At 47.7% G+C, this 117,767-nt stretch overlaps 2 protein-coding genes and 2 non-coding genes across 4 annotated transcripts; 2 read left to right on the top strand and 2 right to left on the bottom strand.

The window, feature by feature from the left end:
* Positions 1-10,538: 10,538 nt before the first annotated feature.
* On the bottom strand, positions 10,539-41,889 carry WHAMM (WASP homolog associated with actin, golgi membranes and microtubules). Its single transcript, XM_038767012.1, is given in 9 exon segments — positions 10,539-10,873; positions 17,485-17,647; positions 21,343-21,507; positions 22,707-22,772; positions 22,775-22,795; positions 28,871-29,058; positions 29,242-29,479; positions 38,148-38,327; positions 41,805-41,889. Coding segments are annotated over 9 exon segments (1,341 nt in total). The 5' UTR covers positions 41,826-41,889; the 3' UTR covers positions 10,539-10,574.
* TRNAF-GAA lies at positions 38,608-38,680 on the top strand. The gene has a single exon. It is a non-coding gene; the product is annotated as a tRNA-Phe (tRNA).
* A 20-nt stretch (positions 41,890-41,909) lies between the features above and the next one.
* Positions 41,910-85,028, top strand: FSD2 (fibronectin type III and SPRY domain containing 2). The gene is made up of 20 exons (XM_038767011.1): positions 41,910-42,049; positions 42,188-42,331; positions 42,479-42,622; positions 42,722-42,908; positions 42,973-43,031; positions 43,118-43,534; positions 45,434-45,449; positions 45,552-45,672; positions 57,559-58,268; positions 58,342-58,437; positions 59,767-59,997; positions 62,132-62,154; positions 63,470-63,591; positions 67,923-68,078; positions 70,398-70,532; positions 73,117-73,282; positions 73,607-73,740; positions 77,966-78,098; positions 80,352-80,528; positions 84,651-85,028. The coding sequence occupies exons 1-20, from the start codon at positions 41,910-41,912 to the stop codon at positions 84,901-84,903; spliced, it is 3,564 nt and encodes a 1,187-aa protein (XP_038622939.1). The 3' UTR covers positions 84,904-85,028.
* Positions 85,029-95,258: 10,230 nt separating this feature from the next.
* On the bottom strand, positions 95,259-95,389 carry LOC119946267. The gene has a single exon (XR_005456373.1).
* Positions 95,390-117,767: the final 22,378 nt, after the last annotated feature.

Here is a 117,767-nt window from a genome sequence, read left to right as displayed (position 1 = left end):
CAGCCCACCCCAGGTAAGCTTGTTGCGTCTGCTTATTGTTGTATCATCATCATCAATCGTATTTATTGAGCGCTTACTCTGTGCAGAGCACTGTACGAAGCGCTTGGGAAGTACAAATCGGCAACATATAGAGACAGTCCCTACCCAACAGTGGGCTCGCAGTCTAAAAGTAAATTTATCAGTAAATTCACTGATGAGTGACTATTAAATATACAACATCACATAATTTGGGGTCAGGCCTAGCATAGAGATTGAAATTTTTTAAATGTAATGGAATAATTGCCAGGAATTTGTTCTGAACCCTTCATAAATTTCCACTGACTACATCCACTCCATGCATAAGTTAAATAGGTTAATTTCCTCAATGGTGGCATCATTTTCGAGTATCTGTATATGTATCTGTACAAATGAGTTGCGTGCCTTGAGTCATTTTCAAGGGACTGTTCACAGAACATGGAATCCCTGTAGTTAAGCTTTCTGTGTAGGATAGGGTGCAGAAAAGAAAGTCAAAGAAGAAATGGCATTCATAAGGCATAAGATCATGAATAGCGAATTGCATTTATCATTTTCCCAAGGAAGATGGTTAACAAAAAAAGGGCCCAAAACATTTCCATGTATTTACAAACATTTAGGACATTCATCTGCTGATATAAGGGTCTCTTTGGTTTGGAGCACATTTTTCTCCAAATGAAGCTTCCTTTATTCAACTTATGACAATTCAGTGAGACTGGAAAAATATTTGAAAAGTATTTAGATGCACTTGATTCAGTCAGCTTACATTCCAAATGAACTGAGTGATATATTTCTATATATCACACTCCTCCAAGCGCTCAGTACAGTGCTCCGCACACTGAATTGAAGTTCGAGACTCGGGCAGGGGCCAGGGCTCATTCCCACCACTTCGGTGAATAGCAGCAGTGACCCAAGTGCACCCATTCATTCATTCATTCATTCATTCAATCGTATTTATTGAGCGCTTACTGTGTGCAGAGCACTGGACTAAGCGCTTGGGAAGTACAGTTCAGCAACAGAGACAATCCCTGCCTACAACGGGCTCACAGTCTAGAAGGGGGGAGACAGACATCAAAACAAGTAAACAGGCATCAGTAGCATAATTATCAATAAAAAGAATTATAGATATATACACATCATTAATAAAAGTGAATAGTCATTAATAAAAAAGTGAATAGTCATTAATAAAAGTGAATAGTCATTAATAAAAGTGCCCAACCACTCAATCATATCTATTGAGTGCTTACTGTGTGCAGAGCACTGTACTAAGCGCTTGGGAAGTACAGTTCAGCAACAGAGACAATCCCTGCCTACAACGGGCTCACAGTCTAGAAGGGGGGGAGACAGACATCAAAACAAGTAAACAGGCATCAGTGTGGCATAATTATAAATACAAAGAATTATAGATATATACACATCATTAATAAAAGTGAATAGTCATTAATAAAAAGTGAATAGTCATTAATAAAAGTGCCCAGCCACTCAATCATATCTATTGAGTGCTTACTGTGTGCAGAGCACTGTACTAAGCGCTTGGGAAGTACAGTTCAGCAACAGAGACAATCCCTGCCTACAACGGGCTCACAGTCTAGAAGGGGGGAGACAGACATCAAAACAAGTAAACAGGCATCAGTAGCATAATTATCAATAAAAAGAATTATAGCTATATACACATCATGAATAAAAGTGAATAGTCATTAATAAAAAAGTGAATAGTCATTAATAAAAGTGAATAGTCATTAATAAAAGTACCCAACCACTCAATCATATCTATTGAGTGCTTACTGTGTGCAGAGCACTGTACTAAGCGCTTGGGAAGTACAGTTCAGCAACAGAGACAATCCCTGCCTACAACGGGCTCACAGTCTAGAAGGGGGGAGGCAGACATCAAAACAAGTAAACAGGCATCAGTGTGGCATAATTATAAATACAAAGAATTATAGATATATACACATCATTAATAAAAGTGAATAGTCATTAATAAAAAGTGAATAGTCATTAATAAAAGTGCCCAACCACTCAATCATATCTATTGAGTGCTTACTGTGTGCAGAGCACTGTACTAAGCGCTTGGGAAGTACAGTTCAGCAACAGAGACAATCCCTGCCTACAACGGGCTCACAGTCTAGAAGGGGGGAGACAGACATCAAAACAAGTAAACAGGCATCAGTGTGGCATAATTATAAATACAAAGAATTATAGATATATACACATCATTAATAAAAGTGAATAGTCATTAATAAAAAGTGAATAGTCATTAATAAAAGTGCCCAGCCACTCAATCATATCTATTGAGTGCTTACTGTGTGCAGAGCACTGTACTAAGCGCTTGGGAAGTACAATTCAGCAACAGAGACAATCCCTGCCTACAACGGGCTCACAGTCTAGAAGGGGGGAGGCAGACATCAAAACAAGTAAACAGGCATCAGTAGCATAATTATCAATAAAAAGAATTATAGATATATACACATCATTAATAAAAGTGAATAGTTATTAATAAAAAAGTGAATAGTCATTAATAAAAGTGCCCAACCACTCAATCATATCTATTGAGCGCTTTCTATGTGCGCAGCACTGAACTAAGCGCTTGGGAGAGGACAGTGGAAGAATATGAGACCTATTCCCTGCCCAAGTCAGTCTTGGATCTGGGCCCGAGGAGTGGGAATCTGGCAGGTTTTCTCTTTGAAGTGCTCTTCCTTCCTTATTTGCTCTGAGAAGCTTTTTGGGGGGTGCAGAAGCCATCAATCAGCGGCATTTATTGAGCATTTACTGTGTGTAGACACTGTACAAAGTATTTGGGAGAGGACAATTGAACAATGATAATAGTAATAACAATAAAAAATTAATAATAAAAAATATATATTATCATATATAATACATATAATATAATATATAATATACATAATATAATATCTAATATACATAATATAATATATATAATATAATATATAATATAATATATAATATAATATATAGAATATAATAATATAATAATAATATTATAATAATACAATTAATAATAATAGTAGTAATAATAATAATGGCATTTATTAAGCACTTACTATGTGCAAAGCACGGTTCTAAGCGCTGGGGAGGTTACAAGGTGATCAAGTTGTCCCCCATGGGGCTCACAGTCTTAGTCCCCATTTTACAGATGAGGTCACTGAGGCCCAGAGAAGTGAAGTGACTTGCCCAAAGTCACCCAGCTGACAATTGGCGGAGCAGGGGTTTGAACCCATGACCTCGGACTCCAAAGCCCGGGCTCCAGAGCCACGCCGCTTCTCTAATATATCAGAGCCGGTAGACACATTCCCTCCTATTACTGTTTCTACTGTTACTATTTCATTTAGTCGTATTTATTGAGCGCTTACTGTGTGCAGAGCACACAGTATTTGTTTTTGGTATTTGTATTTGGTATTTGCTAAATGCTATGTGCCAAGCGCCGTTCTGAGCACTCTGGTAGATACAAGGTAATCAGGTCGGACAAAGTCCCCGTCCCACATGGGGCTCACAGCCTCAATCCCCTTTTTAATAATAATAATAATAATAATAATAATGGCATTTATTAAGCGCTTACTATGTGCAAAGCACTGTTCTAAGCGCTGGGGAGGTTACAAGGTGATCAGGGTGTCCCATGGGGGGCTCACAGTTTAATCCCCATTTGACATATGAGGTCACCGAGGCCCAGAGAAGTGAAGTGACTTGCCCAAAGTCACACAGCTGACAACTGGCGGAGCCGGGATTTGAACCCGTGACCTCTGACTCCAAAGCCCAGGCTCTTTCCACTGAGCCACGCTGCTTCTCCTGCTTGTTGTTGTATTGTTGTAAGCAGGATCCACTGGGGATCCTACCAATCAGTGGCATTTATTGGGCATTTCTGTGTGTAGACACTGTACAAAGTATTTGGGAGAGGACAATTGAACAATATATCAGAGCTGGTAGACCACAATCCCTCCTATTACTGTTGTCGTTGGTAACCGAAGAAGCAGCGTGGCTCAGTGGAAAGAGCCCGGGCTTTGGAGTCCGAGGTCATGGGTTCGAATCCCGGCTCCCCCACAAGTCTGCTGTGTGACCTTGGACAAGTCACTTAACTTCTCTGAGCCTCAGTTACCTCATCTGTTAAAACGGGGATTAAGATTGTGAGCCCCACATGGGACAACTTGATCACACTGTACCCCCCCAGCGCTTAGAACAGTGCTTTGCACGTAGTAAGCGCTTAACAAATGCCATCATTATTATTATTATTATTAACCGAGGCCCAGAGAAGTGAAGTGACTTGCCTAAAGTCACACAGCAGACAGGTGGCAGAGCCAGGTTTAGAACCCAGGTCATCTGATTCCCAGGCCTGGGCTCTTTCCACAAGGCCAAGCTGCCTCAGTTTCCCTTTCTTTCACTTTCCTTAGTTTTCCTCTCACGCAGTGCATCCTCTACAAAAGCCCCGCCGACTTGGGCTCGGGAGAAGGGACAGAGACTGAGTCATCATCATCATCATCATCGATCGTATTTATTGAGCGCTTACTATGTGCAGAGCACTGTACCAAGCGCTTGGCAAGTACAAATTGGCAACCCGAATCGTTATTAAAGCAGCTTAACTCCCTAAGAAGTAGCGTGGACTAGTGGCTAGAGTCCAGGCCTGGGCATCCGAAGGACCTGGTTTCTAATCCCGCCTCCTTGTCTGCTCCTTGGGCAAGTCGCTTCACTTCTCTGGGCCTCAGTGACCTCATTTGTGAAATGGGATTAATAATAATAATAATAATGATGGTATTTGTTAAGCGCTTACTATGTGCTGTTCTAAGCGCTGGGGAGGTTACAAGGTGATCAGGTTGTCCCGGGCGGGGGGAGCTTACAGTTTTAATCCCCATTTTACAGATGAGGCACAGAGAAGTTAAATGACTTGCCCAAAGTCACACAGCTGACAGTTGGAAGAGTCGGGATTTGAACCCACGACCTCTGACTCCAAAGCCCGGGCTCTTTCCACTGAGCCACCCCGCTTCTCTGCCGTGAGCCCCACGTGGGAGGGTGGCCTAGCGGCTGGAGCACAGGCCTGGGGGGCAGAAGGATCTGGTTTCCAATCCCGCCTCCGCCGCTTCTCTGCTGGGTGACTTGGGGTGAGTCACTTCCCTTCTCTGTGCCTCAGTTCCCTCATTTGTAAGACGAGGATTAAGACTGCGAGGCCCACGCGGGACAGGGATGGCGTTTTGTCCCCAGTGCTTAGACTGCGAGCCCCCCGAGGGACAACCTGATCACCTTGCAACTCCCCAGCGCTTAGAACAGTGCTTTGCACATAGAAAGCGCTTAATAAATGCCATCATTATTAGTAGTAGTAGTAGTACAGCTCCCGGCACATAGTCAGTGCTGAACAAATACTATAAAAAATAGGTTTCCACCCACTCCGTCCATCTTCCTATATAACCTCCCCGCCCTCCGATGCATCAGGCCTGTGGTTTCCGACCCCTGGGAGACGGCGGGTGCAGAAAAGAGCGAATGGAGCATCGCAGCCACATGCTCTTGCGGTATCTTTGTAACCTCCCCAGCGCTTAGAACAGTGCTTTGCACATAGTAAGCGCTTAAGAAATGCCATCATTATTAGTAGTAGTAGTACAGCGCCTGGCACGTAGTCAGCGCTGAACAAATACTATAAAAAATAGGTTTCCACCCACTCCGTCCATCTTCCTATATAACTTCCCCGCCCTCCGATGCATCAGGCCTGTGGTTTCCGACCCCTGGGAGACGGCGGGTGCAGAAAAGAGCAAATGGAGCATCGCAGCCACAAGCTCTTGCTGTATCTTTGTAACCTCCCCAGCGTTTAGAACAGTGCTTTGCACATAATAAGCGCTTAATAAATGCCATCATTATTAGTAGTAGTAGTACAGCGCCTGGCACGTAATCAGTGCTGAACAAATACTATAAAAAATAGGTTTCCACCCACTCCGTCCATCTTCCTATATAACTTCCCCGCCCTCCGATGCATCAGGCCTGTGGTTTCCGACCCCTGGGAGACGGCGGGTGCAGAAAAGAGCGAACGGAGCATCGCAGCCACGAGCTCTTGCGGTATCTTTGTAACCTCCCCAGCGCTGAGAACAGTGCTTTGCACATAGTAAGCGCTTAATAAATGCCATCATTATTAGTAGTAGTAGTACAGCGCCTGGCACGTCGTCAGCGCTGAACAAATACTATAAAAAATAGGTTTCCACCCACTCCGTCCATCTTCCTATATAACTTCCCCGCCCTCCGATGCATCAGGCCTGTGGTTTCCGACCCCTGGGAGACGGCGGGTGCAGAAAAGAGCGAATGGAGCATCGCAGCCACATGCTCTTGCGGTATCTTTGTAACCTCCCCAGCGCTGAGAACAGTGCTTTGCACATAGTAAGCGCTTAATAAATGCCATCATTATTATTAGTAGTAGTACAGCACCTGGCACGTAGTCAGTGCTGAACAAATACTATAAAAAATAGGTTTCCACCCACTCCGTCCATCTTCCTATATAACTGGGGGCTTTCTGGGCCCCCTTCCCCGCCCTCCGATGCATCAGGCCTGTGGTTTCCGACCCCTGGGAGACGGCGGGTGCAGAAAAGAGCAAATGGAGCATCGCAGCCACGAGCTCTTGTGGTATCTTTGTAACCTCCCCAGCGCCTAGAACAGTGCTTTGCACATAGCAAGCGCTTAATAAATGCCATCATTATTATTATTATTATCTTGCAGGCAAAGTCCATCAAGCCTAGGCCTCCCAAAGCTGCTTTTGTGCAGAGGCTCTGATTTTTTCTCTCTCTCCCCACTCCTCTTTCCCTCTCCCCCTTTCTCTCCCCCATCTCCATCTCCTCTCTCCCTGGGATCAGGGCGCTCTCTGTGTCAGCGGAACATCCACCTCCACGGATAAAAATAACCCTAACAGGTCCGGCCGGGGCGGGCCGCCACATCCTGACGCATCCCTGGGCCTCGGGAGAGGGGGAGTTGGCTAATTTTCGGCCCCCGATGTTGCTTCCTGAGGGGAAAATTCTTCCACCCACGGTAGCTCGACAGTTTCATCCGCACCGGGTTGTGTAAGCCGCAATCAGGACCCAGCCCCCACGGAAAACAATAATAATGGTGGCATTTGTTAAGCGCTTACTTTGTGCCAAGCACTGTTCTAAGCGCTGGGGGGATACAAGGTGATCAGGTGGTCCCCACGTGGGGCTCACGGTCTTAATCCCCATCTTTACAGATGAGGGAACTAAGGCCCAGAGAAGTGAAGTGACTTGCCCCAAGTCACACAGCTGACAACTGGAGGAGCCGGGATTTGAACCCATGACCTCTGACTCCAAAGCCACTGAGCCACGCTGCTTCTCATCCGCAAACTACTCCTACTTCGAGAAGTTCCTCCTGGCCGGGGAAGGTCTGGTAACCGAGAACGATAAAACCACCCTGGCCTGAGAAGCGGCGGGGCTCAGTGGAAAGAGCCCAGGCTTGGGAGTCAGAGGTCATGGGTTCGAATCCCGGCTCCGCCGCTTGTCAGCTGTGACTTCGGGCAAGTCGCTTAACTTCTGTGTGCCTCGGTTACCTCACCTGTAAAATGGGGATTAAGACTGTGAGCCCCGTGTGGGACAACCTGATCATCTTCTATCCTCCCCAGCGCCTTGAACAGTGCTTTGCACATAGTAAGCGCTTAACAAATGCCTTTTAAAAAGAACCAACCAAACCAAATGGGTTCTCATCCCAACTCCATTACGTGTCTGCTGAGTGACCTAGGGCAAGGCACTTCCTCAGTTCCCTCATCTGGAAAATGGGGATGAAGACAGTGAGCCCCATGGGGGACAGGTCAAGACTGTTCCCTTCTCGGGGCCTCCGTTCTCTCACCTGTAAAATGGGGATAAGACTTGCGATCCCCAGGTGGGACAGGGATTGTGACCAACCTGATCAGCTTGTATCTACCCCAGCGCTTAGAACAGTGCACCGCACACAGCGAGCACTTCAAATACCATTTTAAAAAAAGAGAGGCTCCCCCTTTCATCCAAACGATCGTAGCTTTGGCCCCAGGGTACATTGTGACCGACCGTTCAGCCTTGTCATTCTTCCGGGTGGCTTATTCCCCAATTTTAAACAGTCCCAGGTCCCCACCACAGACTCCGCAGGACATAAAAACCGTTCTCTGGCTGCGTCCACTGAAAAACGACCACCCTGTACCTGTCAGCCACGCATCCTGGTTGTTATAATTAGAAAAAATATTCTGTTTTACACCTTTACAAAATTAGTTATAATAATTTCAGGTTCCCCGTTTCTCGGCGGCAATAGGGAAGAACCGAGCTCCTGGGCGCGGATGTCGGCGGTTCGATTCCATCCAGTCCTGATCACGGCAGCCGGATGAGGCACCGAAGGAGGAGGGAGGGAGGCTTTCGCTGCTTGGGGTCACCCGTTCGAGGCGCGACCACCCTCCCAACCATCATCATCATCAATCGTATTTATTGAGCGCTTACTATGTGCAGAGCACTGGACTAAGCGCTTGGGAAGTACAAATTGGCAACATATAGAGACAGTCCCTACCCAACAGTGGGCTCACAGTCTAAAAGGGGGAGACAGAGAACAAAACCAAACATACTAACAAAATAAAATAGAATAGATATGTACAAATAAAATAGAGTAATAAATATGTACAAACATATATACATATATACAGGTGCTGTGGGGAAGGGAAGGAGGTAAGACGGGGGGGATGGAGAGGGGGACGAGGGGGAGAGGAAGGAAGGGGCTCAGTCTGGGAAGGCTTCCTGGAGGAGGTGAGCTCTCAGCAGGGCCTTGAAGGGAGGAAGAGAGCTAGCTTGGCGGATGGGCAGAGGGAGGGCATTCCAGGCCCGGGGGAGGACGGGGGCCGGGGGTCGATGGCGGGACGGGCGAGAGCGAGGTACGGTGAGGAGAAGACTAACCAGCAATCCAAGTCCTCCCGTCTTCCTCTAGACTGTGAGCTCGTTGTGGTCAGGGAATGTGTCTGCTTATTATTCTACCGTCCCCTCCCAAGCGCCTAGTACAGTGCTCTGCACCCAGGAAGTGCTCAATAAATACGACTGAATGCACCGACGTTCACCTCGTCCCACCTCCAAGCGTCGCAAGGACTTGAAGGCCGAGCGGAGGGCCACCCGGTTCACTTGGGAAGATAATCTGCCTTTCCCATTTCCGGATATACTGAGGAAAAATGACTCGGAAGCAAATCCAGCTCCGGCTCTTTCTTAGGGGGCTGTTCCTAAAAACAGCTTTTCTGGGACCAGATCTCTGGTTCATCTTTGAAAATAGAGAAGCTGCGCAGCCGAACGGATGGAGCAGAAGCCTGGGAGTTGGAAGGACCTGGGTTCTAATCCCAGCTCTGCTACTTGCTCAAGGTCCCACGTCAGACAAGTCACTTTCCTTCCCCGCGCCTCAGTTCCCTCATCTGTGAAATGGGAATTAAGACTGTGAGCCCTCTGTGGGAGAGAGCTTGGATCCAACCAGGCTAGCTTCTATCTATTCATTCATTCAATTGTATTTATTGAGCGCTTACTGTGTGCAGAGCACCATACTAAGCGCTTGGGAAGTACAAGTTGGCAACATATAGAGACGGTCCCTACTCAAAAACGGGCTCACAATCTATTCCAGTGCTTAGTACGGTGCCCGGCACATAGTAAGTGCTTAATAGTGCTTAGAACAGTGCTTCACACATAGTAAGCGCTTAACAAATGCCATCATTATTATCATTCATTCAATCGTTCATTCATTCAATCGTATTTATTGAGCGCTTACTGTGTGCAGAGCACTGTACTAAGTGCTTGGGAAGTACAAGTCGGCAACATATAGAGACGGTCCCCACCCAACAATGGGCTCACAGTCTATTATTAACAGATATCATTAAAAAAACCCCAAAACTGCCCTTCTGGAACCGGATCTTTGGTTTGCCTCTGATGAGAGAGTAAAACAGCGTGGCTCAGTGGAAAGAGCCCAGGCTTTGGAGTCCGAGGTCAAGGGTTCAAATCCCGGCTCCGCCAATTGTCAGCTGTGTGACTTTGGGCCAGTCGCTTCACTTCTCTGTGCCTCAGTTCCCTCGTCTGTAAAATGGGGATTAAGACTGTGAGCCCCCCGTGGGACAACCTCATCACCCTGTGACCTCCCCAGTGCACATAGTAAGCGCTTAATAAATGCCATCATTCATTCATTCAATCGTATTTATTGAGCGCTTACTGTGTGCAGAGCACTGTACTAAGCACTTGGGAGGTACAAGCTGGCAACATATACAGACGGTCCCTACCCAACAGCGGGCTCATCATCATGAATTAATTAAAACACACACACACACACACACACACATTTTGACCATGACCAAAGTGACTTCCACTCCACTCCCCCACCAGAGCCCCGCTCTCCTCTTTGAACAAGTACCCCGAAGTCCCTGGCAAAGTCAACCCTCTGACCCGACCCACAGTCTTTTACACCGTGAGCCCACTGTCGGGTAGGGACTGTCTCTATATGTTGCCAAATTGTGCTTCCCAAGCGCTTAGTCCAGTGCTCTGCACACAGTAAGCGCTCAATAAACACGATTGATGATGATGACCCGACCCCCGGGGCTAGCCATCCCACTCTCCACCGCTGTTCTGCTCGCCGCCATCGTCCTCCTCTTCAGAGTCTGCGGACACCTTCTTGATCCTCCTCATGGCCGCCTTGATGCTCCTCTCGAGCTCGCTGTTGGACGCCTTGATCTCCAGGGTGGGGCCTGGGGTGACTCTCCTCAATTTAACGCCTCTCCTGATGGCGGCAAGGTGGTCGTCCCGGGCCGAGATGCCCAGACCCGGAGGGTGGGGTTGCTCCACATGGCAGAGGCCAGAGTCACCCTGCTTCAAGGAGGCCAGAACCTCATCCATCAATCCTGAAACAGATGCGGGAGGGGGATTCCTGCCTATCAGTCAATCCATCCATCGTGCTCACTGAAGCAGCAGGGCCTAGTGAGAAGTGGCAGGGCCCAGGGAGAAGCGTGGGGACTAGGGAGAAGCGGCAGGGCCTAGAGAGAAGTGTCAGGGCCTAGGAAAAAGCATCGGGGCCTAGTGTGAAGCGTTGGGGCCTAGAGAGATGTGGCGGGGCCTAGTGAGAAGTGTCGGCCTAGTGAAAGGCAGTGGGGTCTAGTGAGAAGCGGCGGGGCCTAGGGAGAAGCAGCAGGAACTAGAAGCGGCAGGGCCTAATCATCATCATCATCAATCATATTTATTGAGCACTTACTATGTGCAGAGCACTGTACTAAGCGCTTGGGAAGTACAAATTGGCAACATATAGAGACAGTCCCTACCCAACAGTGGGCTCACAGTCTAAAAGGGGGAGACAGAGAACAAAACCAAAGTGGGGTCCAGTGAGAAGCGGCGGGACCTAGAGAGAAGTGGCAGGGCCTAGAGAGAAGCGGCAGGGCCTAGAGAGAAGTGTGAGGGCCTAGTGAGAAGGAGCTGGGCCTAGGAAAAAGCATCAGGGCCTAGTGTGAAGCATTGGGGCCCACAGAGAAGTGGCGGGGCCTAGTGAGAAGCGTCAGGGCCTAGGAAAAAGCTTCAGGGCCTAGTGTGAAGCGTTGGGGCCTAGAGAGAAGTGGCAGGGCCTAGTGAGAAGCGTCAGGGCCTAGTGTGAAGTGTTGGGGCCTAGAGAGAAGCGTTGGGGCCTAGTGAGAAGCGTCAGGGCCTAGAGAGAAGCAGCGGGGACTAGGGAGAAGCGTTGGGGCCTAGAGAGAAGTGGTGGGGCCTAGTGAGAAGGGTCAGGGCCTAGTGAGAAGCAGCGGGGACTAGGGAGAAGCGTCAGGACCTAGTGAGAAGCGGCGGGGCCCAGTGAGAAGCGACAGGGCCTAAAGAGAAGTGTCAGGGCCTAGTGAGAAGCAACAGGGCCTAGTGTGAAGCGTTGGGACCTAGAGAGATGGGGCAGGGCCTAGTGAGAAGCGGCGGGGCCTAGGGAGAAGCAGCGGGAACTAGAAGTGGCAGGGCCTAGTGAGATGCAGTGGGGTCCAGTGAGAAGTGGCGGGACGTAAAGAGAGGTGGCAGGGCCTAGTGAGAAGGAGCTGGGCCTAGGAAAAAGCATCAGGGCCTAGTGTGAAGCGTTGGGGCCTAGAGAGAAGTGGCGGGGCCTAGTGAGAAGCAGTGGGGCCTAGTGAGAAGCGGTGGGGCCTAGGAAGAAGCAGCGGGAACTAGAAGCGGCAGGGCCTAGTGAGAAGCAGTGGGGTCCAGTGAGAAGTAGCGGGACCTGAAGAGAGGCGGCAGGGCCTAGTGAGAAGGAGCTGGGCCCAGGAAAAAGCATCAGGGCCTAGTGTGAAGTGTTGGGGCCTAGTGAGAAGCATCAGGGCCTAGTGTGAAGCGTTGGTGCCTAGTGAGAAGGGTCAGGGCCTAGAGAGAAGCAGTGGGGACTAGGGAGAAGCGTCAGGGCCTAGTGAGAAGCTGCGGGGCCCAGTGAGAAGCGGCGGGACCTAGAGAGAAGTGACAGGGCCTAAAGAGAAGTGTCAGGGCCTAGTGAGAAGCAACTGGGCCTAGTGTGAAGCGTTGGGGCCTAGAGGGATGTGGCGGGGCCTAGTGAGAAGCAACTGGGCCTAGTGTGAAGCGTTGGGGCCTAGAGGGATGTGGCGGGGCCTAGTGAGAAGTGTCAGGGCCTAGTGAAAAGCAGTGGGGCCTAGTGAGAAGCGGCAGGGCCTAGCGAGAAGCAGTGGGGTCCAGTGAGAAGTGGCAGGGCCTAGTGAGAAGGGGCTGGGCCTAGGAAAAAGCATCAGGACCTAGTGTGAAGCGTTGGGGCCTAGAGGGAAGTGGCGGGGCCTAGTAAGAAGCGTCAGGGCCTAGGAAAAAGCATCAGGGCCTAGTGTGAAGCGTTGGGGCCTAGAGAGAAGTGGCGGGGCCTAGTGAGAAGCATCAGGGCCTAGTGTGAAGCGTTGGTGCCTAGTGAGAAGGGTCAGGGCCTAGAGAGAAGCAGCGGGGACTAGGGAGAAGCATCAGGACCTAGTGAGAAGTGGCGGGGCCCAGTGAGAAGCGGCGGGACCTACAGAGAAGCGACAGGGCCTAAAGAGAAGTGTCAGGGCCTAGTGAGAAGCAACAGGGCCTAGTGTGAAGCGTTGGGGCCTAGAGAGATGTGGCGGGGCCTAGAGAGATGTGGTAGAGCCTAGTGAAAAGCAGTGGGGCCTAGTGAGAAGCGGCAGGGCCTAGTGAGAAGCAGTGGGGTCCAGTGAGAAGTGGCAGGACCTAGAGAGAAGCAGCAGGGCCTAGTAAGAAGGGGCTGGGCCTAGGAAAAAGCATCAGGGCCTAGTGTGAAGCGTTGGGGCCTAGAGAGAAGTAGCGGGGCCAAGTGAGAAGCGTCAGGGCCTAGGAAAAAGCATCAGAGCCTAGTGTGAAGCATTGGGGCCTAGAGAGAAGTGGTGGGGCCTAGTGAGAAGGGTCAGGGCCTAGAGAGAATCAGTGGGGACTAGGGAGAAGCATCAGGACCTAGTGAGAAGCAGCGGGGCCCAGTGAAAAGCGGCGGGACCTAGAGAGATGCGACAGGGCCTAAAGAGAAGTGTCAGGGTCTAGCGAGAAGCAACAGGGCCTAGTGTGAAGCGTTGGGGCCTAGAGAGATGTGGTGGGGCCTAGTGAGAAGTGTCAGGGCCTAGTGAAAAGGAGTGTGGTCTAGTGAGAAGCGGCGGGGCCTAGGGAGAAGCAGTGGGGTCCAGAGAGAAGTGGCAGGACCTAGAGAGAAGCGGCAGGGCCTAGTGAGAAGGGGCTGGGCCTAGGAAAAAGCATCAGGACCTAGTGTGAAGCGTTGGGGCCTAGAGGGAAGTGGCGGGGCCTAGTGAGAAGCGTCAGGGCCTAGGAAAAAGCATCAGAGCCTAGTGTGAAGCGTTGGGGCCTAGAGAGAAGTGTTGGTGCCTAGTGAGAAGGGTCAGGGCCTAGAGAGAATCAGTGGGGACTAGGGAGAAGCGTCAGGACCTAGTGAGAAGCAGTGGGGCCCAGGGAGAAGCGACGGGACCTAGAGAGATGCGACAGGGCCTAAAGAGAAGTGTCAGGGTCTAGCGAGAAGCAACAGGGCCTAGTGTGAAGCGTTGGGGCCTAGAGAGATGTGGTGGGGCCTAGTGAGAAGTGTCAGGGACTAGTGAAAAGGAGTGTGGTCTAGTGAGAAGCGGCGGGGCCTAGGGAGAAGCAGTGGGGTCCAGAGAGAAGTGGCAGGACCTAGAGAGAAGCGGCAGGGCCTAGTGAGAAGGAGCTGGGCCTAGGAAAAAGCATCAGGGCCTAGTGTGAAGCGTTGGGGCCTAGAGAGAAGTGGTGGGGCCTAGTGAGAAGGGTCAGGGCCTAGAGAGAAGCAGCGGGGACTAGGGAGAAGCGTCAGGACCTAGTGAGAAGCGGCGGGGCCCATTGAGAAGTGGTGGGACCTAGAGAGAAGCCAGAGGGCCTAAAGAGAAGTGTCAGGGTCTAGTGAGAAGCAACAAGGCCTAGTCTGAAGCGTTGGGGCCTAGAGAGAGGTGGTGGGGCCTAGCGAGAAGGAGTGGGGCTTAGTGAGAAGTGGCAGGGCCCAGTGAGAAGTGGCGGGGCCTAGGGAGACGTTCAGGGCCTAGAGAGAAGGAGATGGGCCTAGAAAAAACCATCAAGGCCTAGTGTGGAGCAGCAGGGCCTAGGGAAAAACAGTAGGGACTAGTGAGAAGTAGCAGGGCCTAAGGAGAAGCAATGGGGCCTAGTGAGAAGCGGCAGGGTCTGGGAAGAGGCAACGGGGACTAGGAGAAGTGGAGAGGCCGAGAGAGAAGCGGCATGTGGGGGGATGGAGCCTAGAGAGAAGAGGCAGGGCCCAGTGAGAAGCAGCAGCTTCAATCAATCAATCAATCAATCGTATTTATTGAGCGCTTACTATGTGCAGAGTACTGTACTAAGCGCTTGGGAAGTACAAATTGGCAACATATAGAGACAGTCCCTACCCAACAGTGGGCTTCAAGATTGTAAGCTTAGGGGCGAGGATCGTGTCAATCAACCCTATTGTACTGTACCTTCTCAAGTGCTTACTAAAGTCCTCTGTTCCCAGTAAGTGCTCGATAAATACCACTGATTAATTCTTCCTGGGCAATCACCGGTGACGGAAATAGAAAGCCACTCCGGAGCCTCACACTTCCAAATGCTGGCAAGAGGAGGGGTGATTTCTAGCTTCAAAGTCCCCCTTACTAGAAGCGGAACAAACAGAATTAAAGCTAAATGTACATCATTAACAAAATAGAATAGTGAATACGTACAAGTAAAATAAATAGAGTAATAAATCCGTACAGATCATCATCAATCGTATTTATTGAGCGCTTACTGTGTGCAGAGCACTGTACTAAGCGCTTAAGTACAGATATATATACAAGTGCTGTACCCCAAACTTGTCTCCCTGGGCAGAACGTTTGTGACTTATTTTATTGTTAATGGAAAACTAATCGAAGCCAAGGGTTGGTTGTCAAGCTGGAATGCTCTTCATTTTTCTTAATCAAAGGGAAAATAATTTAAAGAGACAGCGTGGCTTAGTGGATAGGGCACAAGCCTGGGAGTCCGAAGGATCTGGGTTCTAATCCTGGCCCTGCCACTTGTCTGCTGTGTGACCTCGGGCCAATCACTTCACTTAATGGGCTTCAGTTCCCTCACCTGTAAAATGGGGGTGATGATTGTTAGCCCCACGTAGCACAGAGACTTCGTCCAACCCGATTATCTTGTATCTACCTCAGCAATTAGAACAGCACTTGGTACATAGTGTTTAACAACTACTATAACTATTAGTATTATTACTGTACCCCTAACTTTTCTCACTGAGGAGAACGTGTGGGACTTGTTTTATTATTAATGAAAAAGTTACCGAAGCCACCGGTTGTTTGCCAAACTGGAACGCTGTTTGTTTTTCTTAATAGAAGGGGAGAATAAAGTAAATTGAGGTATCTCACATTAAAACTAAAGTTCGGGTGACAGGTTCTCAGAAGAACATGAAGCTGTCCAGGCTTGGGGCCAGGGAACGGTGCATTGAGAAGCACCGTGGACTAGTGGATTCAGCATGGGCCTGGGAATCGGAAGGACCTGGGTTCTAATCCCGGCTCTCCCACCTGTCTGCTCTGTGACTTGGAGCAAGTCACTCCCAGACTGAGCCCCCTTTTTCCTCTCCTCCTCCCCACCCACCCTGCCCTACCTCCTTCCCCTCCCCACAGCACTTGTATATATATCTGTACTTAAGCGCTTAGTACAGTGCTCTGCACACAGTAAGCGCTCAATAAATACGATCGATGATGATCTGTACAGATTTATTACTCTATTTATTTTACTTGTACCTATTTACTATTCTATTTTGTTAATGATGTACATTTAGCTTTAATTCTGTTTGTTCCGACGACTTGACACCTGTCCACATGTTTTGTTTTGTTCTCTGTCTCCCCCTTCTACACTGTGAGCCCGTTGTTGGGTAGGGACTGTCTCTATATGTTGCCAACTTATACTTTCCCAGCGCTTAGTACAGTGCTCTGCACCCAGTAAGCGCTCAATAAATATGATTGAATGAATGAATGAATGAATGAATGAACTTCTCTGGGCCTCCACTCCCTTACCTGTAAAATAGATGACCGTAAGCCCCATATGGGACAGGGACTGTGTCCAACCTGATTACCTTGTACCTACCCTAGTACTTAGTAATAATAATAATAATAATAATAATAATAATAATAATAATAATGGCATTTGTTAAGCACTTACTATATGCTAAGCACTGTTCTAAGTGCTGGGGGGATATCAATCAATCGTATTTATTGAGCGCTTACTGGGTGCAGAGCACTGTACTAAGCGCTTGGAATCCGGTTGTCCCACGTGGGGCTCTCAGTCTTAATCCCCATTTTACAGATGAGGCAACTGAGGCATAGAGAAGTGAAGTGACTTGCCCTAAGTCACACAGCAATCACTCAATCATATTTATTGAGCGCTTACTGTGTGCAGAGCACTGTACTAAGCGCTTAGTGGCGGAGCTGGAATTTGAACCCACGACCTCTGACCCCCAAGCCCAGGCTCTTTCCACTGAGCCACGCTGCTTCTCTGCCCCACTTCCAGTTACTAGTACAGTGTCTGGCACAAAACAAGAGCTTAACAAATACCGTAAACCGCCCCCCACCCAAAATAAATCCCCCCCCGGTTACCTGAACAGCGGCTTCTGGAGGGATCCCCGCATTTGTCCGCGGAGAGGGGCTTCTCCCCGATTTGGGTTGGCTCCTGGCAGGGAGCGGGTGGATGAGCCCACTGTTGGGTAGGGACTGTCTCTATGTGTTACCAATTTGTACTTCCCAAGCGCTTAGTACAGTGCTCTGGGCATAGTAAGTGCTCAATAAATACGATTGATGATGATGATGATGATGAACTGGGAGAGGAGGAGGCGGTGGAGGTGGTGTGGAGGGAGATGGAGAAGCCGGCGGGGTGAAAAGCGGGGACGCCCGGGGGGTCTTCGCTTCTTCCCCGGGCTCCCCGCTTGGAACCACCGTCCGTTCAGGGAGCCCCAAGGAGCCTCGTTGACCTCTCCCGCTTTGGCCCTTGCTCTTCACTGGCGCAGGAGGCAGGTAGATTAGGGACAGAGGCTGAGCATCCGCTGACATGGTCGGTGGGGAGACGTCGAGGTGAGGAGCGGGCCCCCCTGGATCGGAACTGGAGGCCTTCTGCCCCGAGCGAGCCGAGCGTTTCTGAAAAAGGGGCAATCGTGGTCAACAGCTGGGTGTTCACACAGTTCCCCTTCCTAAGCTTCATTATTATTATTATCGTTATTACTAGTTATCATTATATTATTATATGTATTATTTAACAACATTAAATAATATACTATTTTAATATCTGAATAACATTAACTATCGCTGGTTAAATATTAAACATATAAAATCAATATTATAGCATCAATCAATCAATCAATCAATCGTATTTATTGAGTGCTTACTGAGTGCAGAGCACTGTACTCAGCGCTTGGGAAGTCCAAGTGGGCAACATATAGAGACAGTCATCATCATCATCAATCGTATTTATTGAGCGCTTACTGTGTGCCGAGCACTGTACTCAGCGCTTGGGACATCCAAGTTGGCAAAATATAGAGACAGTCATCATCATCATCAATCGTATTTATTGAGCGCTTACCGTGTGCTGAGCACTGTACTCAGCGCTTGGGAAGTCCAAGTTGGCAATGTATGGAGACGGTCCCTACCCAACAGTGGGCTCACAGTCTAGAAGGGGGAGACCGAGAACCAAACCAAACATACTAACAAAATAAAATAAGTAGAATAGATATGTACAAGTAAAATAAATAAATAAATGGAGTAATAAATATGTACAAACATATATACATATATACAGGTGCTGTGGGGAAGGGAAGGAGGTAAGATGGGGGGATGGAGAGGGGGACGAGGGGGAGTATGATACATGATGCTGTTACAATATACATGTTATATTATATTAACATTGTTTAATCATGTTTATTATGATTTATCTTATGATTTACTGTATTATTTATTATAGGTATTATCATTATCATTACTTATATAATGATAATATTCATGCATTCATTCAATCATATTTATTGAGCGCTTACTGTGTGCAGAGCACTGTACTAAGCACTTCATTCCTTCAATCATATTTATTGAGCGCTTACTGTGTGCAGAGTACTGTACTAAGCACTTTATTCATTCAATCATATTTATTGAACGCTTACTGTGTGCAGAGCACTGTACTAAGCACTTCATTCATTCAATTATATTTATTGAGCACTTACTGTGTGCAGAGCACTGTATTAAGTGCTTGGGAAATACAAGTTGGCAACATACAGACACAGTCCCTGTCCCACATGGGGCTTACGGTCATCTATTTTACAGGTGAGGGAGTGGAGGCCCAGAGAAGTTCATTCATTCATTCATTCATTCATTCATTCATTCAATCGTATTTATTGAGCACTTAAAGTGTGCAGAGCACTGTACTAAGCGCTTGGGGAATACAAGTTGGCAACATATTGAGATGTTCCCTACCCAACAATGGGCTCCCAGTCTAGAACGGGGAGACAGAGAACAAAACAAAACATGTGGACAGGTGTCAAGTCGTCAGAACAAATAGAATTAAAGCTAGATGCACATCATCATAATAATGATATTACCAATTATCGTTATCATTATTATTTATTATTATATAATGATAATAATAATGACTGTGGTATTTGTTAAGTGGTATGTGCTAGGCACTGTACTAAGCGCTGGGATAGACATAAGCTATTCGGGTTAGACACAGTTCCTGTCCCACATGTGGCTCACAATCTTAATCCCATTTTACAGATGAGGGAACAGAGGCCCAGAGAATAACAACAACAACAATAATAATAATAATAATAATAATATAATGGTATTTGATAAGCACTTACTAGATGCCAAGGTGCTGGGATAGATACAAGGTGATCAGGTTGTCGCTTACTATGTGCCAAGGTGCTGGGATAGATACAGGGTGATCAGGTTGTCCCACTTGGGGCTCACAGTCTTGATCCCCATTTTACAGACGAGGTAACTGAGGCACAGAGAAGTGAAGTGACTTGCCCAAAGTCACACAGCTGACAAGTGGCGGAGTCAGAATTAGAACCCGCGCCCTCTGACTCCCTAGCCCAGGCGCTTGCCACTCTGCGGTCCCACGGCAGACAAGAGGTGGAGATGGAGCTAGTGGAGTCCGAGCTAGTAATAATAATAATGGCATTTATTAAGCGCTTACTATGTGCCAAGCGCTGTTCTAAGCGCTGGGGAGGTTACAAGGTGATCAGGTTGTCCCACGGGGGGCTCACAGTCTTAATCCCCATTTGACAGATGAGGTAACTGAGGCCCAGAGAAGTGAAGTGACCTGCCCAAAGTCATACGGCTGACAATAGGCGGAGCCGGGATTTGAACCCATGACCTCTGACTCCAAAGCCCGGGCTCTTTCCACTGAGTCACGCTGCTTCTCCTTCCAATATTCCTGAAATGCCACCAATGAAACCACAACAGTCTCCTTCCACCCAGATAGACGTGCTTGTAGGATGATGATGATCAGAATCTAGACTGTAAGCTCGTTGTGGGCAGGGAATGTGTCTATTATTATATTGGCCTCTCCCAAGAACTTAGTACAGTGCTCTGCCCACATTAAGCATTCAATAAATACGACTGACTGATAATAATAATAATAATGGCATTTATTAAGCACTTACTATATGCAAAGCACAGTTCTAAGCGCTGGGGAATTTACAAGGTGATCAGGTTGTTCCACGTGGGGCTCACAGTCTTAATCTCCATTTTACAGGTGAGGGAACTGAGGCACAGAGAAGTGAAGTGACTTGCCCGAAGTCACACAGCTGATAACTGGCAGAGCCGGGATTTGAACCCATGACCTCTGACTCCAAAGCCCGGGCTCTTTCTACTAAGCCACGCTGCTTCTCTAATGATGATGCTGATGATGATGGTGACAATAAGAAGATAATTTATTAAGTGCTAACAAAGGGCTTCAGCAGATACTGGACACGCTCTTCCTGTTCCAGTCAGTTATATTTATTGAGCACTTACTGCACGCAGAGCACTGTACTAAGTGCTTTGGCGACACGAACAGACACATTCCCTGCCCACAATGGTTCCCTGCTGAGTCTGTACCCTGAGTGAGAGAGAGAGCAGGCATCTGCTCCTCATTTTACAAATGAAGAACCAGAAGCACAGAGAGGTTAGGTGACTTTCCGAAGGACACTCAGCAGGTCGGTGGCAGTCCCCCGGGCCATACTACCTCCTGATGGTCATTAGTACAGCGCTCTGCACATAGTAAGCGCTCAATAAATACGATTGATGATGATGATGATTTTGAAGAATTCGGTGGCCAGGGTTACTAAATCATCTAAAGTATTGATTAATGGGACGTGAACGTGACTCACAATGATGGTAGTTGTTAAGCGCTTATTATGTGTCTAAGCGCTGAGGTAGATACAAGCTAATCGGGATGGACACGGTCCATGCGCCCCATGGGGCTCACAGTCTTAATCCCCATTTTACAGATGAGGTCACTGAGGCCCAGAGAAGTACAGTGACTTGTCCAAGGTCAGAGAGCAGGCCCTTCCCAGGCCCAGGCTCTAGCCATTAGGCCAATATGCTTCCCTTTTGTAAAGATTTCTCAGCTATCAGGGGTCGACTTCCTCTTCCTTTTCATTCTCCTCCAACCACGAACCCAAACAAATCTTCACATTAGTTACGAGAAGATTAGAACCCAGGTCTCACTCAGGCCCGTGCTCTAACCGCTCGGCCACACTGCTTCTCCTCACTGGTCAAGGGTAGTTCTAAGCACAAATTAAGCACTCGGTGTTTACCACAATGCTGGCCCCAAGGAGAAGGACATCTTCTTGACCTCAGAACTTCTTCACTTTTGTAATTCCAAGCCACCTCCGACTGTTCTTTGGAAAGCATAAAATCGCTCCGACCTCTTTGAAGGTTTTCAACCGCTGCAGCGTCTTCTGGTGTTCCTGGTTAATCCACTTTCTTTTCTCTCTCTCCTCCTGTTTCTTCTTGTCACGCTTCTGGATTCGAACAAATGAAAACTGTCGCTCTTCCGAGTCATCATCATCATCATCAATCGTATTTCATCGTATTATCATCATAATTCCCTCACCTCATCCCTCCCTAGGCCCTTGAAGGAAGACCCAGTGGGTAGGAAGCAGGATTGCTACTGGAACTGGTCAGGAATTTTTTTAAATGGTATTTGTTAAGTGCTTAAGTGCATAAAAATAATGATTAACAAATAATGGTATTTGTTAAGCACTTACTGTTTGTCAGGAACTGTTCTAAGCGCTAGGGTAGAAGAAAGTTAATCAGGTTGGACACAGTCCCCGTCCCACATGGGGCTCCCGATCTTCATCCCCATTTTACAGTTGAGGTAACTGAAGACCAAAGAATAATGACAATAATAACAAATATGAGATGTGTTAAGTGCTTACTATGTGCCAGACATTGTTATTTTGGTATTTGTTAAGCGTTTACTGTGTGCTAGACACTGTATTAAGCACTTGGAAATTGGGTCGGACACAGTCATCATCATCATCATCAATCATATTTATTGAGCGCTTACTGTATGCAGAGCACTGGACTAAGCGCTTGGGAAGTACAAATTGGCAACATATAGAGACAGTCCCTGCCCAACAGTGGGCTCACAGTCTAAAAGGGGGAGACAGAGAACAAAACCAAACATACTAACAAAATAAAATAAATAGAAAAGATATGTACAAGTAAAATAAATAGAGTAATAAATATGTACAAACATATATACATATATACAGGTGCTGTGGGGAAGGGAAGGAGGTAAGATGGGGGAATGGAGGGGGGACGAGGGGGAGAGGAAGGAAGGGGCTCAGTCTGGGAAGGCCTCCTGGAGGAGGTGAGCTCTCAGTAGGGCCTTGAAGGGAGGCCCTACTTGTCCTGCTTGGGGCTCATAGTCTTAATAATAATAATAATGATGGCATTTATTAAGCGCTTACTTTGTGCAAAGCACTGTTCTAAGCGCTGGGGAGGTTACAAGGTGATCAGGTTGTCCCACGGGGGGCTCACAGTCTTAACTAATCCCCATTTTACAGATGAGATAGCTGAGGCACAGAGAAGTGAACTGATTTGCCCAAGGCCACACGGCAGACAAGTGGCAGATCCGGGATTAGAACCCAGGTCCTCCTGACTCCTAGACCACACGGCTTCTCCAGTTTTAGGGTTTTGGTGGCTGCTCATTTACCAGTTGAATGTTATGATGCTGAAGGCAGTGTCTGTGACTCCCTTGGGCCTGCCTCACTTTGAGCTGATCCTGTTTTCTTCACACTGATCCTGTGGAGGGGAAAAAAAATCAAATCACAGCAATCTTTATTTCCCCTTGAAACGACTCAGGGCCATGTAAAATAACTATTAATCAACAGTATTTTTTGAGCCCCCAATGTGGGCCAAACACTGTGCAAACCCTTGGGATGGTGGTGTAATAATAATAATAACGGCATTTATTAAGCGCGTACTATGTGCAAGGCACTGTTCTAAGGGCTAGGGAGGTTACAAGGTAATTAGGTTGTCCCACGTGGGGCTCACAGTCTTAATCCCCATTTTACAAGTGAGGCACAGAGAAGTGAAGTGCCTTGCCCAAAGTCACACAGCTGACAATTGGCAGAGCCGGGATTTGAACCCATGACCTCTGACTCCAAAGCCCGGGCTCTTTCCGCTGAGCCACGATAGAGCATGGGCCTGGGAGACAGAAGGTCATGAGTTCTGATCCCGGCTCCATCCACCACTTGTCTGCCGTGTGACCTAGGGCAAGTCACTTCACTCGTCTATACTTGAGTTACCTCACCTGCCAAAAAATGAGCAATAAGAGTGTAAGCCCAATGTGGGACAGTGACGAGTCCAGCCTGATTAACTTGTATCTACCTCAGCGCTTAGAACAGTGCTTGGCACATAGTAAGAGCTTAATGAGTACCATTATTATTATGGTATAACAGATTTAGAAGACCTGATCCTCCCCCTCAAGAAGGTAACACCCTAATGAGGGATATCAGCTACTAAAAACAACAACAACAAAAAAAACACCCAAAACTGCAGCTATGAGGAAACAGACCTTGTCGTCTAAAGGGGGAGGTTAATATAAATTAAAACAATAAATATAAAAAAATTACAGATATGGACATAATTAAAGAAGCAGCATATCAGAGTGGACAGAGCAAGAGCCTGTGAGTCAGAAGGTCGTGGGTTAATAATAATAATGGCATTTTATTAAGCGCTTACTATGTGCAAAGCACTGTTCTAAGCGCTGGGGAGGATACAAGGTAATCAGGTTGTCCCACTGGGGGTGCGCACAGTCTTCATCCCCATTTTACAGTTGAGGTAACTGAGGCCCAGAGGAGTGAAGTGACTTGCCCAAAGTCACACAGCTGACAATGGGCAGAGCGGGGATTTGAACCCATGACCTCTGACTCCAAAGCCCGGGCTCTTTCCACTGAGCCACGCTGCTTCCCCCAGCTCCACCCCTCGTCTGCTGTGTCACCTTGGGCAAGTCACTTCACTTCTCTGGGCTTCAGTTACCTCACCTGTAAAAATGGGTCTCAAGAGTGTGAGCCCAGTGTGGGACAGAGACTGTGTCCAACCTGATTAACTTGTTATCTACCCCAGTGCTGAGAACAATGCTTGGCACATAGTAAAAGCTTAACAAGTACCATAATTATCACAGTATCATTATTATTATTATTATGGTATAACAGGGTTGGTAGACCTGATCCTCCCCATCAAGGAGATTATCTAGTAAGGGAGACAGGTACTAAAAGAAGGAAAAAAATCCCCAACAACTGAGCTATTAGGAAACAGAGCTTAGAGTCTAGAGAGGGAGACAGGCATTAATAAAAATAGAGATGTGGACATAATATCATCATCAATCGTATTTATTGAGCGCTTACTGTGTGCAGAGCACCGTACTAAGCGCTTGGGAAGTACAAATTGGCAACATATAGAGACAGTCCCTACCCAACAGTGGGCTCACAGTCTAAAAGGGGGAGACAGAGAACAAAACCAAACATACTAACAAAATAAAATTATGTGGACATAATAATTACAGATATGGGTGGCTAGAACCTCCATGGAGTCTGGCAGAAACGGGAAGATGGAGAGAGAACTGGAGGGGGTAGCAGGGCCAAAGGGGATTTTTTTAGGACAGGAAAAAATCCGTGGGAGGGTTTGACAGCGGAGGGGAAGGAGCGATTACAGTGAGCAGCTGAAGACGGCAGTCAGGGTGGGAAGGGAAGTCGGGGCAAAAGTTTGTACGTGGCCAAAACGGGGGAGTTAGAGCAGGTGAGGATGAATTTGGGCTGGCCCCAACGTTTTGTCCACGTTTCTCCACTCCTCAAGAACCTCCAGTGTGTGTCCATTCACCTCCACAACATTGGTTTTAAAACCCTCAATCACCTTGCTCCTTCCTGCTTCACCTCGCTACTCTCCAAGAACAACTCAGGCCACACACTTCCCTCCTCTAACGGCAACCTTCTCCCTGTCCCTCCAACTCGCCTATCTCGCCCCGACCCCTCGTCCATGTCCCGCCTCTGGCCTGAAACGCCCTTCCTCCTCATATCTGACAGACAATGACTCTCCCCCCATTCAAAGCCTTAATGAAGGCCCATCTCCTCCAAAAGTCCTTCCCCACCTAAGTCCTCCTTTCCTCATCTCCCGCTCCCTTCTGCGTCCCCGATTTGCTCCCTTTATTCATCCCCCTTCCCAGCTTATCAGTGCTGATGTCCATATCTGTCATTTTTTAATTTCTTTTAATGTCTGTCTCCCCCACTAGACCGTAAGGTCATTGTGGGCGGGGAATGTGTCTATTTATTGCTCTATGGCCTTCTCCCAAGCACTTAGTACAGTGGTCTGCACACAGTAAATGCTCAAAAAATATGATTAAGTCAAGGGGATCACTCCTTCAGGGCTCAGGGCCCAGGTTTGGGGGTGCGAGATCGTCGGAGGGATGGGGGCGGTGGTCCTTGAGGCAGTTTTGGGTTTGGCAGATTTGGCTGGGGGGATTTAGGCCTCGAAATGGGCAGGTTGGGTAGGGTGTCTGAGTGGGTGCTGATGACTTGGGCTAAGTGGAGGCGGTCGGCCATCACAGACAGATGGATGGGAAAGGGCTGTTTCAGGGGGAGTGCAGAGAAAGGACTCTTTCGGGGGGTGGGGGGTGGGCTAGGAGGGTCAGAAAATAGGATTTCAGTGGTGTCCAACTCAAGGGCTGCAGGGACAGTGGATCGGAACGGCCCCTGTTCTGAAAAATGCGGAGAACCACCTCAGCCTTTCAGGGTTGGACTGAGGAAGAAGTGACGTACTAGTTGCCAGAAGTACTTGGGAAAATAAATCTGACGCTTTTTAAAAAACAACGAAAACGGTACTGTTCAGTGCTTACTATGTGCCAGGCACTGTACTCAGTGCTGGGGTGGATGCAAGCTGATCAGGTCGGACACAGTCCGTGTCCCACTTGGAGTTGACAGTCATTCATTCATTCAATCGTATTTATCGAGTGCTTACTGTGTGCAGAGCACTGTACTAAGCGCTTGGGAAGTACAAGTTGGCAACATATAGAGACAGTCCCTACCCAACAGCGGGCTCACAGTCTAGAAGGGGGAGACAGACAACAAAACTCAATATATTAACAAAATAAAATAAATCGAATAAATGTGTACAAATAAACTAAATAAATAGAGTAATAAATGCGTACAAACATATATACAGGTGCTGTGGGGAGCGGAAGGAGGAAAGCCGGGAGGGATGGAGTGGGGAGGAAGGGAAGAGGAAAGAGGGGGCTCAGTCTTGGAAGGCCTCCTGGAGGAGGTGAGCTCTCAGTAGGGCTTTGAAGGGAGGAAGAGAGCGAGCTTGGCGGATGTGTGGAGGAGGGCATTCCAGGCCGGGGGAGGACGTGGGCCGGTGGTAGACAGCAGGACAGGCGAGAACGATTATTAAAATTATTATTTTAATAATTATTTTAGTAGTAATTGATGGCGGCGGTTGTTCCGGATGGCCACCAAGTCGCCGGGCAACCAAAGAATTAGTCAGACAGCATGTGACTGCCGAAAGTTTTAATAAAGTTTTTATTGGTAAGGCCAAAGACCGAATAGGGGGTAACGCACCCGGCGGGCTCATTTCCTTAAGGGAAAAGGCCCCGAGTGCCTGATACAGCGGGCTTATATACCGCTGTTGCTGATCACAGTGATTGGTAGACAGTCTTGATCCCCATTTTACAGATAAGGAAGCTGAGGCCCAGAGAAGTGAAGTGACTCACCCAGTTCACTCTGCAGGCAAGTGGCGGAGCCAGGATTAGGACCCAGGTCCTTGAATAATAATAATACTTGTTAAGCGCTTACTATGTGCCAAGCACTGTTCTAAGCGCTGGGGTAGATACATGGTAATCAGGTTGGACACAGTCCCTGTCCCACTGAGGCTCACACTCTTAATTCCCATTTTTCAGATCAGGTAACTGAGATCCAGAGAAGTGAAGTCACTTGCCCAAGGTCACACAGCAGACATGTGGCAGAGCCGGGATTAGAACCCAGGACATTTTGGCTTCCAGGCCCGGGCTCTACCCACTAAAGCCATACTGCTTCTCCTGCCAGGCCCGTCCTCTATCCATTAGGCCAGGCGGCTTCTCCTAATGATGGACGATGGATTCAAACCTATCATACATAATTAGTGCCAGTGTTGTTAATAATGAAAATCAGAATAATCCTGTTTGCTCTGCTTTATTGCTGTTACACTTATGTACGTATTTGTGCCTATTCTCTGAACTTTTGTACCTATGGAGAAGCGGCGTGGCTCAGTGGAAAGAGCATGGGCTTTGGAGTCAGAGGTCCTGGGTTCAAATCCCGGCTCCGCCAATTGTCAGCTGTGTGACTCTGGGCAAGTCACGTCACTTCTCTGAGCCTCAGTTCCCTCATCTGTAAAATGGGGATTAAGACTGTGAGCACCACGTGGGGACAACCTGATCACCTTGTAACCTGGGGAGGTTAGAACAGCAGCTTAGAACAGTGCTTTGCACATAGTAGGCACTTAGTAAATGCCATCATTATTATTACTATTATTATAGTGGGCCAACTGAACATTCATTCACTCATTCAATCATATTTATTAAGAGCTTACTGTGTGCAGAGCTCTGTACTAAGTGCTTGGGAAAGTACAACAAAAAAATAAACAGTGATATTCCCTGCCCACAATGAGCTCATAGTCTAAAGAGGGGGAATTCCACTGATTGTAAATCTTTATGCCTGTCTTCTCCATTAGAGTAAAAGCTCCCTGAGGGGAGGGAATGGGTCTTGGGCATTTTTTTTAATGGCATTTAAGCACTTACTATGTTGCCAGGCACTGTACTAAGCGATGGGGTGGATACAAGCTAATAGAGCCATTTTCCAGATGAGGTCCCTGAGGCCCAGAGAAGTGACGCGACTTGCCCGAGGTCGCCCAGGAGACCAGTGATAGAGCCGGGATTAGAACCCAGGTCCTGCTGACTCCCAGGCTTTCCCAAGTGCTCAGTAGAGCGCCGTTTACTCAGCAGGTGCCCAATAAACATCATTACTATTACTGTTGTAATTACAGAAACACTAAAGGTAGACCATCAAATCCAACTGAAGAGCAAAGGGTTGTATTGCTAAACTGTATTCTCTCAAGTATTTAGTACAGTGCTTTGCACACACTTAAGTGCTCAAAAAATACAACTGAATGAATCAATGAATCATCATCATCATCAATCGCATTTATTGAGCGCTTACTATGTGCAGAGCACTGTACTAGGCGCTTGGGAAGTACAAATTGGCAACATATAGAGACAGTCCCTACCCAACAGTGGGCTCACAGTCTAAAAAATGAATGAATGTTCCCACCGTCCAGTGGGCCGGGGGAAGGGGAGATTCTGGTATATCCAGTGGTTTTGCACGCTTCCAGGACATTAATTTCTAAGATGTTGTGAAAACATGGGACATCAGAAAGAACTTCCCAGAAGTCCTAGACACTGGACTCAAGGACTACTTAAGAACGTCGGGGTTTTATTTTCCCATAGCTTTCTGTTCCTCGATCCTCTGAAATCACAAAAGAGAACTTTACATGGATCTTCAAAGGGAATAAGATGATAAAAATGTTTTTCACAGTTCCAACACAAAAGGCCAATTCTCAACTCTCATTCAGAACTGAGCTGGTAAGTAAACGATGAAGGAGTCTGAATACCTTATGCCCCCACACCCCTGGCCCCTGAGGAGGAAAGTCAAAATTCTATTTTAACCAAACTTCCAGTGTGCCATCCTGCCAAAAACACTCTTTTCACACCCATTTTCCCCGGGTTGAGGGGAGGAACACCCCAAAGGAGGAGGAGGAGGAGAGGATGACAGAGCTCAGAGTCACATTTACTTTTTTGTTCCTGAGATAGGCTCTTCTTGCACAGATAATTCCCCGTTGGGATTCCAGCTGCCGCAACTGCAGATGAAGTTTCTTCTGCTCCGGATTCTGGGAGTCCTGCTGGTCCACTGTCTGATCGAGCCCTTTAAGCTCCTCGGGGTTCTCACGTGTATCATAATATACAACTTCATCCTGTTTCTCTAGAAACGCAGTCGGGATTTTAGAAAACTAGGAAGTTTCCTAAAAGTAAAAAAGCTTAAAGACAGTAGAACTTATGCGGGGCAGGCGTTAGGAATGTGGCAGGTAACTTTAGGGCTTGCAAGGTTTTTTGGTTCTGTTGCCGGAGGCATTTTTTGAACGCCGAAAAAAATGCACTCTCTTACCCTTAAGTAGTCTTCTTACAGTCTCCAACTGCAGAATGAGCAACCGCTCTTCGTATTTCAGTATCTCAAACCGTACTTCGTATAACTCCCGCTGAGCTTCGTAATACTGGATTTCCAGGCCGTCTACCGCGTCTACGGCTCCCTCTTGCTTGGAGAAGTTTTTCATCTTATCGGTGGGGAAGAGGAACAATGGAATGCAAGTCACTAAAATAGAGAGCTGTTCAAGAAGGCAGACCTGCTATTTTGTCACACCCCTAGCCCCGGCGGAAGGGAAGGCAGAAGAAATCCACCGTTCTTGGCCTCGGGGAGGTTAAGGAAGAGGACGGGGGTCACATTTATCGAGATTTCCCTCGAGGCTCCTGGTCCAAATAGTTTGAGGAGAATGAAAACTAACGGGGAGTTGACGCATACTATCTTGGCAGTCTCCTTCCCTTCCCCACAGCATCTATATATATGTATATATAGTTGTACATATTTATTACTCTATTTATTTATTTATTTTACTTGTACATTTCTATCCTATTTATTTTATTTTGTTGGTATGTTTGGTTCTGTTCTCTGTCTCCCCCTTTTAGACTGTGAGCCCACTGTTGGGTAGGGACTGTCTCCATGTGTTGCCAATTTGTACTTCCCAAGCGCTTAGTACAGTGCTCTGCACATAGTATGCGCTCAATAAATACGATTGATTGATTGATTGATCTTTACAAAAAGAAAGCAGCGTGGCCCGCTGGATAGAGCCTGGGCGTCAGAAGGACCTGGGTTCTCGTCCCGGCTCTGCCGTTGGTCTGCTGTGTGACCTTGGGCAAGTTGCTTCACTTCTCCGTGCCTCAGTTCCCTCACCTGTAAAATGGGGATTAAAACTGCGAGCCCTATGGGGGACAGGGACTGCGTCCAACCCGATCCGCTTGTATCTAACCCGGCGCTTAATACGGTGCCTGGCACAGAGTAAGCATTTAACAAATACCACTAAAGAAAGAAAAAAAACATGGAAAAAGGAAGCTTGGCTGGATGAACTCAATGGGGCCGCTGGATACACACACACTTGGCAGTGATCCGTCAAATCCAACTGACGAGCAAAGGTTGGCAGAGATGAGGCAAGACTGTTCCCGGCCGTCCCGTGCTTTGGGGGAAGGGGACACTCTGAACTACCCGGGAGTTTCTCGTGCTTCCGGGGCATGTATTTCTAGGATGTTTTGAGGACACGGGACATCGGGAAGGCGCGTGCCGTTTTTCCCTAAGGTCTGAGACACGCGGGGAAACCCAGGCCCGGTCTGACAGACCCACAGCTGGGCTCACAAACCTAACCCCCGAGGTAACCGAGACACCGAGAATAATAATAATAATAATGTCAGCAATTGTTTAGCGCTCACTGTGTGCCAGACACCATACTAAATCCCTGGGGTAGATACAGGCTAATCAGGTAGAAAACAGTCCCTGTCCCACATGGGGCTCCCAGTCTTCATCCCCATTTTACAGATGAGGGAACTGAAGCCCAGAGAAGTGAAGTGACTTGGCCAAGGTCACCCAGCCAACAAGTGGTGGAGAGGGGATGAGAACTCCATTAGCCATTGGGCCATGCTGCTGCGTCTCTGTTTGCCTCTTTCGGAGTTCCTTGCGTTTTCTGTCTCTGTAGGAGTTTGTGAGTCTCCCCTTCCCTCTGTCTCCCTCTCCCCACCTCTGTCTCTCGTTGGATTCAGCTTCCCTGGCCTTTATTCTCTGCACTGTCCTAGGCAGTGGGGTAGATTCATTCATTCATTCGTATTTATTGAGCGCTTACTGTGTGCAGAGCACTGTACTAAGCGCTTGTGAAGTACAAGTCGGCAACACACAGAGACGGTCCCTACCCAACAACGGGCTCACAGTCTAGAAGGGGGAGAGAGACAACAAAACAAAACATGGAGGCAGGTGTCAGAGTCGTCAGAACAAATAGAATTATTTCTAATTATTTCTAAATCTCCCCCTCGTCCCCCTCTCCATCCCCCCCATCTTACCTCCTTCCCTTCCCCACAGCACCTGTATATATGTATATATGTTTGTACATATTTATTACTCCATTTATTTATTTATTTATTTTATTTGTACACATCTATTCTATTTATTTTATTTTGTTAGTATGTTTGGTTTTGTTCTCTGTCTCCCCCTTTTAGACTGTGAGCCCACTGTTGGGTAGGGACTGTCTCTATGTGTTGCCAATTTGTACTTCCCAAGCACTTAGTACAGTGCTCTGCACATAGTAAGCGCTCAATAAATACGATTGATGATGATGATGATGATGATGATGATGATGAATTATAGCTATATGCACATCATTAACAAAATAATAAATAAATAATACAAGCTAGTCAGGCTGGACACGGTCCCTGTCCCGCATGGGGCTCAAATCTTAATCCCCCGATGCCAAGGGCTTATGATGAGATGGAGGACACACAGAAAATGACTGTGATCAACGTGCTTCCCACCTCACGCAACGGACACCTTGGTGCAACTCTTTAGAAAATTCAAAAATGAGAAAAGAGCAGCAACTCTTCAACGCAATAAATCGTTGCCTGCAGAGGCTGGGAGTCGAGCCGGAGTCAGACGGCATCGCTGAAGGGGTGTTTTAAATGAAAACATCGTTCATTAAAAAGAAAAGGGCCAGGAACAAACTACGGTTGTTCTGGCAATCGTTACCACGAAACACCACGGGGCACAAATAGTGGCCAGATATTTCGAGAGGTCGCATGAATAGACTGCTCTAAATCTTCTCCACAGTTGAGACTACTCTATCTGGCATTGTTATTATTATTGTTGTTGTTGTTGTTAATTATTATTAGCAATAATAATAATATCTTGAAATATAACACATTACCATATATTACATAATAACCACTATTACATTATATTATGCCGTCATACAGTATAACATAATATACTATGACATATATTATACGTAATTATATCATTGTTATTACTGTTATGGTAGCTATTATATTATGCCATTGTATATTATATTATAAAATAATCCACAATATACTATATTGTATTATTATTATTTTGGGACTTATTAAACACTTAGTATATGCCAAGAACTGTTTTAAGCACTGGGGTAGGTAAATGCTAATCAGGTTGGACACAGTGCATGTCCCATATGGGGCTCAAAGTCTTAATCCCCATTTTACAGATGAGGGAACTGAGCCACAGAGAAATCACAATTGAGAAGCAGCGTGGCTTAGTGGAAACAGCCCGGGCTTCGGAGTCAGAGGTCATGGGTTCTAATTCCGCCTCGGCCACTTGTCAGTTGTGTGACTTTAGGCAAGTCACTTCACTTCTCTGTATATATGCTTGTACATATTTATTACTCTATTTATTTATTTTACTTATACCTATCTATTCTATTTATTTTATTTTGTTAGTATGTTTGGTTTTGTTCTCTGTCTCCCCCTTCTAGACTGTGAGCCCACTGTTGGGTAGGGACTGTCTCTATATGTTGCCAGCTTGTACTTCCCAAGCGCTTAGTACAGTGCTCTGCACACAGTAAGCGCTCAATAAATACGATTGATTGATTGATTGATTCTCTGTGCCCAGGTACTTCATCTGTAAAATGGGGATGAAGCCTGTGAGCCCCACGTGGGACATCCCGATTACCTTGTACCTACCCAGGTGCTTAGAACGGTGCTTGGCACATAGTAAGTGCTTAACAAATGCCGTCATTATTATTATTATAGTTGTGGTATTTGTTAAGCGCTTACTATGTGCCAGACACTGTACTAAGCGCTGGGGTGGATACAAGCAAATCGGGGTGGGCACAGTCCCTGTTCCCATGGGGCTCACAGTCTTGATCCCCATTTTACAGAGGAAGTAACTGAGGCCCCTCCTTCCTCTCCCCCTCCCCATCCCCCCCGCCCTACCTCCTTCCCCTCCCCACAGCACCTGTATATATGTCTGTACAGATTTATTACTCTATTAATTTTACTTGTACATATTTACTATTCTGTTTATCTTATTTTGTTAATATGTTTTGTTTTGTTGTCTGTCTCCCCCTTCTAGAGCCCGTTGTTGGGTAGGGACTGTCTGTATATGTTGCCAACTTGAACCGCCCAAGCACTTAGTACAGTGCTCTGCACACAGTTAAGCGCTCAATAAATATGATTGAATGAATGAGGACCAGAGAAGTGAGGTGATTTGCCCAAGACCACGAAACAAACACGTCAGGGGGCCGTATTAGAACCCAGGTCCTTTTGACACCCAGGCTCTTGCTCTATCTACTGAGTGCACTGCTTCGAACGTATGTCTCGTTTCTGAGCTTCTCTCTCAATCAATCTCCCCAACAGCGTCCAGCCCAACGCAAAAGCCCCCTCCATCCAGTACCTCATTAAAAACTACAAAGGGCGTCAGCTCTGAAGATGCCAAAGGTCAAAGAATCGTGCAAAACCCAGTCCTTTCTAATAAAGCAAGAGAAGCAGTGTGGCCCAGTGGTTGTAATTTGGCTCCGCCCCGAGTCTGCCGGATGACCTGGCTCAAGTGACTTTGCTTCTCTGGGCCTCATCTGTAAAATGGGGCTGAAGGCTGTGAGCCCTAAGTGGGATAGGGACTGTGTCATTCATTCAATCAATCAATCGTATTTATTAAGCGCTTACTGTGTGCAGAGCACTGTACTAGGCACTTGCGAAGTCCAAGTCGGCCACATATAGAGACAGCAACGGGCTCACGGTCTAGAAGGGGGAGGCCGACGACAAAACAAAACACGTAGACGGGTGTCAAAATTGTCAGAACGAACAGAATTATAGCTATATTCATTCAATCTTATTTATTGAGCGCTTACTGTGCGCAGGGCACTGTACTAAGCGCTTGGGAAGTACAAGTCGGCAACCTATAGAAACGGTCCCTAACCAGCAACAGGCTCACGGTCTAGAAGGGGGAGACAGACGACAAAACATGTAGACAGGTGTCCAAATCGTCAAATAGAATTATAGCTACGTGCACATCATTAACAAAATAAATAGGTGTCCAACCTGGTTAGCTTGCATTAAGTGCCTGGCACATAGTAAGCACTTAACTAATGTGATAAAAAAAAATTAAAGGTTCAACAAGCCAACAGTGAGGTTCATTCTTTTTTCTGCCCTTAAAGGTGTAAAGATGCTTCACTTCCATGGGCCTAGGTTACCTCCTGTGTAAAATGGGGATGAAAACTGTGAGCCCGATATGGGACAGGGACTGCGTCCAGACAGATTACCTTGTATCCACTCCAGCGTTTAGTACAGCGCCTGGGGCAAAGTAAGTGCTTAACATATACCACAATTATTATTAGGTAAAAACTCAAAACGGGCTTAGCTCTGAAGATGCCCAAGGCCAAGGGATGATGCAAAACCCGATCCTTTTCAATAAAACAAGAGAAGCAGCATGGCCCAGTGGATAGAGCACAGGGCTGGAAGTCAAAAGGACCTGAGTTCTAATCCTGACTCCGCCACGTGTCTGCCGGGTAACTTAGGGCAAGTTACTTCACTTCTCCGGGCCTCAGTTACCTCAGGGGTAAAATGATGATTAAAACTGTAAGCCCCATGTTGGGCAGGAACTGTACCCAACATGATTAGTTCGTATCTACCCCAGTCCTTAGTACAGTGCCCGTCCTCTCCCGGACTTTCCCATCACTGTGGACGGCACTACCACCCTTCCCGTCTCACAGGCCCGCAACCTTGGTGTCCTCCTCGACTCCGCTCTCTCATTCACCCCACACATCCGATCCGTCACCAAAACCTGCCGGCCTCAGCTCCGCAACATCGCCAAGATCCGCCCTTTCCTCTCCATCCAAACCGCTCCCTTGCTGGTTCAATCTCTCATCCTATCCCGGCTGGATGACTGCATCAGCGTCCTTTCTGATCTCCCATCCTCCTGTTTCTCCCCGCTTCAGTCTATACTTCACTCTGCTGCCCGGATTATCTATGTACAGAAACGCTCTGGGCACGTCAGTCCCCTCCTCAAAAATCTCCAGTGGTTGCCTGACAACCTACTAATCAAGCAAAACCTCCTCATTCTCGGCTTCAAGGTTGTCCATCCCCTCGCCCCCTCCTACCTCACCTCCCTTCTCTCCTTCTCCAGCCCAGCCCGCACCCTCCACTCCTCTGCCGCTACCCTCCTCACTGGGCCTCGTTCTCGCCTGTCCCGCCGTCGACCCCCGGCCCACATCCTACCACTGGCCTGGAATCCCCTCCCTCCTCACATCTGCCAAATTAGCACACTCCCCCCCTTCAAAGCCCTACTGAAAGCTCACCTCCTCCAGGAAGCCTTTCCAGACTGAGCCCCCCTTTTCCTCTGCTCCTCCTCCCCTCCCCATCGCCCCGACTCCCTCCCTCTGCTCTACCACCCTCCCTGCCCCACTGCACTTGGGTACACATATGCACGCATTTTTCTATTTATTCTATTAATGATATGAATATATAATTCTACTTATTTATAGTGATGCTATTGATGCCTGTCTATTTGTTTTGCTTTGTTTTGTTGCATGTCTCCCCACTTCTAGACTGTGAGCCCATTGGGTAAGGATCATCTCTGTTGCCAGATTGTACTTTCCCAGGGTGGGGGGGAAGGGGAGGAGGAGAGGGAAAAGGGGGCTCAGTCTGGGAAGGCCTCTTGGAGGAGGTGAGCTCTCAGTAGGGCTTTGAAGGGAGGAAGAGAGCTAGCTTGGCGGATGTGGGGAGGGAGGGCATTCCGGGCCAGGGGGAGGACGTGGGCCGGGGGTCGACAGCAGGACAGGCAAGAACGAGGCCCGGTGAGGAGGTTAGCGGTGGGAGAGGAGCGGAGGGTGTATCTCTTTTTTGTTGTATTGTCCTCTCCCAAGCGCGTAGTACAGTGCTCTGCACACAGTAAGCGCTCGAAAAATACGACTGACTGCTTCACAGCAACCCCCCGGAAAGAGTGGCTGCGTGGCCTAGTGGAAAGAGCCCGAGCCCTGGGAGTTGGAAGGACCTGGTTTCTAATCCCTGCTCTGCTGTGTGACCTTGGGAAAGTCACTTCACTTCTCTGGGCCTCGTTTCCCTCCTCTGGAAAATGGGGGTGAAGATTGTGAGCCCTATGTGGAATATACAGTGTTCTGCATGCAGTAATCAATCAATCAATCGTATTTATTGAGCGCTTACTGTGTGCAGAGCACTGTACTAAGCGCTTGGGATGTACAAGTTGGCAACATATAATAATAATAATGGCATTTATTAAGCGCTTACTATGTGCAGAGCACTGTTCTAAGCGCTGGGCACTATTCTAACATATAGAGACAGTCCCTACCCAACAGTGGGCTCAATAAATAATAATAATAATAATAATAATAATGGCATTTGTTAAGCGCTTACTAAGTGCAAAGCACCGTTCAAAGCGCTGGGGAGGATACAAAGTGATCAGCTTGTTCCACGTGGGGCTCACAGTCTTAATCCCCATTTTACAGATGAGGGAACTGAGGCCCAGAGAAGTGAAGTGACTTGCCCAAAGTCACACAGCTGACAAGTGGCGGAGCCGGGATTTGAACCCATGACCCCTGACTCCCAAGCCCGGGCTCTTTCCACTGAGCCACGCTGCTTCTCAATAAATACGGCTGATTGAATGAATGAATGCGTCCAACGTGACTATCCTGTCTCTACCCCCGTGCTTGGCACATTGTAAGCACGTAACACATTCCACAGGTATTATGATTATTATCGTAATACTGATTTTGAACGATTTGATTTGAACGATTTTGTAGAAAAATGTTCCGGGCAACAAAAGTATCACCTGAAGAGAGGAGAGACAGGAGGCCAGGAGGCCAGCAGAGAGGCTGATAAAGTTATCAGGATCATTATTACTCTATTTATTCATTTATTTTACTTGTACCTATCTATTCTATTTATTTTATTTTGTTAGTATGTTTGGTTTTGTTCTCTGTCTCCCCCTTCTAGACTGTGAGCCCACTATTGGGAAGGGACTGTCTCTATATGTTGCCAACTTGTATTTCCCAAGCGCTTAGTAATAATAATAATAATAATGGCATTTATTAAGCGCTTACAATGTGCAAAGCACTGTTCTAAGAGCTGGAGGGTTTACAAGGTGATCAGGTTGTCCCACGGGAGGCTAACAGTCTTAATCCCCATTTTACAAGATGAGGTAACTGAGGCACAGAGAAGTTAAATGACTTGCCCAAAGTCACACAGCTAACAATTGGTGGAGTGGGGACTTGAACCCATGACCTCTGACTCCAAAGTACAGTGCTCTGCACACAGTAAGCGCTCAATAAATACAATTGATTGATTGATTATTCACAGTACAGAGAAGCAGCGTGGCTCAGCGGAAAGAGCCCGGGCTTTGGAGTCAGAGGTCGTGGGTTCAAATCCCGGCTCCGCCAACTGTCAGCCGTGTGACCTTGGGCAAGTCACCTAACTTCTCTGGGCCTCAGTTCACTCAGCTGTAAAATGGGGATGAAGACTGTGAGCCCCACGTGGGACAACCTGATCACCTTATATCCTCCCACGCTTAGTACGGTGCTTTGCACATAGTAAGCGCTTAACAAACGCCATCATTATTACCTCAGTACGAAATGGGGATTAAGACGGAAGGTGCCCCACCTGATTTGCTCAAATCCACCCCAGCGCTTAGTACAGTGCCCGGCATTCAACAAGCGCTTAACATACGCCGCAATTATTATCGCAGAAGCATCAACAAGCGCTTAACATACGCCGCAATTATTAATTATCGCAGAAGCAAAGGACCCAAGAGGCGACGGGTACCCAAATCTCCAGCCTGTTGAACGTCGCGTGCTCCCTCGTATCATCGTCATCATCATCAATCGTATTTATTGAGCGCTTACTATGTGCAGAGCACTGTACTAAGCGCTTGGGAAGTACAAGTTGGCAACATATAGAGACAGTCCCTACCCACCAGTGGGCTCACAGTCTAAAAGGGGGAGACAGAGAACAAAACCAAACACACTCACAAAATAAAATAAATAAATAGGATAGATATGTATCCCTGAAGGGCCGCAGTAAATAGCGGTAGAAGTCCGCTGCCTCGAAGACGAGTTCCTGATAAACTCCATCTTCTTCTTCGTAGACCACCAACATTTCCGCAGCAGTGTGGGCCTGGAGGACCTAAGAGACGGGAGGTCACGGGACACCCCAAAATAAGCACTTCACCGATAACAATTATCATTAAGGCGCTGATCAAAGAGCGGTCATTCATCCCATCCTATTTATTGAGCGCTTACTATGTGCAGAGCACTGTACTAAGCGTTTGGGAAGTACAGATTGGCAACATATAGAGACAGTCCCTACCCACCAGTGGGCTCACAGTCTAAAAGGGGGAGACAGAGAACAAAACCAAACATACTCACAAAATAAAATAAATAAATAGGAGAGATATGTATTTGGCGCCGAAATAGCTCAGTTGGGAGAGCGTTAGACTGAAGATCTAAAGGTCCCTGGTTCGATCCCGGGTTTCGGCACGTGCTGTATCATACTTCTCAGCATATCCTTATGGAACTTCGTCTGCGCACTCACAGTTGTTTCACTCTTTAAAACCCAAAACACTATTTATGTAAGGAATAAAGAAGGGCAGAAGGTGGGCTGCCCGGTATCTCTCTCCAATCTTTCCCTCCCTCTGCCCACCCGCCAAGCTAGCTCTCTTCCTCCCTTCAAGGCCCTGCTGAGAGCTCACCTCCTCCAGGAGGCCTTCCCAGACTGAGCCCCTTCCTTCCTCTCCCCCTCGTCCCCCTCTCCATGCCCCCCATCTTACCTCCTTCCCTTCCCCACAGCACCTGTATATATGTATATATGTTTGTACATATTTATTGCTCTATTTATTTTACTTGTACAGATCTATTCTATTTATTTTATTTTGTTAGTATGTTTGGTTTTGTTCTCTGTCTCCCCCTTTTAGACTGTGAGCCCACTGCTGGGTAGGGACTGTCTCTATATGTTGCCAATTTGTACTTCCCAAGCGCTTAGTACAGTGCTCTGCACATAGTAAGCGCTCAATAAATATGATTGATGATGATGATGATGATGATGGTTCTCTGTCTCCCCCTTTTAGACTGTAAGCCCACTGTTGGGTCGGGACCGTCTCTATATGTTGCCAACTTGGACTTCCCAAGCGCTTAGTCCAGTGCTCTGCACATAGTAAGCGCTCAATAAATACGATTGATGATGATGATGATGAGGGTGGAAGTGGAAAGGAAACGGGATCACGGGGAGAGGGATCAGTGTTCAAGGTAAAATTCCTATCGGCTTGCCTCGACAGACAAAAAATTCCCCGGTGAAATGGGCCCACATATTGGAATTATTTAAAACAGTTCAAGAGATGAAGGGGAAACTCTCGCCTCTTCGATTCCATTTCCAGTGGTCAGCGAAGCAGCATGGCTCAGTGGAAAGAGCCCGGGCTTGGGAATCAGAGGTCGTGGGTTCAAATCCCGGCTCCGCCGCTTGTCAGCTGTGTGACTTTGGGCAAGACGCTTGACTCCTCTGGGCCTCAGTCACCTCATCTGTCAAATGGGGATGAAGACTGCGAGCCCCACGTGGGACAACCTGATGACCCTGTGTCTACCCCAGCGCTTAGAGCAGTGCTTGGCACACAGTAAGCGCTTAACAAATACAACCATTATTATTACTAACAAATGTCATCATCATTATTATCACTGTTATTAGCGAAGCAGCGTGGCTCAGTGGAAGGAGCCTCGGCTTTGGAGTCGGAGGTCATGGGTTCAAATTCCGGCTCCGCCAACTGTCAGCTGGGTGACTTTGGGCAAGTCACTTCACTTCCCTATGACTCAGTTCCCTCATCTGTCAAATTGGGATGAAGACTGTGAGCCCCCGCCGTGGGACAACCTGATCACCTTGTAACCTCTCCAGCGCTTAGAACAGTGCTTTGCACATAGTAAGCGCTTTACAAATGCCATTATTATTACTCCAGCGCTTAGAACAGTGCTTTGCACATAGTAAGTGCTTTACAAATGCCATTATTATTATTATTATTATTACCCCAGTGCTTAGAGCAGTGCTTGGCACATAGTAAGCGCTTCACAAATGCCATTGTTATTACCCCAGCGCTTAGAGCAGTGCTTGGCACATAGTAAGCGCTTTACAAATGCCATTATTATTACCCCAGCGCTTGGAGCAGTGATTAGCACATAGTAAGCGCTTTACAAATGCCATTATTATTACCCCAGCGCTTGGAGCAGTGATTAGCACATAGTAAGCGCTTTACAAATGCCATTATTATTACCCCAGCGCTTGGAGCAGTGATTAGCACATAGTAAGCGCTTTACAAATGCCATTATTATTACCCCAGCGCTTGGAGCAGTGATTGGCACATAGTAAGCGCTTTACAAATGCCATTATTATTACCCCAGCGCTTAGAGCAGTGCTTGGCACATAGTGAGTGCTTTACAAATGCCATTATTATTACCCCAGCCTTTAGGGCAGTGCTTGGCACATAGTAAGTGCTTTACAAATGCCATTATTATTACCCCAGCGCTTAGAGCAGTGCTTGACACATAGTAAGCGCTTCACAAATGCCATTATTATTAACCCAGCGCATACAGCAGTGCTTGGCACATAGTAAGCGCTTTACAAATGCCATTATTATTACCCCAGAGCTTAGGGCAGTGCTTGGCACATAGTAAGCGCTTTACAAATGCCATTATTATTACCCCAGAGCTTAGGGCAGTGCTTGGCACATAGTAAGCGCTGTACAAATGCCATTATTATTACCCCAGCGCTTAGGGCAGTGCTTGGCACATAGTAAGCGCTGTACAAATGCCATTATTATTACCCCAGCGCTTAGGGCAGTGCTTGGCACATAGTAAGCGCTTTACAAATGCCATTATTATTACCCCAGAGCTTAGGGCAGTGCTTGGCACATAGTAAGCGCTGTACAAATGCCATTATTATTACCCCAGCGCTTAGGGCAGTGCTTGGCACATAGTAAGCGCTGTACAAATGCCATTATTATTACCCCAGCGCTTAGGGCAGTGCTTGGCACATAGTAAGCGCTTTACAAATGCCATTATTATTACCCCAGAGCTTAGGGCAGTGCTTGGCACATAGTAAGCGCTTTACAAATGCCATTATTATTACCCCAGAGCTTAGGGCAGTGCTTGGCACATAGTAAGCGCTGTACAAATGCCATTATTATTACCCCAGCGCTTAGGGCAGTGCTTGGCACATAGTAAGCGCTGTACAAATGCCATTATTATTACCCCAGCGCTTAGGGCAGTGCTTGGCACATAGTAAGCGCTTTACAAATGCCATTATTATTACCCCAGAGCTTAGGGCAGTGCTTGGCACATAGTAAGCGCTGTACAAATGCCATTATTATTACCCCAGCGCTTAGGGCAGTGCTTGGCACATAGTAAGCGCTGTACAAATGCCATTATTATTACCCCAGCGCTTAGGGCAGTGCTTGGCACATAGTGAGCGCTTACCAAATACAACCATCATGATTATTACAGTAAGCGCTTAACAGTGCCCTAATGATGGTGATGCTGATGAAGTGGCCTGAGCTTTGGGCTGTGCTGGGCGGCCCCCCGGCCCCCTTAGGGGGGTGTGGGTGGGTCTGGGGGGGGTCGCTACCTGTCGGAGCCGCCCCTGCATGGTCCCCCTCCGGCCCTCTCCAAGTAGGCGGGCTCCTTGGGGAGTCCTCGGCCAACAGCAGGTCCAGCAGCACCATTGGGCTTTATGTGTTCCTGCAACACACAAAGCTCCTGCACCTCCTGCAGCTCGTGCAACCCTTGCCCCTCCTGCTGCTCCTGGATCCCCTATAGTTCCTTCAACCCCCCGCAGCTCCTGCACCCCCTGCAGCTGCTGGATCCCCTATAGTTTCTTCAACCCCCGCAGCTCCTGCATCTCGTGCAACCCTTGCCCCTCCTGGATCCCCTATAGTTCCTCCAACCCCCCGCAGCTCCTGGATCCCCTATAGTTCCTTCAACCCCAGGCAGCTCCTGCACCCCCTGCAGCTGCTGGATCCCCTATAATTCCTGCACCCCCCGCAGCTCCTGCATCTCGTGCAACCCTTGCCCCTCCTGCTACTCCTGGATCCCCTATAGTTCCTTCAACCCCAGGCAGCTCCTGCACCCCCTGCAGCTGCTGGATCCCCTATAGTTTCTTCAACCCCCGCAGCTCCTGCATCTCGTGCAACCCTTGCCCCTCCTGCTGCTCCTGGAGCCCCTATAGTTCCTTCAACCCCCCGCAGCTCCTGGATCCCCTATAGTTCCTTCAACCCCAGGCAGCTCCTGCACCCCCTGCAGCTGCTGGATCCCCTATAATTCCTGCACCCCCCGCAGCTCCTGCATCTCGTGCAACCCTTGCCCCTCCTGCTGCTCCTGGATCCCCTATAGTTCCTTCAACCCCCCGCAGCTCCTGCACCCCCTGCAGCTGCTGGATCCCCTATAGTTCCTTCAACCCCCGCAGCTCCTGCATCTCGTGCACCCCTTGCACCTCCTGCAACCCCAAAGCTCCTGGAGCCCCTAAAGTTCCTTCAACCCCCGCAGCTCCTGCACCTCCTGCACCCCCCGCAGCTCCTGCACCCCCTGGATCCCCTATAGTTCCTTCAACCCCCGCAGCTCCTGCACCCCCTGGATCCCCTATGGTTCCTTCAACCTCCGCAGCTCCTGCACCCCCAGGATCCCCAATAGTTCCTTCAACCCCCGCAACTCCTGCACCCCTGGATCCCCTATAGTTCCTTCAACCCCCGCACCTCCTGCACCCCCTGGATCCCCTATAGCCCCTTCAACCCCCGCAGCTCCTCCATCTCGTACAACCCCTGCACCTCCTGCAAGCCCCAAAGCTCCTGCAACTCATGTAGCCCCTGCAGCTCCTGCACCCCCTGTAGCTCCTGGATCTCCTATAGTCCCTTCAACCCCCGCAACTCCTGCACCCCCCCGCAGTTCCCGCACCCCCCCTCCCCGCAGCTCCTGCACCTCGTGCAACCCTTGCACCTCCTGCGACCCCCAAAGCCCCTGCAGCTTCTGCAGCCCCTATGGTTCCTTCAACCCCCGCGGCTCCTGCACCCCCTGGATCCCCTGTAGTCCCTTCAACCCCCGCAGCTCCTGCGCCTTCTCCAACCCCCGCAGTTCCTGCAGCTCCCGCAGTTCCTGCAGCTCCCGCAGCTCCTGCACCTCGTGCAACCCCTGCAACCCCCGCATCCCCCGCACCTCCGGCCGGTCCTGCGGGAGGGAGTCTCTGCCAGCAGGGGCCGGGGTCTACCGGCAGGGGGCGGGATTTTCCTGCAGGGGGCGGGAGCGGCCGGCAGGGGGCAGGATTTTCCGGCAGGGGCCCGGGGCTGCCGGCAGGGGGCGGGGCCTGTAGCCAAGTGGGCGGGGCCGAGGGGAGATGGGCGGGGCTTGGACTGAGGGGCGGGGCCTGTGAGCAGCGCGGCGGGGGGGGGTCAGGGAGCCGGGCCTGCGATCAGAGCGGAGCCTGGAGGAGAGGGGGCGGGGCCTGAGCAAATGGGGCGGGGCCTAGGGGAGAGGGGGCGGGGCCTGTAGTCGGGGGCGGGGCCTGTGGGCGAAGGGGCGTGGCCTAGAGAGGGTACGGAAGGCCAGGGGAGGGGCCTGCCTCTGTGGGCGGGGCCTGAGGAAGGGGCGGGGGCTGACGCGTCGGAGGGACTGGAGGACGAGGGGCGGGGCCTGAAGAAGGGGGCGGGGCCTGAGGGACCCTTGTACTGTGGGCGGGGCATAAAGAAGGGGCGAGGCCGGAGGACAAGGGGCGGGGGCCGGAAGAAGGGGGCGGGGCCGGGGGGGGCTGTTGCTGTGGGCGGGGCCTGAATAAGGGGCGGGGCCGGGTGTCCAGGGGCGGGGGCCCGAATAGGGGGCGGGGCCCAGTGCTGTGGGCGGAGCCTGAAGGGGTGAGACCAGAAGACGAGGGGGCGGGGCCTGGTGCTGGGGGCGGGGCCAGAGGAAGGGGCGGGGCCGGGTGTCCAGGGGCGGGGGCCCGAGGAAGGGGCGGGGCCTAGCGCTGTGGGTGGAGCCTGAAGGGGCGGGACCAGAAGACGAGGGGGCGGGGCCTGGTGCTGGGGGCGGGGCCCGAAGAAGGGGCGGGACCGGAAGACGAGGGGGGCGGGGCCTGGTGCCCAGGGCGGGGCCCGAAGAAGGGGCGGGGCCTAGTGATGTGGGCGGGGCTGAAGATGGGGCGGGACCGGCCGTCCGGGGGCGGGGCCTGCGGCCGTGGGCAGGCTGAGGGGGCGCGGGGTCAAAGCTGTTTATTCTATTTATTTTATTTTGTTGGTATGTTTGGTTTTGTTCTCCGTCTCCCCCTTTTAGACTGTGAGCCCACTGTTGGGTAGGGACCGTCTCTATGTGTTGCCAACTTGTACTTCCCAAGCGCTTAGTCCAGTGCTCTGCACGTAGTAAGCGCTCAATAAATACGACTGATGATGATGATGATCATTCATTCATTCCATCGTATTTATTGAGCGCTGACTGACTGACTGTGTGCAGAGCACTGGGCTAAGCGCTGGGGAAGCCCAAGTCGGCAGCATCTAGAGACGGTCCCTACCCAACAGCGGGCTCCCAGGCTAGAAGGGGGGAGGCAGACGACAAAACAGAACATGCGGACGGGGGTCAAGTCCTCAGAATAAAGACAATTAAAGCTAGATGCAGGTCATTGACAAAATAAATAGAATAGTAAATAGGTGCAAGTAAAATAGAGCACAGATCTATACAAGGGCTGAGGGGAGGGGGAGGAGGAGAGAAAAAGGGGGCTCAGTGTGGGAAGGCCTCCTGGAGGAGGGGAGCTCTCAGGAGGGCTTTGAAGGGAGGAATCAATCAATCAATCGTTAAGCGCTTACTATGTGCAGGGCACTGTTCTAAGTGCTGGGGAGGGGGAATACAAGGTGATCAAGTTGTCCCACGTGGGGCTCCCAGTCTTAATCCCCATTTTACAGATGAGGGAACTGAGGCCCAGAGAAGTGAAGTGACCTGCCCACATGTGGCGGAGCCGGGATTCGAACCCATGACCTCCTACTCCAAAGCCGGGGCTCTTTCCGCTGAGCCACGCTGCTTCTCTAGTCACTCCGCTTATGATATTTGAAAGGCCTCAGGCTGTACACACACATACACAAACACACACACACATACACAGAGGGATGCGCTTCAAGCGCTTAGTACAGTGCCCTGCACACAGTAAGCGCTCAATAAATACGCTTGATGATTTCAAATCCCCTTTAGCGGCGTGTGACATTTTGCCCGGTGACACTTGAGCAGATGTGTAGCCGCTGGGGTGGGAGGGTTGTCTAAATTTACTTCCTTTGCTCACGGCAGGCATGTTGCTATTTGAGGGAAGAGGCCATCTAGGGTTTCGCCTGGGGGCCGAAACCAGTAGCCCCAGTCCGAAAGCTGGCCTGAAAATTCCTATTTTTCCGTTGATTTTGGGGGGGTTTTCCAGCCCGGATTTGGTGCCCCCCTGAACTGGAAGAAGAGAGGACGGATTCTTAAACTGGAAGGCAAGTTTCGAGCCAGTCCCTAACCCATTTCAGATCATGGAGACCGAGCGACGTGCGCGATCCTTGCGGCAAACCGCGTTAGCCGAAAGCTTCATTAAAACTGTGAGCCCACTGTGGGGTAGGGACCGTCTCTATATGTGGCCAACTTGTACTTCCCAAGCGCTTAGTACAGTGCTCTGCACGCAGTAAGCGCTCAAGAAATGCGATTGACGACGGTGACGATTTAAGGGAGGAAAGGGTCAGCGGGAATCGTAAATGTGTTACCGGGCACTGCCGAATTAGGGAAAATGGGGAAAGAGGCTTCCTCTCTTCTTTGGACATTTGCTGGGATACTTCTCTTCCGGAAACAATTAGACTGCTTTGCGCTAGCCACGCTTGGGGAGCAGGTAGGAAGGGGAAATACGGACAAAATATTTTCAGGATGTTTGAAATACAGTGCACTCCTTAACATGGGATGCAGAATAATCATAGTCATAATGCCGGAGGGTCGCGTTCTCAGAATATCAGGGTGGAGAGGTGGAAGTTGATGGATTTTCTTGGTATTCCTGCCAAAATGGGAGATGGAAAAAAAGGCTCTTTTCAGCCCACCTGGGTGAGAACAGTAAGCCCAGGGGTCCCTTCTAGAAATGTTTCAAGTTGTTTTATACGCGTTACCAAATTACGGACGTTTTCTACAACTCCTGCAGCCTTTTTTTTAATGGTATTTGTTAAGCGCTTACTGCGTGCCAGGCACTGTGCTAAGCGCTTGGATAATAGGTTGGACACAGTCCATGTCCCACGTGGGGCTCGCAGTTGTCATCCCCATTTCACCGACGAGGGAACTGAGGCCCGGAGAAGTGCGGTGATTTGCCTGAGGTCCCACAGCGGACAAGTGGCTCACTGGAAAGAGCCCGGGCTTTGGAGTCAGAGGTCATGGGTTCAAAATCCGACCACTCACTCAGTGACCGACAAGTCACGTGTAAATTAGCCTCTGCCCCTCCACAGGGTTCCTAGCCCCATTTGCCCTTCACCTCTTCCCCTATTCTGGTTGTGTTGGAAGTCTGGCAAAAACCTCCCTAATTTTTTCAAAATAATATTTGTCCAGAGTTGACCTTGTGCCTGGCATAAGAGAAGCGGTGTGGCTCGGCGGAAAGAGCCCAGGCTTTGGAGTCAGAGGTCATGGGTTCAAATCCCGGCTGCGCCAACTGTCAGCTGTGTGACTTTGGGCAAGTCACTTCACTTCTCTGGGCCTCAGTTCCCTCATCTGTAAAATGGGGATGAAAACTGTGAGCCCCCCGTGGGACAACCTGATCACCTTGTAACCTCCCCAGCGCTTAGAACAGGGCTTTGCACGTAGTAAGCGCTTAACAAATACCATCATCATCAAGTGGCAGAGCTGGAATTAGAACCCAGGACCCTCTGACTCTTGGCCCGGGCTCTAGTGACTAGGCCACGCTGCTTCTCTGGGGCATTCAATATGAAAGCAAAGGATCGCCAGAAGGCAGGAGGTCTATGACCAAAGCACATACCATTCTCCAATTATTCCACCCTTTCTGTTTCTGTTTTATATATATAAAATATATATATATTTTAGAGTGGTATTAAGTGCTTACTATAATAATAATGGCATTTATTAAGTGCTTACTATGTGCAAAGCACTGCTCTGAGCGCTGGGGAGGTTACAAGTTGATCAGGTTATCCCACGGGGGGCTCACAGTCTTAATCCCCACATTCCAGATGAGGTAACTGAGGCACGGAGAAGTTAAGCGACTGGCCCAAAGTCACATAGCTGACTGGCGGAGCCGGGATTTGAACCCATGACCTCTGACTCCAAAGCCTGGGCTGTTTCCGCCGAGCCACGCTGCTTCTCTTATGCCAAGCACGTGGTAAACTCTGAACAAATATTATTTTTAAAAAATTATGGAGGTTTTTGCCAGACTTCCAACACAACCAGAATAGGGGAAGGGTAAATGGGGCTAGGAATGCTGCGGAGAGGCAGAGGCGAATTTCCGCGTGACTTGTCGGTCACTGAGTGAGCGGTCGGATTATTCGATGCCATCGGCTGAAGACCAGAGGAGGAAGGAGACCAAGAGGAAACGGTTAAAGGCAGAGAGGAAATTCTTCTTCCTAGCCCTGATTTCATTATCATCATCATCAATCGTATTTATTGAGCGCTTACTATGTGCAGAGCACTGTACTAAGTGCTTGGGAAGAACAAATTGGCAACATATAGAGACAGTCCCTACCCAACAGTGGGATCGCAGTCTAAAAGGGGGAGACAGAGAACAAAACCAAACATACTAACAAAATAAAATAAATAGGATAGCTATGTACGAGTAAAATAAATAAATAGAGTAATAAATATGTTCAAACATATATACATATATACGGGTGCTGTGGGGAAGGGAAGGAGGTAAGATGGGGGGATGGAGAGGGGGACGAGGGGGAGAGGAAGGATGGGGATCAGTCTGGGAAGGCCTCCTGATTTGTACAGGGCTCACCAGTCTGAATCCCCATTTTGCAGATGAGGGAACCGAGGCCCAGAGAAGGGAAGCGACTCGCCCAAGGTCATACAGCAGACAAAGCGGCGGAGCCGGGATTAGAACCCGGGTCCTTCCGGCAGCCAGGTCCAGGCTGCAGCCCTCGGGCCGCAATAAATCAATCAATCAATATGATTGATCGATATAACTCGGGCTGTATTCCCAAAGAGCCCCAACAGGAAACGGGGTGGCCTAGTGGAAAGTACACAGGCCTGGCAATCAGGGGACCTGGGTTCTAATCCCGGCTCTGCGCTCGTCTGCTGGGTGTCCTTGGACGAGTCACTTCACTTCTCTGTGCCTCAGTTACCGGATCTATAAAATGGGGATGAAGACTGTGAACCTCATGCGGGAAAGGGCTCCGTCGAGTGCTCTGCACATAGTAAGTGCTCAGTACCTGATTGACCGAAAGGGACTGTGATTAACCTGATGAGCTTGTATCAACCCCAGCGTTTTGTACAGTGTCTGGCACATAGTGCTTAACCAGTGCCCTCGTCCCCCTCTCCATCCCCCCCATCTTACCTCCTTCCCTTCCCCACAACACCTGTATATATGGATATATGTTTGTACATATTTATTACTCTATTTATTTTGCTTGTACATATTTGTTCTATTTATTTTATTTTGTTAGTATGCTTGGTTTTGTCTCCCCCTTTTCGACTGTGAGCCCACTGTTGGGTAGGGACTGTCTCCATATGTTGCCAATTTGTACTTCCCAAGTGCTTAGTACAGTGCTCTGCACATAGTAAGTGCTCAGTACCTGATTGACCGAAAGGGACTGTGATTAACCTGATGAGCTGGTATCAACCCCAGCGTTTTGTACAGTGTCTGGCACATAGTGCTTAACCAGTGCCCTCGTCCCCCTCTCCATCCCCCCCATCTTACCTCCTTCCCTTCCCCACAACACCTGTATATATGGATATATGTTTGTACATATTTATTACTCTATTTATTTTGCTTGTACATATTTATTCTATTTATTTTATTTTGTTAGTATGTTTGGTTTTGTCTCCCCCTTTTCGACTGTGAGCCCACTGTTGGGTAGGGACTGTCTCTATATGTTGCCAATTTGTACTTCCCAAGCGCTTAGTACAGTGCTCTGCACATAGTAAGTGCTCAATACCTGATTGACCGAAAGGGACTGTGATTAACCTGATGAGCTGGTATCAACCCCAGCGTTTTGTACAGTGTCTGGCACATAGTGCTTAACCAGTGCCCTCGTCCCCCTCTCCATCCCCCCCATCTTACCTCCTTCCCTTCCCCACAACACCTGTATATATGGATATATGTTTGTACATATTTATTACTCTATTTATTTTGCTTGTACATATTTATTCTATTTATTTTATTTTGTTAGTATGTTTGGTTTTGTCTCCCCCTTTTAGACTGTGAGCCCACTGTTGGGTAGGGACTGTCTCCATATGTTGCCAACTTGGACTTCCCAAGCGCTTAGTCCAGTGCTCTGCACACAGTAAGCGCTCAATAAATACGACTGATGACGATGACGATGATTGTGATCCAGAAGTGGAGACAGGAGAGAGAGGTTAGGTGACTTGTTCAGCCACAGGCGGATTTCAGTTGACCGCTCGGACTCTGAATTTCTAGTCCCCTCTGCCAGTCGAGAAAGCAGCGTGGCCTAGTGACTAGAGTCCGGGGCTGGGAGTCAGAAGGACCTGGGTTCGAATCCCAGGTCCGCCGCTTGTCTGCTGGGTGACCTTGGGCCAGTCACTTCACTCTCCTGGGCCACCGTGACCTCGTTTGTAAAATGGAGATTACCAGTCAGCCGGTCAGTCGTATTTATCGAGCGCTTCCGAGGTGCGGAGCGCTGTATTAAGTGCTTGGGAGAGGACGGTAGAGGGGCAGCGTGGCTCGGTGGAAAGAGCCCGGGCTTTGGAGTCAGAGGGCATGGGTTCGAATCCCGGCTCTGCCGCTGGTCAGCTGGGTGACTTCGGGCGAGTCACTTCACTTCTCCGGGCCTCGGTTCCCTCGTCTGGAAAATGAGGTTGAAGACTGTGAGCCCCCCGTGGGACAACCCCATCACCTTGTAACCTCCCCAGCGCTTAAAACAGTGCTTTGCACATAGTAAGTGCTTAATAAATGCCATTATTATTATTACAGTAGAACAGTAAGCAGACACAATACACTGTAGAGCCCCATGTGTGGCTCTATTATTAGTCCCCTCATTTCCTCTAGACTGTAAGCTCACTGTGGGCAGGGAATGTGTCTTCTATTGTTAAATTGTCCCCTCCCAAGCACTTAGTACAGTTCTCTGTGCCTCAGTTCCCTCATCTGTCAAACGGGGATGAAGACTGTGAGCCCCCCCGTGGGACAACCTGATCACCTTGTATCCTCCCCAGTGCTTAGAACAGTGCTTGGCACATAGTAAGCGCTTAATAAATGCCATCATCATCATTATTATTATTATTATTATGTGGGACACTGGCTGTGTCCAACCTGATTTCTTGCATCTAAGAGAAGCAGCATGGCATAGTGGGCAGAGCACCAGTGTGGGAGTCAGAAGGTCATGGGTTCTAATCCTGGCTCTGCCACTTGTCTGCTGTGTGACCTTTGGGCAAGTCACTTCACTTCTCTGGGTCTCAGTTACCTCATGTGTAAAGTGGGGACTGAGCCTGTCCCACATGGGACAAGGGACTGTGTCCAACTCGATTTGCTTCTATCCACCCCAGCGCTTAGTACAGTGCCTGGCACATAGCAAGCACTTAATAAATACCATAATTACTGTATGGCTCAGTGGAAAGTGCACGGGGTTTGGAGTCAGAGGTCATGGGTTCAAATCCCAACTCTGCCACTGGTCAGCTGTGTGACTTCAGGCGAATCACTTCACTTCTCTGGGCCTCGGTTCCCTCATCTGTAAAATGGGGATTAAGACTGTGAGCCCCCCGTGGGGCAACCTGATCACCTTGTAACCTCCCCAGCACTTAGAACATAGTAAGCATCATTAATGCCATCATTATTATTATCATTATTATTATTATTACTACTTCTGTGCTTAGTCCAGTGCCTGGCACGTAGTAAGCGCTGAACAAATACTATTTTTAAAAAATTATCGAGGTTTTTGCCAGACTCCCAACACAACCAGAATAGGGGACGAGGTGAAGGGTAAATGGGGCTGGGAACCCTGCGGAGAGGCAGAGATTAATTTACGAGTGACTTGTTGGTCACTGATGGCCGATGCCATCAGCCGAAGACCAGTTGATTCCAGAGGAGGAAGGAGACGAAGAGGAAATTCAGAAGAAACGGTTAAAGGCAGAGAGGAAATTCTTCTTCCTAGCCCTGGCCCTGCCTCATTGACTTCATCTGGAAAATGGGGATTGAGTTCGGGTGAGCCCCATGTGGGACTGGGACTGCGTCCAACCGGATTAGCTTGTATCCGCCCCAGTGCTTTGTACAGTGCTTGACACGTAGTAAGCACTTAACGAATGCTATTTGAAAAAGAGAGATTCCAGCCAGCATGGAAGTCAGAAAATAATAATAATAATAATAATAATAATAACAATAATAATGGCATTTGTTAAGCGCTTACTATGTGCAAAACACTGTTCTAAGCGCTGGAAAAGCCACCATGGTTGGGAAAGGGCTGGGGACTTTGTTTTGCTGATGGTACGTGGGCTCCTGGGAGGTAATAATAATAATAATAACTGCAGTAGTTCTCAAGCGCTTACTATGTGCCAAGCACTGGATACAAGCAAAAAGGTTGGACACAGTCCCCGTCCCCCGTGGGGCTCCCGCTCTCAATCCCCATTTTCCAGATGAGGGGACCGAGTCCCAGAGAAGTGAAGTGACTTGCCCAAGGTCACACAGCAGGCAAGTGGCGGGGCTGGGATTAGAACTCATGACCTTCTGAGTCTCGGGCCCTTGCTCCGTCTACAACTTAGGAGTGGAAGGAAACCTCACGGACCCTGCGGTGTGTTTAAGCGGGTTTGTCAGAGAAAAGTTTATTTCTACAGGCGCTAGTAGGGAGAGGTTCTCTTAGTACAAGCGCTTAGTACAGTGCTCTGCACATCATAAGCGCTCAATAAATACGATTGAATGAATGGTCAAGGCCAGTGAGAATCAGCATGGCGTAACGGATAGAGCCCGGGCCTGGGAATCAGAGTCATGAGTTCTAATCCCGGCCCCTCCAATCAATCAATCAATCGTATTTATTGAGCGCTTACTGTGTGCAGAGCACTGTACTAAGCGCTTGGGAAGTACAAGTTGGCAACATATAGAGACGGTCCCTACCCAACAGTGGGCTCACAGTCTAAAAGGGGGAGACAGAGAACAAAACCAAACAGACTAACAAAATAAAATAAGTAGAATAGATATGTACAAGTAAAGTAAATAGAGTAATAAATATGTACAAACATATATACATATACACCGGTGCTGTGGGGAAGGGAAGGAGGTAAGATGAGGGGATGGAGAGGGAGAGGAAGGAAGGGGCTCAGTCAGGGAAGGCCTCCTGGATGTGAGCTCTCAGTAGGGCCTTGAAGGGAGGAATCAATTAATCAATCAATCAATCGTATTTATTGAGCGCTTACTGTGTGCAGAGCACTGGACTAAGTGCTTGGGAAGTACAAGTTGGCAACGTATAGAGACGGTCCCTACCCAACAGTAGGCTCACAGTCTAAAAGGGGGAGACAGAGAACAAAACCAAACATACTAACAAAATAAAATAAATAGAATAGATATGTACAAGTAAAATAAATAAATAAATAAATAGAGTAATAAATATGTACACAGGTGCTGTGGGGAATAATAATAATAATCGGCATTTGTTAAGCGCTTACTATGTGCAAAGCACTGTTCTAAGCGCTGAGCACAGAAGGGAAGGAGGTAAGATGGGGGGGATGGAGAGGGGGACGAGGGGGAGAGGAAGGAAGGGGCTCAGTCAGGGAAGGCCTCCTGGAGGAGGTGAGCTCTCAGTAGGGCCTTGAAGGGAGGAAGAGAGCTAGCTTGGCGGTCTGCTGTGTGACCTCGGGCAGGTCACTTCACTTCTCCGGGCCTCAGTTACCTCATCTGGAAAATGGGGCTTGAGACTGCCAGCCCCACACGGGACAGGGACGGGGTCCAAACCAGATCTGTCTGTATCCACTCCAGCGCTTAGTACAGCGCCTGGCACCTAGTAAGCACTTAACAAATGCCACAATTATTAAAATTAGCTCAACTCCACGCAATACAAGAGTTTCTTTCTACATAGCTGGTCGAGCATCCGAGGTTCGCACGTGACCCAAGGGCACAATACGGGGTGTAAACGCTCTTAAGAGAAACAGCGGGCCATTTCTACTCAGCTCACTGCTTGGCCCTGCCTGGTTCTCCTCGTTATAGGGGTCTGGTGGCCAGGGGTCTTTGACCTTGCTGTGGGAAGATCGGCTCCATCCTTTCTCAAACCCCTGACAGGCCAGATTTCCCGATAAGGCGGACATCTGGACAGGGGAAACGGAGGAGGAGACCCCCCGTGAGGTGCCCGTTTTGCGGAAATGGCGGCTTGGCCAGACAAGATGGAGTCCGGCCTTAAAGGCCTGTCACGTTCCACCATTTCTAGCGACTCTAGTCACCGCGGTTAATCGTGAATAAAGCATGGGACTAGGAGTCCGAAGGTCATGGGTTCTAGTCCTGGCTCTGCCACTTATCTCCTGGGTGACCTTGGGTACTCCTCTGGGCCTCAGTTACCTCACCCGTGGAGCCCCACGTGAGACAAGGACTGCGTCCAACCCGTTTTGATTGTACCCACCCCAGCGCTTGGTACCGTGTCAGCGCTTAGCGAACGCTGTAATTATTATTATTATTGCTTAAGATGGCTAGGAGACAGTCAAGCGGGCCTAGAGGCTCAGAGGGGACGGTCTGAATGGGAAGGAGCAAATGCAAGGCCCAGACCTCTTGTGCTTCCACACTGGGCAGGTGGAGGAGGAAGCTCCCGGTTTCCCCAGGCTGAGACCGTGGCCACGGTCCGGTGGCAGTCGTCCACCAAGGATGCCCACCACGGGTCTGGGGCAGTGGGGAGAATTCGAGGCCAGTGGGTATGAAGCCTCCACTGACCTCCGCCATCTTCCACGAAAGGAGCCTCCATCATCATCATCATCATCATCAATCGTATTTATCGAGCGCTTACTATGTGCAGAGCACCGTACTAAGCGCTTGGGAAGTACAAATTGGCAACAACACCACCGACATCCACCCTACTCCCTGCAAGGAGCCCCAACCTGAGGGGGCCAGCCGAGCTGGAGAGGATTTCTCAGCCCCGTGTTGCCCTCCAGGGCAAGAGTCCAGGCTCCACAGTGACCCCCACCAACATCATCATCATCATCAATCGTATTTATTGAGCGCTTACTGTGTGCAGAGCACTGTACTAAGCGCTTGGGAAGTACAGGTTGGTAACATATAGAGACAGTCCCTACCCAGCAGTGGGCTCACAGTCTAAAAGGGGGAGACAGAGAACAAAACCAAACCTACTAACAAAATAAAATAAATAGAATAGATATGTACAAGTAAAATAAATAGAGTAATAAATATGTACAAACATATATACATATATACAGGCGCTGTGGGGAAGGGAAGGAGGTAAGATGGGGGGGATGGAGAGGGGGACGAGGGGGAGAGGAAGGAAGGGGGTCAGTGTGGGAAGGCCTCCTGGAGGAGGTGAGCTCTCAGTAGGGCTTTGAAGGGAGGAAGAGAGCTAGCTTGAAGTTTGTGGGGAGGGAGGGCATTCCAGGCCCGGGGGATGACGTGGGCCGGGGGTCGATGGCGGGACAGGCGAGAACGAGGCACGGTGAGGAGATTTGCAGCGGAGGAGCGGAGGGCGCGGACTGGGCTGGAGAAGGAGAGAAGGGAGGTGAGGTAGGAGGGGGCGAGGGGATGGACAGCCTTGAAGCCCAGGGTGAGGAGTTTCTGCCTGATAGTGTCTGGCATGTGGTAAGCACTTAACAAATACCACAGTTTTTATTATTATTATTGTTGTTATTATTATTAGTCTCGGGCCATGAAGGCCACCAGCCCCAGGAATGCCGGGGATTTCCAGCGGGAATTTTCCGTCCCGGTTCTACTTCCTCAGTACCTTCCTTCCGTGCCCAGGGGTGCTTACAAGGCCTGCCGTCTCCCTGCCCTGCCGTCAGGCAGCAGACAAGGAGGTTTGCCCTCTTGGAGGCGAGGTGATGTGGGAAGCGGAGAGGCATGGTGGGACATGGGCTGAGGTGGATCTGATCCGATTGGATCAGCGCTTAGAACAGTGCTTTGCACATAGTAAGCGCTTAATAAATGCTATTAAGAAGAAGAAGATTGGATCTCCCCCAGGGTTTGGAACAAGGTGTTCCCTGTTGGAGGTGTGGCACCCCACAGGGAGCAGGGGGACATGGAGGGAGATAGGATGAGTGAGATTGAAGCCTCACCCTGGGCTTCAAGGCTGTCCATCCCCTCGCCCCCTCCTCCCTCACCTCCCTTCTCTCCTTCCCCAGCCCAGCCCGCACCCTCCGCTCCTCTGCCGCCGCTCACCTCCTCGATGGGCCTCGTTCTCGCCCGGCCCACGTCCTTCCCCTGGCCCGGAATTCCCTCCCTCTGCACATCCGCCAATCTCGCTCTCTTCCTCCCTTCAAAGCCCTCCTGAGAGCTCACCTCCTCCAGGAGGCCTTCCCAGACTGAGCCCCCTTTTTCCTCTCCTCCTCCCCGTCGCCCCCACCCTCTGCCCTACCTCCTTCCCCCCGACAGTACTTGTATACATTTGTAGATTTATTACTCTATTTATTTTACTTGTACATATTCACTGCTCTATTTTACCAAGCGCTTAGTACAGTGCTCTGCACATAGTAAGCGCTCAATAAATACGATTGATGATTAATGATGTGCATATAGCTATAATTCTATTTATTCTGGTGGTTCTGACACCCGTCTCCATGTTTTGCTTTGTTGTCTGTCTCCCCCTTCTAGACTGTGAGCCCGTTGTCAGGTAGGGACCGTCTCTATATGTTGCCGACTTGTAATAATAATAATAATAATAATAATGATAATAATAATAATAATAATAATTGGCATTTATTAAGCGCTTACTATGTGCAAAGCACTGTTCTAAGCGCTGGGGAGGGTGATCAGGTTGTCCCATGTGGGGCTCACAGTCTTAATCCCCATTTTACAGATGAGGTAACTGAGGCCCGGAGAAGTGAAGTGACTTGCCCAAGATCACACAGCAGACATGTGGCAGAGTGGGGATTCGAACCCATGACCTCTGACTCCAAAGCCCGTGCTCTTTCCACTGAGCCACGCTGCTTCTCTTCTTGTACTTCCCAAGCGCTTAGTACCGTGCCCTGCACACAGTAAGCGCTCAATAAATACGATTGAATGAATGAATGAATTTGATTGGGTTGGTTTGTTTGGAACAAGAAGGTTTGCCATCTTAATAATAATAATAATTATGGTACTGAAGTGCTTACTCTGTGCCGGGCATTGCCGTAAGCACTGGAGTAGATAGAAGGTAATCGCACGTGGGGCTCACACTCTTCATCCCCATTTTCCAGATGAGGGAACTGAGGCCCAGAGAAGTGAAGTGACTTGCCCAAGGTCACCCGACAGACGCTTGGCAGAGCCGGGATTAGAACCCAGGCCCTTCAGACTTTTGGTTAGTATGTTTGGTTTTGTTCTCTGTCTCCCCCTTTTAGACCGTGAGCCCGCCGTTGGGTAGGGGCTGTCTCTATACGTTGCCAACTTGTACTTCCCAAGCGCTTAGTACAGTGCTCTGCACACAGTAAGCGCTCAATAAAACGATTGATGGATTGATTGATTCCAGGCCTGGAGGCGTGATGGCCGGCCCAAGGCGGGCAGAGGGGCAGGATGGGGGACAGACCGAGTTGGATCCGATTTGATCGGATCTACCCTAGCGATCGGCCTACTGCTTGGCCGATCGTAAGCGCTTAACAAGTACCGCATTGATGATGATGATGGTCACGGGGGGGCCCTGGTTGCCCCTTCAGCTCCTGCAGCCCCCACAGTCTCCCCTTGGTACCCACGGTAAGCGCTCAATAAATACGACTGAATGAATGGGAGTGGGGGCAAAGAGGCCCGGCAACACTTGGAGAGAATATCTGAGCCCACTGTTGGGTAGGGACTGTCTCCATATGTTGCCAATTTGTACTTCCCAAGCGCTTAGTACAGTGCTCTGCACATGGTAAGCGCTCAATAAATACGACTGAATGAATGGGAGTGGGGGCAAAGAGGCCCGGCAACACTTGGAGAGAATATCTGAGCCCACTGTTGGGTAGGGACCGTCTCTATATGTTGCCAATTTGTACTTCCCAAGCGCTTAGTACAGTGCTCTGCCCATAGTAAGCGCTCAATAAATACGATTGATGATGATGATGATGATGATGTCCTCCCGCTCCAGGACCCGCTCCGAGAAGCGTCTCATCCCCCTGGACTCTGGGATCCATGATAGAGGAGGCGGCGGAGGAGGAGGAGGAAGAGGCGGCCGGCTCGACCCTCCGGTTGGGCGGGGAGGCGTCTGTGGACCCCGCGGGTGACGTCCGGCCTGGAGGCCTCACTTTCTACCACATGGATCTCTACGATTCCCAAGACAGACCGAAATTCTTCCCGGAAAAGCCGGCTGGGCCCCAGAGGGGTCAAGAGATGACGCGAGACCGAGAGGACGGAGAGGGGGGCCCGGAGCCCCCCTCCAGCGACAGCCGGAGGGAAGCGGAGGAGCCGGCTTGGACGCGCGGCCTGGACGGGGACGAGGCCGGCCTCCCGCTCGGGGCCGGGGCGGCCGGTCCTCAGGCTCACTGGCCGCCCCCCGAAGAACAGGACTACTGGGCGGACCCCTCGGAAGGGGAAGAAGAAGGCGAGGGGGTGGGGGGCCGCGGCGGCCGAGGGTCCCCGGGCAGACCCCGGCCGCCGCGGGACGTGTATCGGTATCTCCGGGGCCGGTCCGGCGAAGACTTCGAGTGCTACGTCATCCCGGAGGAAGACGACGAAGAGGAGGCCGAAGACGTTTTCTGCGTCACCTGCCGGACCCCAGTCCGGCCCGTCGAGGTGGCGCTGGGCGAGCACAAGGAGCACGAGGTCGCCCAGCTCGCCGACGCCATTGAGAGCGCCAAGGTAAGTCGGCCTTCCCTCCTCCCGTCTCCCCCTTCCCCTTTCGGGGGCTCAAAGGGGGGGTTCTTCCCGACAGGACGAAGTCTACAGGAACGTGGACAGGCTGGAAGAGCAGATTGCGCAGATGGAAAATTTCGCAAGCCACTTGGAGGAAGTTTTCATCACGGTGGAGGTGAGGGGATGCTTTGGGGGGGCGCGTACTGGGCCTCAGTTACCTCACCTGTGAAATGGAAGTTGAGACCGTGAGCCCCCATAGGACTGGGACTGTGTCCGACCCGATTTGCTTGTCTCCACCCCAGCGCTTAGTACGGTGCCTGGCCCACAGTAAGCGCCTAACAAAAACCACAATTATTATTATTACCCCCACCCTCCCTGGCAGCTCGGAGGCCCGGTGGGTTGGCAAAGTTCCCCAGAGCCCAGGGCGGGGGTTTCTAAGCTCTCGCCCGAGCCAGACGCGTGTGGGAGGGCTGACCTCTATTTATTTAGTTTATTTGTACATATTTCACCTGTATATATGTATATATGTTTGTACGTATTTTTTACTCTATTTATTTATTTATTTTATTTGTACATATCTATTCTATTTATTTTATTTTGTTAGTATGTTTGGTTTTGTTCTCTGTCTCCCCCTTTTAGACTGTGAGCCCACTGTTGGGTAGGGACTGTCTCTGTATGTTGCCAATTTGTACTTCCCAAGCGCTTAGTACAGTGCTCTGCACATAGTAAGCGCTCAATAAATACGATTGATGATGATGATGATGATGATATTTATTCGATTTATTTTATTTTGTTAGTATGTTTGGTTTGGTTCTCTGTCTCCCCCTTTTAGACTGTGAGCCCACTGTTGGGTAGGGACTGTCTCTATGTGTTGCCAATTTGTACTTCCCAAGCGCTTAGTACAGTGCTCTGCACATAGTAAGCGCTCAATAAATACGATTGATGATGATGATGATGATGATATTTATTCGATTTATTTTATTTTGTTATTATGTTGAGTTTTGTTGTCTGTCTCCCCCTTCTAGACTGTGAGCCCGCCGTCGGGAAGGGACCGTCTCTAGATGTTGCCAGCTTGTACTTCCCAAGCGCTTAGTCCAGTGCTCTGCACACAGTAAGCGCTCAATAAATACGATTGAATGAATGAATGAATGGATGACCTGAGACTCCGAGCGGATCCATCATCAATCGTATTTATTGAGCGCTTACTATGTGCAGAGCACTGTACTAAGCGCTTGGGAAGTACCAATTGGCAACATATAGAGACAGTCCCTACCCAACAGTGGGCTCACAGTCTAAAAGGGGGAGACAGAGGACAAAACCAAACATCCTCACAAAATAAAATAAATAGAATAGATACGTACAAATAAAATAAATAGAGTAATAAATACGTACAAACATATACACATAATCCAGCACCCCCGGTACCGTCCGTCGCGCTTGCCTGAAGGTTCGAGGACCGACGGGGCACGGGGATGTAAGGCGAGTTCGAAACCCTGTTCCGCAGGAGAATTTTGGGCGGCAGGAGCAGGACTTCGAGGTGCATTACAACGAGGTCTTAGAGGCGCTCGCCCAGAAATACGAAGAGAAGATACAAGCCCTGGGCGAAGAGAAGAGAGAGAAGCTGGAAGCGTTGTACGGCCAGTTGGTCAGTTGTGGAGAAAACCTGGACACCTGCAAGGAACTGATGGAGACCACTGAGGAAATCTGCCACCAAGAGAAGGTGGATTTCATCAAGGTAAACAAGACTCCGGGGCGCGGGGGTGTCGGGAGGGGGCAGATAATAATAATAATAACGATGATTGGCATTTGTTAAGCGCTTACTATGTGCACAGCACTGTTCTACGCGCCGTGGGAGGGGATACGAGGTGATCAAGTTGTCCCACGGGAGGCTCACAGTCTTAATCCCCATTTTCCAGATGAGGTAACTGAGGCCCAGAGAAGTGACTTGCCCAAAGTCACACGGCAGACATGTGGCGGGGCCAGGATTCGAACCCATGACCGCTGACTCCAAAGCCCGGGCTCTTACCACTGAGCCACGCTGCTTCTCCAGTCATAATAGCAGGCACTGCTCCGCACACAGTAAGCGCCCAATAAATACGATTAAATGAATGAATCAACTGTTTGCCATTCCCCTTTTGGCTGGAGGGAAGTGAAGTGACTTGCCCAAAGTCACACGGCAGACATGTGGCGGGGCCGGGATTCGAACCCATGACCGCTGACTCCAAAGCCCAGGCTCTTTCCACTGAGCCGCGCCGCTTCTCGAGGGGGTGGTCTCTGTTGCCGAGTAACTCTAGGGATCGTCATCAGTCGTATTTATTGAGCGCTTACTGTGTGCAGAGCACTGTACTAAGCGCTTGATCCAAAGCAGAGTCAGCTGTCGGTGGAGGGAAACCCTCAGACCACTCTCCACATCCCCAACTCGGGGAACTTTGGAGAGGCAGCGTGGTTACGGGCTTGGGAGTCAGAGGTCATGAGTTCTAATCCCGGCTCCGCCACTTAGCTGTGTGACTTTGGGCAACGTCTCTGGGCCTCAGTTCCCTCATCTGTAAAACGGGGATTAAGCATGTGAGCCCCACGTGGGACAACCTGATTACCTTGTATCTTCCCCGGCGCTTCGAACAGTGCTTGGCACATAATAAACGCTTAACAAATGCCATTATTATTATTATTCCCAACTCAAGAACTTTATTAAACTCAAGAAGGAGGAAGTACAGAAGCTGGTTCATTCGATCGCATTTACTGAGTGCTTTCTATGTGCAAAGCACTGTGCTAAGCACTTAAGCCTGTCCCCTTTTTCCCCTGAATGGAGCCCCCTCTTTCCTCCCCCACCTCAAAATCGTTGGCCCTCGTCATCGGTTGTAGGCTTAGACTGCGAGCCCCACGTGCGACAGGGACTGTGTCTCACCTGATTAATTTGTATCTACCCCAGTATTTGGTACATAGGAAATGCTTAATCAATATAATAATAATGATAATAGTAATAATAATTATAGTGATAATAAGCATGGCCCAGTGGATAGAGCTTGGGCCTGAGAGCCAGAAGGACCTGGGTTCTAATCACGGCTCTATCGCTTGCCTGCTGAGTGACCTCTGGCAAGTCGCTTCACTTCTCTGGGCCTCAGTTCCCTCGTCTGTAAAATGGGGGTGAAGACTGTGAGCCCCACGGGGGGCAGGGACCGCGTCCAAACGGAAATCTTGTAGAACAGTGCCTGGCACAGAGTGAATACTTAACAGACACCATTAAAACCAATAATACGCTAAGCCCTAGTCATTCCGCCAATTTTCACCCCCCGATTAAAAACTCAAGCAGGTTTTCCATCCTATCCCAAACAGCCTCCCCATCTCCCCCTTCGGAGGCTCCTGTTCCAGATCGGAATTGTAGTGGGAAAAGCCTTTTCCCAAACCCCCGATTAAAAACTCAAGCAGGTTTTCCATCCTATCCCAAACAGCCTCCCCATCTCCCCCTTCGGAGGCTCCTGTTCCAGATTGGAATTGTAGTGGGAAAAGCCTTTCCCCAAACTAAGGAACAGGTGGTGTTTCCCTGGGGAAACTGAGTTCAGCCGGGAGCGGAACCCGCGGTTAATTCAATGCCTGGGAAAGGATGACTCCATCATGGACCAGCACACGCCTGTGGCTTTGAGTTCAAACTGCTCTCAGCTGGAACAAATCGATTAATTGTATTTATCGAGCCCCTCCTGGGTGCAGAGCGCTGTACTAAGTGCTTGGGAGTTGGTAGACATTTTCCCTGTCCCCAGCAAGCTTGCGGACTGAATGAAAATTAATCTAATGCCGTTTGGTTTGGGTAAACAACCCGAATTCGTCCAAAGGAGCCCCTTTTTGGACTCAAAATCTCTTTTTCCTCTTCCCAGGATGCAGTTGTTATGGCTGACAGGTAATAATGAGGCTCGTGTCTTTTGATTCTGTATGCCCTGTTGTAAAACAATTGCCTTCCAGGGATTTCTTCTTTCAAGTGAGTATCTTAAACGCCAACCCAGGCAACCAGGGTTCTATCGAGGGGAAGATTTGTAGGGTTATATCTGACTTTACCGGATTTTTTTATAGCATTTATTAAGCGCTTACTATGTGCAAAGCACTGTTCTAAGCGCTGGGGAGGTTACACGGTGATCAGGGTGTCGCCGCAGGTCTGGGTTTCCTTTCAAGAAGGGTGAAATCACCCCAAAACCCGAAATTGTTAAGTTTTTCCTAAAGCGTTCTCAGTGCAAATGGTTTGAAATTAATCTAGAAATCCATCCCGATCTGGCATCCAAGCCCTAGGACAGCACAGCAGAGAAGCAGTGTGGTGTAGTGGATAGAGTGAGGACCTGAGTTCTAATTCCGACATCGCCACTTGTCGGCCGTGTGACCGTGGGGACGTCACTTCACTTTTCTGGGCCTCAACTGCCTCACCTGTAAAATGGGAGTTGAGACCGTGAGCCCCATGTAGGACACCCGTCTCCCCCTTCTAGGCTGTGAGCCCATTGTTGGGTAGGGACCGTCTCTATATGTTGCCGACTTGGACTTCCCAAGCGCTTAGTCCAGTGCTCTGCACACAATAAGCGCTCAATAAATACGACGGAATGAATGAATGAATGCGAGACGGGGACTGTGCCTAACCCGATTTGCTCATATCCATCCCAGCGCTTAGTACAGTGACTGGCGCATAGTAGGAGCTGAACAAATACCATGATAATTATTATTCTCTGTGCCTCAGTTACCTCATCTCTAAAACGGGGGGCCCCGTGTGGGACAGGGACTAGCTCCCAGCGCTTAACACAGGGCCTGGCACATAGAAAGCCCTTAACAAAGATCATTAGAAATATACGGAAAAAAATAATAATCCATCAATCGTATGTATTAAGCGCTTACTTTGTGCAGAGCACTGTACTAAGAGCTTGGGAAGTACAAGTTGGGAACATATAGAGACAGTCCCTACCCAACAGTGGGCTCACAGTCGAAAAGGGGGAGACGGAGAACAAAACCAAATGTACTAACAAAATAAAATAAGTAGAATAGATATGGACAAGTAAAATAAATAAATAGAGTAATAATGAGAGCCCTGTTTGGCCCATCTGTTGGGTTACACTGTAGGGTCACTACTTCAAAGGCTGGACCCTCTCCCTCCCACCACCAGCCCGGATTCCAGCCGGGGTCTTGGAGGTGAGGTGGCTCCGGGCATCCCAACGCTGGGTTTTCCTTCGAACCCGCAGACTAGGAGAATTCCTGAAGACGAGAACCGAGGTGGAGTTTTCGGCCCGCCCCGATTTCAGAGACCAAACGATTGATTTCTCTGAGGTCGAGCAGCTGATGGACGCCTTTCACACGCTCACAGGTAGCCTCTGTCCCCCGGGGGTGAAAAGGGCGGGCGGTGCTTGCCCTTGGGGAAATGGCCATTGTGGGAATTTGTATTATTATTGTAGAAATATTAATCATAAGAATGGTATTTGTTACGCACTTACTATGTACAGAATATCATAATATTTAATTATTAATATAATAGAAATAGTAATAGTAGCATTTATTAAGTACTTACTAGGTAACGGCACTGTACTAAGCACTGGGGTGAATTTACGCACTTACTATGCACAAAATATTTAATTATTAATAATATTATTAATATCAATATTAATATTAATTAATTAATCATAATACAATACAATATATAATATAATGTATATTATATAATATATATTATATAATATAATATATATTATATTATGTTATATTATATTACATCATTCTATATGTATATAAATATATCATGTTATATTATATATTATAATACATTATATTATATAATATATATAATTGCATAATATGATATTATATAGTATAATTATAATATAATTAATTATAATATTAATATTAATTAATAATATTAATATTATTAATATATTATGATAAAATTTAATTGTTAATGTAATAGAAATAGTAATAGTAGTATTTATTAAGTACTTACTAGGTAACGGCTCTGTACTAAGCACTGAATACAAGCATATCAGGTTGGACACAGTCCCTGTCCCACCTGGGGTTCACAGTCTCAATCCCCATTTGACAGATGAGGGAACTGAGGCCCAGAGGAGTTAAGTGACTTGCCCAAGTTCACGCAACAGACAAGTGGCGGAGCCGGGATTAGAATAATAATAATAATAATGATGATGGCATTTATTAAGCGCTTACTATGTGCAAAGCACTGTTCTAAGCGCTGGGGAGTTACAAGGAGATCAGGTTGTCCCTTGGGGGGCTCACAGTCTTAATCCCCATTTTACAGATGAGGTCACTGAGGCACAGAGAAGTGAAGTGACTTGCCCAGAGTCACACAGCTGACAGTTGGCGGAGCCGGGATTTGAGCCCGTGACCTCCGACTCCGATGCCCGGGCTCTTTCCACTGAGCCACGCTGCTTGACCTTCTTACTCCCAGGCCCGGGTTCGAGCCATTCCGCCATGCTTCCAAGTACTTATTGTTGGGTACCTCAATCAATCAATCCATCGAGGGTATTTATTGAGCATTTACGGTGGGCAGAGCTCAGTATTGGGAAAGTATAAGACAGTAGAGTTGGTAGCTTCTAGACTGCGAGCCCGCCGTTGGGTAGGGACCGTCTCTATGTGTTGCCGACTTGTACTTCCCAAGCGCTTAGTACAGTGCTCTGCACACAGTAGGCGCTCAATAAATACGACTGATTGATTGATTAGCTATGATCCCTGCCCAGAAGCGGCTTACAGTCTGGGGGTGGGGGAGACAGACCTGAAAAGAAATTAGAAGTAGGGGAAATGGCAGGGTACAAGGTTAGGTGAAGATCAAGTACTTTAGACTGTGAGCCCACTGTTGGGTCGGGACTGTCTCTATATGTTGCCAACTTGGACTTCCCAAGCGCTTAGTACAGTGCCCTGCACACAGTAAGTGCTCAATAAATACGATTGATTGATTAAGAGACATAGATCGGGGCTGAAGGTTGGGTGAAGCTCAAGTACTTTAGACTGTGAGCCCACTGTTGGGTCGGGACCGTCTCTATATGTTGCCAACTTGGACTTCCCAAGCGCTTAGTACAGTGCCCTGCACACAGTAAGTGCTCAATAAATACGATTGATTGATTAAGAGACATAGATCGGGGCTGAAGGTTGGGTGAAGCTCAAGTACTTTAGACTGTGAGCCCACTGTTGGGTCGGGACCGTCTCTATATGTTGCCAACTTGGACTTCCCAAGCGCTTAGTACAGTGCTCTGCACACAGTAGGCGCTCAATAAATACGACTGATTGATTGATTAGCTATGATCCCTGCCCAGAAGCGGCTTACAGTCTGGGGGTGGGGGAGACAGACCTGAAAAGAAATTAGAAGTAGGGGAAATGGCAGGGTACAAGGCTGGGTGAAGATCAAGTACTTTAGACTGTGAGCCCACTGTTGGGTCGGGACCGTCTCTATATGTTGCCAACTTGGACTTCCCAAGCGCTTAGTACAGTGCCCTGCACACAGTAACCGCTCAATAAATACGATTGACTAAGAGACGTAGATCCAAGCGCAAAGGTGAGGTTGCAGAGACGAGGGGGAGTGGGGGAAAGGAGGGCGTAAGCGCTCCTTTAAGCGCTCAATAAATACGATTGATGATAAATACGATTGATGAGGGCGTAGTCAGGGAAGGCCTCTTGGAGGAGACGGGATTTGTTGGAGGGCTCGGAAGGTAGAGAGAGTGGTGGTCGGGCAGATTTCAGCGGGGAGAGAGTTCCAGGCCAGAGGGAGGACTTGAAACAAACATTTCAGAGCCTTATTGGAGGCCCGTCTCCTCCAAGAGGCCTTCCCTGACTAAGCCCTCCTTTCCTCCTCCTCCTCATCAATCGTATTTATTGAGCGCTTACTATGTGCAGAGCACTGTACTAAGCGCTTGGGAAGTACAAATTGGCAACATATAGAGACGGTCCCTACCCAACAGCGGGCTCACAGTCTAAAAGGGGGAGACGGAGAACAAAACCAAACATACTAACAAAATAAAATAAATAGGATATGTACAAGTAAAATAAATAGAGTAATAAATATGTACAAACATATATACATATATGCAGGTGCTGTGGGGAAGGGAAGGAGGTGGGGGGGGGATGGAGAGGGGGACGAGGGGGAGAGGAAGGAAGGGGCTCAGTCTGGGAAGGCCTCCTGGAGGAGGCCTTCCTCTTTTCCCGCTCCTTTCTGCGTCACCCTGCCTCGCTCCCCTTATTCATCCCCACTCCCAGACCCACAGCCCTGACGTCCATATCCGTAATTGTATTTATTTCTATTAATGTCTGTCACCCTCTAGACCGTAGGCTCAGTGCTTGTTATAATGTTCTGTTGTCCTCTCCCAAGTGCTTAGAACAGTGCTCCGTACACAGTAGGCGCTCAATAAATACGATCAACTGACGATTGAAGTTGGGGGTCAGGTCACCTTAGATGGTTGGACATGGCCCACTGTTGGGTCGGGACTGTCTCTATATGTTGCCAATTTGTACTTCCCAAGCGCTTACTACAGTGCTCTGCACATAGTAAGCGCTCAATAAATACGATTGATTGATTTTGGGGGCGTTGACTTTTAGACGACCGAGGAAACTCCCCCAAAGAGAAGCAGCGTGGCTCAATGGAAAGAGCCCGGGCTTGGAAGTCAGAGGTCGTGGGTTCAAATCCCGGCTCCGCCAGTTGTCAGCTGGGTGACCTTGGGCAAGTCACTTAACTTCTCTGGGCCTCAGCTACCTCATCTGTAAAATGGGGATGAAGACTGTGAGCCCCCCGTGGGATGACCTGATCCCTTTGAATCCTCCCCAGCGCTTAGAACGGTGCTTTGCACTTAGTAAGCGCTTAACAAATGCCATCATCATTATTATTATTATCCGCAGTGGGGTTGGAAGCGGTAAGCGCAGTTCATTAGCAGCGCGGCCTAGTGAAGAGAGCATGGTCCTGGGAGCCAGAAGGTTGTGGGTTCTAATCCCGCCTCCGCCACTTGTCTGCTGGGTGACCTTGGACAATTCGCTTCAATCAATCAATCAATCGTATTTATTGAGCACTTACTGTGTGCAGAGCACTGTACTAAGCGCTTGGGAAGTCCAAGTTGGCAACATATAGAGACAGTCCCTACCCAACAGTGGGCTCACAGTCTAAAAGGGGGAGACGGAGAACAAAACCAAACATACGAACAAAATAAAATAAATAGAATAGATATGTACAGGTAAAATAAATAGAGTAATAAATAATGATAATAATAATAATAATAATAATGGTATTTAAGTGCTTACTATGTGCCGAGCACTATTCTAAGCACTGGGGTAGATAAGAGGTAATCAGGCTGTCCCACATGGGGCTCCCAGTCTCAATCCCCATTCTCCAGATGATAACTGAGGCACAGAGAAGTGAATTGACTTAACCAAGGTCAGACAGGAGACAAATGGCAGAGCCAGAATTAGAACCCATGGCTTCACTTCTCTGTGCCTCAGTTCTCTCACCTGTCAAACGGGGACTGAGACGGTGAGCCCCACGTGGGACAGAGACGGTGTCCCCCCCGATTATCTTGTATCTATCCCAGCGCTTAGAACAGGGCCTGGCACATAGTAAGCGCTTAATGAGTACCCCAGTGATTATTATCATCACTGCGGGTGTCCGCAGGATTTGCGCTCACGACTCCACGCTACCTCTCTCCCCCCACCCAGCCCCGTCCGCTCCGGTGATAAATCCCCAAGCCCCCAACTCGGCCACGGGGTCTTCGGTGAAGGTGTGTTGGAGTCTGTTCTCCGACGACACGGTGGAAGGCTACGAGCTCTGCTACAAACCCGTGACAGATGGCACGGGGAACAAGGGGAACACAGGTAAGGTGACGCGGGGGGCAATGTACAGTGCTCTGCACATAGTAAGCGCTCAATAAATACGATTGATGATGATGATGATGTATGGAGCCATTTCCTGTGGGAGCAAACTGCGGGCTTGGGAGTGTGAGGGGAGAAGGCTTCTAGAGGCATTCATTCATTCAGTTGTATTTATTGATCTCACTATAATTATTATTATTATTAAAAATAATAATAACAGTAGTATTTGTGAAGCACTCATTACAGTGCTCTGCACATAGTAAGCGCTCAATAAATACGATTGATTGATTGAAGCACTCATTATGACCCTAGGCAAGTCACTTCACTTCTCTGGGCCTCAGTTTCCTCATCTGCAAAACGCCGGCCCCCCTCCTAGACTTCAAGCTCGCCGTGGGCAGGGGATGTATCTGTTCTCCCAAGTGCTTAGTACAGTGCTCTGCACCCGATAGGTGCTCAATAAATAAGTGCTCCCCTGTCTACATGTTTTGCTTTGTTGTCTGTCTCCCCCTTCTAGACTCTGAGCCCGTTGTTGGGTAGGGACCGTCTCTATAGGTTGCCGACTTGTACTTCCCAAGCGCTTAGTACAGTGCTCTGCACGCGGTAAGCGCTCAATAAATACGATTGAATGAATGAATGTGGGATGTGGACTATGTCCAACCTGATTTGAGCCCCTTCCTTCCTCTCCCCCTCGCCCCCCTCTCCATCCCCCCATCTTACCTCCTTCCCTTCCCCACAGCACCTGTATATATGTCTATATGTTTGTACATATTTATTACTCTATTTATTTATCTTATTTGTACATATCTATTCTATTTATTTTATTTTGTTAGTATGGTTTTGTTCTCTGTCTCCCCCTTTTATGTGAGCCCACTGTTGGGTAGGGACTGTCTATGTTGCCAATTTGTACTTCCCAAGCGCTTAGTACAGTGTTCTGCACATAGTAAGCGCTCAATAAATGCGATTGATGATGATGATGATTAGGTTGTATCTGCCCCAGGCGCTTAGTGTCTGGAACATAGTAAGCGCTTAACAAATCCAAAAGAAAAGAGACCTAGAGCTTCGATTCATTCATTCATATTTATTAGGGCGCTTTTTGTGTGCAAAGCACTGTACTAAGCACTTGGGAAAGTGCACGCTGAAGTACAACCCTTATGCCCAGATCTATAATTTATTTATTTATGTTAATATCTGTCTCCCCCTCTAGACTATAAGCTCACTGGGGGCAGGGAATGTTTCTCTTCTATTGCTCCCAAGTGCTTAGGACAGCGCTCGGTACACAGTAAACGCTTGATCCTTCCTCTCCCCCTCGTCCCCCTCTCCATCCCCCCCATCTTACCTCCTTCCCTTCCCCACAGCACCTGTATAGATGTATATATGTTTGTACATATTTTTTACTCTATTTATTTATTTTATTTGTACATATCTATTCTATTTATTTTATTTTGTTAGTACGTTTGGTTTTGTTCTCTGTCTCCCCCTTTTAGACCGTGAGCCCACTGTTGGGTAGGGACCATCTCTATATGTTGCCAATTTGTACTTCCCAAGCGCTTAGTACAGTGCTCTGCACATAGTAAGTGCTCAATAAATACAATTGATGATGATGATGATTAGGTTGTATCTGCCCCAGGCGCTTAGTGTCTGGAACATAGTAAGCGCGTTAAAAATCCAAAACCAAAGAGACCTAGAACTTCAGTTCATTCAGTCAGTCATATTTATTACGGCGCTTTCTGTGTGTAAAGCACTGTACTAAGCACTTGGGAAAGTGCACGCTGAAGTGCAACCCTGATGCCCATATCTGGAATTTATTTATTTATGATGTCAATGTCTGTCTCCCCCTCTAGACTATAAGCTCACTGGGGGCAGGGAATGTTTCTCTTCTATTGCTCCCAAGCGCTTAGGACAGCGCTCGGTACACAGTAAACGCTCGATCCTTCCTCTCCCCCTCGTCCCCCTCTCCATCCCCCCCATCTTACCTCCTTCCCTTCCCCACAGCACCTGTATAGATGTATATATGGTTGTACATATTTATTACTCTTTATTTATTTATTTTACTTGTACATTTCTATCCTATTTATTTTATTTTGTTGGTATGTTTGGTTCTGTTCTCTGTCTCCCCCTTTTAGACTGTGAGCCCACTGTTGGGTAGGGACTGTCTCTATGTGTTGCCAATTTGTACTTCCCAAGCGCTTAGTCCAGTGCTCTGCACATAGTAAGAGCTCAATAAATACGATTGATGATGATGATGATTGAATGAAAGCAGACTGAAAACTGACTGCATTTCAAGTCAAAGGCCCTGCGGGCAGAATTTCCGTCCCTTTTCAGAATTTACCGTGAAAGTCAAGGAAACATACTGCACCATCACTGACCTGCTGCCCAACACGCAGTACGAATTTTGGGTCACGGCTGTGAACAGTACCGGAAGCAGCCCGCTTAGTGAACGTGCCGTCTACGTGACAGGTAAGTCGGGGGGAGCAGGGAGGCTCCCCTTTTTCATCCCGGGGTCGTTAAGGCATCCGTGCTCGGCGCAGATTCGGTTTCGGGATCATCACTGGATCACTGCGGGTGGCGTGGTGGTTCACAGGAGGCCAATGCAGGTCGTGGGGGAGAGGCCCACAGACAGATAATAATAACGATGCCATCTGTTAAGCGCTTACTATGTGCCAAGCACTGCTCTAAGCGCTGGGGAGGATACAAGGTGATCAGGTTGTCCCACGGGGGGCTCACAGTCTTCATCCCCATTTTCCAGATGAGGCCCAGAGAAGTGAAGTGACTTGCCCGAAGTCACCCGGCTGACAACTGGCGGAGCCGGGATTCGAACCCATGACCTCGGACTCCCAAGCCCGGGCTCTTTCCATTGAGCCACGCTGCTTTCATGAGATGAGAGAAGAGAGACAGAGAGGGAGAGACGGGGGGAAGGGGAGAGAGGGACAACGGAGGACACCATAGGACATGGGGGAGAGTCCCACAGGGAGATGAGACAGAGATAAGAGGCCACTGCAGGTTGTGGTGTTCAGATCTGCAGGGAGACAGAGAGAGAAGGCCACTACAGGTTAATAATAATGGCATTTATTAAACGCTTACTATGTGCAAAGCACTGTTCTAAGCACTGGGGAGGTTACAAGGTGATCAGGTTGCCCCACGGGGGGCTCACGGTCTTACATCCCCATCTTACATGAGTTAACTGAGGCCCAGAGAAGTGAAGTGACTTGCCCAAAGTCACCCAGCTGACAAGTGGCGGAGCCCGGATTTGAACCCATGACCTCTGACTCCAAAGCCCGGGCTCTTTCCATTGGGCCACGCTGCTTGGAGAGACCCACAAGGAGATGAGGCAGAGACAGAGAGAGAGACAAAAGCATCTCCCCCTTCTAGACCGTGAGCCCGCTGTTGGGTAGGGATCGTCTCTCTATGTTGCCAATTTGTACTTCCCAAGCGCTTAGTCCAGTGCTCTGCACACAGTAAGCGCTCAATAAATACGACTGAATGAATGAATGAATGAACAGGAGGCCACTGAAGATCACGGCCGACAGACCTGCAGGGAGATGAGGGAGACCTTCGGAGAGATGAGAGACAGGAAGAGAGAGAGAGTAGAGCAGCATAGTCTAGCGGATAGAACCCACACTTGGGAGTCAGAAGGACCTGGGTTCTAATCCTGGCTCCACCATTTGTCTGCTGTGTGACCTTGGGCAAGTCCCTTCACTTCTCTGGGCCTCAGTTCCCTCATCTGGAAAATGGGGAATAAAACCGTGAGCCCCACATGGGACAGGGACCGCGTCCAACCCGATTTGCTTCTGTCTCAGCGCTTAGCAGAGTAAATAAATAATTGTGGTATTTGTTAAGCGCTTACTGTGTGCCAAGCACTAAGCAGCATCATCATCATCAATCGTATTTATTGAGAGCGCTTACTGTGTGCAGAGCACTGTACTAAGCGCTTGGGAAGTACAAATTGGCAACATATAGAGACAGTCCCTACCCAACAGTGGGCTCACAGTCTAAAAGGGGGAGACAGAGAACAAAACCAAACATACTAACAAAATAAAATAAATAAAATAAGCACTGGGGTAGATACAAGCTAATCAGATTGGACACAGTCCACATGCCACACGAATCCCCATTTTAGTCAGATTTATTGAGCACTTACTGTGTGCAGAGCACTGTACTAAGCGCTTGGGATATGTATATATGGTTGTACATATTTATTACTCTATTTATTTATTTATTTTACTTGTACATTTCTATCCTATTTATTTTATTTTGTTGGTATGTTTGGTTCTGTTCTCTGTCTCCCCTTTTTAGACTGTGAGCCCACTGTTGGGTAGGGACTGTCTCTATGTGTTGCCAATTTGTACTTCCCAAGCGCTTAGTACAGTGCTCTGCACATAGTAAGTGCTCAATAAATACGATTGATTGATTGATTGATTGACAATATAACAATAGCCCAGACACATTCCCTCCCCACGAGCTTGCAGCCTAGAGGGGGAGGCCGACATTTTACAGATGGGGGAACTGAGGCCCAGAGAAGTGAAGTGACTTGCCTAAGGTCATAGTAAGTGCTTAACAAATACCATTATCACTATTATTGTTAATAATATTGAGATCAACAAATACGATTGAATGAATATGATAGAATAATAGAACAAACACATTCCCTGCCCTCAAAAAGCTTGCGGTTTAGAGGGGGAGACAGACATGAATATAAATAAATAGATTACGGATACGCACATAAGTGCTATGGGGCTGGAAGAATAAAGGGAACAAAGTGCGACGCAGAAGGGAGCGGGAGAAGAGGAAAGGAGGGCTTAGTCAGGGAAGGCCTCTTGGAGGAGACGTACCACCTCAGTGCTCTGCACATAGTAAGCGCTCAATAAATACGATTGATGATGAAACCCCTCCAGTGACCCCTCCCGCCCCGACCTGGGGAAAGAAGGGTTTCTTTTTGTTGTCGCAAAGCTTCCGATGAGGGAAAGACAACGGGGGGGACGCTGAATCGTCCCCCCCGTCACCCCTACCTTTGGGCTGGGGGTCTCCTCTCCGTGTGTTTCAGCTCCCTCACCTCCCATCATCCGGAGCCAAGAGCTCTGCAGCTGTGAACAGGCCGCCCTGCTCCGCTGGGAATCCGGAAACCTGAACCCCGTCGATTCCTACACCATCGAGCTCGCCGCCGCCAACCCCGACGTGGGCGGCCAAGGGGCCGGGAGCCCGGTGACCGAGTGAGTCCGGGATGGCCCGTTCGGTCAGTCGCGTTTATGGAGCGCTTACCGTGTGCGGAGCACCGTACTAAGCGCTCGAGAGAGGACACTTAGACTTTTAGCCTGTGAGCCCACTGTTGGGTAGGGACTGTCTCTATATGTTGCCAATTTGTTCTTCCCAAGCGCTTAGTACAGTGCTCTGCACATAGTAAGCGCTCAATAAATACGATTGATGATGATGATGATGACACTTAGAACAATGATCACCTTCCAGGCCCTCAGCGAGCCAGGGACTGCCGTTCCCCGGCTCCGGGACGTGACGTCCTTCGCCCTTCTTGCCCGCAGGTCCATCGTTGGCATCCCCGCCCGGGAGGCCTTGATTCCGCTGCAGCCGAACCAGAGCTACCAGATCCACGTGCGAGCCATCAACTTGGGCGGGCCCAGTGAGAGGAGCCGGCCGGCTCGAGTCCGCACCACAGGTCCCGGGGAACGACCCCCGGGGACCCGGCCCGCTCCTCGGGATCCCGCTCCTCGTCTTCGAGGGCTCCCCGTCCTTCCTCTTCCCCCATTAATAATAATAATGTTGGTATTTGTTAAGCGCTTACTCTGTGCAAAGCACCGTTCTAAGCGCTGGGGTTGGTACAAGGTGATCAGGTTGTCCCACGAGGGGCTCACAGTCTTCCCATTAATAATAATTACAATAATGTTGGTATTTGTTAAGCGCTTACTCTGTGCAAAGCACCATTCTAAGCGCTGGGGTAGGCACAAGGTGATCAGGTTGTCCCACGAGGGGCTCACAGTCTTCCCATTAATGATAATAACAATAATGTTGGTACTTGTTAAGCGCTTACTCTGTGCAAAGCACCGTTCTAAGCGCTGGGGTAGGTACAAGGTGATCAGGTTGTCCCACGAGGGGCTCACGGTCTTCCCATTAATAATAATAACAATAATGTTGGTACTTGTTAAGCGCTTACTCTGTGCAAAGCACCGCTCTAAGCGCTGGGGTAGGTACAAGGTGATCAGGTTGTCCCACGAGGGGCTCACGGTCTTCATCCCCGGTTTACAGATGAGGGAACTGAGGCCCAGGGAAGTGACTTGCCCAACGTCACCCAGCTGACAAGTGGCGGATCCGGGATTCGAACCCACGACCTCTGACTCCAACGCCCGGGCTCTTTCCACTGAGCCACGCTGCTTCCCATTCCCTCTGCGTCACCCCGACTTGCTCCTCCAGCCCGGCCCCTCGGCACTTACGTCCTTCTCTGTCGTTGTATTTATTCCTATGAAGAATCCCGGTACTTGTTCGGTGCTCACTGTGTGCCAAGCACTGTTCTAAGCGCTGGGCTGGATGATAATAATGATAATAATTGCGGCAGCTGTTCCGCGGGCCAGGCACTGTATCAAGTGCCGAGGCGGACACGAGTAAATTCATTTCTACCTTCAATTCATTCAGCCGTATTTACTGAGCGCTCACACGTGTGGGGAACACTGTACTAAGCGCTTGGGAAAGTAACCTCCCCAGCGCTTAGAACAGTGCTTTGCACATAGCACATAGTTTTTAGACTGTGAGCCCACTGTTGGGTAGGGACTGTCTCTATATGTTGCCAATTTGTACTTCCCAAGCGCTTAGGACAGTGCTCTGCACATAGTAAGCGCTCAATAAATACGATTGATGATGATGATGATAGTAAGCGCTTAATAAATGCCATTATGTATGTATGTACAATACAAAAATCGGGCTGGACACAGGCCCTGTCCCACGTGGGGCTCACGCTCTCAATCCCCATTTTACGGTCGAGGTCACTGAGGCCCAGAGAAGTGAAGTGACTTGCCTGAGGTCACACGGCAGACAAGTGGCGGAGTCGGGATTTGAACCCAGGTCCTTCTGACGCCCGGGCTCTAGCCGCTCTAACCCTGACCGCGTCTAGACTGTAGCCTCACTGTGGGCAGGAAACACGATTACTATAACCCTCTGCTGTAGCATACTCTCCCGGCGCTTAGTACAGTCTTCCGCACAGAGGAAACGCTCAATAAATACCGTTGCTCGATCGATTTGGGCAGATTCAAGGGTGTCCTTTGACCCCACCAATAATAATAATAATAATAACGATGGCATTTGTTAAGCGCTTACTATGTGCAAAGCACCGTTCTAAGCGCTGGAGGGGATACAAGATGATCAGGTTGCCCCACGTGGGGCTCACCGTCCATCCCCATTTTACAGATGAGGGAACTGAGGCTCAGAGAAGTGAAGTGACTTGCCCAAGGTCACTCGGACTCGAACCCATGACCTCTGACTCCAAAGCCCGGGCTCTTTCCACTGAGCCACGCTCCTCTCCAATGTCACCCCGACTCCAGGCTGTCCTTGTTGCCTGCCGGAGTGACTTTATCAATCAATCAATCAGTCGTATTTATTGAGCGCTTACTGTGTGCAGAGCACTGGACTAAGCGCTTGGGAAGTACAAGTTGGCAACAACGTAACTTGATAGACGAGACGGAGGAGCCCAGTGTGCGGGCTGGGTTGCGGCAAGAGAGCGGCGAGGGGATCACGTGCTTTGGACTTCCCAAGCGCTTAGTACAGTGCTCTGCACACAATAAGCGCTCAATAAATACGATTGATTACCTCCTTCCCTTCCCCACAGCACCTGTATATATGTATATATGTTTGTACATATTTATTACTCTAGTTATTTTACTTGTGCATATCTATTCCATTTATTTTATTTTGTTAGTATGTTTGGTTTTGTTCTCTGTCTCCCCCTTTTAGACTGTGAGCCCACAGTTGGGTAGGGACCGTCTCTAGATGTTGCCAACTTGGACTTCCCAAGCGCTTAGTCCAGTGCTCTGCACACAGTAAGCGCTCAATAAATACGATTGATTGATTGATTACCTCCTTCCCTTCCCCACAGCCCCTGTATATATGTATATATGTTTGTACATATTTATTACTCTATTTATTTATTTTACTTGTACATATCTGTTCTATTTATTTTGTTTTCTTAGTATGTTTGGTTTTGTTCTCTGTCTCCCCCTTTTAGACTGTGAGCCCACTATTGGGTAGGGACTGTCTCTCTATGTTGCCAACTTGGACTTCCCAAGCGCTTAGTACAGTGCTCTGCACACAGTAAGCGCTCAATAAATACGATTGATTGATTGATTACCTCCTTCCCTTCCCCACAGCACTTGTATATATGTATATATGTTTGTACATATTTATTACTCTATTTATTTATTTTACTTGTACATATCTATTCTATTTATTTTGTTTTCTTGGTATGTTTGGTTTTGTTGTCTGTCTCCCCCTTTTAGACTGCAAGCCCACTGTTGGGTAGGGACTGTCTCTAGATGTTGCCAACTTATACTTCCCAAGCGCTTAGTACAGTGCTCTGCACACAGTAAGCGCTCAATAAATACGATTGATTACCTCCTTCCCTTCCCCACAGCACCTGTATATATGTACATATGTTTGTACATATTTATTACTCTATTTATTTCTTTATTTTACTTGTACCTATCTATTCTATTTATTTTATTTTGTTAGTATGTTTGGTTTTGTTGTCTGTCTCCCCCTTTTAGACTGTGAGCCCACTGTTGGGTAGGGACTGTCTCTAGATGTTGCCAACTTATACTTCCCAAGCGCTTAGTACAGTGCTCTGCACACAGTAAGTGCTCAATAAATACGATTGATTGATTACCTCCTTCCCTTCCCCACAGCCCCTGTATATATGTATATGTTTGTACATATTTATTACTCTATTTATTTATTTATTTATTTTACTTGTACATATCTATTCTATTTATTTTGTTTTCTTAGTATGTTTGGTTTTGTTCTCTGTCTCCCCCTTTTAGACTGTGAGCCCACTGTTGGGTAGGGACTGTCTCTCTATGTTGCCAACTTGGACTTCCCAAGCGCTTGGTACAGTGCTCTGCACACAGTAAGCGCTCAATAAATATGATTGATTGATTGATTACCTCCTTCCCTTCCCCACAGCACCTGTATATATGTACATATGTTTGTACATATTTATTACTCCATTTATTTATTTTACTTGTACATATCTATTCTATTTATTTTGTTTTCTTGGTATGTTTGGTTTTGTTGTCTGTCTCCCCCTTTTAGACTGCAAGCCCACTGTTGGGTAGGGACTGTCTCTAGATGTTGCCAACTTATACTTCCCAAGCGCTTAGTACAGTGCTCTGCACACAGTAAGCGCTCAATAAATACGATTGATTGATTGATTACCTCCTTCCCTTCCCCACAGCACCTGTATATATGTACATATGTTTGTACATATTTATTACTCTATTTATTTATTTTACTTGTACCTATCTATTCTATTTATTTTATTTTGTTAGTATGTTTGGTTTTGTTGTCTGTCTCCCCCTATACGATTGATTACCTCCTTCCCTTCCCTTCCCCACAGCACCTATATATATGTATATGTTTGTCCATATTTATTACTCTATTTATGTATTTATTTTACTTGTACATATCTATTCTATGTATTTTATTTTGTTAGTATGTTTGGTTCTGTTCTCTGCCTCCCCCTTTCAGATTGCGAGCCCGCTGTTGGGTAGGGACCGTCTCTCTGTGTTGCCAACTTGGACTTCCCAAGCGCTCAGTCCAGTGCTCCGCACACAGTAAGCGCTCAATAAATACGATTGATTGATTGGTGAGGAGTTTTTGTCCGATGCCCTTTTGTCTCGCAGGCTGCTATTTCTACCTGAACAGGGACACGGCCCACCCCTGCCTGTCCATCTCGGACGACGGATTTACGATTCTGCGGGAGGAAGGAGCCCTCTTCGTCGGGGACGCCCTTCCCAGCGACCTCCGGTTTACGGGGTAACAAATCCCCTCTTCTCCCTCTGTGCGGCATTCCCGCGGAAGCAGCGGTTCCTAATGGGAAGCGCCCAGCCGAGGAGTCGGAAGTCCTGGGTTCTAATCCCGCTATGCCATGCCTCTGATGATGATGATGGTATTTCTTAAGCGCTATGTGCACTGTTCTAAGCGCTGGGGGGATACAAGGTGATCAGGTTGTCCCACCGGGGGCTCACAGTCTCCACCCCCATTTTACAGATGAGGGAACTGAGGCCCAGAGAAGTGACTTGCCCAAAGTCACCCAGCTGACAATTGCCGGAGCTGGGATTTGAACCCGCGCCCTCTGACTCCAAAGCCCGGGCTCTTTCCACTGAGCCACGCTGCTTCTCTGCTGTGTGACCGTGGGGAGGTCACATCAATTTCTCTGGGCCTCAGTTTCCCCATCTGTAAAAAGGGAATTAAAACTGAGCCCTATGAGGGGCAAGGGACTGTGTCCAACCTGATTATCTTGTAACTATCCCGGTGCTTAGTGCCTGGCACATAGTAAGCACTTAACAAAAACCACAATTACGATTAGGAGGAGTAGTAATAATAATAATGAAGGTATTTGTGAAGCGCTTACTATGTGCCAAGCACATAGTAGACCTCTTCTAGACTGTGAGCCCACTGTTGGGTAGGGACCGTCTCTATGTTGCCAACTTGTACTTCCCAAGCGCTTAGTACAGTGCTGTGCACATAGTAAGCGCTCAATAAATATGACTGAATTGAATGAATAGTAGATACAAGGTAATCAGGTTGTCCCATGGCATAATGGATAGAGCCTGGGCCTAATTTACCTCATCTGTTAAATGGGGATTAAGACTGTGAGCCCCCCCCCGAGGGACAACCTGATCACCTTGTAACCTCTCCAGTGCTTAGAACAGTGCTTGGCACATAGTAAGTGCTTAATAAATGCCATCATTATTATTATTTAATTTCTCTGTGCCTCAGTTACCTCATCTGTGAAATGGGGATTAAGTCTGTGAGACGAATGGAGCACTTACTTTATGCCAGGCACTGTACTAAGTGCTGGGGTGGGTACAAGCAAAGCGGGGTGGACACAGTCCCGTTCCCCCATGGTGCTTGCGGTCTTCATCCCCATTTTCCAGATGAGGGAACTGAGGCCCAGAGAAGTGAAGGGACTTGCCCAAGGTCACACGGCAGACAAGTGGAATTAGGCCCAGGCTCTATCCATTACGCCAATGGGGACTGGAAGAGGAGGAGGAGAAGCTCATCTCTAGACTGGAAGCTCACTGTGGGCAGGGAAGGTGTCCATTCATTCAATCAATCGTATTGAGCGCTTACTGTGTGCAGAGCACTGTACTGTACTGTACTGTACAGAGCTTGGGAAGTACAAGTTGGCAACATATATATATATTATATATATGTATAAGATATATATAGATAGATAGATCTATAGAGATATATAGATATATAGATAGCTATATATCTCTATAGATATATCTATAGAGATATATCTCTCTATCTATCTCTATAGATATATCTATAGAGATATATAGCTATATATCTCTATAGATATATCTATAGAGATATATCTATCTCTATATATATCTCTCTATATTTCTATAGATATATATCTATCTATCTATATATAGATATATAGTTGGCAACATATGTCCCTACCCAACAGCGGGCTCACAGTCTAGAAGGGGGAGACAGACAACAAAACAAGTGGACAGGTGTCAATACCATCAGAATAAATAGAATTATAGCTATCTATGCACCATTAATAAAATAGAATAGTAAATATGTACAAGTAAAATAAATAGAGCAGTAAATCTGAACATATCATCAATCGTATTTATTGAGCGCTTACTGTGTGCAGGGCACTGTACTAAGCGCTTGGGAAGTACAAATTGGCAACATCTAGAGACGGTCCCTACCCAACAGTGGGTTCACAGTCTAGAAGGGGGAGACAGGGAACAAAACCAAACATACTAACAAAATAAAATAAATATACAGGTGCTGCGGGGAGGGGAAGGAGGAGGGGCAGAGGGGGGATGGGGAGGAGGAGAGGAAAAAGGGGGCTCAGTCTGGGAAGGCCTCCTGGAGGAGGTGAGCTTTCCGTAGGGCTTTTATTGTTGTGTTGTCCTCTCCCAAGCGCTCAGTCCAGCGCTCTGCACAGAGTAAGCGCGCAATCGATCCGACGGGGAATGAAGGAGAGGGAGGTGGGCTGCGCCCTGAGGCCTTTCTTTTCCCCCACTGCCGCGTGGACAGATGTGCCGCTGTCCTGGCCCGCCTGATTCCCGTGAGAGGAACCCATTACTGGGAGGTGGAAGTGGACGAAGACTCGGACTATACCGTCGGCGTGGCTTTCGAAGACGTTCCCCGGCACCATTCCCTCGGCGCCGACGATTCCTCCTGGTGCATGAGGCACTCGAACACATCACCCAGGTAATGGGAAGCTGCCCTCCCCCCCCCAATCCCTTTTTTATTTGAATGGTATCTGCTAAAAGCGCTTCCTCTGTGCCAGGCTCTGTGCTAAGCGCCGGGGTAGATTGGCTGGACACAATCCCTGTCCCCCATGGGGCTCTGTCTTAATCCCCGTTTTACGGATGAGGGAACTGAGTCAGGCAGTCAGATTTATTGAGTGTTTACTGTGTGCAGAGCACTGGACTAAGCGCTTGGGTGAGGACTTTCCCCCTTTTAGACTGTGAGCCCACTGTTGGGTAGGGACTGTCTCTATATGTTGCCAATTTGTACTTCCCAAGCGCTTAGTACAGTGCTCTGCACATAGTAAGCGCTCAATAAATACGACTGATGATGACTACAGAACAATAGACATATTCCCGGCCCACAAGCTGACAGTCTACAGAAGCAGCGAGGCTCAGTGGAAAGAGCCCGGGCTTTGGAGTCAGAGGGCCTGGGTTCAAATCCTGGCTCCGCCAACTGTCAGCTGTGTGACTTTGGGCAAGTCACTTCTCTGGGCCTCAGTGACCTCATCTGTCAAATGGGGATGAAGACCGTGAGCCCCCCCCGTGGGACAACCCGATCACCATGTAACCTCCCCAGCGCTTAGAACAGTCCTTTGCACATAGTAAGCGCTTTAATAAATGCCATCATTATCATCAGAGGGGGAACATTTTGTTAGTATGTTTGGTTTTGTTCTCTGTCTCCCCCTTTTCGACTGTGAGCCCACTGTTGGGTAGGGACTGTCTCTAGATGTTGCCAATTTGTACTTCCCAAGCGCTTAGTACAGTGCTCTGCACATAGTAAGCGCTCAATAAATATGATTGATGATAGAAAGCAATACGCTTTGCACATAGTAAGCGCTTAATAAATGCCATTATTATTATATGGACATAAGTGGTGTGGGGCTGGGAGGGGGGATGAATAAAGGGAGCGAGTCAGGGCGACACAGAAGGGAGTGGAAGAGGAAAGGAGACCTTTTGGAGGAGACGTGCCTTCAAAAAGACTTTGAAAAGGGGGAAGAGTAATTGTCTATCGGATAGGAGGAGGGATGCGGGTGAGAGGTGGGCATCAAGATAGATGAGATCGAAGTACAGTGAGCGGGTTGACATTAGCGGAGCGAAGCGTACGGGCCGGATTCAAATAGGAGGGGGTCAGCGGATCGAGGGCTTTAAAGCCAGCGGTGAGGAGTTTCTGTTGGCTGCAGAGATTTACTTGTACATATCTATTCTATTTATTTTATTTTGTTAGTATGTTTGGTTTTGTTCTCTGTCTCCCCCTTTTAGACTGTGAGCCCACTGTTGGGTAGGGACTGTCTCTATACGTTGCCAATTTGTACTTCCCAAGTGCTTAGTACAGTGCTCTGCACATAGAAAGCGCTCAATAAATACGATTGATGATGATGATGATGGACGGGCAAGCCCTGGAGGTTCTTGAGGAGTGGGGAGACGTGGACTGAACGTTTCTGGAGAAAAATGATCCGGGCAGCCGAGGGAAATGTGGACTGGAGTGGGGAGAGAAGGCAGGCAAATGCTTCAGGTAATGCTTCAGAGGAGCAGCGTGGCTCAGTGGAGAGAGCACAGAGAGTCAGAGGTCATGGGTTCAAATTCCGGCTCCACCAATTGTCACCTCACTTCTCTGGGCCCCAGTGACCTCATCTGTAAAACGGGGATTAAGAGTGCGAGCCCCCCGTGGGACAACCTGATCACCTTGTAACCTCCCCAGCACTTAGAACAGTGCTTTGCACCTAGTAAGCGCTTAATAAATGCCATCATTACTATGATTATTATGGGTGGAGAGGAAGGGGTGGATTCTAGAAATGTTGAGAAGGTCGAACTGACGGGTTTGGTGACTATGTCGACCGGACGAGAGACGTGAGTAGAGGATAATCGATGAATCAATGGTATTTTTTGAGCACATACTACGTGCAGAGCACTGTACTAAACATTTGGGATGTCACGGTTATGGGCTTGTGAGACTCAGAATGGTGGTGCTGTCTACAGAAATGGGAAAGTCGCAAGAAGGACAAGGTTTGGGTGGAAGATGAAGAGTCTGGTTTTAGATAGGTTGCGCCTCTGAAGGGACCCTTCCAACTTTAAATATGGACTCCAAGGCATTCTTTGGCTACAATAACTCACATATACTTGTGAGTTCAAGATGGCTTGAAAAGATAAGGCCACTCTTGAAGAATGTCATAGCATCACACTACCATGGGTTTGCTTACATCTTTTTTTTAAAAAAAATAGTATTTAAGCACTATGTTCTTACTATGTTCTACTTGCTATGTTTTACTGTTCTAAAAACTGGGTTAGGCACAAGTTAATTAGGTTGGACACAGTCTGCACATGGGGCTAACAGAATTAATCCTCAGTTTACGGATGGGGTAACAGACGCAGAAGTGACTTGTTCGATACAACAATTAATAGATACATTCCCTGCCCATGATGAGCTTACAGCCTAGAGAGGGAGTCAGGTATCAATATAAATAAAAAATAAATGACAGATATCATCATCAATCATATTTATTGAGCGCTTACTATGTGCAGAGCACTGTACTAAGCGCTTGGGAAGTACAAGTTGGCAACATATAGAGACAGTCCCTACCCAACAGTGGGCTCACAGTCTAAAAGGGGGAGACAGGGAACAAAACCAAACATACTAACAAAATAAAATAAATAGAATAGATATGTACAAGTAAAATAGGGTAATAAATATACATATATACAGGTGCTGTGGGGAAGGGAAGGATTGTATTATTGTATTATTATTACAATACAACAATAAACAGACACATTCCCTGCCTACAAGGAGAATCTTCCAGCCGCAGGAGCCAATTACCTCACAGGGTGTCCAAGCTGATTAGCTGGTATCTACCCCAGTGCAGTGCACATAGTAAGCGCCTAAATGCCCCGGCACTTAATGTACATCCCTTTAAACCGCGGACTGATATGGACATAACAACTGTGGGGCTGGGAGGATAAATAAAGGAACAAGTCATGGCGATGAGTCGGAATTAGAACCCAGGTCCCTCTGACTCCCATTTTGCTTCATCCTAGATAAATTGAGGTTTTAGAAAGTAGTTTGAGTCCCTCAGTCATATTTATTGAGTGCTTACTGTATGCAGGGCACTGTACTAACCGCTTGGGAGAGTACAATGTAAAGACAAACAGGCCCATTCCCTGCCCACAATGAGCTTACGGCCTAGGGGAGTGAGATGCTTGAGAATTAAAGGCCTCTCCAGAATTGGTGGAATTCCTTAATCTAGGAACGCTTTCGCCATTCCCACTCATACGAGTGCAAGGTGCCTCAAACAGATCTCCCATTTGCTGCTTTAAAGATTTGCTCTTATAACTGTTTCGCCTGATTCTGTAATTTTGAATGACTCATTTTACTTCCGAGAACCCACGCTCAGACCCAACACTGTAATACAGATTTCTCGAACTTGTCCTTCCTGCAGAAATCTTGTCTTAAAATGAGTCCAATCACCAGGCGAGAAGCAGCGTGGCCTGGAGCCCGCTGTTGGGTAGGGACCGTCTCTATATGTTGTCATCTTGTACTTCCCAAGCGCTTAGTACAGTGCTCCGCACACAGTAAGCGCTCAATAAATACGATTGAATGAATGAATGAATGGAACCTGGGCATCATGAAGACCTGGGTTCTGATCCCGGCTCCGCCGCTGGTCTGCTGGGTGACCTTGAGCAAGTCACTTTGCTTCTCTGGGTTGCAGTCACCTCATCTGTAAAATGGGGATTAAGTCTGTGAGCCTTATTTGGGACAGGGACTGTGTGTTCAACCTGATTAGCTGGTATCTTCCGCAGTGATTAGTGCCTGGCACATAGGAAGTGACTAACAAATACCTTTTTTTTTTTTTAAAAAAAAGCTTTAGCCATGGCCTTCTAACTCAGTGATGGTGAGATCAGTGTTGAGAGAGTGAACCCCTGGTCAATTGGATGGGGATTTCAACATTGCCTTGGCAGGTCGTTTAGTAAAGGAGCCCCAATCATAAAAAGAAGAGAAACTAGGAAAACAGCATCCCTATCCCCTCCTCCCCCACGTTTCTCTCCACCCAACAAGCTTAATTCACCTGTCAAACCTCAAATTTCCCAGGCACAAATATGAATTTCTCCACGGTGGGCAGACTCCAGAGATACAGATAACAATCCCGCCGAGGAGGATTGGGCTCCTCCTCGACTATGAGACCTGTAAGTTGTCCTTTTTCAACGTGGCCATCTGCCAGCACCTCTACACGTTCAGCTGTCGGCTTCGGCGCCTCGTTCACCCCTGCTTTTCCTTGGAGAAAGCCGGTTCGCTGAAAATACGCAACGGGGTTTCGCCGCCCAAGTACGCCTCTCCCGACTAAGGTGGGCGGCCGTGGGGAGAGGGGCCGGCGTCTGGCTTTCCCGAGTGCAGCCGGAGACCACCAGTTCCTGGGAATGCCGTTTGCGAACGGAAGTCCCGAAAAGCAGCGTGGCTCGGCGGGAAGAGCCCGGGCTTTGGAGTCGGAGGTCGTGGGTTCAAATCCCAGCTCCGCCAACTGTCAGCTGTGTGACTTTTCTCTGTGCCAGTCACCTCATCTGTAAACTGGGGATGAAGACTGTGAGCCCCCCGTGGGCCAACCTGATCACCTTGTAACCTCCCCGGCGCTTAGAACAGTGCTTTGCCCATAGTAAGCGCTTAATAAATGTCATCGTTATTAAGTCTAGTCCTCTTTTTATGGTATTTATAATAATAATGATGATAGCATTTATTAAGCGCTTACTACGTGCAAATAACGGTTCTAAGCGCTGGGGAGGATACAAGGTGATCAGATTGTCCCACATGGGGCTCACGGTCTTAATCCCCATTTTCCAGGTGAGGTGACTGAGGCCCAGAGAAGTGAAGTGACTTGCCCCAAGTCACCCAGCTGACAATTGGCGGAGCCGGGAGTTGAACCCATGACCTCTGACTCCAAAGCCCGGGCTCTTTCCACTGAGCCACGTATTTGTTAAGTGTTTACTAGGGGCCAGGCACTGTTCTGGGGTGGGTAGATGGGTAGGGACCGTCTCTATACGCTGCCGATTTGTACTTCCCAAGCGCTTAGTACAGTGCTCTGCACACCGTAAGCGCTCAAATACAACTGAATGAATACAAGGCAATCAGGTTGGATCCAGTCACACGTAGTCACGCAGTCTCAGCAGACAAATGGCAGAGTTGGGATGAGAAACCCATGTCCTTTGGCCGCCCAAGCCCGTGCTCTAGCCATTAGGCCACACTGCTACCCGCTTCCCCCTCCACCCTGGGTTTCAGCTTCTCCAGAGGGCTTCGCCCAATGCCTGCCAGAAGGAGAAAAAAAATCTCACTTAGCCATCGCTGAGGACTCTGCCCAAATGCTATTCTGCTGGGCGTTTGTGGTTAGCGAGAAACGGATCCCCATTTGTCGACGGCCACGCTGCCCTCAACGCGCCCGCTCTCGGAAGCAGGGTTAGGCCTGCTTAGTACTTGGAAGACCACCTGGGAGTACCCAGTGCTGTCGGTGTAGAGAGGCAATATGGCCTAAAAATAATGGCATTTATCAATCGCTTCCTATGTGCAAAGCACTGTTCTAAGCGCTGGAGAGGTTACAAGGTGATCAGGTTGTCCCACGGAGGGGGGCTCACAGTCCTAATCCCCATTTTTACAGACGAGGTGACAGGGAAGTGAAGTGACTTGCCCAAAGTCACACGGCTGACAACTGGCAGAGCCGGGATTTGAACCCATGACCTCCGACTCCATCATCATCATCAATCATACTTATTGAGCGCTTACTATGTGCAGAGCACTGTACTAAGCGCTTGGGAAGTACAAATTGGCAACATATAGAGACAGTCCCTACCCAACAGTGGGCTCACAGTCTAAAAGGGGGAGACAGAGAACAAAACCAAACATACTAACAAAATAAAATAGAATAGATATGTACAAATAAAATAAATAAATAGAGTAAAAAATATGTACAAACATATATACATATATACAAGTGCTGTGGGGAAGGGAAGGAGGTAAGATGGGGGGGATGGAGAGGGGGACGAGGGGGAGAGAGCCCGGGACTCCAAAGCCCGGGCTCTAGGCCTAGTGGATACAGCACAGGCCTAGGATTCAGGAGGACATGGGCTCATCTGCTGGGTGACCTTGGGTGAGTTACTTCACCTCTCTGAGCCTCAGTTCCCTCACCTGTAAAACAGGGATCAAGACTGTGAGCCCCACGTCATGGATTGTGTCCAACCTGATTATCTTGTATCCCTCCCTCACGGTGGGCAAGGAACCTGTTTCTTGCTGAAGTCTCCCCGGCGCTTAATACAGTGCTGTGCACACAGTAAGCGCTCAATGAATTATTGAATTTATGAATTTATGAATCCAGTACCCACTGGATTTAGGGGGTTTCCGGAGGAGAGGCTGACCTGACGTACCCACCCCATCCCAAAAGGTGGGCCATATTTCGACCCCTAAATCCACGCCACGGCCCAGTGGCGGGGCACGGGGACACTGAGGAGAACCAGCATCTCCCGGAGCGCACCCAACGTTTTTTGTGATAATAACGGTGGTATTGGTTAAGCGCGTACTATGTAGAGAAAACTACATACTAGGAAGATACAAAAAATACTAGGAAGAGAAAACACTGGATACAAGCAAATCAGATTGGACGCAGCCCGTTCCACATGAGGCTCACGGTCTTAACCCCCATTTTCCAGATGAGGGAACTGAGGGTCAGAGAAGTGACTTGCCCAAGGTCACCCAGCTGGCAAGTGGTGGGGGCGGGACTAGAACCCAGGTCCTTCCGAGGCCCTTGCGTTCCCCAGCCTTCCTCTTACCCTACCGCCGAAACGGGCCCACGGCAAGCAGCGACGACCAGAACGTGGAAGCCCAGCCTGCAGAAGCAACAATCGCTTCGTACCCTTGATCGATCCCAACTCGGCACTGCGTTCTGCTTCCGACCTTGGAGCTGCCTGGAATTTCCCAGGGGAGGGAAACGCTCAGGAATCGTGCCCACAAAAAGGAAATACAAATGAGGCAGTTTAAAAATCTGGTCACGCTCAAATGTTTTATTCATTAACTTATCTAGGAAGAGAAAACACATACGCACACACCCTCACCCCACCTCCACTCCCCCGGTTTAAATTGAAGGTGACACCTAAGCCGGCAGTAAAGGAACATAAATTACCTGTGCCCCCTTCCTCCTCTCTCTCATCCTGCTCAAGGTGGAAAGGGACTGCTTTAATCCTTTCAATCTACTTAATTTCTTAATTTCTCTCTGCCGGCCCTCGGCTGAAACTCAAGGGCCTTTGAGACGGATGCCTCTTCTGGTTTTCTCTTTCCGTTTCTCCACTGAGATGAGCCTGCTGCCCCAGATTCAAACCAAAACCTGGATCTGGATGTTCTTGTTCTCCAAAGGGCAGTGGAAAAAAAAAACCCAATAATATATTCAATCGTATTTATTTTAGACTGTGAGCCCACTGTTGCGTAGGGACCGTCTCCATATGTTGCCGACTTGTACTTCCCGACTTGTACTTAGGACAGTGCTCTGCACACAGTAAGCGCTCAATAAATATGATTGATTGATTGATTGAGCACTGTACTAAGCGTTTGGAAAGTACAATTTGGCAACAGATGTAACTAGACTGTGAGCTCGTCTTCTAGAGTGTAAGCCCGCTGACCGTCTCTATATGTTGCCGACTTGTACTTCCCAAGCGCTTAGTACAGTGCTCTGCACACAGTAAGTGCTCAATAAATACGACTGAATGAATCCCTACTCAACAACGGGCTCACAGTCAAGAAGGGGTGGGGGGAGAGAAAAAACAAAACAAGTGGACAGGCATCAATAGCATCAATATAAAAAAAAGAATTACAGATTAGCAGGGGAGCGGAGTGTGTGGGCCAGGATGCAGAAGGAGAGAAGGGAGGTGTGATCCCGCTGTTGGGTAGGGACCGTCTCTATATGTTGCCGACTTGTACTTCCCAAGCGCTTAGTACAGTGCTCTGCACACAGTAAGCCCTCAATAAATACGATTGAATGAATGAATGGATAGGAGGGGACAAGGGGATGGAGGGCTTTGACGCCAACAGTGAGGAGTTTTTGCTTGATCACCCCTGCTCACCACATCCTGAGGAAAATCCGCTCCGGGGATTCTCCTTCCGCAGGCTCGGCTGGCCTCCGAATCTGTGGAAAAGGTGAATTATGAAAATAAAGGTATTGGAATCACGAGCTACCTACAGAACACCAAGGGGATTGAACGCAGGTCCTCGCTCTGGAGAGTACCTGTGATGCTCCACCTCTCCAGATATAATCCCATTTTCTTCCCCCAGCCTGGAGGGTGACCACAGGTGGGAACGCTATTAGCCGTGAGCTTTAATTTTCTCATATTCTGAATAATAATGGCATTTGTTAAGCGCTTACTATGTGCAAAGCACTGTTCTAAGCGCTGGGGGGATACAAGGTGATTAAGTTGTCCCACGTGGGGCTCACAGTCTTAATCCCCACTTTACAGATGAGGTAACTGAGGCTCAGAGAAGTTAAATGGCTTGCCCAAGGTCACACAACAGACATGTGGTGGAGCCGGGATTCGAACCCATGACCTCTGACTCCAAAGCCCGGGCTCTTTCCACTGAGCCACGCTGCTTCTCTAGGAAACAATCCGGTATCATCCCATAAAATGTCCGCAGGGCCTTGATAAAAACAGGGAACTTGGATTGATTTGCCTGAAAATGGGGCCAATTGGCTCCACGAAGCAAAGTGCGATTTCCCAAAATAAATCTTTTCAAGTGCGTTAATCAATCAACGGCACTTTTGGGGCACTGTATTAAACGCCTGCTGATGTAAAAAAAAAAATGACAGCTTAGAAAAAAATGCCGGTATAAGACAGTTCCATGGAACGGCAATGCCAATTTGTGACAGAATGATTATGAATTCAGCTTTAGGCAGATAAATGTCAATATTTCACGCTCAAATGTTACCTTCCGCCTCCTGTTCGGCCAAAACGCAACTTGGATTAACGTGCCCACTTCATCCAAGGTCACACAACAGACATGTGGTGGAGCCGGGATTCGAACCCATGACCTCTGACTCCAAAGCCCGGGCTCTTTCCACTGAGCCACGCTGCTTCTCTAGGAAACAATCCGGTATCATCCCATAAAATGTCCGCAGGGCCTTGATAAAAACAGGGAACTTGGATTGATTTGCCTGAAAATGGGGCCAATTGGCTCCACGAAGCAAAGTGCGATTTCCCAAAATAAATCTTTTCGAGTGTGTTAATCAATCAACGGCACTTTTGGGGCACTGTATTAAACGCCTGCTGATGTAAAAAAAAAAATGACAGCTTAGAAAAAAATGCCGGTATAAGACAGTTCCATGGAACGGCAATGCCAATTTGTGACAGAATGATTATGAATTCAGCTTTACGCAGATAAATGTCAATATTTCACGTTCAAATGTTACCTTCCGCCTCCTTTTCGGCCAAAACGCAACTTCGGTGACCCCAGGGTCAAGAACCCCATGTCCCCCGTTAGAGTGGAATGGGCTCAACTGCAGATTTGGACGGTCACCTCCTGTGAGAAAAAGAACACCAACCGAGGCAGCATTTGAACACCAAGTTCACTTTTTCGCTGTTTTTTTCCTTTCCCTACTGGAGCAAATTTCAAGGTCGTCTAGGATGGGGAATGGGTCTCACTTCACTCATCCAAATTTGTTGAGTGCTTACTGCGGGCAGGGCACCGGACTAAGAGCTTGGGAGAATACAATATACCACTCATCATCATCAATCGTATTTATTGGGCGCTTACCATGTGCAGAGCACTGTACTGAGCGCTTGGGAAGTACAAATTGGCAACATAGAGAGACGGTCCCTACCCAACAGCGGGCTCACAGTCTAAAAGGGGGAGACAGACGACAAAACCAAACATACTAACAAAATAAAATAAATAGGATATGTACAAGTAGAATAAATAGAGTAATAAATATATACAAACATATACACCAATAAAAATAATGGCATTTGTTAAGGGCTTACTATGTGTAAAGCCCTGTATAGTACGGGGGGGGGGGGGAGATACAAGGTGATCAGGTTGTCCCACGTGGGGCTCAGTCTTAATCCCCATTTTACAGATGAGGTAACTGAGGCCCAGAGAAGTCCAAAGTCACCCAGCTGACAAGTGGCGGCGCCGGAATTAGAACCCATGACCTCTCACTCCAAAGCCCGGGCTCTTGCCGCTGAGCCACGCTGCTTCTCGATAAACAGACACATTCGCCGCCGACAACGAGCTTGGTGAACTCTATCATTCATTCGGTCGTATTTATTGAGCGCTTACTGTGTGCAGACCACTGTACTAAGCGCTTGGGAAGTCCAAGTCGGCAACATCTAGAGCCGGTCCCTACCCAACAGCGGGCTCACAATCTAGAAGGGGGAGACGGGCAACAAAACAACACATATTAACAAAATAAATATAGGATCACTAGAAACAATATACCAATTCGCTTTTTTCTGAAGACCATGGGCATTCTCTGCCCTGCTTATTTTTGTTTTTTTCCCCCATAATTTCACATACCATTTAGCGATCAATTTCAGGTTCACAATTCCAAGGTTTATTTTGATAGAGCCCACTGTTGGGTAGGGACCGTCTCTATATGTTGCCAATTTGTACTTCCCAAGCGCTTAGTACAGTGCTCTGCACATAGTAAGCGCTCAATAAATACGATTGATGATGATGATGATGATAGCCAGCAACACCACCAGGAGGATAGGAAAGGCAAAACAAAAGTAGGAATCACGTCTGTGCTATTCTACGTGGCTTTTGTGTTAACGTCTCAAATCAATCAATTGTATTTATTGAGCGCTTACTGTGTGCAGAGCACTGTACTAAGCGCTTGGGAAGTCCAAGTCGGCAACATCTAGAGACGGTCCCTACCCAACAGCGGGCTCACAATCTAGAAGGGGGAGACAGGCGACAAAACAACGCATATCAACAAAATAAATACAGGATCACTAGAAACAATATACCAATTCAGTTTTTTCTGAAGACCATGGGCATTCTCTGCCCTGCTTATTTTTGTTTTTTTTCCCCCATAATTTCACATACCATTTAGCGATCACTTTCAGGTTCACAATTCCAAGGTTTATTTTGATACAGCCCACTGTTGGGTAGGGACTGTCTCTATATGTTGCCAATTTATACTTCCCAAGCGCTTAGTACAGTGCTCTGCACATAGTAAGCGCTCAATAAATACGATTGATGATGATGATGATGATAGCCAGCAACACCACCAGGAGGATAGGAAAGGCTAAACAAAAGTAGGAATCACGTCTGTGCTATTCTACGTGGCTTTTGTGTTAACGTCTCAAATCAATCAATTGTATTTATTGAGCGCTTACTGTGTGCAGAGCACTGTACTAAGCGCTTGGGAAGTCCAAGTCGGCAACATCTAGAGACGGTCCCTACCCAACAGCGGGCTCACAATCTAGAAGGGGGAGACAGGCGACAAAACAACGCATATCAACAAAATAAATACAGGATCACTAGAAACAATATACCAATTCAGTTTTTTCTGAAGACCATGGGCATTCTCTGCCCTGCTTATTTTTGTTTTTTTCCCCCATAATTTCACATACCATTTAGCGATCACTTTCAGGTTCACAATTCCAAGGTTTATTTTGATACAGCCCACTGTTGGGTAGGGACTGTCTCTATATGTTGCCAATTTATACTTCCCAAGCGCTTAGTACAGTGCTCTGCACATAGTAAGCGCTCAATAAATATGATTGATGATGATGATGATGATGATAGCCAGCAACACCACCAGGAGGATAGGAAAGGCAAAACAAAAGTAGGAATCACGTCTGTGCTATTCTACGTGGCTTTTGTGTTAACGTCTCAAATCAATCAATTGTATTTATTGAGCGCTTACTGTGTGCAGAGCACTGTACTAAGCGCTTGGGAAGTCCAAGTCGGCAACATCTAGAGACGGTCCCTACCCAACAGCGGGCTCACAATCTAGAAGGGGGAGACAGGCGACAAAACAACGCATATCAACAAAATAAATATAGGATCACTAGAAACAATATACCAATTCAGTTTTTTCTGAAGACCATGGGCATTCTCTGCCCTGCTTATTTTTGGGTTTTTTTCCCCCATAATTTCACATAGCATTTAGCGATCACTTTCAGGTTCACAATTCCAAGGTTTATTTTGATACAGCCCACTGTTGGGTAGGGACTGTCTCTATATGTTGCCAATTTATACTTCCCAAGCGCTTAGTACAGTGCTCTGCACATAGTAAGCGCTCAATAAATATGATTGATGATGATGATGATGATAGCCAGCAACACCACCAGGAGGATAGGAAAGGCTAAACAAAAGTAGGAATCACGTCTGTGCTATTCTACGTGGCTTTTGTGTTAACGTCTCAAATCAATCAATTGTATTTATTGAGCGCTTACTGTGTGCAGAGCACTGTACTAAGCGCTTGGGAAGTACAAGTTGGCAACATATAGAGACAGTCCCTACCCAACAGCTCGTGACCCGAGCTTCCAATGCTCCGTTTCCTCTCCCTCCATCCTCTGCTTCCCGCCCTTCCCGTATGGTGAGGGAGATATTTCGATTTTAATATATCGTTGAACAAGATGAAAAATATTTTAAATGTACATTAGTAATATTTTAACGGCATTGGGCTTCACCGTCTGGGAACCATCTTCCAAGAAGATCAAAGCATTTGACAAACATCAGCTCCTTCATCCTCACAGTTTCTCCCCGGGAGATGGGCTGGTGGCCAACGGTTTTGCTCCATTTAAAGGGAGGCAAAGGAATATAAAAGGCTTCATAGAAGACGTCCGTCGGTGACAGAACTCAGAAGGAAATCCAGGAGTCAATCAATCAATCGATCGTATTTATTGAGCGCTTACTGTGTGCAGAGCACTGTACTAAGCGCTTGGGAAGTACAGGTGGCTCATACATCACCTCCTGGCTTTTCACCAAATAAACTCCCAATCCAATGAAGGGAAGCAGTGCTGGATAGAGCACGGGCCTGAGTTCTAATCCTGCCTCCACCGCTCACCTGCTCTGGGACCCTGGGCAGGTCACATGACTTCTCTGGGCCTCAGTTACCTCGTCTGTAAAACGGGGGTTAGCTCTTGCTCCCTCCTACTTCGACTCTGAGCCCCGTGTGGGACGGGGACCGTGTCAATCAATCAATATCAATCGTATTTATTGAGCGCTTACTGGGTGCAGAGCACTGTACTAAGCGCTTGGGAAGTCCAAGTTGGCAACATAGAGAGACGGCCCCTACCCAACAGTGGGCTCACAGTCTAAAAGGGGGAGACAGGGAACAAAACCAAACATACTAACAAAATAAAATAAATAGAATAGGTATGTACAAGTAAAAAAATATGTACATCATCATCATCATCAATCATATTTATTGAGCGCTTACTATGTGCAGAGCACTGTACTATGAGCTTGGGAAGTCCAAGTTGGCAACATATAGAGACAGTCCCTACCCAACAGTGGGCTCACAGTCTAAAAGGGGGAGACAGGGAACAAAACCAAACATACTAACAAAATAAAATAAATAGAACAGGTATGGACAAGTAAAATAGAGTAATAAATATGTACATCATCAGTCATATTTATTGAGCGCTTACTATGTGCAGAGCACTGTACTAAGCACTTGGGAAGTACAAATCGGCAACATCTAGAGACGGTCCCTACCCAACAGTGGGCTCACAGTCTAAAACGGGGAGACAGGGAACAAAACCAAACATCCTAACAAAATAAAATAAATAGAATAGGTATGGACAAGTAAAATAGAGTAATAAATATGTACATCATCATCATCATCATCAATCATATTTATTGAGCGCTTACTATGTGCAGAGCACTGGACTAAGCGCTTGGGAAGTCCAAGTTGGCAACACATAGAGACAGTCCCTACCCAACAGCGGGCTCACAGTCTAAAAGGGGGAGACAGGGAACGAAACCGAACATACTAACAAAATAAAATAAATAGAATAGGTATGGACAAGTAAAATAAAGAGTAATAAATATGTACATCATCATCATCATCATCAATCATATTTATTGAGCACTTACTATGTGCAGAGCACTGTAATAAGCGCTTGGGAAGTACAAATCGGCAACATCTAGAGACGGTCCCTACCCAACAGTGGGCTCGCAGTCTAGAAGGGGGAGACAGAGAACAAAACCCAACATACTAACAAAATAAAATAAATAGAATAGGTATGGACAAGTAAAATAGAGTAATAAATATGTACATCATCATCAGTCATATTTATTGAGCGCTTACTATGTGCAGGGCACTGTACTAAGCGCTTGGGAAGTCCAAATCGGCAACATCTAGAGACGGTCCCTACCCAACAGCGGGCTCACAGTCTACAAGGGGGAGACGGGGAACAAAACCCAACATACTAACAAAATAAAATAAATAGAATAGATATGTACAAATAAATAAATAGAGTAATAAATATACACATATACACGTGCTGGGGGGAAGGAAGGATTGTATTATTGTATTATTACTACAATACAACAATCAACGGACACATTCCCTGCCTACAAGGAGAATCTTCCAGCCGCGGGAGCCAATGACCTCACAGGGTGTCCAAGCTGATTAGCTGGCGTCTACCCCAGTGCTGGGCACATAGTAAGCGCCTAAATGCCCCGGCACTTAATGGACATCCCTTTAAACCGCGAACTGAACCTTGTAGGTAGAGTAAGTAGGCCCTGAGTCGGCCTGGCACCCAGGGCCTGTTCCTCTACCTTTTCATGTAGGAGGAGCGTATCAGTCGAACCCGCTGGACTGCCATGGCTCGACTTTCTTAATCCTCCACGGGGACACCCCAAAGAGCCGGGTGCGAATTCCGCCGCTCACCTGCTCTGTGCGAGAAAGTCACTCCGCTTCTCTGTGCCTCGGTGACGGAGAACGGGGAGGAAATGGGTGGGAGAGACGAGGCGGTGGCAGCAAATATTACGTTATGTAGTGCTTAGCACAGTGCTTTGCACACAGTAGGCGTTCAGTAAATACAAACAAATGTGTCTGCCTCATCTTCCCGCCCCAAACCTCTGCCAAACCTAACTTTCCTATCACAGCTGACGTCCCCCCGCCGTCCTCCCTTCCCCTTAGGCTGTAAGCTCGCTGTGGGCGGGAATGTGTCTGTCACATTGTTGGATTGTCTGCTCATCATCGATCGTATTTATTGAGCGCTTACGGTGTGCAGGGCACTGTACTAAGCGCTTGGGAAGTACAAACTGGCAACATGTAGAGACGGTCCCTGCCAAAGAGTGGGCTCACAGAGGACAGGCCTGAGAGTCAGAGGATTTGGGTTCTAATCCTGACTCCACCACTTGTCCGCTCCGGGACCCTGGGCAGGTCCCTTTACTTCTCTGGGCCTCAGCTCCCCAAACGCTTAGCACAGTGCTCTGCGCATAGTAAGCGCTCAATATTGCTTGGCACACAGTAAGCAATCAATAATTTCAACAATTTCACCCTCTATTTTCCTATTGTTGCCAAGCCCTGTCACCCTTAATCCCCATTTTACAACTGAAGTGGAGTACTATTCACGCCAACGTGTACTTCCCAAGCGCTTAGTACAGTGCTCTGCACACAGTAAGCGCTCAATAAATACGACTGATGATTTATTGAGCGCTTAACTGTGTGCAGAGCACTGTACTAAGCGCTTGGGAAGTACAAGTTGGCAACATATAGGGACGGTCCCTGCCCAACAACGGGCTCACAGTCCCGAATCAATCATATTTATTGAGCGCTCACTGTGTGCAGGGCACTGTACTAAGCGCTTGGGAAGTACTAGCAAGACATAGTAGACGGAGCCCGGGCGCGAGGTGGTCACGGGTTCTAGCCCTGACTCTACCACCTGTCTGCCGTGTGACTTTGGGCAAGTCACTTCACTTCTCCGGGCCTCAGTTCCCTCATCTGGAAAATGGGGATGGAGACTGTGAGCCCCACGGGGGACAGGGACTGTGCCCAACTCTGCTTGGCTCCACCCCAGCGCTTAACAAATATTATTATTATTTTTAGCTGAGGCCCAGAGACGCCAAGTGATTTGCGGCAGGTCGCCCAGCAGCAGACAACGTTGTGGGCCGGGGATGGGTCTATTTATTGTTGTATTGTACTCGCCCAAGCGCTTAGTACAGTGCTCTGCACACAGCGAGTGCTCAACAAATACGATTATATGAATGATTAGAAGACGGGTCGGGATGGGGTAGTGGATAGATAAGGCCCGGGGAGCCGCAGGTCATGGGTTCTAATCCCGGCCCCTCCGTCTGCCCGCTGTGTGACCTTGGGCAAGTCACTTAACTTCTCTGGGCCTCAGTTCCCTCATCTGGAAAATGGGGTTTTAGACCGGGAGCCCCATGCGAGACGGGGACTGTGTCCAACCTGATCAGCTTGTATCTACCCCAGCTCTTAGTCCAGCGCTTGGCACATAGTGAGCACTTAGACACTTAACACTCCGCCACTGACCACCTGTGTAACTTTGGGCAAGTCCGCTGACTTCTCTGTGCCTCGGTTCCCTCATCTGTAAAATGGGGGTGAAGCCTGTGAGCCCCACGTGGGACGACCCGATCACCTTGCCTCTCCCCCAGCGCTTAGAACAGTGCTCGTCCCATGAGCCCACTGTTGGGCAGGGACTTTCTACGTTGCCAATTTGTCCTTCCCAAGCGCTCAGTACAGTGCTCTTGCACACAGTAAGCGCTCAATAAATACGATTGATGATGATGATGATCATGATGATGATGGTATTTGTTAAGCGCTCACTATGTGCAAAGCACTGTTCTAAGCGCTGGGGGGGATACAGGGTGATCAAGGTGTCCCACGTGGGGCTCACAAGTCTTCATCCCCATTTTACAGATAGGGGAACTGAGGCTCTGAGAATTTAAGTGACTTGCCCAAGGTCACACAGCAGACATGTGGCAGAGTCGGGATGATGATGATAGTAAGTGCTCAACAAATGCCATCATTATTATTATTATTACCTTGTATCTACCTCAGAACAGTGCCTGGCACATAGTAAGCGCCTAAAAAAACTCCATCATCATCATCATCATGAATAAACTCCCAGGACAGTGCTCTACCCATTAGACCACTCTGCTTCCCCTTCTGCTTAGTGCAGCGTGACTCAGTGGAAAGAGCCCGGCCTTGGGAGTCAGCGGTCATGGGTTCGAATCCCGCCTCTGCCGCTTGTCTGCTGGGTGACTTTGGGCAAGTCACATCACTTCTCTGGGCCTCGGTTCCCTCATCCGGAAAATGGGGATGAAGAGTCACATCACTTCCCTGGGCCTCAGTTCCCTCATCTGGAAAATGGGGCTGAAGAGTCACATCACTTCTCTGGGCCTCAGTTCCCTCATCTGGAAAATGGGGATGAAGACTGTGAACCCCACGTGGGACTGCCTGATTAGCTTGTATCTACCCCAGCGCTTAGAACAGTGCTTGGCACATAGTAAGCGCTTCCTAGGTGCCAGGCACTGTACTGAGCGCTGGGGTGGACACAAGCCAATCGGACTGGACCCAATCCCTGTCCCTCGTGGGGCTCGCGGTCTCCATCCCCATTTGACAGATGAGGGAACTGAGGCCCAGAAAAGTGAAGTGACTCGCCCAAGGTCACACAGCAGACAAATGGAGGAAGCGGGACTAGAACCCATGACCAGCGTGGCTTTAGTGGAAGGAGCCCGGGCTTGGGAGTCAGAGGTCGTGGGTTCTAATCCCGTCTCTGCCACTGTGTGACTTTGGGCAAGTCACTTCACTTTTCCGGGCCTCAGTTCCTTCATCTGGAAAATGGGGATGAAGACTGTGAGCCCCTGTGGGACTGCCTGATTATCTTGTAACCTCCCCAGTGCTTAGAACAGTGCTTTGCACATAGTGAGCGCTTAATAAATGCCATCATTATTATTATTACTACCCCAATAGTGAAAACAGTGCTTGGCACATATCCATTCATTCAATCGTATTTAATGAGCGCTTACCGTGTGCAGAGCACTGTACTAAGCGCTTAGGAAGTACAAAGTAAGTGCTTACACAGTAAGCGCTTAACAAATGGGCTTAGAACAGTGTTTTGCACATTGTAAGCGCTGAATAAATGCCATTATTATTATAAATGGGGATTAAGACTGTAAGCCCCACGTAGGCCAACCTGATTATCTTGTAACCTCCCCAGCACTTAGAGCAGTGCTTTGCACATAGTAAGCGCTTAATAAATGCCATTATTATTATACATGGGGATTAAGACTGTGAGCCCCATGTGGGCCAACCTGATTATCTTGTAACCTCCCCAGCGCTTAGAACAGTGCTTTGCACATAGTAAGCGCTTAATAAATGCCATCATTATTATTATTACTACCCCAATAGTGAAAACAGTGCTTGGCACATATCCATTCATTCAATCATATTTAATGAGCGCTTACTGTGTGCAGAGCACTGTACTAAGCGCTTAGGAAGTACAAAGTGCTTAGGGCTTACATAGCAAGCGCTTAATAAATGGGCTTAGAACATTGCTCCAGCGCTTAGAACAGTGCTTTGCACATAGTAAGCGCTTAATAAATGCCATTATTATTATAAATGGGGATTAAGACTGTGAGCCCCACGTGGGACAGCCTGATTATCTTGTAACCTCCCCAGCGCTTAGAACAGTGCTTTGCACATAGTGAGCGCTTAATAAATGCCATCATTATTATTATTACTACCCCAATAGTGAAAACAGTGCTTGGCACATATCCATTCATTCAATCGTACTTAATGAGTGCTTACCGTGCGCAGAGCACTGTACTAAGCGCTTAGGAAGTACAAAGGAAGTGCTTACATAGTACGCGCCTAACAAATGGGCTTAGAACAGTGCTTTGCACATAGTAAGCGCTGAATAAATGCCATTATTATTATAAATGGGGATTAAGACTGTGAGCCCCACGTGGGCCAACCTGATTATCTTGTAACCTCCCCAGCGCTTAGAACAGTGCTTTGCACATAGTAAGCGTTTAATAAATGCCATTATTATTATACATGGGGATTAAGACTGTGAGCCCCACGTGGGCCAACCTGATTATCTTGTAACCTCCCCAGCGCTTAGAACAGTGCTTTGCACATAGTAAGCGCTTAATAAATGCCATCATTATTATTATTACTACCCCAATAGTTACAACAGTTCTTGGCACATATCCATTCATTCAATCATATTTAATGAGCGCTTACTGTGCGCAGAGCACTGTACTAAGCGCTTAGGAAGTACAAAGTGCTTAGGGCTTACATAGCAAGCGCTTAATAAATGGGCTTAGAACATTGCTCCAGCGCTTAGAACAGTGCTTTGCACATAGTAAGCGCTTAATAAATGCCATTATTATTATAAATGGGGATTAAGACTGTGAGCCCCACGTGGGACAGCCTGATTATCTTGTAACCTCCCCAGCGCTTAACAGTGCTTTGCACATAGTAAGCGCTTAATAAATGCCATCATTATTATTATTACTACCCCAATAGTTAAAACAGCGCTTGGCACATATCCATTCATTCACCCAAGCGTATTTACTGAGCGCTTACTGTGCGCAGAGCACTGTACTAAGCGCTTAGGAAGTACAAATTCATTCACTCAGTCGTATTATTGAGCGCTTCCTGTGCGCAGGACACTGTACTAAGCGCTTAGGGAGTACAAATTCATTCACTCAACCGTATTATTGAGCGCTTACTGTGCGCAGAGCACTGTGCTAAGCGCTTAGGGAGTACAAACTCATTCACTCAATCGTATTACTGAGCGTTTACTGTGCGCAGGGCACTGTACTAAGCGCTAAGGGAGTACGAATTCATTCACTCAATCGCACTGTTGAGCACTTACTGTGCGCAGAGCACTGTACTAAGCGCTTAGGAAGTACAAAGGCATTCACTCAATCGTAGTATTGAGCGCTTACTGTGCGCAGAGCACTGTACTAGGCGCTTAGGAAGTACAAATTCATTCACTCAATCGTATTATTGAGTGCTTACTGTGTGCAGAGCACTGTACTAAGCGCTTAGGAAGTACAAACGCATTCACTCAATCGTAGTATTGAGCGCTTACTGTGCGCAGAGCACTGTACTAAGCGCTTAGAAAGTACAAATTCATTCACTCAACCGTATTATTGAGCGCTTACTGTGCGCAGAGCACTGTACTAAGCGCTTAGGAAGTACAAATTCATTCACTCAATCGCATTATTGAGCGCTTACTGTGCTCAGAGCACTGTACTAAGCGCTTAGGGAGTACAAATTCATTCATTCAATCATATTATTAAGCGCTTACTGTGCGCAGAGCACTGTACTAAGCGCTTAGGAAGTACAAATTCATTCATTCAATCGTATTATTGAGGGCTTACTGTGCGCAGGGCACTGTACTAAGCGCTTAGGAACTACAAATTCATTCATTCAATCGTATTATTGAGCGCTTACTGTGCGCAGGGCACTGTACTAACCGCTTAGGGAGTACAAATTCATTTTTTCAATCGTATTAATGAGCGCTTACTGTGCGCAGGGCACTGTACTAAGCGCTTAGGGAGTACAAATTCATTTATTCAATCGTGTTACTGAGCGCTTACTGTGCGCAGGGCACTGTACTAAGCGCTTAGGAAGTACAAATTCATTCACTCAGTCATTGAGCGCTTACTGTGCGGAGAACACTATACTAAGCGCTTAGGAAGTACAAATTCATTCACTCAATCGTATTATTTAGCGCTTACCGTGCGCTGAGCACTGTACTAAGCGCTTAGGGAGTACAAATTCATTCATCCAATCGTATTTACTGAACGCTTACTGTGCGCAGGGCACTGTACTAAGCGCTTAAGAAGTACAAATTCATTCACTCAACCGTATTATTGAGCGCTTACTGTGCGCAGAGCACTGTACTAAGCGCTCAGGAAGTACAAATTCATTCACTCAACAGTATTATTGAGCGCTTACTGTGCGCAGAGCACTGTACTAAGCGCTTAGGAAGTACAAATTCATTCATTCAATCGTATTATTGAGGGCTTACTGTGCGCAGGGCACTGTACTAAGCGCTTAGGAAGTACAAATTCATTCATTCAATCGTATTATTGAGCGCTTACTGTGCGCAGGGCACTGTACTAACCGCTTAGGGAGTACAAATTCATTTTTTCAATCGTATTAATGAGCGCTTACTGTGCGCAGGGCACTGTACTAAGCGCTTAGGGAGTACAAATTCATTTATTCAATCGTGTTACTGAGCGCTTACTGTGCGCAGGGCACTGTACTAAGCGCTTAGGAAGTACAAATTCATTCACTCAGTCATTGAGCGCTTACTGTGCGGAGAACACTATACTAAGCGCTTAGGGAGTACAAATTCATTCACTCAACCGTATTACTGAGCGCCTACTGTGCGCAGGGCACTGTACTAAGCGCTTAGGAAGTACAAATTCATTTATTCAATCGTATTAATGACCGCTTACTGTGCGCAGGGCACTGTACTAAGCGCTTAGGAAGTAGAAATTCATTCACTCAATCGTATATTTGAGCACTTACTGTGCGAAGAGCAGTGTACTGAGCGCTTAGGGCGTACAAATTCATTCACTCAGTCGTATTACTGAGCGCAGAGCACTGTACTGAGCGCTTAGGAAGTACAAATTAATTCACTCAATCATAGTATTGAGCGCTTACTGTGCGCAGAGCACTGTGCTAAGCGCTTAGGGAGTACAAATTCATTCATTCAGTCGTATTATTGAGCGCTTACTGTGCGCAGAGCACTGTACTAAGCGCTTAGGGAGTACTAAGTGCTCAGTGTTTACGTAGTAAGCACTTAAAAAATGGGGATTAAGACTGTGTGCCCCACGTGGGACAACCTGACCACCTTGTAACCTCCGCAGCGCTTAGAACAGTGCTGTGCACATAGTAAGCGCTTAATAAATACCATTATTATTAAATGCCATTGTTGTTATTATTAAATACCATTAATATTACTATTAAATGCCATTATTATAACTATTAAATACTATCATTATTACTATTATTCTACGCATCCTGGCGTCTACACAAGGGAGCTGTGAGGTGTCTGAGGCCTTACCTTCCGGTGGCCGTTGGCATCCAAAATGGCGGCTCCCTCCCGGCCCAGCGCGTGACGCGAGCCACTTCCGGTCCCCGCGACGTCACTTCCTGTCCCCCCGCGGCACGCGCATGCCCACAACGCTCCCACTACCCCCCACCTCGGCCGGGGTCGGGGCCCCGCAGCGACTGTGCACGCGCATGCCCACCACGCTCACACTCCCCCCTCGGCCGGGGACGGGGCCCGCAGCGACTGTGCGCGCGCATGCGTCTGCGAGGCGCATGCGCGACGAGGGGACTGAGCGCGTGACGCGGGTCACGTGGCTGCCCCATGGGACTGATTCTGTGGGCGGGGGGGGGAGCACGTGCCTGCTGGCCGTTCGACGGGTGTCAATCAATCAATCAATCAATCAATCCTCATCATCATCAATCGTATTTATTGAGCGCTTACTATGTGCAGAGCACTGGACTAAGCGCTTGGGAAGTACAAATTGGCAACATCTAGAGACAGTCCCTACCCAACAGTGGGCTCACAGTCTAGAAGGGGGAGACAGAGAACAAAACCAAACATACTAACAAAATAAAATAAATAGAATAGATGTGTACAAATAAATTAAATAAATAAATAAATAGAGTTAAAAAAATATGCACAAACATATATACATATATACAGGTGCTGTGGGGAAGGGAGGGAGGTAAGATGGGGAGATGGAGAGGGGGAATCGTATTTATTGAGCGCTTACTGTGTGCAGAGCACTGTACTAACCGCTTAGAAAATACAAAGTGCTTAGTGCTTACATTGTAACCTCCCCAATAACTATGGGGACTCCCCAGTAACCAGAGGGTCAGAGTTACTGGGTTACTGGGACTCCCCAGTAACCTCTTACTGTGTGCAGAGCACTGTACTAAGCGATTGGGAAGTACAAGCTGGCAACATATAAAGACAGTCCCTACCCAACAGTGGGCACACAGTCTAAAAGACAGGCCTACTTATTGAGCGCTTACGGTGTGGAGAACACTGTAGTAAGTGCTTGGGAGAGGACAACAATAAACTCCCACAGTCTCTGTCCACAATGAGCTGTGTAATAACAATAATAAGGATGGTATTTGTTAGGCGCTTACTATGTGCCAAGCACTGTTCTAAGTCCTGGGGTTGATACAAGGTAATCAGGTTGTCCCACGTGGGGCTCACAGTCTTAATCCCCATTTTACAGATGACTTGTTAAGCAATTACTATGTGCCAAGCACTAAGTCCTGGGGTAGTGTTGTCCACTAGCAGACTTGACATGACTGACTCCATTTTGTGTATGCTGACAGTAGCCCTCCATTTTGTGCAGGCCGTGAGAACAACTCCTGTTTTTTTGTATTTTATGCAAGGCTCAGCAACAGATGTCTTCAAGGCCAGTAACACCTATCTATGCAAGGCCATGGGGCAGATAACAACAACCTGCACAAGGCAGTGAGAACAGAGAATAATGAGAATTTGTAACATCTTGTCGGTCCTAATTGGATTCCTGAAATTCCCAATTGCTCCGCTCCCATGTTGCTGTGACTCAATAAAAGACACAGTGAGAATGGGATTGGGGCTGCTTGTCACTCGTACCTCTCCCGGGAGGTGAACGGGCAGGTAGCCACTTTCCTTCTTTACTGCTCTATCTGAACTCATGTCTCCGAGTCATTTTTCCTATCTGCGTCACCACCCTGGGTACAAGAACCCTGCGGCCGATTTACACCGATTAACCTATTTTGCACCCTACTTGTCGATAACAGGTAGATATAAGGTAATCAGGGGGCTCACAGTCTTAAAACCCATTTTACAGATTATTTGTTAAGCAATTACTATGTGCCAAGCACTTTTCTAAGTCCTAGGGTTGATACAAGGTAATCAGGTTGTCCCACGTGGGGCTCACGGTCTTAAAACCCATTTTACAGATGATTTGTTAAGCAATTACTATGTGCCAAGCACTGTTCTAAGTCCTGGGGTAGATACAAGGTAATCAGGTTGTCCCACGTGGGGCTCACAGTCTTAAAACCCATTTTACAGATGACTTGTTAAGCAATTACTATGTGCCAAGCACTGTTCTAAGTCCTGGGGTAGATACAAGGTAATCAGGTTGTCCCACGTGGGGCTCACAGTCTTAAAACCCATTTTACAGATGATTTGTTAAGCAGTTACTATGTGCCAAGCACTGTTCTAAGTCCTGAGGTAGATACAAGGTAATCAGGTTGTCCCACGTGGGGCTCATAGTCTTAAAACCCATTTTACAGATGATTTGTTAAGCAATTACTATGTGCCAAGCACTGTTCTAAGTCCTGGGGTAGATGCAAGGTAATCAGGTTGTCCCACATGGGGTTCATAGTCTTAAAACCCATTTTACAGATGATTTGTTAAGCAATTACTATGTGCCAAGCACTGTTCTAAGTCCTGGGGTAGATACAAGGTAATCAGGTTGTCCCACATGGGGCTCATAGTCTTAAAACCCATTTTACAGATGACTTGTTAAGCAATTACTATTTGCCAAGCTCTAAGTCCTGGGGTAGATACAAGGTAATCAGGTTGTCCCACATGGGGCTCACAGTCTTAAAACCCATTTTACAGATGATTTGTTAAGCAATTACTATGTGCCAAGCACTGTTCTAAGTCCTGGAGTAGATACAAGGTAATCAGATTGTCCCACATGGGGTTCACAGTTTTAATCCCCATTTTACAGATGAGGGAACTGAGGCACAGAGAAGTGACTTGGCCAAGGTCACACAGCTGACAAGTGGTGGAGTCACGATTCAAACCCACGACCTCTGATGTGCCAGGCACTGTACTAAGCACTGGGGTGGATACAAGCAAATTGGGTTGGACACAGTCCCTGCCCCACTTGGGGCTCACAGTCTTTATCCCCATTTTATAGATGAGGTCACTGAGACCCAGTGAAGTGATTTGCTGTTTGCTGTTTGCCGTGTTCTCTGGCCGCAATTCAATTGCATTTATTGAGTGCTTACTGTGTGCAGAGCACTGTACTAAGCGCTTGGAAAGTAAATTTGGCAACAGAGACAATTCCTACCCAACAACGGACTCACAGTCTAGAAGGGGGGAGACAGACAACAAAACAAGTAGACAGGCATCAATAGCATCAATATAGAATTATATACATTAATAAAATAAATAGAATAATAAATATGTATAAATATACACGTGCTGTGGGGCAGGGAAGGGGGTAGAGCAGAGCGGGGAGTCGGGGTGATGGGGAGGGGAGGAGGAGCAGAGGAAAAGGGGGGCTCAGATTGGGAAGGCCTCCTGGAGGAGGTGAGCTCTCAGTAGAAGCAGGGAAGAGAGCTAGCTTGGCGGATGTGAGGAAGGAGGGCATTCCAGGCTGGGGGTCGATGGCGGGACAGGTGAGAATGAGGCCCAGTGAGGAGGTGAGCGGTGGCAGAGGAGCAGAGTGTGCGGGCTGGGCTGAAGGACAGAAGGGAGGTGAGGTAGGAGGGGGCGAGGGGATGGACAGCCTTGAAGCCGAGTGATGAGTTTTTGCTTGATTCATAGGTTGCCAGGCAGCCACTGGAGATTTTTGAGGTGGGGAGTGACGTGCCCAGAGCGTTTCTGTAGAAAGATAATCTGGGCAGCAGAATAGACCGAAGTGGGGAGAGACAGGAGGATGGGAGATCAGAGAGGAGGCTGATGCAGTCATCCAGTCGGGATAGGATGCAGAGCATTCATTCATTCATTCAATCGTATTTTAGTACTGTGTGCAGAGCACTGTACTAAGTGCTTGGGAAGTACAAGTTGGCAACATATAGAGACAGTCCCTACCCAACAGCGGGCTCACAGTCTAGAGCACTGTACTTCCGCTCTCTCGTTCGCCTCTCACATCCAAGCCGTCACCAAAACCTGCCGGTCTCAGCTCCGCAACATTGCCAAGATCCGCCCTTTCCTCTCCATCCAAACCGCTATCCTGCTCGTTCAAGCTCTCATCCTATCCCGTCTGGACTACTGCATCAGCCTCCTCTCTGATCTCCCATCCTCTTGTCTCTCCCCACTTCAATCCATACTTCACGCCGCTGCCCGGATTGTCTTTGTCCAGAAACGCTCTGGGCATGTTACTCCCCTCCTCAAAAATCTCCAGTGGCTGCCAATCAATCTGCGCATCAGGCAGAAACTCCTCACCCTGGGCTTCAAGGCTGCCCATCCCATCGCCCCTTCCTACCTCATCTCCCTTCTCTCCTTCTACAGCCCACCCTGCACCCTCTGCTCCTCTACCGCTAATCTCCTCACCGGGCCTCGTTCTCGCCTGTCCCGCCGTCGACCCCCGGCCCACGTCCTCCCCCGGGCCTGGAATGCCCTCCCTCTGCCCATCCGCCAAACTAGCTCTCTTCTTCCCTTCAAGGCCCTACTGAGAGCTCACCTCCTCCAGGAGGCCTTCCCAGAATGAGCCCCCTCGTCCTCTCCCCCTCCTCCCCTTCTCCATCCCCCCCACCTTACCTCCTTCCCTTCCCCACAGCACCTGTATATATGTATATATATTTGTACATATTTATTACTCTATTTATTTAACTTGTACATATCTATTCTATTTATTTTATTTTGTTAATATGTTTTGTTTTGTTCTCTGCCTCCCCCTTCTACACTGTGAGCCCACTATTGGGTAGGGACCGTCTCTATATGTTGCCAACTTGTACTTCCCAAGTACAGTGCTCTGCACGCAGTAAGCGCTCAATAAATACGATTGACTGATTGATTACTAAGCGCTTGAGAGAGTACAAGAGAACAATGTAACAGAGTTGGTAGGCACTTTCCTTGTCTGTAATGGGCTTGCAGTCTAGAAGCCGTGATAGTTTTTATTGAGTGCTTTACTGTGTGCAGAGCGCTTTGGAGAGTGCAATAGAATAGAGTTGTTTGCCACATTCCCAGGCTGTTCCAGAGAATCCTTGCCTGGCGACAAGGGGCTGTTAGCACGTTTAAGATGTATTGTATCTCCTAAGCGCTTAGTACAGTGCTCTGCACATAGTAAGAGTTCAGTAAATATCACTGATTAAGAGGAATTTGAATTGGCAGGGGTGGGAATTCATCCATAGTAAGGGCTTAACAAATGCCATCATTATTATTATCACACATAGGATAGAGAAGCAGCGTGGCTCAGTGGAGAGAGCCCGGTCTTTGGAGTCACAGGTCATGGGTTCAAATCCCAGCTCCACCACTTAGTTGTGTGACTTCGGGCAAGTCACTTCACTTCTCTGTGCCTCAGTTCCCTCATCTGTAAAATGGGGATTAAGACTGTGAGCCCCACGTGGGACAACAAAATCACCTTGTAACCTCCCCAGCGCTTCGAACAGTGCTTTGCACCTAGTAAGCGCTTAATAAATGCCATTATTATTATTATTATAGTCCCTTTGGGGGGAAAATGCAGCGGGGAGGTTTGAAGGAATCCAGCTTTTCAGAGACAAAATTTAAAAAAAAATTATTTACCACAGGACAGCTTTTTCTGCCACACACACACTCACACGTCACTTCATCTCTCTGTGCCTCAGTTCCCTCATCTGTAAAAAGGGGATTAAGACTGTCTATGGGGGAAAAGGGACCGTGTCCAACACGATTAGCGCATATCCACCCCAGTGCTCCCCTCTCAGAATGGCACCTGGAGATTTTCCAGGCAGCTACAGGAGGGAGACCCAAGCAGAGGCCTCTCCATTCCTCCTAGCTTGAGCAGTGGCTAGCAAGTGGAAGGTGCTCTGCTACAACTAAAAACTCACCCATGCTGGGCAGCAGTGGCCTGGGAGAGAGTTGAGGGCAGACACTCGAGGTTACTGTGCGGAAGGAGGCAGGCAACGGTAAACCACCTCTGGATTTTTCCCAAGAAAACTCTATGGATCTATTAGCAGAATGATGGCAGATGGAGGTGGGGCATTCTGGGAGAGATGTGTACATGGCGTCACTCTGGATCAGTGATAACTCTGCAGCATAAGACAAGACTTAGTACGGTGCTTAGTACCGTGCCTGGCACTTAGTAAGTGCTTAGCAAATACAATTATTATTATTACACACGTGTGTGCCCTTTCTCTTTCCCTTTCTTTCCCTTTCTCTATCTTTCCTTTTCTCTCTCGCTTTCCCTTTCTCCCTCTCTTTCCCTTTCTCTTTCCCCTTCTCTCTTTCATTTTCTCTCTCCCTTTCTCTTTCCCTTTCTTTCTCCCTTTCTCTCATTCTTTCCTTCTCTCTCTCTCTCTTTCCCTTTCTCTCTCCCTTTCTCTCTCTTTCCCTTTCTCTTTCCCCTTCTTTCTCCCTTTCTCTCTTTCCCTTTCTCCCTTTCTCTCGTTCTTTCCCTTTCTCTCTCTCTCTTTCCCTTTCTCTCTCTCCCTTTGTCTCTCTTTCCCTTTCTCTTTCCCCTTCTTTCTCCCTTTCTCTCCCTTTCCCTTTCTCTTTTCCTTTCTTTGTCTCTCCCCCATGCTCTTTCCCTTTCTCTCTCTCTCTCTTTCCCTTTCTCTCTCTCCCTTTCTCTCTCTTTCCCTTTCTCTTTCCCCTTCTTTCTCCCTTTCTCTCCCTTTCTCTTTTCCTTTCTTTCTCTCTCCCTCATGCTCTTTCCCTCTCTATTCTCCTCCTCCCTCTCATTTCCCCCCACTTCTTCCCCCTTTGTTTCTCCCCACCCCTTGTTCCCCCCTCTGTTCCTCCACTAAGCTCCATCAAACGGACTGAGGGATGGAAGGCAGAAAAGCAATAACTTCGGCCACAATAAGGCTTTAAAATGAGCCCCGTAAGGCTCCTTCCCACAGGATCTAAGACAGGTTCTGAACAAGACATCCCAGACAGAGCAATTGCTCTTAACCAGACCCCTGAAGGAAGATTTCCTGGCAGCTGTATTTTACTTCTCCCTCACCCCCCACACTCCTTCCAGGGGCCCCTGGGGTAAGGTTTCCGTGGATACCAGCCTCTTTAAAAGTTGAAAGTTTTCCAACTTTCAAAATTTTAAATTTTAAATTTTTTTAAAAAAATTTAAAATTTAAAATGTAAATTTTAAAAATTTTCAAGGCTTTTAAAAATTCTGTTCCCTGGCGAGCACCTTTCAGTCTCAAGAGATGCCGGCTTACAGGAGATGTGATTAGAGAAGCAACGTGGCCTAGTGGGTAGCTCAGTGTGAGGAGGAAATGTGTCTGTTGTTCTCTTGTCCTCTCCCAAGAACTAAGTACAGTCTTTCCACACAGTAAGGGATCAGTAAATACGATGGAATGATAGAGCATGGGCTTGGGTGTCACAGGACCATTTCATAATCATAATTATGATATTGGTTAAGCCAGGCACTGTATTAAGCACTGGGATGGATACAAGCAAAGAGAGCTGGACACAGTCCCTGTCCCCCCAGGGGGCCCGCAGTCTCAATCCCCATTTTACAGATGAGGGAACTGTGGCACAGAGAATTGTGTGACTGTGAGCCCACTGTTGGGTAGGGACTGTCTCTATATGTTGCCAACTTGTACTTCCCAAGCGCTTAGTACAGTGCTCTGCACACAGTAAGCGCTCAATAAATACGATTGATGATGATGATGAAGTGACTTGCCCAAGATCAGACAGCAGAGAGGCGGCAGAGCCAGGATTAGAACCCACGACCTTCAGACTCCCAAGGCCGGGTTCTACCCCTTACGCCATGCTGCTTCTCTAGAACCTGGGCCCTAATCCCAGCTCTGCCACTTGTCAGCTGTGTGACTCTGGGCAAGTCACTTTAAGCGCTTAGTACAGTGCTCTGCACACAGTAAGCGCTCAATAAATACGATTGAATGATGATTGAATGAACTTCACTTCTCTGGGCCTCAGTTCCCTCATCTGTAAAAGGGGGATTAAGACCTGTAAACCCAACGTGGGACAATCTGATTACCTCATATTCTCCCCTCCAAGTGCTTAGAACAGTGCTTGGCACATAGTAAGCACTTAACAAATACCATAATTATTATTTTGTGGGTCAGGGTCTGTGGTGTTTTCAAGCCCCGGCAGCCAAATGGCTCTGTTTAACTCCACGTTCCCCTAATCGGCGTGTCAGTTTTTGCCTTTTCCTGATTTGATCCTATTTTATTACTAGTGGGGGGCGGATTGACATAATTTTCCGCCCCCTCCCCGCCCCAGCCCCTGCCACGGGGCGAACACACCATTAGACTGTGAGCCCACCGTTGGGTAGGGACTGTCTCTAGATGTTGCCAATTTGTACTTCCCAAGCGCTTAGTACAGTGCTCTGCACATAGTAAGCACTCAATAAATACGATTGATGATGATGATGATGATAAGGAGGAAAGGAGAGGCTGAAGAGATGGACTCCTAAGTACTCCCCCATTCACTCAATCTTATTTATTGAGCACTTACTGTGTGCAAAGCACTGTACTGATGGCTTGGAAGGGAACAATAGACGGGCACATTCCCTGCCCACAAGGAGCTCACAGTCTAGAGGGGGAGACAGACCTTAATGTAAATAAATAAATAACCCCAGCCCAAGGAAGAGCAACTGAGCAGCTACTAGTGCTTTATATCAATCAATCGTATTTATTGAGCGCTTACTGTGTGCAGAGCACTGTACTAAGCGCTTGGGAAGTCCAAGTTGGCAACATCTAGAGACAGTCCCTACCCAACAGTGGGCTCACATGGTGTAGCGGATGGAGCCTGGTCCTGGGAGTCAAAGTCACGGGTTCTAATTCTGACTCCGCCACGTCTGCTGCATGGCCTTGGGCAAGACACTTCACTTCTGTGCCTCAGTTCCCTCACTTTGGGCGAGTCACTTAACTTCTCTGCACCTCAGTTACAGCATCTGTAAAATGGGGATTGACTGTGAGCCCTCTGTGGGACAACCTGATCCCTCTCTAGCCTCCCCAGCCCTTAGAACGGAGTTTTGCACAGAGTAAGTGCTTAACAAATGCCATTATAATGAGGATGAAGACTGTGAGCCCCATGTGGGACAAAGACTGTGTCCAACCTTATTTACTGGTATCCACCCCAGCGCTTAGTATAGTGCCTTAATTATTATTATTATCTTATTAACCCAGAGGAAAGGGTTGGGAAAGATGCAATGGGGACAGACAATTGTGGGGGAAAAAGATCCCTGCCATTTTGAAAGAGAGGTCTGGCCTTGATCTTGGGATGGCAGGACACAGGGCTCACCTCTCTCTGACAGTCAGTGGTATTTATTGAGCGCTTATCGGGTGCAGAGCACTGTACTATGCGCTTGGGAGAGCACAACATAACAGACGTATTTCCTGCCCTCAGTGCACTTACAGTTGGGGGGTGGGGGGGCGGACACCAGTTGATCATATTTATTGAGCGCTTCCTGGCTGCGGAGCACTGTACTAAGCACTTGGGAGAGTAAATGTAACAATATAACAGACACATTCCCTGCCCACCACAAGCTTATAATAAAGAGGAGGAGACATACATGAAGAGAAATGACAGATATGGACGTAAATGGTTTGGGGTCGGGAAGGAGGAAGAACAAAGGGAGCGGATAGTGTGCCCCGGGAGGTAGAAGGATCTGGGTTCTAGTCCCACCTCCTACAAAGTGCTTAATACAGTGCTTTGCACACAGTAAGTGCTCAGTAAATACAATTTACCCAGACTAAGCCCCGCTTTCCCTCTGATCCCCTTCACTCCCCATCCCCTCGTCTCACTCCCTTGGCTCTACCTCCCCCCCCCCGCCCAGCATTTGTGTATGTATGTACATATTTATAATTCTATGTATAGGAATAATGTGTTTATATCTATAATTCTATTTATTTATATTGATGCTATTGATGCCTGTTAATCTGTTTCGACGCCCGTCTCCCCCCCCCCCGCTAGACTGTGAGCCCGTTGTGGGCAGGGACTGTCTCTCTTTGGTGCCGAATTGTACTTTCCGAGTGCTTAGTACAGTGCTCTGCACTCAGTAAAGACCACTGAATGAATGTATGATTGACTATAAACCACGTATTCAGCCTGACACCAAATCCCTCTAGACGGTAAGCTCGTTGCGGGCGGGGAATGTGTGTGTTATAATGCCATATTTGGGCAAGTCACTTCACTTCTCTGGGCCTCAGTTCTCTCATCTGTAAAATGGGGATGAAGACTGTGAGCCCCCCGTGGGACAACCTGATCACCTTGTAACCTCCCCAGCGCTTAGAACAGTGCTTTGCACATAGTGAGCGCTTAATAAATGCCCTTATTTATTATTATTATATTGTCCTCTCCCAAGCTCATAGTACAGTGCTTTGCACACAGAAAGTGCTCAATAAATACCATTATTATTATTATTATTATATTGTCCTCTCCCAAGCTCATAGTACAGTGCTTTGCACACAGAAAGTGCTCAATAAATACCATTATTATTATTATTATTATATTGTCCTCTCCCAAGCTCATAGTACAGTGCTTTGCACACAGTAAGCGCTCAATAAATACCATTGAATGATTGAAATCCTGTCAGCAGCGTGGCTCAGTGGAAAGAGCCCGGGCTTTGGAGTCAGAGGTCATGGGTTCGAATCCCGGCCCAGCCACATGCCTGCTGCGTGACCTCGGGCAAGTCACTTAACTTCTCTGAGCCTCAGTTCCCTCATCTGTAAAATGGGGATTAAGATTGTGAGCCCCACGTGGGACAACTTGATCACCTTGTATCCCCCCCTCCAGCGCTTAGAACAGTGCTCTGCACATAGTAAGCGCTTAACAAATGTCATCATTATTATTATCCAGGTGACCCCGCTCTTGGGGAACCCTTGGAAAATACTTGGACTGTGAACCCCACATGGGACAGGAATTTAGTGCAACCTGATTAGCTTGCATTCATTCATTGATTCAATCGTACTTATTGAGCGCTTAATGTGTGCAGAGCACTGTACTAAGAGCTTGGAAGATTACAATATAACAATAAACAGACACATTTCCAGTCCCTGCCTCTACCCAGGTGCTTAGTACAGTGCTTGGTATATAGTGTGCAACAAGAACCATAAAACAAACAACACACACCAATTTTGGGATTACTCTGTCCACTCCAATCAGTCAAGGGTATTTATTGAGCGCTCACCATTTATTTATTTACTTATTTGTAAATTTATTTATTTTATTTGTACATATTTATTCTATTTATTTTATTTTGTTAACATGGTTTGTCAATGGTATTTATTGAGCGCTCACCATTTATTTATTTATTTATTTATAAATTTATTTATTTTATTTGTACATATCTATTCTATTTATTTTATTTTGTGAACATGTTTTGTCAATGGGATTTATTGAGCGCTCACTATTTATTTATTTATGAATTTATTTATTTATTTTATTTGTACATATTTATTCTATTTATTTTATTTTATGAACATGTTTTGTCAATGGGATTTATTGAGCGCTCACTATTTATTTCTTTATGAATTTATTTATTTATTTTATTTGGACATATTTATTCTATTTATTTTATTTTGTGAACATGTTTTGTCAATGGGATTTATTGAGCGCTCACTATTTATTTCTTTATGAATTTATTTATTTATTTTATTTGTACATATTTATTCTATTTATTTTATTTTGTGAACATGTTTTGTCAGTGGTATTTATTTATTTATGAATTTATTTATTTATTTTATTTGTACATATTTATTCTATTTATTTTATTTTGTGAACATGTTTTGTCAATGGGATTTATTGAGCGCTCACTATTTATTTATTTATGAATTTATTTATTTATTTATTTTATTTGGACATATTTATTCTATTTATTTTATTTTGTGAACGTGTTTTGTCAATGGGATTTATTGAGCGCTCACTATTTATTTATTTATGAATTTATTTATTTATTTTATTTGTACATATTTATTCTATTTATTTTATTTTGTGAACATGTTTTGTCAATGGTATTTATTGAGCGCTCACTATTTATTTATTTATGAATCTATTTATTTATTTTATTTGGACATATTTATTCTATTTATTTTATTTTGTGAACGTGTTTTGTCAATGGGATTTATTGAGCGCTCACTACTTATTTATTTATTAATTTATTTATTTATTTTATTTGTACATATTTATTCCATTTATTTTATTTTGTTAACATGTTTTGTCAATGGGATTTATTGAGCGCTCACTATTTATTTATTTATGAATTTATTTATTTATTTTATTTGGACATATTTATTCTATTTATTTTATTTTGTTGACATGTTTGGTTTTGTTGTCCATCTCCCCCTTCTAGACTGTGAGCCCGCTGTTGGGTAGGGACCGTTTCTAGATGTTGCCAACTTGGACTTCCCAAGCGCTTAGTACAGTGCTCTGCACACAGTAAGCGCTCAATAAATACGATTGAATGAATGAATGAATGAATGAATGCTGAGCGCCGTACTGGTGCTTGAGAATTTTGTAAGGTTCCCCCCCCCCGCCCAATGGTATTTCTTAAGTGCTTACTATATTCCTAATGCCTAATTAGGCATTAATTGCTATATTAATACTAATTACTATATTCCTAATGCCTATATTCCTAATTCCTATTCTTTTAGACTGTGAGCCCACAGTTGGGTAGGGACTGTCTCTTTATGTTGCCAACTTGTCCTTCCCAAGCGCTTAGTCCAGTGCTCTGCACAGAGGAAGCGCTCAATAAATACGATTGATGATGATAATGCTGTACTAAGTGTTGGGTTAGATACAAGCAAATCAGATTGGACACAGTCCATGTCCCACAGTAATAATAATAATAATGATAATAATGGTATTTAAGGGCTTAGTTTGTGCCACACACTGTTCTAAGCGCTGGGGTAGATACGAGGTGATCAGGTTGTCCCACGTAGCGCTCACAGTCTTAATCCCCATTTTACAGATGAGGGAACTGAGGCACAGGGGAGTGACGAGACTTACCCAAGGTCACACACCACACAAGTGGCAGAGGCTGGATTAGAACTCAGGGCCTTTGACTCCCAATCCTGGGCTCTATCTCCTAGGCCAAGCTGCTTCTCTAATCACATCATCTCCTGTCAAGCCTGCATCTCTTTTAGACTGTGAGCCCACTGTTGGGTCAGGACCGTCTCTATATGTTGCCAACTTGGACTTCCCAAGCGCTTAGTACAGCGCTCCGCACACAGTAAGCGCTCAATAAATACAATTGATCGATTGATTGATCTCTTGAGACTCCTTAACCATTTTAACGTGTCCTTAGACAGAAACCGCTTCATCCTCCTGATCTTCTTGGCTGCTTTTCTCTGCACCTTCTCTGTCTCCATTGTATTCCCCTAAAATGTGGCATGCTTTGGTTTACAGTGTGGTCTAGTGGTTAGAGCACGGGCCCGGGCGTTAGGACCTGGGTTCTAATCCCGGTTCTGCCATTTGCCTACTGTGTGACTTCGGGCAAGTCACCTAATTTCTCTGGGCCCCGGTTACCTCATCTGTAAAACGGGGATTGAGATGGTGAGCCCCTCGTGGGACAGGGACCGTGTCCAACCTGATTAGCTTGAATCTACCCCGGAGCTTAGTACATTCATTTGTATTTACTGAGCGCTTACTGTGTGCAGAGCACTGTACTAAGCGCTTGGGAAGTACAAGTCGGCAACATATAGAGACGGTCCCTACCCAACAGTGGGCTCGCAGTCTAGAAGGGGGAGACAGACAACAAAACAAGTAGACATCTTGTTAGGTACATCATCATCATCATCATCAATCGTATTTATTGAGTGCTTACTGTGTGCAGAGCACTGTACTAAGCGCTTGGGAAGTACAAATTGGCAACATATAGAGACAGTCCCTACCCAACAGTGGGCTCACAGTCTAGAAGGGGGAGACAGACAACAAAACAAGTAGACATCTTGTTAGGTACATCATCATCATCATCAATCGTATTTATTGAGCGCTTACTGTGTGCAGAGCACTGTCCTAAGCGCTCGGGAAGTACAAATTGGCAACATATAGAGACAGTCCCTACCCAACAGTCTAAAAGGGGGAGACAGAGAACAAAACCAAACATACTAACAAAATAAAATAAACATGGTACATGGTAAGTGCTTCACAAATACCACCGTTATTATTATTTACTACCAAGACATAGTTCAGCCTTTGAAATTGTTTTCTGTTTACTGTGTGCAGAGCACTGTCCTAAGCGCTTGGGAAGTACAAATTGGCAACATCTAGAGACAGTCCCTACCCAACAGTGGGCCCACAGTCTAAAAGGGGGAGACAGAGAACAAAACCAAACATACTAACAAAATAAAATAAACATGGTACATGGTAAGTGCTTCACAAATACCACTGCTATTATTATTATTTACTACCAAGACATAGTTCAGGCTTTGAAATTGTTTTCTGTCCCATTTCTATTTCACACCAGTTGGGGCTTTCTAGCTTGTGCCACCAATTGAACCGAAGTTTTCCGCCGCAGCCGCCTCCTTCTCTGCCGCCTTTTTCTCCGCAAGGTAACACTCGATCCATTGATCAATTCATCGGTGATATTTAGTGGGTACCTACTGAGTGCTTGGCCCTGTACTAAGCCCAGCGGTAACAAGACTCACACCTTCCCCGCCCTCGAATAACTCGGAACTTAATGGCGAAGACCAAGAAAAATTAACTTCTAAAGTTGTGAAAGCAGGGGGAAGTGCAAAGATGGAACAGGAAGCCTTGAAATATCCACCCCTCCCATCTGTGTGTTTTATTCCTATCTCAGGAACATGTGTATATTTCTATTTACTTACAAATTCATCTATCCAGCTACCTGGATTCAGCCTGATGTGCTTCGGCATGCTTGCACACAGTAAGCGCTTGATTATCTATTCTATTTATTTTATTTTATTTTGTTAGTATGTCTGGTTTTCTTCTCGGTCTCCCCCTTTTAGACTGTGAGCCCACTGTTGGGTAGGGACTGTCTCTAGATGTTGCCAACTTGGACTTCCCAAGCGCTTAGTACAGCGCTCTGCACACAGTAAGCGCTCAATAAATACGATTGATTGATTGATTAATAAATTCCACAATCATTTATCATTGTTATTAAAAGCACGTCAGGATGAATCCAGGTAGCTGGATAGATGAATTTGTAAGTAAATGGAAATATACGCGTGTCCCTGAGATAGGAATAAAACACACAGATGGGAGGGGGGGGATGTTGACAGGGAAACAACCTCAACTTTCCTTACACTAGTCAAGTTCACCTTCATTAAAAATAAAAATAAGTTAGGATTTCTATGTTAAGAAAGGATGGGCATTAGTTATGTCTTCACCTCCTCCTTTAGTAGGGGAGGGG

This window comes from Tachyglossus aculeatus, chromosome 26 (genome assembly GCF_015852505.1).
Source record: "Tachyglossus aculeatus isolate mTacAcu1 chromosome 26, mTacAcu1.pri, whole genome shotgun sequence".
Taxonomy (NCBI): domain Eukaryota; kingdom Metazoa; phylum Chordata; class Mammalia; order Monotremata; family Tachyglossidae; genus Tachyglossus; species Tachyglossus aculeatus.
Note: the sequence above shows the minus strand (reverse complement) of the source record. Positions and strands in the feature narration are given on the sequence as shown.

Excerpts from the sequence above, each read along its gene's own strand:
- FSD2 (XM_038767011.1), top strand. The coding sequence starts at position 41,910 with ATGTGTTCCTGCAACACACAAAGCTCCTGCACCTCCTGCAGCTCGTGC. Across the intron at positions 43,032-43,117 it reads CCAAAGCTCCTGCAACTCAT|TTCCCGCACCCCCCCTCCCC; the intron begins GTAGCCCCTGCA and ends ACCCCCCCGCAG. Across the intron at positions 59,998-62,131 it reads AGAAGGTGGATTTCATCAAG|GATGCAGTTGTTATGGCTGA; the intron begins GTAAACAAGACT and ends TCCTCTTCCCAG.